General features: G+C 38.5%; 11 protein-coding genes across 14 annotated transcripts; 5 read left to right on the top strand and 6 right to left on the bottom strand.

The window, feature by feature from the left end:
- Positions 1-994: 994 nt before the first annotated feature.
- Positions 995-16,127, bottom strand: LOC146472298 (uncharacterized). Of its 2 annotated transcripts, none has more exons than XM_085119717.1 (4): positions 16,043-16,127; positions 7,272-7,381; positions 3,712-6,369; positions 995-2,312 (listed from the first exon to the last, which is right to left on the bottom strand). In XM_085119717.1, exons 2-4 carry the CDS (start codon positions 7,321-7,323, stop codon positions 1,663-1,665), a joined length of 3,360 nt encoding a protein of 1,119 aa, XP_084975843.1. In that variant the 5' UTR covers positions 7,324-7,381; positions 16,043-16,127; the 3' UTR covers positions 995-1,662. The 2 variants fall into 2 exon arrangements, with proteins under 2 accessions (XP_084975843.1, XP_084975844.1); XM_085119718.1 differs by lacking the exon at positions 16,043-16,127 and adding an exon at positions 8,931-9,016.
- LOC146472299 (uncharacterized) lies at positions 12,374-14,403 on the bottom strand. The gene is made up of 2 exons (XM_085119826.1): positions 14,318-14,403; positions 12,374-13,481 (listed from the first exon to the last, which is right to left on the bottom strand). The coding sequence occupies exons 1-2, from the start codon at positions 14,367-14,369 to the stop codon at positions 12,841-12,843; spliced, it is 693 nt and encodes a 230-aa protein (XP_084975952.1). The 5' UTR covers positions 14,370-14,403; the 3' UTR covers positions 12,374-12,840.
- Positions 16,128-18,181: 2,054 nt separating the features above from the next.
- LOC146472297 (uncharacterized) lies at positions 18,182-32,342 on the bottom strand. Its single transcript, XM_085119726.1, has 6 exons — positions 31,924-32,342; positions 29,632-29,841; positions 29,105-29,233; positions 21,302-22,214; positions 20,281-20,669; positions 18,182-19,828 (listed from the first exon to the last, which is right to left on the bottom strand). Exons 1-6 carry the CDS (start codon positions 31,979-31,981, stop codon positions 19,323-19,325), a joined length of 2,205 nt encoding a protein of 734 aa, XP_084975852.1. The 5' UTR covers positions 31,982-32,342; the 3' UTR covers positions 18,182-19,322.
- A 1,169-nt stretch (positions 32,343-33,511) lies between these two features.
- Positions 33,512-37,559, bottom strand: LOC146472296 (uncharacterized). Its single transcript, XM_085119824.1, has 2 exons — positions 37,407-37,559; positions 33,512-36,404 (listed from the first exon to the last, which is right to left on the bottom strand). The coding sequence occupies exons 1-2, from the start codon at positions 37,462-37,464 to the stop codon at positions 33,967-33,969; spliced, it is 2,496 nt and encodes an 831-aa protein (XP_084975950.1). The 5' UTR covers positions 37,465-37,559; the 3' UTR covers positions 33,512-33,966.
- Positions 37,560-38,193: 634 nt separating this feature from the next.
- LOC146472295 (uncharacterized) lies at positions 38,194-41,761 on the top strand. The gene is made up of 2 exons (XM_085119823.1): positions 38,194-38,332; positions 39,784-41,761. Exons 1-2 carry the CDS (start codon positions 38,269-38,271, stop codon positions 41,169-41,171), a joined length of 1,452 nt encoding a protein of 483 aa, XP_084975949.1. The 5' UTR covers positions 38,194-38,268; the 3' UTR covers positions 41,172-41,761.
- Positions 41,762-42,619: 858 nt separating this feature from the next.
- Positions 42,620-46,122, top strand: LOC146472294 (uncharacterized). The gene is made up of 2 exons (XM_085119822.1): positions 42,620-42,927; positions 44,329-46,122. The coding sequence occupies exons 1-2, from the start codon at positions 42,873-42,875 to the stop codon at positions 44,631-44,633; spliced, it is 360 nt and encodes a 119-aa protein (XP_084975948.1). The 5' UTR covers positions 42,620-42,872; the 3' UTR covers positions 44,634-46,122.
- Positions 46,123-49,978: 3,856 nt separating this feature from the next.
- LOC146472293 (uncharacterized) lies at positions 49,979-66,141 on the top strand. Of its 3 annotated transcripts, none has more exons than XM_085119720.1 (15): positions 49,979-50,444; positions 51,497-51,600; positions 52,009-53,061; positions 53,469-54,097; positions 54,384-54,605; positions 55,949-56,135; positions 57,307-57,576; positions 58,447-58,491; positions 59,129-59,161; positions 60,771-60,848; positions 61,693-61,797; positions 62,464-62,514; positions 63,266-63,295; positions 63,913-64,203; positions 64,852-66,141. In XM_085119720.1, the coding sequence occupies exons 2-15, from the start codon at positions 51,540-51,542 to the stop codon at positions 64,926-64,928; spliced, it is 3,132 nt and encodes a 1,043-aa protein (XP_084975846.1). In that variant the 5' UTR covers positions 49,979-50,444; positions 51,497-51,539; the 3' UTR covers positions 64,929-66,141. The 3 variants fall into 3 exon arrangements, with proteins under 3 accessions (XP_084975846.1, XP_084975847.1, XP_084975845.1); XM_085119719.1 differs by having other exon boundaries at positions 49,985-50,444; positions 57,265-57,576; XM_085119721.1 differs by lacking the exon at positions 60,771-60,848 and having other exon boundaries at positions 49,984-50,444; positions 57,265-57,576.
- Positions 66,142-74,840: 8,699 nt separating this feature from the next.
- LOC146472291 (uncharacterized) lies at positions 74,841-80,794 on the bottom strand. Its single transcript, XM_085119821.1, has 4 exons — positions 80,212-80,794; positions 79,432-79,627; positions 75,912-76,678; positions 74,841-75,570 (listed from the first exon to the last, which is right to left on the bottom strand). The coding sequence occupies exons 1-4, from the start codon at positions 80,594-80,596 to the stop codon at positions 74,888-74,890; spliced, it is 2,031 nt and encodes a 676-aa protein (XP_084975947.1). The 5' UTR covers positions 80,597-80,794; the 3' UTR covers positions 74,841-74,887.
- LOC146472292 (uncharacterized) lies at positions 77,574-78,365 on the bottom strand. Its single transcript, XM_085119514.1, has one exon. It carries the CDS (start codon positions 78,315-78,317, stop codon positions 77,574-77,576), a length of 744 nt encoding a protein of 247 aa, XP_084975640.1. The 5' UTR covers positions 78,318-78,365.
- Positions 80,795-93,876: 13,082 nt separating the features above from the next.
- Positions 93,877-95,912, top strand: LOC146472290 (melanocortin receptor 4-like). The gene has a single exon (XM_085119820.1). The coding sequence runs from the start codon at positions 94,032-94,034 to the stop codon at positions 94,983-94,985; it is 954 nt and encodes a 317-aa protein (XP_084975946.1). The 5' UTR covers positions 93,877-94,031; the 3' UTR covers positions 94,986-95,912.
- A 7,078-nt stretch (positions 95,913-102,990) lies between these two features.
- LOC146472289 (melanocortin receptor 4-like) lies at positions 102,991-104,888 on the top strand. Its single transcript, XM_085119819.1, has one exon. It carries the CDS (start codon positions 103,212-103,214, stop codon positions 104,169-104,171), a length of 960 nt encoding a protein of 319 aa, XP_084975945.1. The 5' UTR covers positions 102,991-103,211; the 3' UTR covers positions 104,172-104,888.
- The last annotated feature ends 17,008 nt before the right edge of the window (positions 104,889-121,896 follow it).

The raw sequence follows: 121,896 nt of genomic DNA, 5'->3' as shown, positions 1-121,896 counted from the left end.
GTATAAACCGTTTTACAAGCTATGTCATGTACACTAGTTAAACATTAAACATTTATCACTATCGCTGTAATAATAAAAACTTCATTTTACAATGTGAATTTAGTTCGATATCGGCGTGGGGGATAATCCCTGTATAAGCTATATAGTTATGTGCGACACCAAAGAGTATGGTTATTGAGCCGTTTTTGTGTGAAAAAGGGCTATAGATTTTAACCATTTTGGTCTGAAAGTCTGAAGATGGGTATGGATTCTAGAAATCAATCCTCGGCAAAATGCATGGGTATGAAAATTAGGTCTGCAAAGGCCTGAGGGTACCGGAAAATTGCAAATTTTGGCCTGAAATACTGTAAGGGTTTAGAGAACCGAGCCCCACACCCCTACCAATTTGAAACGTAATAAAATTGCACTCATTTTACAACCCATGTTCATCATTCGATCTCATGGGCCCAAGGTTATTACAGTTGAGTGGCTCAACTGCAAGGCTGATCTGACTGCGTAGTAAACTTAACGCGACAGCGACATTATAGAGACCAAACCTAGAATCCAAAAATGCAACCGTGGACAGTTGTTTCGAGCTGGTTGGCTCTCGTCAGCACGGTGTAGCACAGCAAAAAGTAGAACAGCTACCGCGAGGTCAACTGTCTACCAAATGCACGTGGTAAACGTAATGATGCCGGATGGGCTCAAAGACAAACGTTTGTTCACGAAGCCTGCGGTTAAATATTCTTTTGCTTAAAAAAGGCACGCAAACAAGGCGAGGAAGTGTCAATGATCCAATTGCCTCGTTTGTATGTCAAACAGCTGACAACTACAACATAAACATCTATCTTGCCTAGGGTCACGTGCTATAACCTCGTTCCTAAGGTCTTTCGCTTGTAAATTTACAAGGAAAAGCCCTGGACGCGAGGTTGCGTGCAATGTTGCAACGCAACATCTTTATACAGACACGCGCAGCAGAAACGTTGTATGAGTTTAAATTTTTAAATTTTTATTGCACTGCTACAAATATAACTGCATCAAACAATTGACTATTTCCGGTAATTATTTTCTTCCTCTTCAGCGAACACTTATTCAGTATTGAGTCTTCTACTTTAATTTCAATTCTTGATATTTGGTTTATCCAGACGATGATATAGGGGCACCCAGCGATTCTTTTCAGTAAATTTCTTTTCAAAAAACCCTAATTCCCTCAGAAATTTGGATTTAGCCGTCAAAGAAAATATTAAGATATCTTCGACGATATGTTAGCCCAAAGTTTCAGTCGTAACACTGGAAAACTAATTCCTTTTTTATCGGAGGGACAAATATGTCATTAAAAATGCGAAAGAAGGTCAGCTTGGTTTTCTGTAAAGCCAACAGTAGCTCGTTAAGTTGTGGCATGAGATTCCACTTCCTAAAATTTTCTGCAACTTAAATTTTCAGCTGAAGTATCTGAAGAGATCAAACTGTATCAGCTTACACAAATATGCTTTTAAAGAAAGGGAACAACACGATCTGGGAACACAGGAGACAACATTTTAATTTAAGCTAGATTTTGTTTAAATGTTCGCGTTGGGTGCCCCTGAATGAAATATTTACTGACATGGTCGTTTTATCGTTTTGTGACGTTGTCGTTGTCATTGCTGTGTCCATAGCAGCTGCTTAAATTCCTTTTTATCCGCTCTATTTGTCGGAATGTTTTTTCTTTACTCCGGGACCTTTACTTTTCACCGTCTTCCTGAAGCCAGCTTTTGGCGCCATTTTCGTGCGACCGGAAATCACCGCTCTTATCTCCCCAGGCTGCATGTCGGAAGTCATAGACTGAGTACCAACATTCGGTTCGCTAGTCTGCTGTGGTGTCATACTGAGGCTGTCCTGTGGGAACGGCGTCGAATCAGCCATTTGCGTTGTTTCGCTGGGTTGATAATTATCATCTGAAAATGTTGCGGTGTCAGGTGTTGCCGTCTCCGACGTGCCTGTCATTGGAGACTGCTGTGCAGTTTCAGGAAACGAAAGTGATTCATCCGGTGGCATCACTGAGTTTGCTGACACATCCATATCATGTTGCCCAAACGCATTGTGGGGCGGATCTCTAGGGAGACTAGTGCCAAGCCCCTCCGAATCTTCTTGCATTTTAAATGGCAGTTTCTGAATGGGATCTCTCCCTGGTTCTTCGTACTCATTGCCAACCAATTTCATCGTTGGCTCCTCGAGTATTGCACCATCACCCTGTTTTGGCGTGCTACTGGTTGCTTTAGCTATGGTGTTTCCCAGTTCAACATCCTGATCTGTGTACAACTTGATTTCTCTGCTCTCCTCGTTTTCCTCGTCCTCTGAATGAAAAACAAGACAGATGGAAATTAACTATATGAAATTCTCATATTTTGAGCAGCGGATAAAAGAGTTAATAAATGATAAACCACCGCGGTAATGCACGCAACGTAAGCAACTGCGAAAAATATCCTGAAACCAAAAAGCTGCAAACGAACATAATTGTGATGGCTCAGTTCCATTTAATAGTTCTTTCTTTTGCATTTGGAATACATGGATTTCATATAATTATCTTTACCTCTACAGCTATATTACGAATTCACACAATGACCAGCTCCCAACCGTTTACACACGCGATCTCTGTTCAATTTTCTTTATTTAATTTAATCCCTTTTTTCGCCCTCAAGTGTGTCTATGACAAACAAAGACCTCCTTGCAGTTTGGTCAATGTTATCTACTTAAAACCCGGATACTAGAAATTGCAGTGACATCGCACTGGAATCGCGACAAAATCGTGAACAAACCAAGTTGAAGTTGTAGCTGGTTCATAAATGCGAGCATGTGATTTGTAGTCACAGAGTTGGCACGAGACAACTTGCAAAAAAGGGGCTGGGGGGGGGGGGGGGGTCATCAAAGAACGCGCCTATAAGTACATTTGGGGAACCCGAGAAAGAAGGACTGGTAAAAACCGACGCCGTTTTCGTCAATGTGGCTTATGAATTTGTCCTCTATATCTAACAATTAGGCGGCAAGCTGTTTCGTCTGATAGTTGTCTAGAGGCCAAGCCCCAAGCCAACCATTAAAGCCGATAGAAACAGAGAGAGCCGTCTGATTGTTTTAGCATAACCCATAACCCAGTAACCAATCTATTCAAGAAAGAAATTCAGAAAAAAATAGTCTCTTTCTAGCTAGTTGGTTTGTAAGATCGGCAAGTTTTCTTGCGCGCGTACCCATGACGTTCTATCGAAAACTAGACGTCCAGTTGATACTAGAATGGATACTTGAAAACAAGGTTGGCCACCTTATGATGTTTACACAATAGAAATCTTACGAACGGTAAAATGAAGTTTAAAAAAGTCAAGTTAGTGTAGGTCTCGAACCAGGGTTATTTGCTTGATACCTTCTATCCATATTCACTAGAACAAAGAGCTAGGCTAGCTGACGAAAATAGTAATTTATAACTTACGACATGACAACAAATGACAATGCTAAGGCCTAAATAGTGTAGAACAGTGCTAAACCCCCCAAAACGGATATTCCTTGCCTAAATGGAACTCTATTCTCTCAGTTCTCTGTCTAACGAATCGGCTTCTGTTGTCTTCTACGTCAGGGCTATCACGATTAAGAATATTACATTACACCATAAGGTGTCCAGCCTTCTTTTGGGGTATCCATTCTAGGAACAACCCTACATGTCCCTTTCGTTGATCACCGTGTTATACTAATACACGATATACTAACCGAAGTTTTTCCTAAGATAGGGCTCCAAGTCAGGCACTTCACCGGCGCTCTTGCCTCGTCCAAGGTGGCTGCTATCATCATTTCCAATACTGTCAGACACATCAGAATCTGAGTTATCTTGTTCATAATTCCCTACGTTTTCACTGTCCATGGGTTCCGACTCGGTCTCGTAGTCATCTTCGTGAATTTTCTCTGCTAATTTTTCGCTCTTGCCGTTGCGCCAGCTTTGATTGTGTCGTTCCTTTTCCTCTTCTTCATTATTGTCATATAAGACAACACGAATTTTGGGTCTCTTGCGCCTGTGAATGAACGATGCGTGACTGTGGCCTCGAAGCCTAACAACGTTCCCTCCTAACCGAACTTTCATGTTGTCTTCGTTACCATCGTAACTCGCATCCACTGTGGAGTCGTGAAACTTCCTGTGCTGGTTATTATTCTGGTTTTCAGGTTTACCCTGTTCATCTAGATTGCCTTGCAGCTTCATTCCTTTGAAATGTGGCTTACGCCTTCGCATGTGAATCAGCTTCACAAATCGTCCTTCGCCTTCGTAACTTTCACTGTGCAAATCATCCTCGTCATTGCCTTCCTTGACCTTCGGGTATTTCCTACCCTTAAAATGCAGCTTTAACCTCTTTAACTTTGGTTTGTGGGACCCTAAACCGTGGGCTCCAAGCCTTCGAAACTCCCCTTCTAAGGGAAGTTTCGTATTGTCTACGTTACCATCGTAGCTTGCATCAATTGGGGAGTCGCCAAATTTTCTGTGCTGGTTATTATTCTGTTTTTCAAGGTTATCTTGTTTCGTAATTTCACCCTGTTCATTTCGCTCGTCTTGTGGCTTCATTCCCTTGACACGTGGCTTGCGGCTTCGCATGTGAACCAGTTTCAAAAATCGTCCTTCGCCTTCATAACTCTCGCTGTCCAAGTCATCTTCATTGTGGTCCTCCTTCGCATACTCTCTGCCTTTGAAATGCAGCTTTAACCTCTTTGGCTTGTAGTAGAAAGTTACTGGAGGCTCCTTTCTGCTCTGTTTATTATTGATCGTAGTGGTTTGTTCGGGAGGTCCACTAAGTGCAAGTATATTTTTACTGTCTTTGATCCCTTTTGAGCCCTTGACAGTTTGAAAAGGATTGACAGTTTGATTGACAGGTCGAGTATTACGGTCATTTCCACCGAATCCGGCTAGAATTTTCGAACCATTTCTTTGAACTTCTATTGAATCGTTCCCCTTTTTCGCTTTGCTCGTAAATAAATCTTGTTGACTAGTTTTCATCTTCGATGCCTTTGCACCATTTTTCTCCTGGCCATTCCAGCTACCGGTGTCGTCGACATTTCCGTCATTGTAGCTGTCGCTTGCGTTGCTCTTCCTCTGCTTGTCATCAAATTCAGTGTCGATAACCATCTTATTAGGCACGTTCTTTACTTCACTTAACTCAAACCCCATCTCGTCACTCATCTTACCGTTGACGCTGCTTATATCGTTGGTAAAGGTGTTGACATGAGCTCTATTTTCTTCTTCGCTGCTCTCAAGGCTCGTGGCCTCGTCCTTCTTCTTAAGCAGCAATTGGCTCGCTTTCTTGTTAGCACCGCTCAGCGGCACATGGGTAATCATCTTCCTGGGACTGGAGAGAGCAGACACAATTTTGGTTACTGCAGTATTACCGGTGGAGCTTATAGCAGAAGAAGATGCAAAATTCATTTTGCTTTCTGGGTGTATACTAAAAGACTTCAGGTCACGAGGAAACGACAGTTCTTTTCTTTCTTTGACTTCTTCATTGCTTTTCTTATTGGTGTTGTTGCTATTGTTTTTGTTGTTGTTGTTGTTGTTGTTGCCAAGGATATTGATGCTATTGGTGTTATTATTGCTATTATGATTGTTGCTGCCGTTGTTAATGGTGTTATTGTTGTTGTTTTCATGGATATCCGTTTTGCGTGCATCATTCCCGTGACCAAGGTTGGTACTTTCATTCTTGTTCACCCTCGTTATGTTTCTATTGCTCTCTATTGTTCTCCTGAACACCTCCAGCGCATGCGTCAATGCATTAGTCTTGATCTTAACGCAGCCCCTGGTCGCCATCGTTCGTTTTATTAGTTTATTCACTTTCTGTCGCATGCCAGTCAACGGGATAAGGTGGAGTGCTACACCACTCGAATTGTTGTGTTTCAAAACGTCCGTCAAGCCCTCAAGACGCTTTGGCGAAAAATGCTTAAGCGCGTTTTGAATACGTTTCATTAGCGCAATGTTTCCGGATAGCATCAGAGAGGGACGTGGCCTGCGTATCCTTTGCGTCATGTTTAAACGAGAAAACTTTTCTTTTCCGCCACAGTTTTTGTAAAACTCTACCAGCTTGTCCAAAACGGTTTGTCCTTTTGATGAAAGGGACACGTTTTTCAACTCTAAAAGCAGGCCATAGCCGTGACCGATGCTGAAATGTTGTAAGCTGAGGTGAAGCTTACGAGCCAAGAGTGGATTGATGCGAATTTCAAATAAACGTGTCTTGTTACCAGGGAGGCGGACAGGGATCCAGGGCTTAGCACCTTGGCCTGGTAAGCCTGGGAGCAATTCGTTTTCTGTATGGTTTTTGCGCATGTTTCTCATGACGTCTGCTGGAAGGAAAAGAATCTGGATGTTCTTGCGGTGGTTTTCTTGCTCCGCTGTAGCTAGAAGTGTAATGACAAAATTGACATGAGCGTTTAGTATACGCTTGTTCTGTAGCCGATTAAAACTTTTATATCATATTTTATATTGTTTCTACTGCTAATTGTGAGTTGTCGTTCACAAACACTCAAAGTCAAAATTTGTAATTCTGTTGATAAAACCAAACGTTCGCATAAAAAAAGAGGCGAGATGAAATCAGTGGACGCCATTTGACCAATATTAACAATCTTCGGATCAAGGTTATGAGTAAGAAATTGATTACAAGTGTGGCTTTTGTATACTATTGCGCACCCTTTAGAGTTATCACATCTTGGAGAGCAGAGATGGCGCAGTGGTGAGAGCACTCTCTTCCCACCGATGTGGCCCTGGTTTAATCCCCGGGCTCGGCGTTATATATGGGTTGAGTTTGTTGTTGGTTCTCGTCCATGCTCAGACGCTCAGACAGGTGTTTTTCCTGGTTTTTCGCTCTCCTCAAAAACATAAAATTTCCAATTTCCAATTATATTTGATCCGGATTATTATGAAGCACTTTATCATGGGCCTCTGGCTTAGGAGATTGCAAAAGCACTCCCCGTGTTATTGACGTTAAACAAATTACTTTACTTTACTTTACTTTACTTTACTTTACTTTACTTTACTTTACTTTACTTTACTTTACTTTACTTTACTTTACTTTACTTTACTTTACTTTACTTTACTTTACTTTACTTTACTTTACTTTACTTTACTAAAATCAGCTAGCGGAGCGAGCCGAGCACGGACTGGGGAAAAAGTGCCTCATTCTCCCCACTCTCTCCGTCCGCGTTTTACTTGCTTCGCTCGCCGGCTTTTTCTGCTCCTTGCTTCCCATATAAAGTACATGTTTACAAGCTGATAAGCTGGCGTCGTTACACGCTATACTCACCAAGACAGAAGAACATCGCCAGAAACAGCATCGGTAATATTCTGAAAGCCATGTTGTATGAGCGAAATATCTTTTTTATTTCATTACAAAGTGAACAGATACCACATTACCTTGAAGAAAATAGCAGTGCATAGATTAACACGATTATGCATGGGCTATAGGAAACATGGGTTTCGACTAAATAAAGATCACATTTATTTTAAATTAATTTGAATTACTCACAATGAAGTAGTCTTTTCTCTTTTCTGGTCGTTTCTCCCCATTTATTTCTTGTAGAATAGCCATAACATTCTTATATCGCCAGCCTTCATTCGTTAAGTCTTGGTAACCGTGCCATGTTATTGAAACCCCAGGCACAGCCGCTAAGCGCGTGAGCGTTAACACTAAAAAGTGCAGGCTAAATTTGTACTGAGTCAAACGGCGCGTTGTTACTTGTTAAGCAGGGCTATTCTACAAGAAATAAATGGGGGGAAACGACCAGAAAAGACTTAAGACTATTTCATTGTGAGTAATTCAACTGTATTTGAGATAAATGTAATATTATAATTTGCTTAGTCGAAACCCATGTTTCCTATTGCCCATGGATAATGGAACAAGTTAATGAAATAACATAAAAGCAGCGATATAACTAGCCTTGTTCAATGCTAGAGCTACGATTGCATTATGCCTCTTTTTTAAAGCGCGACGCGAGACAATCTTTTGCATAAAACTTGTAATGATGCCTTGCCAGACTTTGCTGAGGCATTTTAGGGTTATGCTACCTACGAAAGGCTAAAATATATAGATATAAAATTCAGGTGGTAGCGAAATGTTTCTTATGAAATTAAGGGGAATCTACTCTCATGGGGAAACGTTTGGCTTTCGTTTCGCATCGTGTAGCAAGTAAGCTTGAAATCGGTTTTGAAAATCAATCTGGAGAGAACGTTTGAATCTGTTCATGAAATCGTAAAGGTTTGACCATTTAGGTGGAACGGAGGGGGAGGGGGTGGAGGGCAACGGTTCATTTCGGTGAAGGTCTGTTGAGAAGGCCTTGATCGCCTCAGAAATTCGGATTTAGTTTTAAAGAACATTTAAAGTTTTCTTCAGCAAAATGTCAGCTCAAAATTTCACAACACTGAAAAACTAATTCCTTTTGTTTTCGGATGTTCAAGCCAAATATCTCGATTGAAATGCGAAGTAAGGTCAGCTTTTATTTTCATAAAGCTAACCAACACCTCGTAAATTCGGGAAAGAAGATTACATGTCGTAAACCCTTCTGCAACTAAAATTTTGAGCTAAAGAATCCGAACAGCTAGATCAAACTATATTAGTTTACACAAACAAGCCTTTAAAGGCCACTATTGTGGTTAAGTGTTCTCCTCGGGAGCCCCTGGTGAGAGCTACCAAAATGTTTGATGTTTTTCATTTTCCTCGTTTTTCCTCTTGAAAATGATCCTGTTTTGAGCACGTGCACTCTTACGAGTTAATCAGCAAAAGCTAAACATTGTATAGAGAATAAAACAAGCAATTATGAAGACCCTTTTGGCAAAGGCAAGACGTTAATTTAAAATCACAAAAGCGAAAATCCCTCTTGCCAGCACGTTCTAATGATTTTCTCTCGTTTAAAGAAAATGAGAAAATTGAAAACAGTTAAACAAGAATGGAAACTGTAATACGTACCTGCATCGTAAATGTACAAAACCAAAAATCTTTTACAGTTGGTATCACGTCATTCTTGCTGCGAAGAAGCAAAAGGTGAAAAATTCCTCGTTGATGTGAACTGAACCCGGCGATAAGGTAATCTGTTGGAGATGAGTGCAGTGGGAAGTAACTGTGACTTAACCTTCTTCTTTTGGAAGTTAAAACCTGCTGTTTTATGACAGCCCACAAGTTTTTCTCCGCCTTTTGGCCTCCTTCTTGGTCACAAGCAAGAAGTTTCTCTTGCTCGAGATTTGGAGAACAATCTACCATGCAATATGCATAAATCAAACTCTTCTGGCAATTTCCGAACTTATCGTATACAAACTTAATGCAGGAACTTATGGTCCTCAAAAGTTCTTGTGTTATGCAATCCCTTCATGTTTAATAGTGGATATTCTCATGCACCTTCCGAGATAATGAACGGTGAAAGGAAGTTCCTTGGAGATGCGTGACACTTGAAAATGTTGTCGGATAGGATTGATAACAATAAATATCAAAAAGTGTCAAAAATGGTTTTGAAAGAAACACAGACGTTTCAGATATATATAACCCTTCTTCATTGTGGAGAAAACCGTTGACGCTACCGGACACACGCGCGCATATGAATAGAAACGCGCTCACGCATTAAAAGTTACAATTCAATTTAGCTAAAATTGACGTTAAGTCCATCCGGCTGAACAGTTCCAAGTTGGAAAATCAACCTCATTTCACGCTGCCTGCGCTGGAGGTTTGTCCCATTGCATAACTGTATACCCCACATCCGGATATCTGAAATACTGTGACCTGTGTGGTTAAAATTTGGGCCACAGGGTATCCATGAGTGCTGTTGCGGATACTTCGTAAGAGTTCGCTAAAAAGAATCCTAAGGCTCCGCCCGGTTTCACCAAAGAATAGTAGGGCATCGTTTACAGGATATTCATATGCTATTCATATGTGCACGTGTGTCCGGTAGCGTAATTCAACGGTTTTCTCCACACTGAAGAAGGGTTATATACCCGAAACGTCTGAGTCTCTTTTAAAACCATTTTTGATATTTATTGTTATCAATCCTATCCGCCTTCCGTGATAGACTGCTATTCAGGCGGTTGAGTCTAAATTTTACAGCACAGGGTGCAACAAGTGCACTGAATGAAATAAAATTTGAGTATTTATCCACATCTGATAATTCTGTTTCAGCGTACTTTAGATTGTTGAGCGAAGCAATCTTTGTGTGACACAGAGCAGTCCACTATGCAGAGCTAATCACTCGTACAATTAACTTAATATTAAACCTGAGAGACTAAACTGGTATAAACGTTCTTTTTTTATCAGGGTAATCAGCTTATGGAACAATCTACCTGGGGACATTGAGGAAGCAGAGAGCTTCCAGCCATTAAAGTGCTCATGAAGTGAAAAATAAGTTTTACCTATTTGAAAGGCCTTTCAAAGAGAATAAGAATGGTGTTTTTTTTTTTGAATATCTTCTCTTTTTCCGCAGATATTAAAAATTTTTGTTCAAAAGTTGATGACGTCACAAATCGCACCCCAATGAAGAAAGATCTCAAAATAAAAATATTGGAGTGATCTTATTCAAAATTGGCACCAATAATGTACGCCAAGTAAGACACAAAATCACATCCATTTGGGGTTGCCATGACATCTCTCGTCTCCTGTTCCCTTTCTGCTATGAACCAAACATCTCCATTTTCGACCAGATAAGGAGAGCCACACAGTCCTACTTGAAACGCACGCAGTGCCCTTATTGCCAATCGTATGGGCCAATCACTTATTTTACAGTTATGTGCTTAGTAACCTAGCCTTTGAGTGGAAGCGAAGCTGGAGTTGTCTTTTTATTGATACAAACCTCAGTGCTCCTCATAGTTAAAAGCAAACTAGTTAGCAAGGAACAGAATGATGTAATATATCAAACACGAGGAAGAATGTTTCATCAAATATCCAAACACTGAGAAGTAGGTTGAAAAAACGAGGCGCAGCCGAGTTTTTTTAAACGACTTCGATGTGTTTTGATATCTGATTAAACACTCTTTCGAGTGTTTGATATGGCTTCTCAGATGATCCATAATTCTTGGAGAAATTCAAGGCTAAAGTTGGCAAAATTTTATGGTAATTAGGATCACATATCCAAACCACGGTCACGGTAGTGATTTTCTTTGTTTTCTCTTGATGAATTATTAATGAGTTTGAGAACTACATATGAAAAGCAGTCAGGTTTGTATCAAAACAAACTCAACTCCAGCCTCGCTTCCATTCAAAGGCCACTAAGCACGCAACTGCAAAATTAATTAACTTATTACACCCATTTTGAAATCACTGGTGATCCCTGCAATCTGATTGGTTCTCAACAGTGCGATTTATTCCCAAATTGCACCATTTTTTTGCTCTAAATCGCATCCTTTCTTTAGCCTATCAAAATGAAAATGAAGTAATAAAAATAGAATATTAATATTGACAATGATACTCTGTGATTTCAAAATAGGTGTAATAAAGTGGTAATTGAACTTTGTGTTGTGCAATTTTGGTCTGAAATCATACTTGTGATTTCAAATCAAACTCGCGCTGCGCGCTCGTTGGATTTTGAAATCACGCGTATGATTTCAAACCAAATTGCACTCCACTCTGTTCAATTACCATTCTAAATTGACGTCAGTTTTTCATGCGTCTGTCCTGTTATTGATCATGAATTTCGTCATTACATTGTCAAAGTAGCTGTGGGAATTCGCAGACTACTTTGACAATGTTATGACGAAATTAATGATCAATAACATAACAGACGCTTGAAAAACCGAGGTCAACTTGGTTTTTTACTATAACAAAAAGCAAGAAGGGACAAAATGAAATCAAAACAGGGGATAAAAATATAGAAACTTAAATTTTATGAAATCTCTCGTATTGGTTGATGGAAAAAAGGAAGACTTTCTATTGGTTGAAAAGTGACACATTGCACATTGACGTTTGGTTGTTTTCAAATTCACCGTTCTCATTCGTTGAGTAAACATCGCATAAGTTATAAATTCATGTGTCTGTCCGCTCATTGACAAGGAAAATTAGCCAATGCGCGCGCGAGAATTTCTGCAGTTACTTTAAAATGGGCAATTTACACGTTACAATCCAACGGACGATTACTTTTCCCGTTGGTGAAGCGCGCACGGAGGGAGGGGGGGGGGGGGGGGTAAGGGGATTAAAAAAAAAAATCTGCAGCGCTACCACATACTTTTAAAGGGGGGATTTCTTAAGTTTGTTTTATGTAAGAACGATTCAACCTACGATTAAACGCTGAGTTTATTTTCTACCCAAGAAACTGCTAATGTCCCAGCGGGGTACGCTGCGGCCTAGCGATTGGAAGTTTGACCTTCCTTTTCTTGCGTTTCTTACTGCTTACAAAGCTTCGTTTCCAAAACCTTCGTCTTCTTTTTTATTTTTAACACATTTTATTTATTCAATCACAGTGATACAACTTACAGAAAGCGCATAATTACAACAAGGTATTAGAAAAGAGGGAATCAAACAAATTGCATCTTACAACACGTACAATAAAGGTCAATAAACGGCCTGATTATATAACTGGCTAAAGTTAATTAACAGCATCTTAATCATTATAAGAGCTTCTAAATGATGTTTAACAAATTTCGGAATTTTTCTAGTTGGTATTTAATTTCTGTTTGGTTGGCAAAGTCCCAGAGAGTAAGAGCTTTGTTGTGAAGTTTCAAAGAATAAATGTAGAATCTCATAAATAACAGAGTGTAGTTTAATTTTGCTGCAAGGCGGATATTGTTAGGTGAATTTTCAGATAAACTTACTGCTTATAAAGCTTCGTTTCCAAAACCTTCTTGTCGGACTCCCACGTCCATTCCGCACATACCGAAGTCTTAAGCTTCCTAGCAACCTTGGTCTATACGGAATTAGTCAAAATCTCAGTCTTGATCTTAACGCAGCCTCTGGTCGCCATTGTTCGTTTTATTAGTTTATTCACTTTCTGTCGCATGCCGGTCAACGGGATAAGGTGGAGTGCAACATCACCCGAATTCTCATGTTTCAAAACGTCCTTCGAGCCCTCAAGATGCTTTGGCGAAAAATCTTTAAGCGCGTTTTGAATACGTTTCATCAGCGCAATGTTTCCAGATAACATCAGAGAGGGACTTGGTCTGTGTATCCTTTGCGTCATGTTCATACGAGGAAACCTTTCCTGTCCGCCACAGTTTTTGTAAAACTCTACCAGCTTGTCCAAAACGGTTTGTCCTTTTGATGAAAGGGACACGTTTTTCAACTCTAAAAGCAGGCCATAGCCGTGACCGATTCTGAAATTCTGTAAGCTGAGGTGAAGCTTACGAGCCAAGAGCGGATTGATGCGAATTTCAAATGAACGTGTCTTGTTGCCAGGGAGGCGGACAGGGATCCAGGGCTTAGCACCTTGGCCTGGTAAGCCTGGGAGCAATTCTTTTTGAGTATGGTTTTTGCGCATGTTTCTCATGACGTCTGCTGGAAGGAACAGAATCTGGATGTTCTTGCGGTGGTTTTCTTGCTCCGCTGTAGCTAGAAGTGAATGACAAATTTGACATGAGCGTCTACCATGCACTTGCTCCGTAGCCGATTTAAACAAATCAATGTCAGCCTAGGCTTTTGATATTGCAATTTAAAATTGTCTCTACTGCTAATTGTGAGTTGTCGTTCACAAACTCTTAAAGTCAAAATTGCAATTGTGTTGATAAAACAAGACATTCGCTTAAAAAAGAGGCGAGATGGAATCGGTGCACCCAATTTGACCAATATTAGCAAGCTTTGGATGAAGGTTATGGGTAAGATATCGATTAGAAGTGTGACTTTTTGATACTATTGCGCAAGCTTTAGGTTGTCACATCTTGGAGAACAGACAAGGCGCAATGGTGAGAGCACTCGCTTCGCACCAATGTGGCCCTGGATCAATTCCCGGACTTAGCGTTTTATGTGGGTTTAGTTTGTTTTTATTTCTCGTCCATGCTCAGACATGTGTTTTTCCTGTTTTTCCCTTACTTCTCCTCGGCAAAAACCAAATTTCCAATTATATTCGATCCGGATTATTGTCAAGCACTTTATCATTAACCTCTGGCTTGGAAGATTTTACAAGCACTCCCCGTGTTTTTGACTCCATTAAACATATTACTCAGTGTACCTTACTTTACACTGTCGGCGCCGTAGTGGCGAATTGGTCAGGAAGAAAAAATCAGCTAGCGGAGCGAGCCTTGCACGGAATGGGAAGACAAACGCCTCATTCTCCCTCTCTCTCGGTCCGCGTTTCACTTACGTCGCTCGCCAGGTTTTGCTGTGCCCTGTTCCCCATAAAGCGCATGTTCACAAGCTGACAAGCTGGCGTCTTTATACGTTATACTCACCAATACAAAAGAACATCGCCAGAAACAGCATCGGTAATATTCTGAAGGCCATGTTGTATGAGCGAAATCTCAAAACAGATGCCACGTTACCTTGAAGAAATGAAACAAGTTAATGCAATAACATAACAGCAGCGAAACGACTTAAATGGGGCCAATATTTTAACTAATACAAAAAGTCTTGTTCAGTGACAGATCTACGACTGCACTAAGCCTCTTTTTCAAAACGAGACCTGGTGCATAATCTTTTGCATAAAACTTGTAATGATAGTTAATGAAACAATTTAATGCAATAACATAACAGCAGCGAAACAACTTAAATCGGGCCAATATTTCAACTAATGCAGCTAGTCTTGTGCAGTGCTAGATCTACGACTGCACTAAGCCTCTTTTTCAAAACGAGACCTGGTGCATAATCTTTTGCATAAAACTTGTAATGATAGTTAATGAAACAATTTAATGCAATAACATAACAGCAGCGAAACAACTTAAATCGGGCCAATATTTCAACTAATGCAGCTAGTCTTGTTCAGTGCTAGATCTACGACTGCACTGAGCCTCCTTTAAAAACAAGGCCTGGTTCACGGTGTTTTGCATAAAACATGTAATGCTAGTTAATGAAACAATTTAATACAATAACATAACCACAACGAAACACCTTAAATCGGGCCAATATTTCAACTAATACAACTAGTCTTGTTCAATGGCAGATCTACGATTGCATGCAATGAACCTCTTTTTGAAAACGAGGCCTGGTGCACAGAGTTTTCCATAAAACATGTAATGATGGTTTGCCAGACCTCGCTGAGGCAATTTAGGGTTAGATTACCAGCGAAAGGCTAAAATATATAGATATATAAATTCGGTGGTAGCGAAAAGTTCCTTATGAAATTAAGGGAAATCTTAATGGGGAAATGGGGAAACTTTTGGCTTTCGTTTCGCATTGTGTAGTAAGTAAGCTTGAAGTCGTTTTTGAAAATCAGTTTGGACAAAATGTTTGAATCTGTTCACGAAATCGTAAAAGTTTGACCATTTATGTGGAACGGGGGCCACCCAATGGTTCATTTCGGTGAAGTTCTGTTCGGAAGGCCTTGATCGCCTCAGAAATTCGGATTTAGATTCAAAGAACATTTCTTCGGCAAAATGTCAGCTCAAAATTTCATAACACTGAAAAACTAATTCTTTCGTTTTCGGATGTTCAAGCCAAATATCTCGATAAAAATGCGAAATAAGGTCAGCTTTTATTTTCATAAAACTAACCAACACCTCGCAAATTCGGGAAAGAAGATTACATGTAAAACTTTCTGCAACTTAAAGCTAAAGAATCCGAACAACCAGATCAAACTATATTAGTTTACACAAACAAAACACAAAACGACCCGGGACACCGGAAAACGACATTTTTAACTATTTTAGTTAAGTGTTCTTCTAGGTGCCCCTGGTGAAAGCTATCAAAATGTTTGATGTTTTTCTTTTTACTCGTTTCTCTTCTCCAAGATGTTTCTGTTTTTAACGCGTGCACTCTTACCAGTTAATCAACAAAAGCTAAACATTATATAGAGAATAAAACAAGCAATTGTGAAGACCTTTTTGGCAAAGGCAAGACGTTAATTTAAAATCTGGAAAGCGAAAATCCTTCTTGCGAGCACGTTCTAATGATTTCCTCTCGTGTAGAGAAAATCAGAAACTTAAAAAGAGCTAAACAGGAATGAAACCTGTAATACGTACCTGCAGTGTAAATGTACAAAGCCAAAATTTACAGTTGGTGAAAGATGAAAAATTCCTCGTTGACGTGAACCGAACATGGCGATAAGGTAATCTGTTGGAAATGAGTGAACTGTGAAGTAAAGTGACCTTACCTTCTTCTTTTGGAAGTTAAAACCTGCTGTTTTATGACAGTCCACAAGTTTTTCTCCACCTTTTTGCCTCCTCCTTGGTCACAAGTAAGAAGTTTCTTTTGCTCGACATTCGGAGAAAAATCTACCATGCAATATGCGTAAATCAAACTTTTCTAGCAATTTCCGAACTTGTCGTATACAAACTTAATGCAGGAACGTATGGTCCTCAAAAGTTCTTGTGTTATGCAACCCCATTATTGTTTAAAGTGGATTATCTCACGCACATTCCAAGGTAGACTGCTATACAGGCGGTTGAGTCTAAATTTTTCCAGCACATGGTGTAACAACTACACTGAATGAAATAAAATTTGAGTACTTATCCACACCTGATAATTCTGTTTCAGCATACTTAAGAAAAGAATTGTTGAGCGCAGCAATTCATGTGTGACACAGAGAAGTCTACCATGCAAAGCTTATCATATATTATATTAAACCTGAGAGACTAAACTGGTATAAAAGTTCCTTTTTATCAGGGTAATGAACTTTTTATGGAACAATCTACCTGGGGACATTATGGAAACAGAAAGCTTGCAGTCATTTAAAGTGCTTATGAAATGAAAAATAAGGTATACCTATTTGAAAGGCTTTTCAAAGAGAAGAAGAATAATGTTTTTCTTTTTTGGATATCTTCTCTTTTTCCAGAGATATTACCAATTTTTGTTCAAAAGTTGATGACTTCACAAATCGCACCCCAATGAAGATATATCACAAAACAAAAACATTGGAGTGATCCCATTCAAACTTGGCACCAATAATGTGCACCAGGTAAGACACAAAATGACATCCATTTTGATGTTGCCATGGCATCTCTCGTCTCCTGTCCCTTTCTGCTATGAACCAAACATCTCCATTTTTGACCAGATAAAGAGGGGCTGACAGTCCTATTTGAAACGCACGAAGTGCTCATGTTGCCATACGTCTCCTCACCAGCTCATTGGGAGTAAACCATGCCTGATTAAGGACGGTGCCTACTAATACCGAAGTATTTTTGTGCGGTTTATGACTATGCGGGAAAAGCAGATCTTAGCAAGGCCTATTGGAATCCAAAAAGAAAATTAGGGGTAACCACGCAATTTTTAGAGATAATTAAGCAATAATATCTCTAAAAAGCGCCAAAATATAAAGGAATGTATGGGATTTTTCCTAAATTAAAGTTTAATTATCTCTGAAAAATGTATGGTTACCCCCAATTTTCTTTTGAGATTCCAAAAGCATTTGCTAACTTCTGCTTTCTCTGTATAGTTTAAACCGCGCAAAAATATCCCAGTATTAGTAGGCACCACCCATAGGAAACCCGAGTATCTCCCGATGCCCAGAACGTATGCGCAGTAACAATAGTAGGCACCGTCCTTAAGACAAAAAATGAGAACGTCGAACGAGCATGAATTAGACCCGAAAGCAAACGTTACCATGGCAAAAGCGCAGTAGTCGTCATCTTGTGTCTCCTATATGGTAACATATAGACGGCAGACTGATCCTAACGGCGGAGGTGGCGACCTTGAGTTATTCTAGCCTCTTTTGTTTATTTCGATCAAGTTCTCCACCTCCGCCGTTAGGATCAATCTACCGTCTATATTTTGCATTTGAAATAATTTGCTGATCCAGGTCTACAAGAGATCCAGCACCACTGATCGGTTTGTCGCTGTGGTCTTGCAGATTTTAATTGTGTTTACACCCTTGGTGCCAAGTTTGAGCAGCATCACTCTGAAATTTCAAAGGCGAAAAAGTATTGTGATTCATGGACATGCGCAGAACCGTGAACCCCTCCCTTTAATATCCTCTCCCTTGGCTGGGGCTTTTAACAATATCAATGTAGCGTATCGTAAACCGAGCAAGTAATAAATAAGGTTGCATCTTATCGAAAAAGGGGTAGACGACCTGAAACGAAGAAAGATACCTTGAAAAACAGATTCAAGAAATGAAATAAAATTAGTACAGCAGTCAGATCAACATCAAAGTGACACAAGTCTCTCGTAAAAGTCCTTTATTTTGTATCTGAAATATGTTGTTCTTATTATTGCTAGACAAAGAAAAGAAATATCTAACAACGGAAACTACAACAAAGATTACTGAAAATCCTAAGGTACTATGTACACATCGTTATTGCATCGCATTGCATCATCTATACTAATGTTTTTGTATTTCGATTCGTGTTGGAATAAAAACGTTAAAACTAATTTACACGTATCGATTTGCCGGCCAGATTAGAAAGTCCATTCGCACGGGCAAATTGCCTATTTTACAGTTATGTGTTTAGTAACCTAGCCTTTGAGTGGAAGCGAGGCCTCACTTGACTTTGTATTGATACAAACGTCAGTTCTTTTTGTAGTTAAAGGCAAACTTGTTAGCATAAGAACAGAATGATCTACATATGAAAAGCAGTGAGGTTTGTATTAAAAGAAAGTCAAACTCCAGCCTCGCTTTCATTTAAAGGCCAGGGCACTAAGCACGCAACTGTAAAATTAACAAATTGAAGTCAGTTTTTCATGCTACTGCCCCATTATTGATCATGAATTTCGTCATAACATTGTCAAAGTAGCCGTGGAAATTCGACTACTTTGACAACGTTATGACGAAATTTATGATCAATAACAAAACAGACCCATGAAAAACTGACCTCAATTTGTTTTTTACTACAACAAAAAGCCGGAAGGGACAAAGTGAAGTCAAAACGCGAGATAAAAATGCGAGAAACTTAAATTTTATTAAATCTGACGCGACCAAAATCAAAAACTTATCTCACTCTGTTATTGGTTAATGGAAAAAAGGGAGGCTTTCTACTGGCTAAAAAGTGACACATTGACGTTTGGTCGCTTTCAAATTCCCCGTCTCTTTCGTTGAGCCAACATCGCATAAATTATAAATTCATTTGTCTGTCCGCTTATTGACGATGAAAATTAGCCAATGCGTGCACGAGAATTTCTGTAGTTATTGTAAAATGGGCAATTTACCCGTTGCAGCGCTACCACGTACTTTTTCGGGACGATTTCTTACTTTGTTTTATGTAAGCACGATTCAGCCTACGATTAAACGCTGTGTTTATTTTCTACCCAAATCACTGCTAATACCCCATGCTAATATCCCATGATCCCAGTGGGGTACGCTGCAGCCTAGGGATTCGAAGTGTTTGAAATGAATAATTTCCTCCTCGATCTCTTTCTACCAATCCTCCGTAAGAGTTTGATCTTCCTTTTCTTGTGTTTATTGCTGCTTACAAAGCTTCGTTTCCAAAACCTTCTTAATGTCGGCCTCCAACGTCCATTCACATACCGTAGACTAAAGCTTCCTAGCAACCTTGGTCTATACGGAATTTTCCTTAAAGGCACAACTCTAGTTCTCGAATGCGTTTTTTCCGGTGCTTCCGTAGGTTTCGAAGAACCGGTACGAAGCAAAGGTATATCCGGGTTCTTGTCTGGAAGTTCCATCTGCATCAGAGAGACCTGGTGCGGGTTAACGACACTAATTGGCTGCCCTCCAATCGCTCCGTTGGGCGCAGTCACTTCCGGTTTGTGGCTGGCGAGGTTTTGAAGCTGGTACATGTACATAAGGCGGTCGTTCAGTGCAGAGTCCTGTTTCCTCTGCCGCTCTTGTTCCTCCTGCTCGGAATTGACATGGCCTGAAAAAAAAAATTAAAACAGCAAGACTCTTCATCACGTATACGTTTTAATTCGTTTTAGTTTATAATAGGAAATGTTAGATTTAATTCACCTTGCTATCTGTGCTCCACGTATAAACGATAAAAAATGCTGCTGCTGTTGAAAAAGCATCGAAAAATCATTCTTAGTTTCGATCGTCTCTGGATCGTTGCCCGTATGCGGAACCCAAACCGTCCAACAAACAAACAAACAAACAAACCTAGAAACAAATTTGTCCTTAAGCACTTTGGGTTATATTTTGAATTTTATATTTTCAAAATTACAAGACACTGAAATCTTGCTCGCATATCCTTTTCAAAATTTTGAAAGAAGTTTTTCGTTGTATATTTTTTGATTATTAGTATTACGAATAACACGTTCGTTCTGCACTAGTTTGAATATGACCCCAAAAAAGCGACCATAAAAGTCTCACCCAGCTCTTCTTGCAATATCTTTGTCTGAAGCTTCTCATCCAACTTGTTATCTTGATCATTCAGCAGAGGGTGTATGATATTATTAAGGGCTGAAACAGCATCTGATGGACTCTCATCCGCCTCTGCTGTTAATTTGTTTGAGTTCATCTGCGGCGTGACACGAAACACTCCACCATTAACTGTATTGCTATCGATAGAGAGCGAATCAGAATTGCCAGTGGTCTGGGACAGAGGTGACCCATTGCCTCCTCCACCGAGCTGTGGTGGTGTACCGACGTTCAAGTCCTTTAAGAAATCATCTATATTCGTATTTCCTGAATTTTTGTCATAAATGTGCAGGAGCCCATCCTCGGATGGCTTTAGTTTCCCAGCTAATGCATCTTTTAATCTTCAAATGAAAAAAGAGGCAAAGTATACCAGCCGTGAATAAAATTGTTTTACTCCTTGTAAATTTGTCCTTGCCGAATTTTCCCTTACTCAGTTGTGGTTTAAGTATACTACCTAATTATCAAAACACTCATTGATTAACTAATCAACCAACCAACCGACCGACCAATCGACCATCCAACAAATAACCGACCGACCAACCAACCAACCAGCCAAACAATTACCGCCATTATCACCCAGGACTTGCTCCCATCTGGCCTCGTTGCTCAGTCTGTAGAACAACGGACGTTCAAATCCAGAGGTCGTGGGTTCGATTCCCGCCGAGGTCAAAGGATTTTTCTTTGTCTCGTGTGGTATCACATGTCCTTACTAGGGCTAACGCTTAGTAGCAATTTCACGGGTTCACTAACTGCACTTTAACATACACTACAGAGTTATTTATCTGATCCATCATCTGCAATCAAACAACCCACCGACCGACCGACCGACCGATCGACTATCAAACCGATCGATCAACCAACCAATCAACCAATCAACCAACCAAATGAAAGAAAAGAGTGATTGACTAAGTAATCGATTAGCTCACCTGCTTGCTTGATTATTTTCGGCTCACTATCATATTTTTATACTTACTTGCCACTTAAATAGTCTTCGAAGTCATTCTTGTTCTTCTTCAAGAACTTTTCAAGCATTCGAAGAAGGTAGTGTTTTAGCTTTTTCTTAAAGTTATGCTTTCTGTGTCTCCTCGCTCGTCGACACACGTCGTTTTGTAGGTCAAACAGTCTGCAAATTTTCCTCCTTCGTTTGGCGTTAAAATTCTTGAAATTGTTCAGTATGTCTTCCCATCGAAGTTCAAATCCTTCTGGTTGTTCAACGTGAACTTTGGGTTCGTCTTCATCATCTTCGTCTTCATCTTCTCTCAACTGATTGTCTATCCCAGATCCATCATAAATCTTTCTTCCTGATTTATTCTTCGCTTTGCACATTTTCGCGTTTCGAAGTTTGTCGCTAAAGTTTCCTTTATTACCCTTTGTATCCTCACTGTTCTCGGAATCATCACAGCTTTCCGATGTTTCGCCATCATTCAGGGGATTTCCCATGGCGTCGTCGCCATCATTATCATTATCATCTTCATCCTTGTCACCTTCGTCATCTTCGCCGTCGTCATCATTATCCTCTCCTTTATTCATCCCATCATTGCTTTCTCCTTGAGTGATCATTCGATGCAGCGTATCTTCGTCGACTCCAAGGATTGATTGAATCTCCATCGCAAGCGAAGCTTTGTTTGGTCCAACAACCCTTTGTAAATCCTTTGCAGCGTTCTTCGAAGCGATGATTTTTAAATTCTTTCGCGGATACGGCATGTGATCAGGAATGTGAACGGCCAGCCATTTTCCTTTGCCACCTTTCGGGTGAAATTCCCTTATTTGCATGTTAGTGGTATCGGTGCCATGGACCGCTGAGTCAGGGAATACGACCACTTTACTCGGTTCTATTTTGTCTGCCCCATTCCTTTTCGTCGGGGTGTTTATTGGATTCGCTAGCCCTGTTGAAATGAGAGTGGAATTGTTGCGCACGAGAATTGACTAAGTGAGACAGAAGAAAGCCAGCCGCAGGCCTTTTTTTCTATGAAAGTCCTTCAGTTCCGGACTGGAATTGTGAATGTTTTTTTTTTCTAGATCAGACAAAGCCAGCGTGAGAACTTTGGACAAAAACCCTGAGCGAAGAGAGGATGACGCTCATCCTCTCTTGCCGCAGCTTAATCCACAAACGAAGAGGATTCGAGGATTCGAGCCAAGCAATCATTGGCGGGGGGGGGGGGGGGTGTAGGTGTCTATGCTTCACTTTGTGACTCTGCTTAAGGCAGTGCCAGTGCAATGCAGCTGCAATTTATCCCAAGGACGATGTTTAAGACAATGATCAAAGACACTGCCAAACTTTGGACAAAAAAGAATCAAACTCCTTTGACCAAGTAAGGGAGCATATCTTCAGAAGGTTGGTCAGAGATCTCTCTACTGGCAACACTAACATTACAAGACACAATGTGAGCAGACTGAAGGGTTAGCAGAGTAGAAGGGAAGGTGGATGAGATGATTTAGTGTAATGTCTGTTGCTTTGGTTGCTGTCATTGTTGTTGTTTCTGTTGTTGTTGTGGTAGTATAGGACAGTGGTTTAGGCTCAGTCCAAACAGCAGCTTTTGTGGAACAGTTGTAGTTTGTTTTGATAATAGTTGTGTAACGTTTTCTCTTTATTTCAAATTGCATTCAGCGACAAATTGGCAAAAACTAAGAGTGCATTCCAATTGCCACAACTAGCTGGTCAGACCGGCCAGTCTGTAAATAAAATGCGTCATTTTGAAGGGATGGTACTACGTGGTTTCATGGTTCGTTCGTTGAGCTATATTAAACACACTTAGCTCCATGTTTTTTGCTCATGCGGCCAATAAAGGTTTTATGTTTGGCGTTTGCTGTCTTATACTGCACTTTAGCATAGAGTTCTCCGCGTCGAATAAAAGCTGCCGCCATTTACAAATATAAACAGTGCTTTTTGTCAAACAATAACAAAAAGCCCCACATTTGCCCTTTCGCTATAAAATTATACCTAAATTTCTCGAAAAAGAGTTGCTCCGCCTATTTTTTTCAAATTGTACGTGAAGCGGACAGGGATTTTAGCCCCAAAAATCTTCAGCTAAATCATTTACGCAAAAGCCTACATCAACATGAAAACCACAAACGTGACGCTGGGACATGGTCATGTGACCTCCAGCCGCTCGCCGTTTGATGGTTTCACTGTACTGCCTATATTCTCTTTCTTCTGGTTACAATGAAGGGGTCTTTGTTTCAAACCAAGGCTTCAGCCAAAGGGCAAATGGCAGTGCTTTTACGAAGCGCAAATTGCATAAAAATAATATTCCAAGGACAAAACACTTCAACTTGAGGGTGAGCTTGGGCGCGTTTTGAAAGTCCAGATAGCAGCCAATTCAAGTCCCTTCATAATCTCCCCACCCTCCGACCCCCGTGAAGGAATATCAACAGGCTACACTGTCAAATCAAGGTAGAAAATTCTTATCCCGCGATCTTTTCGAACTTGATACATGTCACAGTTCAACGCAATAAGCCTCGTCTTTCAGCTTAAATATGAACCCACACATTGCAAAAAGCGGCTGCAATAATTATTTCATTGATGTGAGGATTATGTTCGTTCATTCAGCCACTACTTTTATTCCAGTTTGAAATTATACATTTCATTGTCTCGTTTACCTCCGTTAATCTCATTCAAGATGACTCATTCATCGTATTACCTTCGAATTTGTTCCATCAATTTGACCAGCTCCATTTGAGTACATGACTTGTTCGAAAGAGCTTAGCTAACTTTTAGTTAACTTTTATTTCCATTTTCAAGGCAACTTTTACAGGGAGACAGTATTGTTACGATTAAACGAGAGTGTGACCACTTTTTTGTTCCTCTCTGTTTAGGTCTCTTGATGGCCCCAGGATTAAGGCGAAAACTGCGGGTCCGTTTCCCGAAAGTCTCGAAAAGTTACTAGGTCCGAACAAAAATTTATTTTAGATCAAACTGTTCAATTGTATTTAGTTGAATGAATCGTAAATATAGTAGATAGGTAGATATAGAATATATAGAGGATTCGTCACTTCAATACTGTTGTCACACGTATTTTATATACATATTGTGCTTTTGTAATTATTGTAATGCGCATTTGATCATCTTGTCATGGAGAATGCGCAATCTGAAGCGAATAAATTATTATTATTATACGAGAATGACCACTGCAGTTATGTACCCAACTTAGGGCCTCTTCATATGAGCCCAGTCGACCTGGCTGGCTCGGTTTCCGAGATTTCGCCTCGTCGCTCTTTTCTTTACAAAATTTCGATGTGTTCATATGAGAAGGCGGGCTGGCCCGGATACCGAGAGCTCGGTAACCGTGTTGGAAATTTTCCCATATGAACACTCCAGCCCGGATACCGGGACTGTCCGTGACGAAACATTTTCAACTGCGCATGGCTTGTATGGTCGCTGACAAGTCGGAACGTGGTTCCACGGGTATTTTGGGGGCCTTTTGGACATTTAAATTTCCCATATCAAATTTCCCATATGAACAGAAGACAGAAGACAAAATTCGTCCCACCTACTGGGCCAGCTCGGTTACCGGGCTCATATGAAGAGGCTTGAAGGAAAAACGAACCCATGACCTCTGCGATACTTGTGGAGGCAGCGTGGACGAGCGGTCGGGTTCAAGTCCCGCTCTGGCCGCTTGCTGGAGTTTTTTCTCGGTAGCCCCGAGTTCAATTCCTCGGCCACGCTTGTGAATAGTCAGCTGGTATGCCTCCTGTCAGTTGGGATTTTTAACCATGTTATTTTGCAGTGCTCTTCCAATTGAGCTATCAAGCCAACTGGGAGGTGGTCATTTTGTGAATTGGCAATCTATACCGGTAGAGGGGATGAGATGAAAGTGAATTATATGAAATACATACATTTGAATTGTGGATGAAAGAATGAATAAGATATGAATAGAGTTGACTTTTTACGTGCAATCAGTAAAAATTGAATCCCTGGTGAGAAACACCTTACACACAAAATCCTTTTCGGGCATGGTAAGTTAATGGGACTTTCGAGAAACGGGCCCCGGCTCCTTGTTTCCCACATCCCTTTTAAGTTTCATAGATTATCGTTTACAAAGCACTATTTCTCAGTGTGTCGTAAAACACTCCACCGCCTGACTTGCCTTGTTTTGAGTCCTTAAATGAAGAGTTCTCAAGCTAACTTTAATGCACACAAGAAGAAGCCGAAAACCAGATTTGAAGAATGCGTACACCATTACTTTCATTTTCATCTTTTAGTGCAGGTTTAAGGGGGCAATAGTTTTTTTTCAACTTTTACGCGTTTTGTCACAACCAATTCATAAAAGAGACTCCCCAATTCTTGCCTTGTCTCACGTTTTATCCTTCTTTGAAGCCACAGCTATTTTCTTTTTTATCTTGCTCCTGATGATTGCTAAGAGATCACGGCTGCCCATAGACCTGGGCTCGTTGAAGTCAGGGTACGCTGTTTGAAGTAGATCAACTTCCCCTGGACTTACTAAGCTAACCTTTTGTTCGCCAATAGCACCAAATTTTCTGCTCGCATGTGGCCACTGCATTTTCAGTTCCTGACTGCCTAAGCCATTAATTTTCATCCATTGTCGTTCTACATCATTCTCTGCAGTTGCGCTTGTTTTTAGTTCATTTGTAATGTCCATGTCTGTGGAAAGGGCAAGGGTAAAATATAAAATTCAGAGGTAAATCAAACACCGTGTTTAAATATATGATTTATCATCATCATCATCATCATCATCATCATCATCATCATCATCATCATCATCATCATCATTATCATCACCATCATCATCATCATCATCATCATCAATAAGAGGATGGTAGCTGGATCGTTGAGTAGTGTGTATTAAAGGGAGCCCGGGTCTTTCTTGTGTTCTACTGGAGAAAATGTTCGGCTTTGCTTTGATTTAAATCCAGTGAAGCATATTTAGGCGTAATTTTTACAATTTGCGGTGTTAAAAGGAAACAAGCCCTGTTAGGAAATAAATAGGTTCAAGCCTTCACTCCTACAGACGGACTGTGTTCCTTTCTATATTTATGTGGTTTTAACGTTCCAGGAGATGAAATCGTGACCACTTAAGTAAGTTCTTTCATGTGGTATTATTGTTGTATTGTCGGTTTTCACTGTCACGCCATTGAAAAAAAAATCGAAACCATTCCATGAATGAAGTCAAGAAATTGACATGGTATAGAGGATAAATAAATAAGGAATTTGTCCATGCGACCCCATTCATCGTTTCGAATAAAATCTCTTGTGAAATACTTTCCATTGGCGCTGTTTATATTCATTTTTTCAAGATGAAAGCTTGGATTTTTTATATTCTTTTTTGTATTTGAAACAGTCAAGTTGATCCCACTAGAATAAAGGAGGGCACAAATGAATGTTGTGCCGCTAGCACCAAGGTCACAAATGATGGATCAGAGAATTAACTCTTCAGTGTACGTGTGCTAAAGTGGTAAAGTGAACCCTTGAATTTCCCACCGAGTGTTAGCCCTAATAAGGGAATGGGAGATCGCATAAGACGAAGAAAAAATCTCCGACCCCGGCGTGAATCGAACCCATGGCATGGCTTCACTTAGAACTTTAACATACACTGCAGAATTAATTCTCTGATCCACCACTAGAATACAACTCACTTATGTTACCTTCATCATCGTTAAGGGGTTCTCTGGCTGTCTTCCTCAATAATTGATCATCTTCCAGCTGATTCTTTATGTCCGGCGACAACAGCCTCGGACCGCCACTTGGCAATACAAACAACCCGACATCACTGCTTTTAGCAGTGGGTGGAACTGATAACGCTTTCTCGGGTCTTCGATGATGGTGATGTCTTCCGTGTCTCCTATGTTGTGGGAAACGAAATGGCAGATGGCTCATGTAGAACAGCTTCCTGATGTTCCTGCGCGCGCCCGGAGATACCTCATATCCTTCGCTCTCCAGCGCATCATTTTCGACTTTGTCATTATTATCTTCAAACGCCTTAGTGTTGATGTCACTTGCCATCTCCTCCCCTTGGTTGTCGTAGGGTGTGGACGTTTTGTAACTGCCAGGCCATGGGTACGTCCTTAATGCTTCTTGATTTGATTGAATTAAGTCATCGTAATCCTTACTGTAATCCGAGGCCTTCTGTATCATCTGGTCAGCGTGTGGCTCCTTGGGGACGTGAACCATGTAGGAAATACTCATCCGCGATTTTGGTTCCGTGGAGCCAGTGGTTTCCTTTTCGATTTGCTTACCTTTGCAAATTTACACGCAATGCAATTATTTTTTATACGAAAATCGAGACTCGGTGTACGAGCTTCTTGGCGACAACGGAAAACGAAATGCAACACGGTGACGGGGAACGAATGAATGCGCTTGCCGTGGCGCGATGGGCAACCTTTGCCATCTATAAATGTAGATGTAGATCTCAGTTGATAGTAAAATATCAGTTCTCTCAGTAAGTCTCATTTCCAGCTGTCATGTCAAAAGTTAGTGAGTTAAAAGTCTCATGTTGCAAAACGTGTCCCGTACTTGCGTCAAGACGGTCGTTGTCGTTGTCAGTCAAAAAGTTAAAACACAGAATGAATGGAGAGGAAGAAGTTGATTGTTTCGAAAGACACAGAGGCAGGACGCTTCCCTGTCGATCAAACAAAGCAGTTTGAAAATTTGAGGAGAGAAATATAATAGCTATCATCCATGTCCTTAACTGCACCAGATGGATAAAAGAACCCGTTCAGTTCGCAAGCTTCCTTCTTTGAACCGAAAAATTTAAAACCCCTTGATTTGTGGCGAGAATAAACTGGGCATGAGTAGAGAATCAGATGGACAAGTGCAGACGTCCTGCAGAGTAGGAAAGTCAGGTGAGGTAAACACAGGGAAATTCCAATTCCATTTGATTCCGCTGCCAGTTTTCAATACCTTTTGTGCCCAAAGTGAAGTTATCGTTAAGAAATTAAGAAACTTCCTCCATGTTGGATCTAATCAGTGTGATTATCAGACAGCCCAGACAATCTGAGTGCCTACGCAGGGGTGATCTATCTTTCGATCCGTTAACCGACCTTCCCCGCTAATGGAATAATTGAAAATGGTTTTAACTTTCATCTCTCGTCGACCAAACAATTAGCCTATAGAAACACGGAACTCACAGCGTGAAATCTTGATGTTGGTAACCTGGCCTTAAGCTCCCCGTGTATTGTGTTTGAGCGTTGTGTATGCTCTAAGGGTACGTTCGATTGACCCTATTCCGGAATAGGAATTCATACAATGATGACAAGAACTCCCTTATAAAAGGTCTTTTTGAGTTACTGGAATACAAAATGGCTCTTAAATTTTCGTGCTTTGAGCGAAAGTTTGCCAAAATGTCGTCCCAAATTTACTTAAAAAGAGAAATATATTAAACCCCGTTTATTCTTATTGCGGAATACGGTCAATCGAACGCAACCTGCCTAAAATTAGTGAATTTAATACGATATTATGTTATTGCATAGTGTTCATTATCGGAAATTCGAATTTTAATACTAAATTCTGAAGCTAAAAAGTTGGAAATTTACAACATTAATTAAGCATCACAACGGCAATTTTGCACAGAAAATACCCACAATCGATGAAACGGATTTGAAAACTACTTCTCGAGCCCACTGAAATATTCTTCTCGAAGTTTTGAGAGCCGGACCTCTGCTTTCACTATTAAAGCGACGTAACCTTAAGGTTGAGGATATGATTAAGTATCTTTGGATATGATTGAAATGTTTGGAACGATCATACTGATGAAAACAAGCCAGTAAACATATCTTGATGACTTTATTACAAACATTGGCTAGAGCGGTCGCCACTTACCGATTTTGTCAACCAAATTACTAGCATTATCCTCTGACAGATCAGCTTGGGAGCCTAGTTCCTCTACTTTTTTTGCTTGACTTTCAATGGCGCTGTTTGCATCAGTAGCAAGTTTGTCCACTAAATTGGCTGCCGAGAGAGGAAAAAATTGTGGGATACTATTTTAAGTATACAGAAATGCCTTTAGCGAGATGTGCATCGTCTTCCACCGTCACCGGTCGTTTCATTACTGTTGATTTGCCTCATTTTTTGTTTTGCAGTTACTAGAACGAGTATGCCACGTAAGGTTTGCGAAATTTCGTTATGGAGAATTTTCTCTGATTAGTCATTTTAGAAACTGTGGAATATTAGCGGTTTTTCTCTTCTTTAAACGTTTGCTAGTTTGAACCTTTTCAATAGGAAAATCTAGCCCAGCTTTCGGCGAATTTCTTTAGGCGGTTGTTGAGGTTGTGTTAGAAAATTTTGGCAAAATTATAACGATAGACGACCTAAATCCTTATATTTTCGAGAGAACTGCAGTGACTCACCTTTTTGTTCAAATTTACCCTCGGCTGCGTCTCCCACGGCATCAACCTGTTCACTTGCTTTTTTAAATTTGTCTTCCTGCTCTTTGGTATCCACTTGCTTTCCTCTCTCGTCAATTGCTTTTTCCATAGCGTCACTCTCTTCTTCAACTTTTTTATTTTGCTGTGCTATCGCCTTAGCCATGTTGTCTGCTTTACTTTCGACTTCATCAGCTTGGAAACGTTAAAAACGAAAAGATAAATCAAGGATTGGTAAATCTAGAAAGGATTCCAAACAGCCCCTTTATGTTACTCCGGTCTCAACCCTATAAGGCAGTCTGCATTTGAAACTATTACTGAAAGATGTAGTTGAAAACTACATTTTCCTGAAACAGTTGTGGTTATTTTGAGTAAACATAAAGTAATTTATATTCAACAACTATTTCATTGGTTCTTCTTATGTTATGACTGCGAAAGTTGTCAGCTGATAATATGAAGTCAATTAGCTTGCACAACCGTGGTTTTGAATCAGTGGTGGAATTGCCAATCCATCGCCAATGATGCGTTGATGCTGGTAATTTCTTGTAATTGACTAACATTGTTCTTTAATCGTAATTTATTTAGAATGTCTTTGACTTTGAAGGAGGTTAAAGTGCACCTAACCCCCAAATGTTTTTTTCTCTTAAATAAATCTTTGCACCTCTTCGAAACATATTGTGCTATTTAGCGCCTTTTTCAACCAAATCTTGACTTTTTATAGGCTGTAAAAGTTACGAAATCTAGCCATCATCTGTCCCATGACCGAGCTAGTAAGGGGCGTGGGTCTATTCCTTACTTGACGTCACAAACTGATTTGCATTGTATTAAGTCTTTGTGAAAATGTATGCAAAGCAGTTTGTGACGTCATGTAAGGAATAGATCCATGCCCCTTACTAGCTCGGTCATGGGAAAGATGATGGCTAGATTTCGTAACTTTTACAGCCTATAAAAAGTCAAGATTTGGTTAAAAAAGGCGCTAAATAGCACAATATGTTTCGAAGAGGTGCAAAGATTTATTTAAGAGAAAAAAACATTTGGGGGTTAGGTGCACTTTAAATGGTTTAATTCACAGACTTGACGGCTTGAATAACATCACACGACTCAAGGAGTGACATTAGGAGTCATTCACGTGAGACGCGTTTCACGAAAGCACAGATCCTCGATTCTTTTCCGAGAATCTGAATGTCAATGAATACGTACTAAAATGATACATTCCAATTATTTAACAACTGAAAATATATCTTGCACAGATATGTTTGTATGTTTTGCCGAACCCCTGCCTAAAAGGCCGTTTGCACAGGTGAATTTTGATGCGATTTTTGTCGCATTGTTGACTCGCTTGAGCTTGCGGTGAAAATCGCAGTTGTAAACCGGGGGCGATCACATTCCGATTCGGGCGCGATTCGGGTGTGATATTTGCTACGATTTGCTACAACTTCGTCCGGGTCGACACCAAGTTGCATGAAGTTTCGAACTTGTTCGAAACCTCGGCGATATCGCTTTGACAGATCACTACTACGATTTTCTTCGTGAGCTCGAACACAACAAAAGTTGTATTAAAAAGTGCGAAAATATTGCCGAAAATAACCGCACGTGTAAACAGACCCCTAAGGCCATGACTTTAGTCTTTATTGAACTTATGCTCCTCCGGAAATAACTGATTTGATGCCACATGTTCAACTCGAATTCCAATTCAACAGGTAAAAAATTATTAAGAAAATTTCAGCTCGGCAACCAAGCTTAACCTGAACAGGAACATGTTAGTTAATCTCGAATGAAAGGGCAAGGATTAATCGAAACTGGATTGACCGCCGAGGCGTGAACTTCACGGCTAGCTAATGAATAGCCATTGATTCCCACCAGCCGCGCCCTCAGCAGAACAAACAACGTTATTGAGACAGCGTGAAGAAAAGCAGGTTCTCCTCAGGTGCGCTGCTTAATTATAAAGCTGTAAAACTCAGATTAGTTTTACACACTGAAACAAAATATTTGTAATTAGAATCTACCATAATTTTTGATAATAACAAATCCTTGTGAAGTGAGTGTTATATATGCATTGGAAATTAACTTTTTCTGACAACACCATCGAATGAACTGTAACCCATGAGAGTGTATTTCTGATTTTGGTTCAATGAATAAAGACTATCGTTACTTGAAATGGCCTAGAAGTCTGGAATCTCAACCCTAAGTATTTTGCAGAATAAGTGACTTTAATGTTGTTTAATGTACAAGAGATAAGGTGAAACATTAAGCAGCGGAAATGTTAAACTGTCATACCTGAAATCGTGGTCCGTAAAATAAAATGCAATACCAATAAAACCCAAATTCTAGTCATAGTGACGCTTTTCCACAGTCAAAACGGCGATATTTCACCGCTTGCTGAAATGAGCCAATGGTCTAGTTTTTGCTATCTATCACATCGCAATGCCCGCCCAGCCGGGAGGGGAAATCCTTACAAGATTGAAGGCCATCCAACATAAGCGTTGAGCAAGGTTCCTCCTGTCAACGAAGAAAACTCTGATTGGTCTTAAAACCAGGTCTCTATGAATTATTTAAAAGGTTTATGTTGCATCTGATCTAATCTTTGTGAGATGCTTTTCTCTTAAACGGCTAGGTAAAAAGATATTATATATTGAGCAATTTTAAAACATTCTGGGGCAAATTGTCGGTTTGTCTGTAGATCTTGTTCCTGCGAAAAGGCGCAATCCGGGAAGTGCTTTTTTCTCACGGGAAGAAGCTCTTCTTGATCACTTACTTCTCCATGTTATTTGTTCTTTTAACTTTCAGTCCCTTTGAATACATATTAAAGGGCATGTAAATAAAGACCTTGTAAACACCTGCAAACGTGTTTTGAAGGACTAGTCCTGTATGGCTGCAAAAAATAAATCATAAAGATGATTTAATCCGTTCTCCCATATTTTGAAACCTTGAGTGTGTTAAAATGTTCTTTTCCGATCGAACAACCGACAAGTAGAACGTCTTTTCTTGAGAGGGGAGAAAGTTAGGAAAGCGTCATTTAATTAAATGGCCTAATTTAAAACAAACTGTGATTTTGTTTTAGTACAATTTGCATTTGTTTAATTTGGTTGTGTTTGTTTCATGCTGCTATTAAGTGTGCGCGTTAGAGACATATAAATCTAAGGCACTTTTGTAGCTTGTGCAAATATAAAGAAAGCTGTGTCACGGGGATTTTCCTGTACGCTTTGGTCACTTTTTTTATTAAACGTATATATCTCTCATTATCTTGCTTGTATTAAGTTTTACTATTAGAAAAAAGGCAAGTGCTTAAAAATTCCTCCGCACTTTTACGTGTTGCAACCGATTTCCATCCCACCCATCCGTTACTGCACATTCTCTTTAATTTCAGTTTTGCAGCAAAATACATCCTGACGTAAATATGCTATTTGGATTTTCAAAGTGATGACATGCCTGTCCCATCAAATCAGTAGCATTATCGCTTTTTCGATACCTGGCAAGCATGGAAAAATCCTTACGGCTACATTACGGTAAATGATATCCTCAAGAACATTGAAGGATGCATGCTGTCACTATCTTGCATATTTTTAAAGGTTAATTTACACGTACCGACTTGACAAAGAAAAGGAGCGAGGGGACCGCAATCGGCCATATTTATAAAAATCTGTGGGAGTGTTATAGATCTTTTTAATGTGGCCGATTTCCACCCTGCGCCCTACCAACTGAAAAAGAAATCGGCCGACACAATGTAACGTGAAAATTGGCCCATACGATTGAACCTACTAATCGAGCCGATAACATGGCACGAGTAAACTAACCTTTAACTGAAATTACTTGGCATCCGAAATTGCGCTGGGAGAGAAAGGGTCATAAAAACGTAAGAGCACTTAGCGTGGACAATTTTTAATTAATGATAATTGGGATGTACGAGACTATTTCAATGGAAGGTTTGGTAGCTAGTCAGCAAGTGACACCACGAGTACTGCATATGTTTCAAGTTCCTATTTTCCATTTCTTTCTAATTTAAATTTGAACCCTTGTTCTGTAATGTTTACAAATGGTACATAAACTGTAGAGTTCTCGACTTAATCTTTTTTGGATCGCTTTCAAGATGTTAGTTCTTTTCTGTACGTTAGGAGTGATCTTCATTTTTGACACAAAGCTTTGGTACACCTAGAAGAAAACGGTATTTACATTACATTACGCTAACAGTTGCGTTTACTTTCGAGCCAATAATTAGTCGCCACTGAATACGGACGCTATATCGATGGAACATTTGCGTAACTCCCTGCGCTGACTCATTCTGGTTTAGTTTTCAAACTGCCGTTGTATCCCTCTCAGTATTTATGTGATAGTATCAAGTGCCTTTTGCAGTCTTTTACTGGCAGGCGATGAATCCATTTTTGTATCTGTTTTATTACTTTCATTCGAAACGTTTGTAGGCTTTCTGATCTTACTTTTAGTATCGTATACATGAGACTGTTTTGGCGCTATTATGTCAATTATCTTTAGATGCCTTGCGTCCTTAGTATGTGACAGTTTCACTCGTACTGGACCTTTCGATTTGACCAGTTTTCCTTTTCCTTGTATAATCTGACCATTGATGATCTTACTTCGCAGTTGAGAGGAATCTTCCAACGGTCTTCCGTTCAAACGAATTAGCACGTTTCCCAGACCAAACCGAAGTCTTTTAGTTTTCCCAGGAATTTTGTCTTTAGATGCAATACGAGGTGCAAACATTGGTTGCATGGTTGCCTTATTTTCCAAAAACTGGGCTTCCGCCTGGCTCATCTGGGAGACTTTAAGGTGTGTATCTTCGGGTGTATCTATAGTGGGTCTAGGTTCTTGGCTTGTAGGTAAAATATGTTCTTTAAGGGCTGAGGAAGGAGAAGTCAGTTGATACCTTGAAAACGTTTGGGCGTCCATTTGGGTTGAGGGCGGTTCTAATTTGTGGAAGTTAAAGCCCCGGTTCGTTCCCAGGAAACGTTGCATTGTGTGACGATCAAACTGCTGTGTATTACCTTGTCTGGCAAAGGCATTTTCCTGTGGTGGAATGTCTTGATCATCGTCATCATCTTCTTCTGGGGAAAGAGTATCTGGACCTTCCTCATTGTCCGTGGCTGCATCATTTCTCCCAAAGGATCCGTACCGACCAGTAGCATCCTCTGCAGGTTCCCCTTCAGGCTCCTCTGTGTCCTCCCCTTCCTCCTCCGAAGACCTACCATCGTCTCGAGAATATGATCGCTCAGGCGCATAGTCTTGCGTCTGATCTAACTCATCAGCGTCTTCGTCTTCTCTCCGAGAATCGTCTTCTTTGTCATAGTATCTGCTGCTTTCATGCGTTGCTTCTTCATCGTATTCATCATTGTCCTCACTTCTGTCATCTTGAGAACCGTCATCATCTGATCTGTCTCTTTGACGATCCAATACTTCACTACGTTCACGCCCATCTTCATCTACCCACCGACTAGGTAATCTCGTAACCTGTTGCCTTGCTGAGCCGAGCACATCTGACGTCATCTGCATTTGGGCTGGAAATATAAACTGTTGCGGCTGTGCAATCTGTGACATGGTATCTTGAGGGATTTGCACCTGAGGTTGTGGCTGAAGCTGGTACAAAGACCGCACATCAGGTTGTTGGTTATTAAACAGAAACTGTCCGGCCGATTGTGGTGGCAAATCGAAAGTGGGATTCACAGATTGTGACTGCAATAGAGGAACTTGCAGTGCTGATTGCATTAATAACCCATTGTTAAAGGTTGCTGGCGTTGGAGAGGAAGAATATTGCATTGGAGTTGCTCCCAGTTGAGTTTGAGCCGCAGGAAAAGCGTTCTGAGCTGTAATGGGAACAACAGCGGTATCTGAACCCACGCGACCATTATATAGTGGAAGTAAAAACATATTAGGCCGTTCGCCTACAGAGAGAGATTTTGGACTGAGTGGTTGAAAAGGTTGCATCAACTCTTGTGGTTGCGTTAATTGTGATAACTGGGAAAACGAGAGGGGATCACGTCTTCTGAAAATAGGGAAGATTTCGTCTCTGGATTGACCTTCATCCTGGAGACCAGATAAGGCATCTTGAGACACCGATACAACGTTTGGTGGAATGTAGTCGTTTGGATTATATAACTGGCGTTGTCGAGCTCGGAAGTGTGATTTATGCCGCCTAATAGGCATTTGAACAGGTGATCCAATAGAGCCATAGAGTCTCGCGTCTTTGTCACCCAATACATTTTCATCATCATCATCACCATCATCATCATTATCACCATCTTCTGAGACAATATGGAGTCCAGACCTATGATGCCCTGTAAAACTACCTGAATCTTGATCACTTGCATATATTCTGTTTACATGATCACCTTTATGGCGACTGATTTTTATTATCTTAGGCGTTTCGTCTTCAGCTGGCGAAGCAGCATAATTATTGTGATCGTTATCAGAGACTACCTCATATGCATCGCTCTTTTTCTCATTTTCTTGTATTTCAGGTGGTCCTTTGTCTTTACTGGCTGATTGTTCCTTAAGTGCAGGTCCTTGATAGTCTGACGAGTTATCGTAATTATTAACCTTGGGTGCTCCTTTAAAAATGTTTCCTTCAGCAGACAAACTTTTCCCGTGCTTTTCTATATTTGCCATTGTCTCTCCTTCTCTGTTTCGTTTGTGTGATGAGTCATCCCTGAGGAATATTATTTCCTGCCTTTTGCGGGACTTAGTGGTCGCATTCTTAGAGCCATGAGATGGTCCAACTTGACCGATGGCAGCTTTTGCTAGTGTGGTGGCTAAAACGTTCAAAGGAAAGAGCAAATTAAACTTAAGTCGACTGCTAAGAAATCTACAAAAAAGTAAAAAATTGTACTTTAAACTTGGGACTCCAAGGAGTACACGAAATAGAAGGGAGAAGAAAAATCCCATGATTACGAATTCACACAAAAATAAACAGCACCATAGATACGTGCTTCTGAAGGGCTTCCATCTGACCGGTCACACTTAAGGATTTCATCCAAAGACCACAGCAAAGAACTCCATGACATAAGTAAAGGTCTCAGTGGTTGTGTAAGTGATGACCAAAGAAGAAACGAAAAATAAAAGTGATACAACAACTCTTTTATCTTCTGTGTCTGGAGTAATTGGGGCTTTAAAATTAAGGTAAATGGGCGAACATCAACTTTTGTACATTTTGCTTCTCAGCTCATATTTATGGATGTCATAGAGTAATCTCCTAAAGACATACATTTATCACAACTCAACTCTTATAATTTAGAACCAGTTTAAATAACCTATACTAATAACACTCGTACTAATTTACTATCGCTTACTACGCCTCATTTAAGGGATTGGGTGGACGGCCAGTTTTGAAAAGTTAGTAAATGTGCCAATTCGTAATTGTTCCGCCAATTTAAGATAAGTGTTTAAACAGAATAGATGGTCTTATTGAAACAATTGCAATTCAATTTAGCTTACCCTAACAGAAAAATACACACACAAAATGTTTGCGCGACTTAATCAGTGTTGAAAATGGAGTACCATCGTACGTTAGTCAACAAACTACAGTTGAGTGCCTGTCGTGTTGCACAGAAGTAGCGATGCATGTGTGACGCAGACAGCTGATGAAATAGTTATAGATGTTTTGCTTGGACAGTGGGTTTTCTGATTTTCAAAGCATTCTTCTCTTTAAACCACGTTTATCTATAGTTTTTCTCTAGCATTACTTTGTGAGCGACCACGGGCAAAACTTAATATAACCTGCCGGTACGATCGCATGTAAGATTCACAACACAAACCTGTCAAAGCCGTAAATAGAACAAACAGTATCCAAGTCCATGTGGTTGTCGACGCCATAACATCTCTCTAAATACGAGGATTTATTTCCCGCATGTCGAGTATTAGGTTTTTTCAATGAAAGCATCCATGTTTAGTGGGAAGAGAGACGAACAATAAATTGAATGATGTAATAACAAAAGGATCACGTGACTAAGTTAAATGGGAAATGAACGTCGGGTAGACAGCGATTAAACGAGTTGGTTGGTCTACGCACACTCAAAAGAAGGGACGAGACGATTTAGTTTAGAAAGCTTTACAAAATTGACTACTATTATAGTTTTTGGATGGAATCTGGAAGATAAATCGAGTTTTCTCCATTAGGAGAAGTATAATCCATTCAAGTTGGTTTTATTAAAGGCTCGCTTTAGTTTAACTTCCCTTTGACAGTGGTAAAGTTCGGCAAATCTTAGCGGTAAATATGTCATGGTTGGGATGGTCAACAGTTTAGGACAAATAAGGATTTTTTCCGGGAGATAAGCAAGCGAAGGAAAGTCACCTGTTCCAATCACTGGACCGTGCTAACCCTGACAACTCTTAGATGTTAAAGATAGCAATATTTGGTTACCCTCTGGGGTTTTATAACCAACTTGTCTACCGCATCGCCTAAGACACAATCAGAAAATACCATACCGGTGAGATTTTAGTCGAATCATCGTTCCACAAGTTGAACAAATTCGCCTAGACAAAATAGACAAGATGCTCTGACGTCATAAAGTGTGAAATATTAATCGGTTGTGGTATCAATGATCGATGGTCGTTAAAAACACCGGTTTTGCCTAAGTTTTAAATGCATCGTTTTCTTGAAGTTATTTTCCTTGTGAAATGTACCTGTTACTATTTTTATTGCTGCAAAGTTTAGCTTCTCAGATCGATTCCCATAAACATGGTAAGTCCCATTTATTGTAGTATTTATATCCGATGCTGTAAAAATCCTAACCTTTCTCCGTTTTTTTCGTTGTTGTTTTATTAAATAATCAAAATAGTCTTAATGATATGTTGGACATCAATGCAAATTACCGAAAGCAATAAAGTTTCGTTGTACTCTAATTCTTTAGTTTCCAATTAGAGACATCAGAATTCTGTCATTCCTATGAATATGGTTAGGTCTTCTCAATTACAGATAGGCGGGTAAATCTAATAAAGGGATCATGGTTACACGCATGTGATTATTGAGAAAAACGTTTCAAAATAGGTTAAAAGGTGACAAGCACTTTCGGGAAAAGTAATCGCTGAAGACAAAGGCATCAAAACAAGGAAAGCAATGTTCTTTTAGTATATCAAAACGACCAGAGCGTGCACACTGATATAATGGTGATGTTGGAATACCATACTGTAACAAACATAGCGATATATTCATTTACATGAGTGTACACATGTGATTTTCAAGGCATGATGCACTGATCGACAGTTGAAAATGTAGAATTTGAACCAATTTGCGACTTTTTTTGTTCCACTGAGTTAGTCAAGTAAACTCTTGGAAGTTAGGAAGTTAGCACAATGCAACTAGCCTTGGGACAACATAAAAACTCTAGACAAGACATTTTGTTAGCTCTACAGCTATTGATAAGGATCACAATTTAGTTGCAACTACTCCAGGTGCACCCGGCACGACTCCGAGTATCATATTCAATCATTCTTTCATTTTATTGGAGCGCATGGATGTCATTCTTTCGTAGCGATAGCAGTGTCAGAGTTTCTTTCATTATAGGAAGACATGATGCGATCAGAAAAAACGTAGGCAAGATGGGCGAATTTTTTTTCAGAAAAGTATCGATTTATCTCATTAACGAGCCTGTCAATAATCATAGAACAACAAACAAACAAGAAAAATATACAAAATTCCCTGTTTCCTCTATAAAACATGCCTGCAATGTGTCATGGTAGTTTTTTGTAATATAACAAGTTGTTGATGAGTTTACGTGTGTCTGATTCAGAAGCTTGTTTTACAAATATAATCGTTTGATTTTAGTTTGACCTACATAATTTGTCTTTTCACCTATATGCTTGATTTTATTCATTTAAGAACAGAAAATGTCCAGACTCTTCTCATCTTGAAAATAACTTCCAACGGTTAGCACCTCCAATTTTTCTTATATTCTCACCATTTCTTTCACTTTCACTTTTCTTTGCATTCTCTGTTCTAACCCAATTGTACAAAAATGATACCGGAAAAAAACGCCGTAGTATATATTGGTGATGGGCTAGCATCTAGTCTATGCAGCAGGAGTGTCGAAATTCGCTTCTTTCCTCAAAATCGTGTGGCTACAGGCGGTGTGTGAGGCATATAAAAAGATTTTACCTTGTCTAGTGTTCAAGTATTTCCTTTATTTATCTTAGGAAGCAATCAAAACACAAGGCACAAAGTTCCAAAAAGGGTTCAAGTGGCCAAGAAGGAAGAACTGCTCGGTGAGGACACCAACAGGATCGACCAAGCGGAGTACAAGCTGCAGAGTATGATAAGCCCAGAGACACATGACGCCAACAGATTCTTTAACAGGCCTCCATCCAAAGAAATAGGTGATTTTCGAGTAGACACCTTGTCTCCAGCCCAGGTGTCATTCATCCAAAGCAGCACTCAATGGCACAAGTACTTCAAGCCATCGTCTCCGTCCCGTGTTCCGTCCAATATATTTCCAGATGACCCAGTGCTTTTCCCCGGCATGAAGTCAATCAAGGGTAGCGACAGTGAAGCTCAAGGGTACATTGGAGGAGGACTCGAAGGTTCGGAGAATCCACCTTTGCCAAAACACCGTCAAACAAGTTACGATAGTTGGAATTCGTACGGATCTTACGGCGACTCAAGCGAAGGAACAGATCAGCGCCAAAAAGACTACGAAGAGCCCCCATTTACTGACAAAAGCTGGATGAATTCAAAATCCGAGGGAAGACCACCCGGAGAAGGTTACGAGAGTTTTGATGGAAAATCCTTAGCTGTACCGGAACTAAAGCAAGAGGAACCTCCTGAACAACTTAGCCATTTCGACAGGCAATCTCAAGAACAAGAACTTCTTGGTGATGGTGGCGTTGGTTTAGGACATTTACGACACAGTCCCAGATTGTTACAAGATCAAAAGGCCAGACTCTTGGAGAAATTGGATGCGTTAAAGGACAACGCTGTCATGCCTCAGGAAGGAGAGGAAAAGGTATTCTTTGGCGGAGAAAATCGGAAGCTTCTTTCTCAGAGTGATGAGGAAAGCCCTCCCCTGCTGGGACCCTCGGATGGACTTGGAACAGCTCTAGCAGAAGAACTGCTACAGAAAAATAAAGGAAAATTTCAGAAGATGGAGGACTCCACTGAAATAATTCAAAGCAGATCAGGGACAAATGGACTTGATGAGTTACAACTCCTTCCCAGGCCCTTGTTTGAGGAAAGGGCCAGCCAGAGGGCCCTAATGTACAACCCTGTCAATGACTATGACAGAGATATGGGTCATGTTGTACTGATCAGAAGCCACAAAGTAAAGGACAATCCAAAGAAAACACCGATTAATAGGCACACAGCAAAAGCCATTGATAAAAGAAAACACAAAGACATTGTAAACCAAAAGATACTCCAGAAAAGCAAGATGAATGTTCAAGATGGATTAGTTAACAGACAGCAAGATTTAAAGTCAAAGAGAATTACCAGCAAGAAATCCTTCTTATCAACTAAGAAAAAACTTTGTAAAAGATGCTCTTTTCTGTCGTCGCTTAGGAAAGTCACGGTGATCGCACAAAAAAACTAGAAATATTTGCGGTAAGAGGACATGAAAAATAGCTTTCTGAACATATCAGTCTTCCAGCTGTGCTAACTTTTATCCTGAAGGTTATAGAATTTCCAGCTAACTGTATTTTCTGCTCAACCTTTCATGATCATTGTTGCGGCGAGTAGCATTGAAACCAGTTTACATTAAAACGAAGAACAGAGTCAATGATACATACTGACAGACAGCGATAGAATTTTAAAGTAATTTGTCTGAAACAAAGAAGCGTGATTGATTTCTAGCTTTAATTCAGCGTAAGGACCTCACATTAGAAAAATAGAGTAATTTTGTTATGAATATTGTAAAGTTGAATCTTTTGATTCCAAGTCCAAGGAATACGTTAATGTCAGGCCACGATTCACAATTGCGATTGACCATAAAAGGGATGCATTTTTTTTACAGTGATTAATCAAAGGGAGGGGCTCAGAGCACAAGGCTCAAGGTTGTCTGCCCAAGCAGACAAAATTTATTTCAGTTTGAAACAACTGCTTTACCACTCCTTACGAGAACCCGCCATTTGTAACTGCTTGTGATCTGCCACTATTTTATAATTAAACAGACATGAGAAATTGATCCGTGTCAATTCTATAGTTAAGACAAAAATTTGCATTATTTAGTTTTCAATGCGTGTTTTGACTTTTTTAAACCTATGCTTTGCTTGAAAACCATACAATCTTTGTAATTAAAGACAACCAACCACTTTGTAGAAAATAATCGGTTACCACGCATTTTGAGATAAAATGTCGTGTACCGAAACAAAAATTTTTGCCTTGTCTTTTGAAATGCATATTACATTGTTTTGTCAGATCAGGCATGTTACCCCATTTTCAAATTTGAATTGTACAATGTTTAACAAGTGTTGATCGTAGTGGAGGTAAATAGTGGTGGACATTTCCCGATCCGCATAACTGTTTTTAATTAGTATGTATCAAGCTACCGATTTGGTGATCAGTGTTCATGATTAAAATTGGTAAAAAGGGGCTTAAAAGTAATCTCAAAATCTTAAAAAGTTTCCCAAATTTTGGAACCGTATCTCTGGTTCTTCTTCGAGAAATGTGAATCTGAAATTCAAAATTACTGCGTCATATTTCGACTCCAAAGAGATCTTATGTGCCGCTGTTAAGATCTCTTGGGAGTCAAAATATGAAGTACTGATTTTGAATTTTAGATTCATTGTCCCCCGAAGAAGAACCTTAGATACGGTTCGAACATTTGGGAAACTTTTTAAGTCTTTTAGATCAGTTTTAAGCCCCTGTTTACCAATTTTAAACTAGTGATTATTGGTGAGAAAACGCCGACGCAAAAGTCAGGAAATTGCCGGGAAGTGAATAGCAAATAGTGTTTGCAGTTGGGTAGCCAATCAAAGCGTGCGAAAAACGCTGTCCCTGTGTTGGAATAGGATTACTGACCTAATCGGTTTTAACCTGTGGCAGATCCAGATGTGATACGTTTCCACTCAATAACAACCTGTTGCTCAATACTTCCATATGGTGCTCTTTGATTTTAAATGTTATAGATTTGGAAAAGTTTCCGAATTCAATCCCTTAAAGACGTTCTTTTGATGAAAAGATTTAATTCCCGGAGGAAAACCACTCGAGCGAGAAGCAGGTGGGGAACTGGTCGACATCCCACCTGCCGCCAAGGCAATGTTGATGATCGAGGAGCAAGCAATGAAGAGTGAAGATGATTTTATATTCTGCTTTTCTGGTGTTATTGTTTAGTCTGAGTCTTAACACAGGTGAGTCTGCAGTAGTTGATCTGGTTTTCCCACGATATAAAGAACCACTGCCAGCAACGTATGTTCATATAGTTTAAATATGATTGCAAAGTGGAGGGCGATTTGACGCAATGATTTTCAAGAGGTGTTAAGGAACGTAACTGGTTTTAGGTAAACGGCAAGACCGTCCTGACTTTGGCTGGTTGTACATATCATCAAACTGCTTTCCTTATCAAGCCTTCATTTGACAAGGTTTATATACTCGTGTGTACAACAAAATGTGCAGAATTTCTTCTCGACGAGACTCTTTGTTCAAAATATGTCCCTCCAGTTTCTCATCAAGTTGGTCAACCCTTTGAAATGAACAAGTCAAATTTGCCAAAAAACTTGTCAAGCAAAACTTGCTCGTGTGCAACCAGGCATGAACTATAGTTTTGTGCAGGCTGGTGTCAACCGAACATAAACGTTTCCTTACGGACACTCCAATCATACGATCAATTCCTCGTTATAGATCTACTCCCAGAATTCTATCCTGTGAGCAGGCTCCAAATGACCTATATTGGGAAATGTGTTCTATTTTCCACCAGACGAAGCACATCTCTAGACGGCGACTTCTGTAATTCGGACAGGGAAATGCTAAAGCACACACACAAAAATGAAAACACAAAAACATTAATCTCATGGCAAGACCGTGCAACTGTTTGCTTGTTTTTAGTGTAACGGTAAATTGACCTCAAATTTTCTAAATGCGCATTTTCTGTTGTGGTTTGTAGAGTTGGCAGACACAAGAGAACTTGTTTCTGGGAAAAAAACAATCTCTTTTTGTGAACTATCGTTTCTTGTCAAAGATTTTATTGTGGCGACCAAAATTTGATCCCTACTTCTTGTCTTCACGAGTCACATGAGACTTGCCCATGCTCAAATTGTTCATGGGTCAAAGCCTTGCTATCAAAAAAACAGAAAAAATCTGGTCAATCACAGGGGAAACTTTGTGTTAACGTTTAAGAGACTACTTCCCAGGACACAATCCTATACCAACTCCCCTTCACCATACCGTTCGTGTAAAACACTATTCAAGAAACGTTACGGTCGGAGTCTCGGATGCAGCCCTCGTATCGTTACCTCAACCAATTAAAAACTATTGTTCCACACCTACTCTCCCCATCCAAATATTTAAAAAAAGTTAGAAAAAATTTAGAAAATGCTTGGATACCTATTGAGGGAGTAGCAATTCATCGCAATGGATGAAAATAAAACGTCTTTGCAAGCTGCGTATGAGGATATAGAAATAACGTAAGCGTCTTTCTGATTGTGCTGTCGTGATAAGGGATAGCCATAAACATTGTAAAGGTTATTCTCGATAATGTAACTGTAATTATGCCAGGAGTTGTATTTACAATTTTCCTTGTTTCCTTGTTGCAGTAAGCGCACGCCCAATTCCGTATGGACCTTACTTCCCCTATTATGGCCCAGCTTTTCCTGGTGGACGAGCCGTCAATTATTTATCACATCAAACTGAGGCTTTTGGCGACGATTTAAGCTCTCTGATAACCGCACAGAGTCGGGATGTCTCTGCACTAGGAGACGAGATTCAACACGTAACAGACGATCAAAGTCGAGTTGTGGAAGACATCGGACATGAGGTGGACTCGGACGACACGATACCATTCCCCGCGAGCCAAGCGGAAGAAGATTCCCCAGAAGAGGAGGAGCCTGAGGATTATTAGGGCTGGTAACTGGCCTTCAGAAGACAAATAAATGATAGTTTCAGCTTGTGTTTTGGCTGACCTCACCTACTCATGTTAGTGTTCCTATCAACGGTCTACTGGCTCTTGGAACAAAGTTTTTTGAATTGATGGTGCATTTAAATAACAAAAGGAACGCTTGTTGAAAAGACATTTTGTCCATACTAAAGATAACGAGCAAGCGTAAGGTTTGCGTTATCTAGTGACAGAGTTTTGCTTCCATTATTTGCGCAAGACTGTCGAATATTTTAACACGGAAGGATGACTTCTATTCAGGCGCTGCTTAACAATAAGAAACTGACTTCTTTTGAAAAACAGAGTGCGCGGCGATAAGGAACTTATAAACTATTTTATTAATCATTATGATTAAGGCCTTTTTTTATTTAGTGTTCAGTCGTTTAGAAAAAAATGCAAACAAACGACTGTAAAAGGAAGAAAGAAAGAAAAAAGAAAAGAATTGAAAAAATCTGCTTAAATACCGGGGAATTGGGATCTTACGTATACTGTGTTCACATGAATAGTGAAGCACCAAACTTTGCGACTTAACTTGAAATTAATGTAAGTTGATATCACCATGACAACCGCAAATTTGCAGTTTAAAAAAATGAAGTTTCCTTGGCTCTAAGGAAAATTACAAACTTTTTATACATTAATCACTTTGTCTTCCTTTATTAACTAGAAATGCTTTTTGGGTCCTTTTGGAGATTCTGTTTTGAAAAAATGCGGAAATATAAGATGGCTATTCAAGATGGTCGCTGTTTTTGTTTGGTAGTCAGGACATTTTCAGTTCACGTTGTGGGTCTTAAAAGAGATATTTTTAAACTCCTTCAAAGATATACCTCATAATTGCAGTCACAGTTATAGTCTTTATCACTAATATTTTAAATTTGACCATATGCGAAGAAAAAATAATCAAGGTTATTAACATGGAATATGATTTCGTGATTGTAGCAACCGAGCGCATACGGTATGTTGCTAGGAGACACACAGGGGACAAATTTTGATCCTTTCTTTGCAATCGTATATTGGTCCTCTGGCAGTTGTTTTTACCAAATTTATCTCTCAACAAAGAGCTATTTGACTTTACGCATCTTTCCATTTAGTGTCGAACCTAATCTCTGGATTAAGCTTAGGGTTGGAGTTAATCCTAACTGTACAAGGTTTCGTGTGTTAACCCTATTTGAACCAGGCCTTCTTAACTCGTGAATGCGCGCATGCACAATGAACAAGTTATCGTAATGTTGGAGGAATATCACTCGCTCGATGTGTCGTAAACGTTTGGAAAATATGCATTGCTCTCACGGCTCTCTCTTTCTTCAGTTAAAATACACGTTTTTGGAGTTCGAAATTAAATAAAATAGTCCAAAGATCACTTGACCGCGGAAAAAAAGGGATTTTGAGGAAATTAAAATGGCCGAATTCACACTAGAGACGAGTAACCCGTCTTGGACGGGTTACTCGTCTGAGACGAGTTTCCCATCTTAGTGTGAAATCGGGTCGGGACGGGTTTTAGACGAGAAACTCGCCCAAATTTACCCGTCCACTTATCCGTCTGAGTCGACGAGTTTTTAAGGACGGTGCCTACTATTGTTACTGCGCATACGTTCTGCGCATTGCGAGATACTCTGGTTTCCTATGGGTGGTGCCTACTTATACCGGGATATTTTTGCGCGGTTTAAAACTATACGGAGAAAGCAGAACTTAGCAAATGCTTTTGGTATCTCAAAACAAAATTGGGGGTAACCATGCATTTTTCAGAGATAATTAAACTTCAATTTAGGAAAAAAATCCCATACATTGCTTTATATTTGGGCGCTTTTTAGAGATATTATTGCTTAATTATCTCTGAAAAATGCGCGGTTACCCCCAATTTTCTTTTTGGATTCCAATAGGCCTTGCTAAGATCTGCTTTTCCCGCATAGTCATACACCGCACAAAAATACTTCGGTATTACTAGGCACCGTCCTTAAAGACGATTTTCCAGACTAGACGAGAAACTCGTCCAAATGCATCACGAATTCACACTTAGACGGGTTTCCGGGTCGAGTTTTAGGAGGAAATGCGCCGATTAGACTGTAACTAGAATGAGAGTAGAGCACTTTGGGAAAACAAAATGGCGCCGAAGAAGAAGGTGAAGCATTCTAAAACGCAGAAAAACAAACCCTGGACTGACAAACAGACAAACATCTTTGCCGCTGTGTTGTCATCAACTGAAAGACGAGATAAGCCTTTTGCTCTCGTTCTGGAAACAATGGCCCTCAAGTTTTGGTTTGAAATATAGTCCTGCATACTTTGAAAATACTAGAAAAAGCCAGGTGCGTTCTGTTTTCTGCTGGCTAGGTAACCACGCACATCTCGCACCAGTACCTCGGCATCTTAACCCGTCCTAAAAACTCGTCCTAATGTGAATTCATGTCGGTAAGTCAGATAACGTTTTCATCGCGAATTCACACTAGGACGGGAAACTCGTCAGACGGGTTACCCGTCTGACGTCTCTAATGTGAATACGGCTAATGATGACTGCACAAGCTCTCGAACGATTAAACCAAAGCGCGGACTTCGAATGCATTTTTAACTCGTGAATGTGCGCATACGCAATGAACGAGTTAACGTAATGTGGGGAAATTGTCACTCCCTCAATCTTTCATAAAACAGCTTTACCATCAGCCGCCTTACGGAGCAAAAACTGAACAAGGTCGTAAAATCAACGCAACGAATAACTTATTCTTAAAAGAAAACAGCTACTAGGTGTGTTGTCTACTAAATCCTTCCATTTACCGAAACTAAGGGGCAACTTATCAGGACGGATATTTTTTTAAAAGATCGACTTCGATAGGCGATTTCGATTGCTCGTTTCAGCAAACATCAAATGAAAAGATGAAAACCTTTACAGGAGCTTACCTTAAAAATCCGGGAAAAAGACGTGAGTGAACGAATAGGAAATTCCACAGTGCGATAAATCTCTGTTCGGTGCCAAACGTAATCGATAAGATCAGGATATAAACACTGAATTTACATAAAGTCGAACACAGCCTTGACGCATTTCTATCTCCGGCCGCAAAATGTAAACGTTCAATTAACTTTTAAGATCCAAGGCAGTTCCGTTGGTGAAAGGCTAAGGGTAAAGAAGGAAACTAAACCTTCGCAATAAATTTCATTTGGGGTCCAGTTTGAGCGATAAGATCGATTCACTGGAACAAACGTAAACGTTGAAAATTTGCTTGAGAGTCTACTGAGTAACGCAACCCTTGACGCATTTCTATAACTTATGTTCACCTGGATAAAGCCAAAAAAGCAACTTTAGGAAGATTGAAAACTTCTTCCAATGTTATAAAACGCTGACAGAAGCCGTCGTTTGAACGTAGAAAGGAATTACCGTGCTGAAAACACCGGCAAGATTTAGGTCACGCGCTAGGCAACCAAAATAGTTCACATGTACCAAGTTTCATTCGGCAAGAACACGACGCGAGGAAAACAAAATATGGATGTTCTTGGAATAAAACTGGACGCTTTTTTTGCCCTGCGGGGGGGGGGGGGGGGAGGGGGGGGATTTGTCGATTGGCAACCACGTAAAACCAGCTGAAGAACGTACACTTCTACCATTGCGTTGCTTCTTGTATCGAGAGGAATCAGAGTGCGTGTGTAATTGTTTTGCGCTTTAAAGCATATAACTTTATAGATAATGCATTCCGCAATGCGGCATCGCGTCCACGAATCCTTGTAGCGTAGTTTGCTGCGAGCACTGCTTTATGGTTACCACTATTCACTTTTGCATTCACGAGATGGCTCACGGGAGCCTTTTATTTAAGTGAGCTTGGATGGGGAACTCTTATTTACTTCAAGAGCTTTAAGGCTGTGTCAGTGAATCCCCAAGGGTATATAACAAGTCGAAAACTATTTCTTTTGACGTCTCCTAGTCATATGACATAGTAATTACGTCATCGGTTTTGCAAGGCAGCACTCATTAGATCCGCCATCTTGAAAAAAACCGTTGAAAGTTGCTCAAAAGTTATGAAAAAGAACACTAACACTAAAGAAACGCTACAATTGCATAAAAATGAAAACAAAATTCTACGTCACACTTAAATTTTTTTTACACAATGGCAAAATATCCAAATTTACAAAAAAAAGCGAGGTGATTTTGACTAAATTTTTCGTTTTTATATTGTAAGCGCTTTTGAATATTATATAAAAAGCGCTATATAAATTGATTATTATTATTATTATTATTATTATTATTATTATTATTATTATTATTAAAATAAGCGAGGTAAAATTGCTTGCTGGGTGACCGTACTTAATATTTGCGATTTGCATGTTTTTTTTTGCAGAAATAACTCTCATTCGACGACTGAGGCCTTTTTCCCGTCAAAACAACCATTTGGAGGGCACGCCTTTTTTATTGCCCATACATGTATGTGTGACCTGAAGTTTGCTTAAGAGTACTCTCTGAAAGTACAGTGCATTGTGTTTTTTTGGTTTGATGGAAGGTTTTCTTTCCCAGACAAGTCCCCCACAGAGTCCAAGGATTTGCTATTCTACCATAGAAGCCACTGTTCTCTTCGAACATCTCTACTTGTTAAGTACAAAACATTATTTTTGGCTTTGTACAGTAAAAATTTCAAAACGGACCCTTGAGAATGGTAACCGTTTTCTGCTCCTACATCCTTCGAACGGCTACCGCCATTGTTGAAAATACATTCGGCAAACAGTGACAACGGACGCAATAGCCGTGCAGGGTAAAACGTCCCAGACGGTCAAAGATTTTTGTGGTTAGGCACCCGAGGAAATAAGTTTCGTATACGATCAGACAGAGCTCCTCTTGTTGAACCCTGTGACTCGTCATATAAGGTACAAGTCGATGTAGTTTTGGCACAAAAAGTCAGAAACGATTTATCACGAGCTTAGTGAAATCTGTCTTCTTTTTGATAAAAGCGGGGGGGGGGGGGGGGGGGTTAATTTCTAAGGAAACTGTGGTGCTGCTTCGATGAGGGAGTGGAAATGGATGTTGATTTTATCAGCAGAGTTGTTTAGGTAATTTGGCCACCGTAAATATATTCGAAAGCTGACGTTTCGGGCGTTAGCCCTGCGTCATAGCGATTTGCTATGATAGAGGGCTAATATTTGTTTCTGGCTTTAAAAACGTTGGTCGTAAGACAGTAAACTTGAAACTTGGGTATGACAGTGTAAGTATGTTGTCTGTTTGAGTGCGTCGTACAAAAGGCGGTCAAACATGACAACAAGTGATTGCATTTACACCCTTGAACCTTTACAAACAACACCCACCCCTTCTTAATGGAGTGTTTTGCAATCATTAAAACGTTTCTAAGAGGACAAAAATAATATAATATAATGCGGTCACAGAGGAACGAGAATCATCAGGTTCCTTCAGTGTTTGCTAGTTAAGGTCCCAAACGTTTTTGCCAGAAGCAATAATGGTTTTTAATTCATGCGAGAAACGCCACCGGCTAAAACTGGTACAAACTGGTGTTTAATTTCAAAGCTTTTTCACCTTATATGTTTCACGAGGGAGTTCCAACATAAATGTCTGTCCCAAAAATCTGTCACCCAAAGAAGTGATTCCAAATTTTTGTGGCCGCCCTGCCGACTTTCAGTCGATATATTACTGAGGTAATTCAAAAAATTCAAGTATCAGATAATTTGGGAAGTCCAAATTTGGAAGTGATTGTCACAGTCCATATCTCGTGATATTGGATGCATCGCGAGTCTTGAGAGATAATGGCGGATCACATCAAAAGATGAAATGTTTTGTCTATCAAGAAGATGCAAATGGTAGGTAAACCTTGTATTTGTATAAAAATACGAAAAATATTTGCGATAATCGATCTTGTTTTGTCGCACGACATTTTATCACTTGTGTGGTCTACTCTGTGTTTACGAATTACGACATTTTGCTTGCAATGGATATGTCATAATTCTCGACTGTATCTCAGTTTTTTCTCTTACCTCTTAAATGCTCCTCCTTTCGAATTTTAATTTATTCCGATTGTAATAAAGGAAGCAATGGTCTTTCAAACTTGCTTGAAATTTAGGGGTTAATAACATTTATTGATACACGAAGGCAATATTCTAACCGATTTGTTTGGACTTTAATCTATTAATCTGTTGTTATCTTTGTATTCAGCTTCTAACTATTCCCTCGTTGGACCAGGTTTGCCATGGGACATTCGATATGTTTATGTCGTTGTTCTTGAGGTCTAAAAACACTGACTAAACGCACACTATAAAGTGTGATAGAATATACCGCCAACCGAAAATATACTTGCGAGATGACCCACTTTTTTAAACGCCTTTCAGCATTTATCTTTCACTTTCCTTTTTGAAGGAGTATGATTTGTCTACGTATTTGGAAAAAAGAAAATTGAAAAAATGTTTTATCGTGAATTAAATAGCAATAGAAGAGGTTCCATTTCTGGAAAATACGTTCGGACAAATATACAACTATTCAGTTTGTAAAAAATACCATTGTTTCCCAACAATTATTACCATTCGATGTTACTAAAATGAGTTTGTTTGTTTGTTCCGTTTATTTCGAAATTGGCCAGAACTAGTTATTCCTTACGTTTACTTCCGGTAACGGAGGGGTTACTCAATGTTATTTAGTTGGAATTTGCTTTACGAGTTGTTTAAAAATCCTGAAAACTGACACCTGTTAGTTTGAACCAACTTGTTGACACGAATCTGGTAAAACAGGTACTCGTTGAACTTAAACTTAAACACACACTTTTAAAAAGGGTTTTTGGACTCTTCTATAGATTTTATTTGATCGAAAAAGTAGTAAGCCATTCTAGAATATAAATACTTCGTTCTGTTTGTATTTTTAGCGCAAAAACCATGTGAAGGAACACCTCAAAATCCCCGCTTGTAATGAATAATTTACTGGGTTTGTTGTCCTTGTTGCTGGTGGAATGGTCGCTGACTGGATCAGGTAACTCAAAAATATTTACACAAACTTATGAGAAGAAGGAAATAAATATTCTTTAAAAATAAAGCGAGTAGTTTCCAGGGAATTATGGTAAATGATTTTCAGTCAGTTACGATACGTCTATTCCTTTGAAAACGTGTTTAAATGAACAATTGTATACATTTGTTGCCATGGGGTCAACAAAGTAATTGGTCAATTACCGCACGATTAAAAGCTAAGCTAGTCTTGAAGTTTATGTCAATTATCAATCAGGCTGAATTGGTTTTGTACTTGTAAAATTGCAAGTGAGGAATCAAAGGGTTTTAAGTGTGGAAGGTATAAGAATTTAAGTCCCTGGTCGCTAAATTTGTGCCTCTAAAGAAATATGTGAACCTCAGTTCAATGACTTCAATGACGCTTTTTCCTTTGCAGCAACACCATCTCTTCAAGGATCATACAAAACCCAAACTTTTCAACGTTCAAGGGGCCAAAACCAGTTTGCACCATATTTATACACCTCATTGGTACCAAGATTTCCAAGAACCAATATTTGGACTCGCCACAATGTCCCTCCAAGGACTCAATATAGAGATTACCATAGTAATTATAATTTTAAAGTCAATGCAAGGAAGATTGGCACTCTTACGGAAAAACCACTTGACAATGCTAAAAGCGTAACTGTAAAGTCTTATTGGACGCAGCAAGCAAAGACCAAGGCGAAAGGGCCATCTAAATGGATAAATGGCAAGAAACGGCCTCAAGTTGTAACGGACGTACAAAAGTCGCTGAAACCTAAAGCTTCCGTTAAGAAAACAATTCTTTCTGATAACCCTCGATGGGCGAGGAACCAAGGAGACCACAAGAAGCGGAAAAAGCAGTTTATAGTAGCAAATTGGGGAGGTGTAGGTCTAGGAAATGGATTAGTACTTGGTACACCAACGGCCAGTTATGGTGCTAACCTAGGTACGGCACTTGGAACGGGCTACGGTGCGGGTCTAGGTACGGGTCTTACCACTGGCTATGGTACTGGTCTCGGGACAATGCTTGCAGCGGGTTACGGGTCTGACAGGAATGGGGTCTTAGATACCAGACATACTTTTGGTACAAACTATGACAGTTCACCGACAAGTAATACTCAAAGTCCAGCTACAATGAGTGATCTGTCTGCAGCAGAGCTGAACTCCTTGACCTCTCAAGCGGGATTAAACTATCTATCAAACTTAGATGCTGCAGGACGAGGAGGAGGGACGACTGACTTAAATTCGTTGACTTCTTCTATAAGTCGATATCAGAACAATGATTTGGATATTTTGGGTAACAATGCTAATACAGCCTCAATGGGAGCAAATACGGGTTTCGATGGGCTTGACTCACTCACAGGTGGAACAGCACAAAATCAGCAATATGCCGGAAACAGTAATCTGGAAAACTCTTTGGAAGGGAAACTGACGGCGGCTGGTGGAAGTAGGCAGGGGATTGGAGGCTGTAAGTTCTAATGATAACTTAATAAGTTACACAAGAGGCTCCTTTTACATCTTCAATATCGTATTTTTCTAGACGACGCGTACAAATATCAAAAGCTCACTGGCAGAATATCGAAGGACAAATACACTAAGCCTTTGTGGATAATCGACCAAACTGCACAACTGTACAAAGTGACAACAAATTAAAATACAAATCACACTCAGTCCCTTTCTTGAACGGAGTGCCAACAAATTTGTTGCATTACCAAACAACCCGATTTATAAAATAGAGGAAACTTCCAAAACCTTAAGGTCTGTATCCCTATTTAGAGAAGGATCAATTAACAATGGGAAGTTACCAAAAATTAAACATAAACTTTATGTTATCATATTTTGATGGACGTTTTGTCTGGTTTACTTCTTTTTCAGCAATGGATATGGGCATAGATGGAATTAATGATCTGGGAGGCAACGCTATGTCCGATAGTTCCCTGCAGCAGCTCCTAGGACAAGTAATGGGCGGAGCGGGAGGAGGTGGAGGAGGGAGAATGGGAGATGTTGGGGGTCGTATAAATAACAACAACAACAACAACGATAATCTGGGTGGAGACCTGGGGAACCTTGACCTTGCATCGCTCGGGATGAACCTTGGCATGGGAAATGGAATGGGGAACGGGATGGGGAATGGGATGGGAAATGGAATGGGGAATGGAATGGGGAATGGGATGGGGAATGGAATGGGGAATGGGATGGGAAATGGGATAGGGAATGGAATGGGAAATGGGATGGGAAATGGAATGGGAAATGGAATGGGTAATGGGATGGGTAATGGAATGGAGAATAGTATAGAAGAACTGGGAGGTATGGGAAATAGCATGGGAAATGGAATGGGAGGGATGGGAAATGGAATTGGAGGCATGGGAGGAATAGGAGGGATGGGAGGGGCGGGATTAGCTATGGGAATGGCAGGAATGGGGCACGGGATGAAAATAGGGGGAATGCACCACGGAGGGCATGCTGCAGGGTCCATGGGAAGCCAGGATGACTTTAACACCGAGGTAAGAGTAACACTCATGTTAAATTAGAATAGAAAACTGATCTGATGAACTGATGAAGAAAAGCTTCATTGGGGCTACAGGAATAAAATGGGTAAATACGTTGCAGGAGCATTTAATACTAGAAAGTTTAAAAATATGACATAAATGAAAATGATAGATCAAAAGCTAGATAGATTAATTTATTATCCCTAGAAGTTGAGGTCTGCAAAAGATGCGTTATTTTCAGTCTTGTCGCTCTTGGTCTTATAACCACTACTGTTTGTGTCATCTGTACGTGTTACTCCAGGAAGAAGATGCACAACCTTCTGACGCATCCGACGAGCAAAGCTTCCCAAATCTCATGCAACGTCCACTGGCCATTGCCCCCATAGTGCCAGGTCAGACGGTGCATGCGCACGCCAGTGACAAGCCGAAGCGACCAACGTTTTCAACAGCAGACATCTCACCAGCTGACATGGCGCTTCAAGTTCAACTGAAGGCTCACAGAGAACATCAAGTAAAACTTAAGGTAAATTTAATACATAGAACGAAAAAAAGAATGATCGATTCACGTAGTCTTACTTCCATTTTCAGTCCATGCAAAGCTCATCATAATTCCTACAGTAAAATCAATGGTATGAAATCGTAACGCTTTTCCCCCAAGGAATTGTGAATAAGACCCTACAACTAAAACGTCTTATTACAACAAATAATAACTTGTTGGAATGTCTGTCAATCTTGGGACGAGGTCGAAGAGTCTATCTATGGGACATGTTAGCTTGTTTGCCGGTTCCTGAAATCTCCTCCTGTCTTCTAACTAAAAAAAAAATTGAGACCCCCCCTGTCAACCTCCCACGAAGTCGTTTTCAGGGGACTCGTATTACCTCCTCCGAGTCCCCTAACAATGTCTGCGTGGGAGGCTAGTGTGGTAGTGTGGTGTGTAATACGAGGGTCTGTATGGAGATGCTGGATTCTCGGCTCTGATCAGTTCAAATGTTAACCATTTCTCAGCTATCAGCGAACATTTTGGTTATTTTTAGCCAGTTAATTACTGACGGATCTCAATTAACTCCAACTTGCCACGTGTGTTTTCGGTTTTGTATCGTATCAACGGTGTCCTTCTCATTAGCTGAACAGTGTCGAATATCATTCGAAGATTCCAAAGAACTTGCTAGTGATTCCAATCTCTTTTGAGAATTTGCGAACAGTGCTTATGATCTTCTGATCATGATGACCTCCCGACTTCTAGAAACAGCTTGAGAGGAGCTCTGAGCCAACTTCATTAGCAACTCATTCTCCAGGAATTAAATACATAGTTCAGTTGGGAAGTTAATTGCAAGTTAAATTCACTCTATGCTCAGGCAAAGTTTAGACATCTCACCTGATAGTTTTCTCAACGTTTCTCAGCTATCAGTTAAAAATCTGCCATTTCTCAGCTCACAGTTAAACTTTTTGCCGATTCTCATGAATAAGCTCCATGCAGATCCTCCAATACGGTTCGGTAATACGTAGCTGAGACCCTGTGATGGGTGTAAAAATTTGGTTCAGTAATACGGCCATGATTAACATTAGATGGAAAGAAATAAACACGGATAGGCCCTGTTCGACAAGGAATTTTTTTTAATCCTCTAATAAAGTTAACGGATTGAAGAGCTCACATTGTAACGTTCATATATCTGAACACATGTTTGATTGTAGTTTGATTCTATTTATTTTGATACCAATAGCAGCAAACCTAATACACATGACTCCAAATAAAGAGTAAATTTGTTCAAAAGGCAACTGATTATGTACGATTTATCGAGAAGCGATTTGCCTACCGACACAAGTACCTTTATTCTAGAAACTAATTCATTGTTTTTTTTTTACCAGGAACTGAAAATGAAACTGAGGAGACTCCGAGAGAAGTTGCGGAAACTGAAATCCGATTACCAATATTCCGAGGACGAGGAAGAAACCGAGAAGTCAGAAATGGACACTCTGAAAGACCTGAAGAAGGCGACAGAGCAGGCCATCAGGGAACTGCAAGTCGAGGCTGTCAAGGCCAACAAAAGAAAAGGTAAGAATAGTCTACTGACAAAGTAGGTAGTCAAGATATGGGGGATATTATACACGGCGGCGCGAAGATATGAATTTTATTTTCGAATGGTAAAGACAGCGCGAGTGAGTAAAATATTGTTTTTAAATAAAATGAATATCTTCAAGCCACCGTGTAAGATATAACACTGTCCCTTACGGTAGGCACTCTTTGCCGTTCTTTGGACCCAAACTATGGGGAAAACTGTCCACGGCTGATAGATCTGCCAAGACACTCAAAGCTTTCAAAAGCCGTATCCGGACAAAAGATCTTACCAAAATAATGGACACCAGCTGCAAGGGCTGTACCCTCTGTTCCATGTAATGTTTTTTCTTTAGCTACAAGTATTAGATTTTATCCAAGATTTTAAAGACTGGATTTTAGATTTTAGTTTTGTAACTGACGTTTACGCACACTTGTACAGTATCACTAGTATTACTACTATCATTATTATTAGTTAGTTTTAAGTTGTGTCCCCTAATTAGTATAGGTGTTGTCCCAGGCTACAAGGCTTAAAACTTTAATAAAGTTTTCATCATCATCATCATCATCATCATCATCATCATCATCATCATCACGCCACTCGAGTCCTGAATGTAGTTTCGTATGAATTTTAAGAGTGGTGTATTTTCCAGTAAAACGCTCGTAACTATATAATAAATGGTGGGTATTAACCACAGTCCGATTAAATATAAAGTTGTTTATCAGTGGTTCATTATCAGCAGGAAAGCGTGAGAACAAGAGTTTGCATGGCTGCAGACCTTTAGTAGTGGTGTGTATAAAGATCTAGTTGCAGCTCAGATGATTAGGACTTTGGGCAGGATCGCTAATTAATAGGCCATTTCTGAGTTGCTTTGAACCTCATTATGGAAGCGAGCCTTCGTACATAGTCCCAAAATAGCATTTGACAGTAACGTCTATCCTATTTACACTGTGATGGTTCAGAAAAGAATAACGGCTTTCTGTCCCGTGATTTTCATCTCTTCCTCAAGCCTCAATAATTGGTTGCCTTCCACCCGGCCATTCCTGCTTATTCTCTTTAGAATCCTCAAATACGACGTGATTTGACGGTTGAATTATTATGCTATTATCTTTTTTTCAAACCGAGAAGGTGTCAAGAAACTTATCTTCATTCACGACATTCCTGTATCAGACGGTGGCAAACAGTCTGATAAGACGAACAGCCTTGAGGATCTGGGAACTGATTTGCTTGCCCTCATAGACTCAAGCACAAAAAAACCTACTTCTGGTCCTGCGCATGATGGACCAAGCCGTACCAGGCCTCTGGCGTTTACACCTGCCGCTCCGACGACCCAAAAGGCTCAGAAGAAGCAACCTGTGCAAGATGACACAAACTCATTGACTGAACTTGAAAAACAAGCTGAACAGGAAGTCAATTTTATGACCAAGAATAACGAGAAAGGTAGAGTCTTTTAGGCCGACTTACCGAGATAGGTTATTTTTGAAACAGAGATAGGGGTTTGGAAAGAAAGCGATGTTAGCTTTGACTTCTGTTGAGAGAACTTTGAATTTCTCCAGAGTGTGGTTTTGTCACTAAATATAATAATACAATCACAGAAATAGCACTGTAGTATCGAAGTTCAGGTAGAGATGCGGTTGTGTAGGTGGTAGGCATCAGATTTTCAATCGGAAGATTCGACGGTCGGTGGTTTCAGTTTGGTCCCTTTGTCACGTCAAGTTGTTTCCTTAAACGAGAAACCCTGCTTCTCATGGCGTCTGGCACCGTCCATATGGATTTCTTCTTTGATCATTTTTTAATTAGAAAACGAAGATTTAATTCGTCGACACATATCCGTTTTAGGTCGTTTTTATTTTTTTCGCTGTCCATGCGATCAAAAACGATCAAAAACGCTTCTTTGTAGTGACCTTTATCAATGTTAAATAGAATTAGTTGCAAATAAGGTCATAAGTTTCATGAGTCTGCGAGTAAACATTTTTGGTCATTCGAAAGCCAATCAACATCGCTTCATGAACAAAAATCACAGATTGCAGAAAACTTCTAAAGCCTGTGGTACCTGAGACATCGTAGATTATTGGTCATATATTTCAATTGTTCCTCTTATTACATTGTATTTGAGTTTTTGATCGCAAGGAGTACATTCGATTGTTAACAAATTAATCCTTTGAAATTTCGAAGTTTAATTCAGTAACCAATTCAATTACACGCATTCTCATTCAACAGTTGAAATATTACTTTACTGTAACAAAAGTCTGCTCTTAATATTTCGAGGTAATTGTCAAATGACAAGCAGGTCCCTTTTTAATTCTTCAGCTAAACAGAATGCACTTAATCCAGGACTGAAAATAAAAATTCCAGGTATGCTGTCAATCTTTTTTCTTTTTAACACATTTAACTTTTAATGCAAAGTACAAACCTTTACAGCATTTTTATAATTATACTTTCTGCATATACTGTCGAAAATGTACTAATATTAATACAATTCCAGTATGCAGTCAATCCCAATGTATTTACATTAAAGAAAATCGTAACAAAAATAAAGCCTTAAACTGCTTAGCCCGGATAAAATTGCGGTTTTGGGCGTGCGAGAGTTGCCAAAACAAAATCTCTTTAAAAGCTGACCTCCAATAGAAAAGTAAAGTTAGTATTTCAGCTAGAAATAATACTCCAACTAGTTTGGATGGAACTCAACGTCCCAACGCTAAAAAAATGTTATTTTGTTCGCAAATTTTCGAGGATAAATTGGTAGGATTTTAGTATGAGAAATAATGGCGGCATAACACATTGTCACCATCTGTTTGTGTCACCAGATAGATTTCAGTTTGTGTTTATTCGAGGCTGTTTAATCGTCGATGAAAACTTAAAAATCCTTGACTTGCCAAGATGAATCACTTAGAGAACAAAAAATTTTCTTGGTCAATGGTATCCTTCTTATGTTAGCTATAATTAAAACCCGGTAAACAAAATGATTTAATTGAGCATCTTTTTTTTCCAGAAGTGGCTGTTACCTCATCAAATGGAAGCTCGGGTGAGTACATGGCAATTACGCGTGTTTGTCTTAGTTGCTATTATCACTTAACATAAAAAGTTCACTCTGCGTCTGCTTCAGGTTGTTTGCATTGAAAGGTGATTCCAAAAAGTGTTTCTCTAAGGCATTTAGGGAAGTGGGAATAGCGCAACGGTGAGAGCACTCGCCTTCCACAACAGGGCCAACACAATTCGAAACGCGAGGAAATGTACGGGAATACCGAAAGTCTCGTTTCGAAATATCGCAAGGAGTATTTACATCTAAGCTCAAAACTTACCTCGGTTTCTATATTTTGTCCTCGTTGAGGATGAAAGCGGCAAATCTTAGCAATTTGGAGGGTTATTGGCGTTGGCCGGGCAACTGCTCATTCTTGTGTGCGGGCCCTGTGCTCCCACCGTTGTAGCCCGGAATCAAGTCCGGAAGTTGACGTCCGTATGTGGGCTGAATTTCTTGTTGGTTCTCGTCCTTGCTCAAAGGGTTTCCTCAGGGTTCTTCAGTTTTCCTCCCCCAACCCCCGTAAAATATCATTTTTTCCAAATACCATTGCAACCATATGAAACAGTGGATGGAGAGCCACAACTGTATATACCAGTGTAAACTCTCAGTATAATTGATTAATTTGTTCTCAGTATAATTGATTAATTTGTTCCTAGAAAATAACTTTTTGAAAGAGAAAACCAATCACACGAGAGACGAATTAAACCACAAGATGTTACAAAAACTGTCCTTTCGTTTGAACTCGTACCTGAGACAATTCGAAGTCAAAGTTACTCTTTTCATTCGAACATTAAAGACGTTCGGTTATTTGGGATGGAAAATCTTAACGAAATCTGTCACTGCTGTACTGCTCACTGACAACTTAAGAAAGGATGACAAAAAAAAGAGCGTCAGCTTGACTGCAAAACAACATCAAGCCGCCGTTACACGTTGAAACTTTTAGCTGAAACTTGTGTGCAACGGCGAACGAGACCAGTTTCACGAAGTGGTGTTACACGGTGAAACTCTTGTTTTTTCACCACTGCGGCCGTTGCGAGCCGTTGCAGAAGTAGAAAGCGGTTCTACTTTTCGTGAAACTTGTCTCGCAACGGAAGTTCGAAAAAGTTTCACGAAACCGACCATGTTACACGGTGCAACGCCTGCTGAAACTTGTTTCGCAGCGCCGTTGCACACAAGTTTCAGCTAAAAGTTTCAACGTGTAACGGCGGCTTCAGTTAGCTTGGTTTTTAGTGAAAACACCTGCAACGACTTTTGACAGCGACCTTCAGATCAGAGTACGAGTACAAGATTGAGTACAAGTATGCCGACTTTCAAATTTTTGAAGTCAGTCACATCCCCAAAACTCTCACCCCTTCCCGGTGTTTACCAGCAGATAAGGAGACCGGCCTACAAAACTAATGCTGGTTTGACAAGCGGTTATCTAATCCACACAAACGAGATTTGAAAAGTCGTACTCATACTCAATCTTGTACTCTTTGTGAAATCTTTCTGAATCTAATATGAAACGTAAGACCGCGGGAATGGTGCGACGTATATGTAAATTATCAGCCGACCAATGTTGCCAGCGATCAACTGAGTTGTTCCTAACATTGTTACCTGAACCTAACCCAAGGTGCCAAAGGACAGACCCGCATGCATGTACTAGGTGCCGAGAATTTACCGCAAAGGACTGGACATCGCATGAGTCCAAGTAGGCTTAATATTTAACTGGTGGGGTTTGTTCATGGTAAATTGGATTTTCCTCTTGAGGTCTCGTTAACTTTCGGAAAACGAAAGACGTCAAATTCATTTAGTGTGGAGGTTAACGTTTTCTCCACTAAATTGAAACGTTTATAACGTGAAAGGTAGTTTGGTCAATTATCTTAAACGAAAATTTGATTAGGAAGTTTAGGGAAACATGTATTAGCTCTTAACAATAGACATAAACTGTAACTAGTTAGAATTCTGCTGTTTTAACTGAATTTGTCTAAGGCTTGCCAGGAATTCTCTTTGAAACGTTGCAAATTTTTGAGGGGTTACGTAATTTCGCTTAATCGACAGACCTGTACTTTGAAAGATTTGTTATCCCTGCACAGACAAAAAAAAAAAAAAAAAAAAAAAAAAAGAAATAAATAAATACCCAGACCCCTTGTTCGAAATTATGGACTTTATATCCTCGAGTTCTTTTTAACATCTCGAAAGTTACTAAAATTAAGGCTTCAAGGGGAAAAGCTAGAATATAAAAAATTAAAGTATAACGATAACCTCAAAGAATTTAGTAATCAGCCATATGAAAATTAGATGACGGAGAACTTAGAATAGGTGGTTTCTTTGGTGGTGTTGTTGCCCTTAAAGTTGTATCTTCGTCTTACTAAATCAAAACATGTCAACAACATATAAACCAAAAAAAAAGCTGACTATGTGAGAATAAACCTTTGATTGTACTTTAAAAATTGATTGCACTTTACAAACTTTACAAAATGTTACCACCTATTAGAGTGGCAGACATGTACAACTGTTCCATTCATGTTAACAAACAGTGTCTCTTCCCTTAGCTCCGCATCCACACTTGACCGTGAAACCACAAGTTATAAAAACACACGGAGGCCAGCGCCTGCTGAATCCCATTCAGCTTAACAACTTGGCACAAATACTTCCAGGTACTAACCCTCGACCTACCCACCCCTTCCCCATTCAGACTGTCACTCTTTTTCTGTATATGTAATACTGAACTATAGCAGACTGGAGAGAGAAAACTCCAGAAGGCTAACCAATGGTTCATTGCGGCTCAGTCTTGTCATGCTTTTTTGTTGGAGTTATAATCACCTTGCTAGAAGAGAAAGGAAGTGGAGTGAGGAGGGAGTGAGGGGGAAGATTAAAAAAAAAAAGGTGACCAAAAAAACCAAAACAAAATCACTTTTATTTAAGTGTCGATGGATTTAGCGCGGATCACCAACCACTAGAAATTGTTGCTCAGCAACAGAAACTGTCTTGAAATGTCACACTCTAGAGGTGAAGATTCTCATCAGCAGACTGAGAAATTGAGTCACATCATATTAATTCAAATTCTATCGGAGATTAAAAGGTTTTATCACATCCACTGAGTTGATAAGTTAATTTTGCACGGTAAAGAAATTTAAGTGCTGACGTTTCGAGCGTTAGCTCTTCGTCAGAGCGCTTCACGGTCTTCCCACCGACGTAACACAATAGTTTCTTTAGTAATTAACCCCCTTTTCCAAAAGGGATAAATAGCAAAAGTCATAGCAACTAAAAACTTTGAGGTAATACTTTTTAACAATTTGCGACGTGTTTTTAATATCTTTTAGAACCGGTGGATAACACAAGGGAGAGGAAATTCCAGGCTTCTAGACCAACAAGTAAGAAGACTCTTTAGTGATAAGTGTAAAGCAGAAACAATGAAAGGAAACTCTTCATACCGATTGTTCCTTTTATACGGTCATATTTTAGTGCTTTGTTATTGGCCGAACCAACGGGCTTCATAATCCACCGTTCCGAACAAGATGGCGACTGGTGCATTTCCCCATAATTCTTAGCGTACGAAAACCCTAAAAACGCTCATAAAAACGCACAAAAAAATTCCAAGAACTTCAAAACTAGCATACACAATGTTGTTAGTATTGGGGCGAATTTTTCAAAAAAATGTGGCTTTCTATGTGCCTATTGGCTGTGTTAGGTTCGCAAAGCATTGTGGTAAATGGGCAGCCATCTTTTTCCGTACTGTGAATCATCATGTTTTTCCACATGTTATCAAGTAGAGACTTGATAATTTTGCGAGATAATTAACGATGTCTACATAATTATATAACATAATGGGTACATGTACATATTTTTAAGGGTAGCTCGGTGAATGGAACTAACAAAATTAACAAATTATAAAGAAGGCACGGTCTGAGAGCGCATACGGCCTCACACAGAGGGCCTGTACTTTCCTGGTAGACGTAGATGTATGGTTCTAATCGTTTTCGTCAGAAAAGGTAGTACTCACTTTAACAGTTGTGGAATAGATTGTTTTTCAATGTGGAAATGTTTAGAGAACTAACGAAAGTATTGAAGTATGTACATCTGTAACTATTAAACGTGACAACAGTAGTTTTTTCTTTTATCTAGATGGAACAATGAGAAGAGCGCATGCTCCAGGTTAGTGCTTAGTATGTAATTGTTAGGAATAATAACAGCAGAAGTAACAAAAATAAGAATATCAAAAACAACAACAACAACAACAACAACAAAGACAAAATTTCAAAATAGAGATGGATTAAATAAATGTATTTTTAGCTGGTTAAAGGCATCCACTAAACTTCCAGATTGTCTTTATGAAGCTTGGACCTTTCGATTTCAACTTGTTTAATTAAATGTCAAATACCTCTTCACTGAACTAGGCTATCACAGACATCAATACTTATAAGAGAGTAATGTCCTTTAAACAGTTATTAACACTTAGACCTTCTAGCCGACTTGATGATACATGATGATATCATTAACTCGGTAGGCAACATTTTGAGATCGGACGAACTGTAGACGTAAATATAACTAGTTTTCGGTTGTTTGGCTTATAATATCTTCCTCAGGAAATACGACTGCGGCGGTCGCTTTTTCCGGTAGCATTGGATAGTGGCCTGTTTACTCTACGTAGGTTTTTGTGGCATCATTCCTCCACAAACGCGCAAAAGCAACTTCCCTACTTGCATAAAAATGCCACTAAGGCCTTTAATTAAGCAAGTAGCGTTTCACATTTGATGATTTTCCCTTCCCAGATTATTTTAGCATCGGTTGCTGGAGAGACCAGCCTGAAAGGGCCTTATCCAGCTTGGAAGGAATATTTCCAATGTTAGATGGAAACGACTACAAGGCGCGCAAATTTGCAATAAAGAAATGCTCACTGATAGCAAAAGTTCAAGGATTTCCGGCCTTTGCTTTGGAAAACGGTGGCCAGTGTTTGGGCGGAAAGGATATCCTGCAGGTATACAATATGTACGGGTCCTCAGGTGCGTGCAAACCAGACGGAAGAGGGGGTCCCTGGAGCATGGAGGTGTACAAGTTTACAAGTGGGTTGTTAATCCTATCTTAAAAGAATGTTCGTTCTGAACATGCACTGTTATTGTATAGCTGAGTTGTGGCATGAGCTTTTGTGAGATAAACAAGATAATACACTCATTGCGATAGGCTGAAAACCATTTACCACAACCTCTGGAGACAGCTAAAAAATTGTAGTTGACAACACATTAGTTGAAACAATTTACTGAGTTGTGAAGCGGAAACAATTTTGCAATTTGTATAGACTAATTTTGTTCATTTCCCTGGTAAGCCGCCGAGTCACTTTAGTTTATTTGCTTTAAAAGTGGTACGGTATTTCATAGTTTCTCTCAAGGTCAGTTTTTTTCATAGGAAATTGCTTTCCTGTTGAACTGGAAGTAAGTCGTTATCGGATAAAGGCCAAAGTTATAGGTAGCATTTTAGTCCTGTCATTTGTGATGCAATCCCCAATAACATTAATAATCATAATAAATCATCTGAAAGCCGAACATGGTGCAGATTTTATTGTTATTTTCACATAATTGTATTCAGCTGAACTGAAATGCAAAGCGAAAGTTTTCGTGAACCTTACAATGCAACCTCTACAACATTCCAGCATTCTAGTCATTCCCTTACTTCTTAAAACTAATTGTCGTATGACATTTCCTGTGTCTTTTTAGGACACCCACCTTCTCGACGTGGTGGTATTGCTCGTCTGAAACAGATGAAACGTCACTTTCTGAGGAGAAAACATTAACATACTACCACTCCATGGTCAGTGGCTTATAACTGTGAAAGGCTGCAGAGGCAACGTTGGGTTCCTATAAAGAGATTTAAAGTGGTGCATATTGTACAATTGAACAAAGGCCTCCCTACTCCGGATACAGATCGCCGTCACGAAAGCACGTTGGAAAATCATCAAGTTTTGCTAAGGTGCTTTAAAAATCGGTTGATTCTTTAATTTCTGCTAACCCAACCAAGGAAATGGTTTCGGTCAAAACGCTTCAAGTTTATACATCAAGTATCTAAGTTGAGCCAGTCAAGATAAATAAATCTTGGATACACACTCTGAGTGAATCGAGCAAATTAAATCGGCCACACAATGTGTAGTCTTTCGCAACAGCACTATCCCATTAAAGTAAAAGTTTTTATCAAGAGCTATTTGTGTCTTTGCTTTTGTAAGACGTCGTAACCAAACTGAAAAAGGTTATATTTGGTTTAATTATCGACAGAGTTGATAACTAAATTGTAAATTGGTCACCGACAAGGGATTCTAGTGGTGACGTGTCGAGCGTCAGCACTTCGTCAAAGCAGAAGGGTTAACGCTCGAAACGTCAGCACTGGAATCTCTTGACGGTGGACAGTCTTCAGCGGAACAATTTTGGGTCTTAACAATGTCTGAGCGTTACTGTGTATAGATCTATCACCTTTGTCTGGTTGTATGCTAATCAAGGATTAAAGTTTGAACTGCTCATTGAGAAGCTATACAACTTAATTTAAAGTTGATGTTAAGTCTGGATTAGGTCAATATATAGTAGTTTGAGCAGCCGACTCTTGCTTTTTTAGATACGCCGAGGTTGCGCACTATACTGGTGATGTAATGTGTAAGGCAGGAGGCTTTTAGTAGCCCTTTTTACAGCTGTGTGCTTGTTGACCGGTCCTTTCAGTAAGAGCAAGGATGAAACTGCCTATTATATGTAATTACAAACTAGCTAGCATATGCACATCACGATTTTCTTATGAAAAGCACTAACATTTGTATCAAATCAGAGTCAACTCCAGCCTCGCTTCTACTCAAAGGCCAGGTCACTAAGCACACGACTGTAAAGTGTATTTCTTTAATGTTAAAAAAAAACATTTATCACGATAATTATATGTATCCTCATATAATTTTTCAGTTTGAATATTTAATTCTCTCTACTCGCACGTAGGAGTCTGTCACGACAAATGAAATTAATAAATAAATTGTAAAACATTGTTGTTTCTTGTGTCTAGCATTTTGAGTGGTGTGTTCGCACTAGATGATTACACCCTTTCTGCCTATAGTTTCTACAGTGGAAAATACCTGGAATACTCACATCTAGTTGTTATCCCAAGTATTTTAAGACTATAGGAACACCAGAACATTTGACTATTCTCTCCCCTTTGTCATCATTACAACAACAGTTCGTATAGATGTTTTCACTGAAACAACTAATAGACGTAACCATTTTTGTCATTTAGATAAAACTTCTAAAACGGTGTATCTTCTGAATAGTGTTGGTTCGTTTGCCTACAGATATATCGCTATTTTCATTTATGATACAAAGTTTAAATCGTTGTCATTTTTATACAATCCTCTGAGGTTTTCATACTCTTAAACTTATGACTAAAAGTGTGAACAGAGGGACCCCATGAAAATCTTGGCATATATCAACCGTCTTTCGCTCGGGCCAAAATACTGAGGAGGCGATATTAATGGAGTGGCCGTAAATGGAGTTCTGTTGTGTTTTCGAAACACGATGAAACAAACAAGGTTATGTTTTATTTATACACGAATTGACTTGCAGACTGTTTTCATTTTTTTGAGAAAAAAAAAAGTGAGAAATGTTTCTCCTGTATAACTGCCAGTATCGAGCGAGATGCCGAGGTTTAAAAATTTGGCCGGAAAATAAATTTCTCAAACACATTACTAAATCATGAAGAGAAAACAAAGGAAATTACTAGCGTGAAGTAAACTTTTGCTTTTCCTTATTAATCTGACTTTCTTGTAAGTTCTCTGTTACTTACCTTCTGCTAAAGAAACTGGTCGCAATGAATTTAAGAACATCTGTCAGATTCCTATATGGCATTCATAGCTGTCTTTGGCACGTTTTTATTGCCAAGAAAAAAGACTGACATCAAGGCCGAGTTGTTCAAAACCCGATTAAGCTAATCCTGGGTTAACGTGTGATTGGAATATATTTGCTAATCCTTAAGGATTCGTCAAAAGATTTTTGTCCCTCAGTTTTGCATTAGACTTTTCTTTACCGTTAGATTAAAATGAACCTTTAAAATAATCTTTACTGATCGGGTTGAAAACCTCAGTAAACTTTTAATCGGGGATTGGCGTTATCAGGCTTTCGAACAACCGGGCCAAGTTGCTTTGCACAGGGGCCCCAACGAGATCGTTAAAAATGTTGTTTCCTGCATTGCCACATCAGTAATGTGATGGCTTCTTCATAGCGAAATTGTGAAAGCTAACAGTGTCCGATCTGTTCATTGTAAATTGCCACAAATTTTAGGGAACGGAATCTTATTACCCGAATGTACGAGCTGCTGTTGGCTTTCCGAAAATGCTAGCTGCCCTCCTTGTCGTACTTTTAACGACGTATTTGCCTCTCCTTCAGTGTTGCGGAAAGTTGAGGTGATCTGTCGCTGAAGAAAAAGCTTCACAATTTCACTAATTCAATTTCAACTTCACAATTGTTAATTCTTCACAATTTCACCCGAATTTCTGAGGCAGGTTATGTCTTTCCGAACAGATATCCCACATAAGCGAACCACTGGGTGGCCCTGTTTACAGTTAGCAGTTGTTGCTTGAGGCCAATCTAAACTGCCGGGAAAATGAGAAATTACAGCTTTCGTTAACTTTTCTTGAGATATTCATTTTTTCTTTTCTTCTATTTTTTTAACATTTCCTATTGAATCTTAGATCAATGAAGTACATAGATTACAAGGGTCATTCACACTTTTTTCTTTCCATTAGCATTTGTATGTACTAATTATAAATTCCACTTGGTACTTTACAATTTAAACTGAGAAAGACAGAAGAGCTGTCGAAATATGTTTCAAAATCAAAACGTTATCATTTTTCTTAAAATGTGTGAAAAATAACTAACGAAAGGAAAAAAAACTTCTCACGCTAATCTGCCGCAGCAAATTGTCACTTTGCTTAGTGTCCTTCAGAGTAGATGCTTCAAAGAACTGTTTTCTCAGTTTTGCATTCGAAGGATAAGCGATGGCTTAATCTTACTTAGTCGCACTAGAAGGATGAGGAGTAAATTTCTCCTGGGAAAACTAGCGATTATTCTAATTGATTTTGTCTGATGGAATCAACGTACACAATTCTTACATACAATTTTCTTCACAATCTGCTTAACACCATCTCTAATGTCTTTCATCCTGAGAAAGTAAAGCAAAGGATTCAACGAAGAGGACATTAGATGCAAGGCTACAAGGGCATTGAACACTTCGTAAAATGCTGGGGTCAATTCATCTCGAAAATTTAAGAATATCGACAGTCATTCGAATGTACGCGATATAAAAGACTGCTAAGATGCACAAAATGGTGCACACGGATCATCGATACTTCGCCAAGTCGATCGCTGGTTGACCGAGAATCTGAGCCGGGACGTTAGCTTGGACTTGTCGCTTATGGCGTAGAATTATTTGGTACACTTTGAAGTAAGCGGCGGATGTGATACTCAGGCAGACTGTTGGTGCACCAAGATTGCCTCCTGCCATCTGCGGCATGTATTTACCTACAACAAATTACTTAAAAGAAACAAGTATACGTTTTTTAAATATGTGCACAGAGTCGACATAAATATACTGTACATAATGGAAGAATTTGGCAACGTTGAAAGCTCTTGACAAAGCTTCAAAGTCGACAATTACGTTGTCTTAAAATGAACGAGTGACATGTCAGACAGCAAATCAATGAAGACTGCTGGCTGTATGTGTTCTTCACTATGCCTGAGGAATGTGGTCAGAATAAACTCAGAAAACCTGCTGAGCAGTTGGTGTGCGCGTTTAAGAATGACCTGCAGACCTCGCTGAGGAAGCCTATAATCTGTGTAGCACATTTATTTCATGAAACAAATCAACATTACTGCGAACAAAGAATTCGACATGAGGCACATGTTCCAGTTTCCCTAGGCTTATACACCTCCAGAGGTTATCTCTACATTTAAGGGGGCTAGATCACCTAGCTTTAGTATTACTTTAACTACTAAAAGCCAAGATGGAAATAGATCTGATTGCAACTTATTGGATTAATTATAAAGTATTGGGCTACATTTTCCAACTGTTCTTTCTCTGTGTCATGGAAAAATCGCTAGAAACTACGCACTGCTTATGAAATTCACTTGACATCTTCCTCTCAAGCATTTGGTGGTTCAGTGAAAGGAAAAATAATAATTTTTTTAAATAATTTTTTTAAGCGTTCTCTGGTTGAAAGTTAAAAAAGGTTATGATGAGCTTTCGATTGCCAGTCTGCAATCTTTGACAAGTGATGACAAGTCTGACAAGTGATGATTTTTGAAAAATATTTTGTTTATAAATTCAGCATAGTTTTGACCCCTTACCCTAAAAAACAAAACAAAATAACAACTACAACTACAACAACAACAACAACAACAACAACAACAAAACAAAAAAACAGAAATGTTAACTGACGCAGCATTAAAAAGGGGTTTCAGACACAAGTTCAATGAAGACTTTGTTTAAATGATTGACCTCTAGCAATCTTCTATAGCTAGAGTCAAGGAAAGAAAAAACGGTAGGTAAAAAAATTATTTAAGGTGCTTGAGACTTGAATGCTAATTAAGTCATTTTAAGTGAACAGGTGTACGATATGGACTTTCTGGTTAACTTTCCCGTTTTTTTTTACGTCTTGTTCTCTGGTCGCATCTTCCTCTTGAAAGCAAGAACCATTCAGACATACTGTTTCAATCAAATGATTCAAGTGATTTTATGGTAGTATTAAATGTACTACTCTGGCCGTTGTCAAACGTTGCTCTCGGCAATAATTTTAGCGTCTCAATACGGCGTTCAGTGTGCATTTAACTCCTTCACGAATGTCCCTCATTCGCCAATAATAGAGAAGTGGATTTACAGAAGAAGAGGCAAGCAATATAGTTGTACAAACATCAAGGGCTGTTAAAGTTTTTTCTCTCACATCTCCTGATGCATAAACCACTGCAGCGCAGCAGACGTAAGGAAGGTTGGTCAAGAGAAACACAACCAGAATAAAGAAAATTGTAAATACTGATTTTTTGTACCTTGCTGCGTTGACGGGAGGTGGAGTGAAATTGTGTGACAATTCGCTCATTTTAACCTGGTGCCGGTGGCGATTAATTAACTGAAAGAGTTTGAAATACGTTACTGATGTCACTGAGATCGATAATAGAGCGAGACATAAAGCCGTTATCCACGTTATGCGCATGTTAACATGGTTACCAGGAACGAGAGCCAGTAGAAAAACTAAAATAACGCCATCTATCACAATGACTCGACGGTTGGTTAGAAGGGAGTGACGATTCATGTGTATCCATCTTTCGATCGCCATAAATGCGATGTTGGCTGTTGTAACAGAAGTGAAGAAGAGACCAGAGTTGAGAGCAATTGAACGAGCAACGCAAAAGAGCCGCACATTGTTTGTCATTGAAGCCACTCTGAAAACCACATAGGAGGACTGGGTGATTAATCCGGTGCAAAAGTCCGTGAATGCCAATCCACCGAGGAGAATGTAAGATGGAGTTCGGAGTGACGCGCTCCTCCAAATTGTCGCCAAAATTAGAGCATTACCCGCCATTGCCACAAACGACAAGATGGCGTTGATGACAGCAGTTACCAAAGCGACGTGATTGGTTAGGGGACGAATAATGTACACTAAGCAAGCGGGACTTGTTTCCTCTGTCGGAACCGTGTAACTGGAGTTGTTTGTCATCCTGTTGAGTTCTCAAAGTTGCTTTTTAGCTGAAGGCGTATTCGCTAACACCCCTCCTGAGAGTCTCATCCTAGGATTAAAAGAGCCTATTCCTTTTTTATTACCTTTTTTCCCCAGGGAGATGTAAACAAGTTAAAACTATACCACCTGTCACGACGACTGTGAACAGCTTGATGTTTTAAAAGACTGATGTTTTGCAAGCAATTTCCATTGGTGTATGAAAATGAAAGCGGTGTTATTTGAAATAGAAAAAAGAAAAATTGGGTTGAAACTTCTTTGCAGCATGTGTGTTACTCATCTAAATAACAACACATCTTCTAATGATGTATTTTGTATTTTAAATATATTTAAATAACGAGGCAATGTGTACCCACCTAATGAAAAAATTTCAACAATGATTTAAAATTAACACGTGGCAAAAAGCAATCAAATATTCTGTCCAGAGGAAACACTTCTGTTATTATCGGATCGGATATGTGTTATTTGCATCAGCCCCATCCTAAAAACATGGGATTCACTTTCTTCTGCGTAGAATCTTTATTTCACATTTGAATTGTAGTAGCATTTGCTTGTTATGTCTTCCTTTTTCTTATTTTAGCATTGAACTTCTTCACAAAATTATTATTACACATGACTCCTTGCTTCGTGTTTAAAATAAATTAAATTTCTTACACGTATCAAGCATGAAATCAATTGCAATTGAAAAAGCCAAACATACATGTGTAATTAAAGTACCTTTTTAAAACATTAACTTCTTTTTAAAACCTTAAAATAAGTTTTAAACAGTTGAAAATTTCTTACATATTAGGCTTGCAGTTTTGTGCTTTTATTTAAAGCAAGCATTTATTTGAAATTTATCATATATGCGACCTTGCCTGTGTTGGTGTGTTCAGCGTAATTTTAATAAAACATCCCTTCTCCTTGATTTCGCTTAAACCAATATATCGGTAAACAAAGCGTAATTAAAATTGCCATTTTGGATTTTTACAATCTAGAAATTAATATTCTAAAGAATTATTTGAAGGATACTTCCCCTTATAACTGATTTCTATATTTTTGCCGCAATTTATCTTTTAAAGATTGTAACTATTGGATGAAGACGAAACCATGTAACTGCTTTACTACGATAAAAAAATTAACGTCTTGTTTAAAGTTAAAACCTCACCGAGGTTGAAATAACGAGCTTCAAAATAAATACTGCTCCTTTTAATCGTCCTTTATTTAGTATGTTAACTCCATTGAGAGACTAGATTCACCCTTGCAAGCTTTCTAAGGTGTTCCGAGTTTGGCGACCATGCCTAACGTTTTATAGATGGCCTTGAAGCAGTGCTTTCTTACTCAGAATGACATGAAACTTGTACCTGCCATTGACTTGAGGTTGACGTTTGTCAGAGTTGACGTTTTTTTTTTAATTGAATCGATATTACCGTAATGGACAGCTCGAGAACGTTAAAACGTCGATCGGACGCGATCCAGAGTTCGTTGAGAATAAACTATGTACATGGTTAATGAAACATAGGCGAATAAAAAAATGCGGTATCTTGGATTAAAAAAAAAAAATTCAAGGACAATTCAAACCATAGAGCTTGTGAAATGCAACGAAAAGTTTGCTTTGATGAAATGACTTCAAAATGTTGTGAAATTGTGTCCTGCTGATATGGTTTGACGTTCTGAGAGTTTTGTTGATTTTGTTTGCTGCGATCTAAACAAGGTTTTTTTTGTTAGATCGTTCCCCTAAGAAAGTTCTTCTAATATTCGAATAGGCCTTATAACGGTTTTCGGCGCCATTTTGACGAGTAGGCAAACAGGCTTGAAATAACTTACAGTGCTTGTATCGAGATCCAATGTCAAATAATTTTCATACAGTAAAACATCACTTTTTAAAAAGTCATGAATTGGAAACTTTTAGCACTAGGAAAAGTATTTTAAGAGAACAATGGAGGGATTTAGCAGTGCCAGAAAGCGTCCAGTCGTGTTTTGAACTTTCCATACATTTCCCTGTATTTTTTCCCCGCGAACTACTTTTAGTAGCAGTTCACGGCTGGTTCGCTATGCAGACAAATGTATGGACGCTTTCTGGCACAGCTACATCCCTCAATTTTTTTTCTTAAAATCCTTTTCCTAGTGCCAAAACTTTCCTATTAATGAAAATTATTTGACATCGGATTTCCATACAAACACTGATATTTCAAGCCTGTTTGCCTACTCGTCAAAATAGCGTCGAAAACCGTGATAAGGGCTATTTGTGGAACGGCTCTGCAGACGTCTTTAAAACCTTTACCCCGCATGCTTGATAAAGTGAACAATTTTTATTTCAAAGTTTTATTAAAATTGGATTAATTCTTGAACAATTAAGAGGAGGACGTATAAACTGACGGAAATGTTGCCTTAACGATCGCCATTTTAGAGAGTTTTGTAAATTTACACTTGGATCAATGTCTCAGTAGCTTTGATTTGTTAAGTCTAAATTTCCATCAAAATAAAAAAATGAACCTCAGTAAAATGGCTAAAGGCATTTTTGAAAGTGAGGAAGATTTCTAGGTTTGGAGCTATTATTAAAAAAAAAAAAGAGACAAGAATCAGTCAATTTTAACGATGACAGCCCGGCCAACGTAACGTCTTCTGTTTCTCTAGTTGTTTTTACAGGGTATTCGCTTTACCAATGTTTTTACTTCATCCCGAATATCTTTCATTCTCCACAAGTAAAGAATAGGATTAAGTAAAGAAGACAAAAATGGAAACACAAGCATTGCTTTTAGTGCGGATTTTCTTGTGTCACTGTAGGTAGTCGGCAGACCCAGATATATTCCAAAGGTGATGAGCATGGGGGCATAGCCAAGGTAGAAGACAGCTAGGATGTAGATAATCGAGTAGACGGATTTCTTGTATTTGGCAATGTTGATCGATGACTGGGGTTGGTTGTTGGATGATTCTCCTGCGTGATTTACACGCTGTTGATGGTAACGAATTATTATGAAGACCTTGAAGTAAACCAGGGTGGTGACACATAGGGAAAATAGCAGAAGTAAAATGGAGGCAATATCTAAGGCAGCTCTCTGACTTCTTTCTCCCTGAGTGTGAAGTACAACATAAGGTATGGGGAGGATGAACATAACCGCAACAATGTAGGAAGCTCTGCGCGCTGTTATCAGCGATCGTCGAGTCATGTGTAGCCATCGTTCAATGGCCATGAGTGTTACAATCAGAACTGTCGTTAAGAAAAAGGACGAAGTGAAGCCAGTTGCTATGCAATTTATTATGGTATACTCAAGCTTGGCCATGGAGATCAATTCTTTTGCAACATGAAATGGCGCGGAGAGGAGACCAGTGCCAAAGTCAGTGACGGCCAATCCAGCCAGCAGAATGTAAGAAGGCGATCGGAGAGGCGATTTCCTCCAAATTGCCGCCAAAACCAGAGCATTTCCCACAACAGCGACTGGTGACATGACGGCGATTATAATCGAGGCGGCGAAAGTTATTATTTTACAAATTGAAAAACCCGAATTTAAATGATTTAGAACAGGAAAACAAGGTGTGCTATTATACATGACTATTTCTTTCTTTGGGCCGCAGCTTCGTTACTTTCTTAAACAAGTTTGTGGGCAATCGAGAGAGACGTCCGCGGAGCGGTTCTGCATAAATCGTGAAGCAAACATTCCTTACTTAGCCGTGTTTCTGTTAATTAAAGGTGCAAATCTTGATAAGATATCCTCCCCATGACAGTCAACAAAGGTGACAATTTTTTTGGACAAAGGTGAAAAGTTGCCTCCGGTACGATAGTTTCTGTGTTAAAGTAACAGACTGCACTGAAGTACTGCAATGAAAGGACTTTAATTAAGTTGAAATCAAATGTTCCAAAGGTAAACAGTGTCCAAATCAAAATTCAGGAAATTATTAACCACACCGGTCACAAACGTCAGAAAAGATAACTCAATGCAGAATATCAGTTCACTAAAAAACAATGACATTTCTCAGCTAGTGGTTTTTAATTTCAACAATAATTTGGTTTAGAACTGACAACATAATCAAATAATTGACACTTCCTTCAACTCTTTAAACTTTCTTAACCCATTGCTCTTCACATATATACTTGCATCGAACTGTACAGGAAAGTTATCTTTGGAGACAAGCTTGTTAACTGACGTTAAGAAGTAAAATGTTTTGGGGGATAATTGGAGATTAATGGGCAGTTCCTTTGAAAATACTCTTTCTTTAGCTTTACCAGACAATTCGAACCTGTAGGTGCGATCAACGCATACATTTGCTATTTCCAGTGCCAGAGCAATGGATCCGTAATCCCTTCTCAAAATTAATAGACATCCAGAGTCCAGATCTTGGACAACAGTCTTCGAACCAAACATTTCACTTGGAATCTTTAAGTCAATTGTTTCTCCTCCAGTTGTTTGTTTGCTGGCGCACACGCACAACTTGATATCAACGGTTTTGTCGGCGCATGTCTTAAACTTGCTATACTTTGTCTGCCGTGTGAAAGCTGTCAACCAAACATTGTCTTTCGGAAGAGTATGGTGTTTAAGCGCAACCGAAAACACCTCATCGTCGTTATAACCTGTTGGAGGGATAACGTGTAGGTCCATGGTGGTAATAATGTATTCTCCTTGAAAGCGTTGAAATATTTTGGTAAAAGATTTGCCAACCAAGCGCTGGCAGTTTCCAAAGCCATACTTTTCATGTGGGTTGCTACTATTATCTAGAGGAAAAATAATACAACAATCATTTATCCTAGAGAGTTCATAACTCTGTTTCAAGAGGGGAATGAGGATGGGGGGGGGGGGGGGGGGGGAGTAGGAGAGAGGAGGGGTAAGGTCGGGTGGCGGTTGTAACATATTCCCGTTCGTGATTTTGTTGTGTCACAATATTTGTAAACGATTTTACTTTTAATCTATATTGTTATTAAGTCGAGCCTTTTCTCTTGTAGACTAATCGAGACTGGGCTATTATTAAGCACTTTTACGGAGGCAGGGACTTTAACGGGGAATAAGAGTCGTTGGCGAAACCTCCCATTTTGTTGTTTACTTGAAAATATCTCACCTTGCATTTGTTGTGTTTGTATGGCATCGTTTATGGTTCCAAGCGCAAATTCCGCCAGCCATTTGTGTTTCTCCGAATTATCTTCAGCTTGATTATTATCATCAAATCCTTCACACTTACACCTAGTCAGCGGCATGAGATTCAAGTCTGCACAAGTGCGATCTGCGGGTAAAACTGCAAATAAACCAGCTTCCGAAGACTTCCAAAGATTCATTTTCTTCGGTTCGTTCAAGGACATAAGCGCTCTGTGCAGGTCAAATAAGGTAAAGAGACGTTTTTGGTTTTGGAGTAGAGCGGCCATTCTCTGCTTTCCAAGCTTTTTACTCACACCTTCGGGAACTAGCATAAACATCACCGGATCAAAAGCTTCTCTTCTTCCTTCTTCTGTAAAGCTGTATTGTGTATTTTTGTTTCCATGGTCGGAAAATATCACAGTAAGAGTATCGGCACTCTCAGCCATTGTATGTAAGAACTTCGCCAAGTTGGCGTCCATGTTGATCATTCGTACTCCAGTGTATTCGTGTCCAGTGTTGAAATGCATGAACGAAAACAACGATTTCGCTTTGTTGTCTTTTCTTAGCGAGGCGTACATATTTGCAATGTAATCCAGGAAGTACTGACTGAAAAACTGTCCGTTTAAGCAAACTTTTGGAGGATTTTCGTAGTGAGTCGTCTCGTTGTATTTCTTTAACACTGGGCAGGAAAAATGCAACAGGCCAAAGTCATCAATGTATTTTGTGTCCATCTTGCTTTGAAACTCACTCCACCTGTTAGAAATGTGACAAAGTTTCTGAAATGAATTATGAAGACTAAAATTTAGTTGTTTAAAGAGGAAGTATCACGAAGAATTTGATGTCATTTCAAAACCCAAAAATGTTTGTCTGTCAACAGAAACAAAAAAAATAATTGTCTAGTTTTGTCATGAATTATGACTCCATTGCAATAAAACTGTCGATTAATGCCTCTGGCCAGGGACAGTATATACTTTAAGTGATGTATCTTTTTTTGTCTGTACTGTTTTTGTATATTATAAGTTCAAGAAAATGTACGTTTGTAGTGTAATGTAAGTAATTAAGTGTAAGTTATATTGTTAGCTATATACTGTGAGTACAGTATTATGAGTAAGTTATTGTAAGTACTGTAACGTGTGTGGATGGAAACAAATAAACAAATTACAAAAAAAGGAACAGTTTAGGTCGGAATGGATTGAAACTTGAAAAATGTTAGGCTAATGTTTTTCAAGTTCTGGCATTTTTGTTTCTAAAATGCGTTAGAACAGATCACGAATTGAGTTGACTTCTTTCCTCTCGTTGTTCTAGAATTATTTTGTAGCTAAATGGAGGTCCTATTTCACTATTTTTAACAAAAGAGGTAAGAAAACTCCATGATACTTCCCCTTTAAGAAACAGCTGCTGGTTGTGAGAATCCAAAGCGTATCGTAAGTTGGCTGAATCCACATGGTCATGACCATTCGTAAACAAAGAAAACTCAATAATAAATGATGTAATAATAAACTACAGAAAAACGTCTATCGACCGAAATCTGTTTGTGAGGACCGTCACACATACATCCTAGATGCAGTTTATTAGCCTTTCTGAGTTTAAAAGTGTTGACGGGCCTGCACGACTTCTGCAGTTCGCATATAGATTGGTCTCCAAGCCTTTATAGCTTAGCTCTTACAAGAGTGTCTTTTAGGAATTTTCCTTTTAGATATGAAATGAGGGGAGGCTCCTTAAAGATATTTCTCAGATATGGTTGATTCTGTATAAGGTGCCATTTCCCCATAAGTATATTCTTGAGGTTGGGCAACGCAGGGTGGTATTGCGTTACAAAGGGCAGTATTTTCTTACGTGCATTTTTGTTTCTCTGCTCCAGTGCTTTCTTTCTGTCAGTGAAATTGACCTCCGAGAGATGTTTTTCTACAGTTGTAGCTGGGTAATCTCTATTCTTGAGGCGTGTTGCAAAATTCCTCATATTCTCTTGAAAAGTGTTTTCAGAGGAATTTGTTCTTAGAAGCCTTAACGCTTCTCCTTTGATAAAACCTTTCGTGACGCCTGGTGGGTGGCACGAATAGAAATTCGTGTATTGGAAGGTCTCTGTAGGCTTGAAGTGTGTTCGCACGTCAAGGATAGAATCCTTGTTGAATCTGACACCTTTGTACACTATCGTGTCCAAGAATGTAGTTTCTGTTTCTGAGATTTCAGCCGGAAATTTGATTGTGGGATGGAAGTTGTTTGCTTTTGGAAGGAATTCTTCTATTTTGTTTCTGCTTGTATCCCATACTGATATGACGTCATCGATAAAACTTTTCCAAAAGATAGGCTTAATGCTGCTCTGTCTGAGTATTTCTTTTTCTATTTTGGCCATGAAGGTGTTAGCAAAGGCTACGGCCATTTTCGTGCCCATGGCTGTTCCATGGGTTTGAAGATAATTTTTCCCGTTAAATTGGAACGAGTTTTCTTGTAGGATCAGACTAAGCATCTCGCTTAAAAACCTGGTAGGAACTGGAGGGTTACCTTAGTGAAATTCTTCATACAGGGGTAATACCCTCTTGTTGTGGTATGTTCGTGTATAGGCTTGTGACGTCCATTGAAACAAGTATAGCACTTTTAGGCAGTTTCATCTTCTCGATGAAGTTAATAAAGTCTGTCGTATCTCTAAGATACGAAGCTTGTTATTGTGCTATTGGCTGAATAAGGTGGTCAACAAATGCTGAGATCCGTTCTGTATTGCCGGAACACCCTGAGATAATAGGTCTTCCGACAAGCCATGGCCCCGTTCACACGTATCGCCAAACTATTTCTTTAAGGATTGACCTTGCGTCCTCATGTTTTCAGTAAAAAAAACGGTCACGGAAAACGCAACTTTTCAAAAAGGCTCCCCAGAATGGAACTTTTAAAAACGCTATTTTTTTGTTCTTCTTCTGTGGACACCTGAAAACGGAACTTTTTAAAAAATAGTAATACGAAAAAAAAAAAAAAAAAAAGACGTCACGGCGTGGAATTCAATGGCCATTGTTTTTGAAAAGTTTCGTTTTTATTTAAGTAGAAACCCAAGTTTCTCGTGCCATCTCGAGATGCACAGAACGTATGCGCAGTAGAAGAAAGAGGCACCGTACTTAATTTTGTTATAATAGGCAATGGCGCCACATTGTCAAACGTTTTTATCATCCTTACCTTACGTTTAGTGGCCTAAATGTTCATAATCAAAAATGTTCGGACTGTTTTTATTTGGAAAGAAAAATTTTCGGACAATTTTTTTTCCAAAAGTTTATTCCTCCGAAAATTGTTGTGATCAAAACAACGAGGAAAAGAAAATGGCTGACTAAGTGTTTTTGTAGAAGAAAAGAATCAACTAAAGAGGCCGGAGTGACGACGTTCTCGTATTGGTTCGTGAGTTGGGATTCAACTGGCTGTTTAGCTATAAAAAATGTAGTTTTAGTGGATGGTCATTCTTTACTTTAAGTTCACTCCGTTCCCCTTAGTGAAAAAGTTTTCATTCCGCGCCAGAGTTATCTTACCTCTTTTTGAATTCCGAAGATGTACTAGGCATTTTTCTTACTTCAAGGTTTGTTAACCCAATTCCCCATTGGTCAAACCAGCAAAGATCTTCTTGATAGACGGTTTGGTACCCCCATTCCTTGAAGGTCTTATACAACACTTCAACACCTAAGGGAGCCTTCGCGCTTTTTACTGTTTCACTGATTTTGTTGTCATCTGTAAAACAAAGTTGAGGATGAAAAATAATGCTGTAAGGACCCATTGCCATTTTTATTAGGTTTGATTGCGATATTGTAAGTTCAGTGCACCTCAATGCACAAATAAAGCCGAGTCCTGGGTCCGGAACCCGGCTTCGTTGGTTGGTGGCGAGTGCTCTTATCCCTATCAACAGAAAATTGAAAGTTTAAGGCTCACTTTGACTAGTTCCAAGCCTTAGTCCGAACTTAATTTTAGCAAAAAAGAAAAAAAACGAAAAAAAACAAAAACAGACAAACAAACAAACAAATAAACAAACAAAAAAAAAAAACAGTTCTAAACGACATTTTTCATGTAAATCGTGAAGAAAGTCCACTGTGTGCACCCCACGTTTGAACTACTTTTGTTTTAATTCAATCATTTTGGCTGCAGATAAAGTAACTCCGAAGAACATCAAGCAGACTATTCTTTAGAGTCCAAAAGACGTCAAGAAATGTTATGGTCCTTGTTGGCCTTTCCTTAGATTAAGGGAACATTATCAGGAAAAGTCTTTCCAACCGTCATATGGTTTTTGATAGCTGTAAATAGGTCATCATAGCGCTCACCTTTGATAATACCAGAGAAGAATGGCCGCATGTTGTCAAACGTAGCTTGACCAACACTCTGATAAAGCTCAAAGTCCAGCGCCGTGACCCTGATTTCTTGGTCTTGAGCTATCTTGCGAAGAGCGGCAACAGATCTTGGAAGAATGCGATAGAAATGTGGTCTTGCGATAGAGTCCAACACAATCACATTTACGTTAATGTTGCTTCTCTCGGTACCATCTTTGACTTTCTTCAAGATTGGTGGGAAGATGAGCGATTGAAGGATATTTCCACATCTAATAAACAAATAACCGAATCCATTTTTCCGGTTTGTTTCTACAGCCTTCTGCACTGTTGCAGTTAATAATTTTCTTGAATAGGGCGACCATTTAGTAATTATTCCCATGTATGGATCAGTAGAACCTATTTCGACGTCTGATGTCCCACAAATCTCTGCGTTGCACGTTATTTCATGATGTCCTGGCTTTGTTTCTTTAAACAAGCAGATGTCTGGGTAGTGCGTCTCGTTACATTTGCGATCTTCAACATATCCCGGACGTCGCAAGCCGTGAAATTCGTTAGCCGCTGCACAAGCTACAATATTTGCCCTTAAAAATACAGTAAAGGAAGGTTATTGTAAGGTTTTCATTAGACATAAGAATATTTGTTGCTCTGTGATCTATAATGATCAACTTGTAGGATAGACATGTCTAAAAATGTGTTAGGGAACAGACGTTCGTGAACCACGCACGGGCAACAGGAAGTTGAATGTTTCCTTTTTTGGTGTGGTTTCGCTCCTTACAACGGACAGAAAAAGCTCTTGTTGATGACTGTGGTTAATTAGACGTTTTACAAACGCGATGGCGTCAAAACGCTCCAAAAAAGGAACAATTTTCATTTCCGGTTGCCTTCCGTGGCTCAAAAACGTCTGTGCTTAAGTTTCCTATTATTCAGTTTTTGGGCGCGCGTAAATATGAGCTGTGTGAATTTTCTCCTTGATTGGTCAACTTAATGCTGTACGAAATTAAAGCTGTCTATTGATTCTACCAATATTTGATACCATGTTCTAACATTCATAGAAGGGCCAAGTAAAATGATTTTGGGTTGATAACATTTCACCAAACCCTCTTCACAGTAAAGAATGAATAGCTTATATGTCGACAGGAACTGTCAGGGATGTCTTGCATACCTGTGAGGTTTACATTTGAGTGCAGATGGCCACGTTTTTTCCACCCGACTATTCTCTTGTAGACCAAGACGCGGACATGGGTCGTCTACAAAGTAAAATGTCTTTAAGTTAGTTTACAGATATCTAGACTCGGCGAAATACTACGTTCCTACAATCGTTTCATAAACCTCACTAAGTGGTTTCATGGGGAGTTATCTTCTCCTATCATTAATTGTGAAATATGTACGTTTAGAATTTCCAATCAATTGCATTCGTTTAGCATTCAAGATAATTATTTCCGGTAATGCTATGAGAGAAATTTAAGTCAAACCTGATTGTTGGTTGAAGGGTTCAACGGTTGATCTCGGTGGTAGTTTAGCTAAAAGAAAATGGAAAAAACATCAAATGGTTAGCCAAAAGGACAAAGTGTTTCTTTTCTGAAATCTCTGTGGACAAGATGTTGATTTGGGATAAATTATGTATGGATGAACATCTGTTTGAGGTACATTTTGGCCACGGGCGTGATCTTTATTAATTAACAGTTATTCACCGAAGTGGAGATGAATAGTGGTGGATATTGCGGCGAGGCAAATATCCACCACTTTCACCGACACTGAGGTGAATTATTGTTTTAGCCGGGAGTATACCGCACAAGCTGGATAACTAGCGGGCCAAAAAATTCCTTTATTTTTGACAGTATACCGACAAATGGTGCCGTGTGGGGAATTTTAAAATCTCGCGCTCCGCGCGGTAAGCGATTTCTTGTTGAAGAAAGTTCGGTCTCGCTTGCGAACAATTAAAACTTTTCGAGGCACTGATTTAGTTGCTAAGGTGTCATATCTTCAATTGTTGTGTGAAATTTGTCTTGATTTAGAAACCATACTGCAAAACATTAGGCAGTTTTCAACAAGGCATCGTAGTTTCATTTTTCGCCTTAGAATATGAGGTTGGAAAGACTACATAACTTACTATTTAATGCCGTCAATCTAAACTTTGTTGCCATTTTTGTATTTTTGGTAACAGCTGGCTCGTTTATCTAAATAAATTCCTCTTTAGTGACCGCGGCGAAACGGGAAGCCATCTTGTTTCCCTTCGGTTGCTCGGAGGTGAATAGTACTTGGCTAATCACCTCCGAGCTAGCCAATCAGCGCGCGCGAAAGGCACTTAATTCACTTGTGTGGTATATACTAAAATCAAGTGTTGTAAGCTGGGAAAACCCAAATACACAAGACATTATCCCAGAAAAGGTGAAGGTAAACCTGCCATACAGCAAAAAAAGCAAAATAGGGAACGAAATTGAATTTTGACTTGCTTGGAACAGCGAGCGAAAGATCGTGGACAGGGGTAAAGGGTTATAAGTCGTATAAAGCATAACTGCTTCCAATCTTTCTAACTTGTTGTCGGTTAATGGATACTTTAACTAATAGAAAGTGGAAAAAACAATTCACTAACAAAAAAAAACTATCTTGGGCCAGCGTATGATTCATCAAAAGTCATATCTTATTCCGTTTTTTGAAGACTATGAATTGAATTAATAATTTCGCTAGGTGACTACTTCTGTTACATTTTTTTATTGAAAAGGCGCTTAAAAAACTTTTAGATATAGAAGGACGGCTAAGGATGACAAGTAGGGCAAAGGATAGACCGTAATGGTTAAGGATGGACAAGTAGAGCTAAGGACGGCTAAGGATGGACAAGTACGGATCAGGTATACTGTATTTCTTTTACAGAAAAATATACATAAGCGACTATATGGCTTTCAGTCATGAAGTAATTATACTAGTAGTTCAGTCGGCTTCGCTTCCATATGGAGAAGCAAGATAGCGTCCGTTTATAAAACGCTCGTTCCCAGAGTGGCCAGTTTCAGTCGGATGTAATCCATGACCCATCGTTCGAATAATTTACGCGCATGACCGCAACAATCGCTTTCTACGAAAATCCATTAAAAATAGACACATTTGTGCAATTAACAAGCAATGCAGTTTGGTTAGTCAGGTGTATGACCTAAAGTCAACAAGTCAGGCTCGATTTAATCTGCTTGAATTGTAATCAACGCCACTAGCATAGGGGCCACATTCACGAAACTCTGTTAAGTTAAAATGCACCCTAAGTATTTTTTTCTTAACAATATTCTTCTGTCATTATAACAAAGTACTATTGCTCATGTAGAAACGATACTTAGCATACTTCTTAACTTCGGAGAACTTTTTGAATCTGCTCCAGAACAGCATAAATTAGGCCTTTGGATAAGGGTATTCATTCACGAGTGACGCTTGTAATTTAACTTAGGGTGGTCACCGAAGTCATATATTTGTAAATATCAAAAAAAAAAAAAAAAGAAAAAGGATTTATTCTGCTTGAGATTTCTCAACTTTTACCGAAACCGCAGAGCAATCGAAGAGGAACAAGAAGACTCTTACCTGAAAGAAAACGAGGTAGAAAATGTAACTGAAGAATAGTTACAGTGACCAACACCAATACGATGACAGTAACAAAGATCTGTTAAGAAGACAAAAGAACGTGTCATTAAAAACATAAGATGAGATGAGATAAGGACGAGATAGGATGATATTGGATGAGATAAGGTATGATAAGATATGCAAGGCAGATACAGATAAGGTAAAATAAGATATAAAATCACATGAGATAACACAAGACAATTCAAGATAATATGAGCTGAGATGAGATCAGATAAGATCAGAAAAACATGATGATTCACTTTGGCTTTGGCAGAACTGAAAGCTTTCGCCGTTGTCCAAGCTTCGATTTGCTTGGTATGCGTAAAAGGATTGTCAAGGCGTGTGGTTCTTTTTAAATGCAACCTTGTACATGCCAGGTAGGCCGTATTTCGGCGTTAATGCTCCTCCAGAAATTTTTAAAAGAACCTGTTTAGATGCGCTCACGCCCATCATCTGCGCTATAATAGTGGTTCAACTGCATCTTCTTTGCAAATGTCAGCTTATTCTTTTTTTGAATTTTTTAAGGTTTCAAGGTGCTGTATTTCTTATTCCAAAGGTGATCAAATAAAGCACTACTATTATTAGGTAGGGCTGCCAAAAAACTAGCATTGTTATTTGAAACGAAGAGAGCCAATCAAAATTCGCTCTTTTCTATGACTTTGGTAAATGTTTGCATTGTATTTCTACGCAAGAATTACGTAACAATAAAATGCCAAAGAACTTGAACGATTAAACACAGTTTTTGCTCTGACTCACTTGAATTTCAAGTCTTCCCGGAGCGTTCCTTGCCATTGAAGGTTTGCCGACGATCCTTAACTTTCATAAACTTTGAAAATTGCCGACTGTTTAGCCAGCAGGGTAAGCCTCGCATTTTGTCACGAGAGGGAAAAGAAAATAATCAGATAAAGCATTCCCCCATCCAGCATTTTGCAGCTATCGGTCACATGATGCAAACTAGTCCACCATACTGGAGAGCAAGCTAAGCACTGGGACATCCAAAACAAAGCAACTTCATCCAGTGAAACTAGAATTTTCTTTGGTTTGAATGTCCCAGTACGTAGCTTGCCCTCCAGCATGGTGGATTTTGTACCATGAAACAGCTGCAGTAGGGCCCATTGCCAGTTTTGACGCCTTGTAACCAACAATTAGAACTCTTCTTTGTATTTAGTTAAAGACGTAGGTGTGACCACGGCAATTTTTTTTATTTCTCAAATTTCATAGTTACCCAAAGATTGTTTGGTGGAACATCTGCTGGGAATGCATCACCCGCCTCACAAATCCGAATCAAATTATGAAGATAAACGGGCATTTTCTTTTTCGCGAAATATCACCACAAACGTTCGCCACACTGGAAAAACGCGTTTAATTCGCTATCAGAGGGGCAAACGGTGTAGTTTCAAAGTGGGGAAAACAATTCAACTAGCATGTTATGAAAGCAAACTTACCACAGCTCGGAAATTCACTAAAATGTTCTCGATTTAAATTTTCGGCAAAGGCTACGAGCGGGAGGCACAAATAAGAATCGGTTTTGGTTGAATTCTCCTACGACTCACAAAACCCGAAAATACCAAACTGTGTTAGTTTTTCCAAAAAGCCCCTGTAACAAACCCCTAAAACAATCTAGAAAACTCGCTTGAAAACGACATTTTAAGCATCTCGTTTAAATTTCAGCTCTGCGTTTCTCTGACTATTGAAGCTTTTTGCGTTATATTCCTAACCTCAGTAGTACTGTTTTCCCCTCCACGTTTTCTTACCGAGCCGAACTTTCCCGGTCTCTCTCGGCAATAAAATTCGGTTATAGGACCGAAAATGACTGAGCCTATGTTTAGCGGAGGGTTTTGTGCATTTCGTACGTCCGAATGTGGCGAAAAATGAAAAACGTTTTGGTTTGATTAGTTACACCGCCTGAACTAATTAAAGTTTCCAAGTTTGCCTTTCGTTAAGCTACATCAGACCGGAGGCAAATAAAAACCTTGAACCGTTTTGTTCCGATCTCCTATTGTCAGAGAAAACACCAGTGATGTACTAAAACAGGTCTTTGTGCAAATGAAACTTTTTTAATTTCAGTGTCAATTTGTGTGAACAATTGATAAATTTTTAAGATGTTTTGTAGTCTAACACAGCAACGGGGCAACGTGCCCCAATCGCACTCGAGGAAATAAACCAAGCTTAAAACTGAACTTTATTCCTAACACAGTGAAAGGCCTTTTTGTGATATACACAAATAGGAATTAACTGTTTTACATGTTTACCACCGTCCCGATTTAAATGCCCGGATGGGAATTATGGCTCTTGTTTTGTGTTTAATATTATTCCACAGCAGAGCCCACACCAAAACTACGCTTTAGATAATCAGTGCGAGGTTTTGATAAAGCTACTCTGTTTTCCTTATTTCAATTAAGGTTGTAATCTGTGCTACGAGGAATGACCTGTTACAACGTATTCCAAACTCTGGGGGAGACGCACTTGTTGGCTGCGGAGAGAAGCCGAGTTCTGTTACAACGATAAGATCTTCGAGGCGAATAGAACACACAGATCTTGGCTCCAAAGTGGACTTTAACATGTAGCCGAGAATATAGCTTAAGAGTGGAATTAAGGTCACCGGCGATCGACCAGGGCCATAGCCACACTTAGAAAATGGTTTGTGCGTTAATTGCGAAAGCGAACCAAACATAATGGTTATACTTTTCTTCCCTCATAGTTTGTAAACATAGTCAACTTAAGATTACAAGTTAAATAACTTCCCATGATTGAGTTACCGTGCCTACATTCGTTTTCTCGACAGTTTTTCGCAGACCCTCGCTTCGTTGTATTCAAATAACACAGCAGTTTGAATTGGATACCACAATAATTGGGTGAAAAAACGACATAATCTGGTCTTCGTCCTATTGTCTCCTAACGGAAAAAACAAAAAAATTCTCGATTTCGGAAAAAAAACTGTCCCAAAAATCTGACAAATATCAAGTGTGAAGACACATGGCAAGGGTCGTATGAAACGAGAAAATGAAAATTGCCTTGAGGAGATACCCAAGGTTTTGCTTAACTGAATTTTTCTACCGTCTCAGATCAAAATAAAATGAACAAAGATGAGACTACTCACAAACTGCTTTTGGAAATATAACATCTCCCTCTTGCTGCAGTGGAACGAAAGCTATTCGCGTCCTTTCAACTCTTAAATGGAATGGAAATTCAGTGACCCAGATCAGACTGAAAAACAATTAAGGCGAAGGCGACGACTTTGTGTTCCTCTCAATTGCTTGCCAATGATTTCCACTAATGGGTGAGCATATTAAGTTATTATCACATTTTTGATGAACGTTTACACTCATGAGATGTCAACATTTCTCCGGGGGAGGCGGCTGGCTGTGAATTTCCCTCTTTCCATCCCTTTGTTCCCGGTACTCTTAATTAAAAGAAGGACTTTTTCGTCAACTATTTTGAACGATTTCACTACTCTTAAACTATACAACAATTAAGTGATTATTCCACGAGCTTGCGTTGGATATAAGATGATAGAAAACCAACGCCCCGCGTTGCACCAAGCGGTTTAATGATCTTACGTCCTCTGAACAAGCGCCAGTGCAGGAATAATTGTTTTCATCTTGCAAGATAAACGAGAAGGCGATTTATTGGCTTTAAATTGTAACGTCACTTGCCACAGGGTGGGTCAGTCTCAAACATATCCTGAAGAAGAAAGGCCGTGCCTTTCGAAATATTGGAAAAATATACTTCCCTGACCGTGAAATCAGCCTTGCTTATTGGCCTCCAATTCCCGCGCATGGTTTAATGACTGATATCTCTTGGCTGCTAAGCCAATCAACACACTGGAATTGCATTGTTCAATTATCCAGTTTTTAATAATGAAAAATCGTGCAGTTTCTCCTATTTGAACACAGATTACAAATAACGTTTTTCTTTAGTACTCCCACCTTTCACTTGTATTAATAGACTAAGGACAAACAGCTCTTTGCAGCTACCTCGTGACGTGACCTTATTTTATTTGTTATGAACTCCACCAGGACAACGATCTCAAACATTAGCTATCTTGAGTAGAAACATTTTCCTCTGTTTTCTGTGCAAATACGGCTTTCTCGAACCAACAGTTGTTTGGCGAGTATAGATTAGCATTCTCTCTCCCCTTTTCCTTTTCTTTAATTCTACAAGGTATATACCATAACATAAGAAAATTCTGCTGATAGATAACGCTATCCCAGCGCTTGTTACTATAGACAAACTCTTCACGATGTGGAATGTACATACAGCATTTGTAAAAGAAACAAAATCCAATTTATTTGCGTTAGAAGAAATTTAAATCTCCTTTAGTGTCATATGCAAAATGATGTCTTCTTAGTGTTTGCTTTAACAGTATTTAATAACTATTAATTCTACTTTAAAAATTGATGCGGCGGCACCTAAAACATGTTACGGTAATTTATCGCAGTTTCCATAGTAAAGAATATTTTGGTGGAAGACCCATTTTCTGGCGATAAATTTGTGGGAGTTCGAGTTTTTTTTTGCGAATCTTAAAACCAAAAGATTTAATGCCATATGGGATCCAAAGCTCCACACAAAGTCAGTTAAGAACATTCTATTTTGACCAATTTTTATTAAATGAACAGTATAAATACGGATAAAAATAACACATGTAAAACTTTAGTCTATACAGTCCAATGAACCCAAATGAGAAAGGGACATATTTTAATATTAACAACGGATTCCTTTTTGCATGCCTGGTACATATTTGAAGATGTCATTTTGGGTCGGACACCACATTTCGGCACATATTGCCCTTTGATAGGTGTCTTGGTCATGTCCGCATATATTTATTGAAATACCATAACAGGTAACTTATCGACACTTAAGAACATCTTAAGAACTTGTCAGGCTCAAATTTGCAAAAAAATAAACTAACAAATAAATAAAAAATTAAATAAAGAGGGAAATAAATAGACGTTCTTATATATAAAAAAAGAGTGCACTCGGAAAAAGAGAGTCCGAGTCCTCCCAACTGGAGTCCCGAACCTATGATCTTGCATTACTATACAAAGCAAGACGGCGGCCACTGGATCGAAACAAACGATCTCGACGATCACCAGTAAAATAAGGGGAGTTGCTGGTTTTGGAATTTTCCGATGGTATTAAGAAAATTAATGTTCAGTTGAATAGCAGCAAGTGTTGATCAGGGGAATAATTTGCAATTCTGGAACATGTGGCCAAATTGTAACCTCAATTAGTTCAGTTTAATTTTATGAGAAGACGAGCCTTCATGGAGCGGAAATAAAGGTTGGTTTTAGAACCTCGACGCTAGCTTCTTTGTTTGTTTTCCTGCCTGGGTGAACTGTTGTGTATCAACTTCTAACCCGTAATTTTACCTCTGCACCTGATGAACATGTCACATTTTCAGTACAATATAACATAATGTTCCTTGTTATTTTTATGTTGCTGTCGTTGTGTTGTTCTGTAAAAGAGCAGATTTCGACGATATCGAAGAAAAATATGCAAATTATTCCAAAACACACAATACTCCAACACTTAAATATTTGCATTGGCTTTCAGATGGATTTAGAATTATCTTTTAGATAGTTATCATCACTGTGAATGCGCTTTGGCTTTGGGTTTTCAAGGTATTTTATTCACACGCCACAACTGAATCCAAAAAAAAAAAAAAAAAAAAAAAAACTTGACAAACGCAGCAAAATCTTTTCCATTGACTAGTGGGACGTTTTCACTGTTCAATACGGATGATCAGACACTTAACACAAGCGACACATTTTAAAGAAAACTCATGCCAGGAAACGCGGATTCCTCATATTGGCACGAAAAAAGAATAAATTTTATCCTAGCATAGATTTGTCTTTAAATATATGAAACATATATTTTGAACATATATTTTTATACGTCTGTTGGGTTGTTATGTAGTGGTTATTGCTAAGCATCTTGTGGAATGGGATTAATTTATTGAGGAGTAATAACGTACACAATTCAACGTGGGTTCTGGGAGACCGCGCTTACTATCAAATTTCTTTCCAGGGTTTGAACTGAGTTCCGAGAATTTTCTTTTATGCCGATGACTGACAATATAAAAAAGAAATTATAGGAGCCAATAGGAGAAAACGAACATTTCTTAGAAAAAAACAGGCGCTAATCTTATAGAAAGCTTGCAGCTTGCAGCACCGCTGATGATGAAGACTACGATAATGAGGAAGTTGGTGGTGTTGCTTCAAGTTTGCAAGCTTCTGCTTAAGTTGTTACGTTTTTTTGTGTACGTTACCACATCTCAACACAACGATTATCATCCATTCACTTCATAACCTTAAGACTGAACTCTTTCTACACCAGAGTGTCCTCTAACTTTGCCGACAGAGTAGCTGTTTTAACAATTGTTTTACCGCATTGCGGATTTCACTCATTCTCCAAACGTAAAGAATAGGGTTTAGGGAGGATGACAGAACCATAAAAATCACCGAAAATGAAAACGCCAACGCAACTTCAGAGTGTTTTAGACGGGAAAGATGAAGACCAACAAAGACAAGAAACGGTAAGTAGCTTATATAGAACAATGCCACAATCAGCAGGATTGAAAATACGGACTTTTTGTACTTCGCCAAGTTTATCGCTGGTTGAGCTAAATTGGCTTGAACCTGTTGCTGATGCTGTTTTATGATACGAAAAACTTTAAAATAAGCTATTGACGTGGTAAGGAAACAAAGAAACAAAATAGTGAAAGAAACAGTGTTCAGTGCCAGTTCATAAACTCCATATAACACTTGGAATGTGCGTAATACAGCAATTGGAATAGGACAGATTAGTACTATTGCCACAATGAAGTATGCCACGCGCTTGGTGACCAAAGACCGGCGAGCCATGTACAGCCACCTTTCAACTGACATCAGTGTAATAAGAAATACAGTCAAGCTGCTGAAGTACGTGCCACATCCTTCTGAAACAACCTTGACGAAACGGTGTAGCGATAACCGGTCTTGAATATTCTGGGGTTCCTGCAGACACATCAGTTCGGTTGCAACATAAAAATGTTGAGTGATGAGTCCTGTGCACAGATCAGTAAAAGCCAAACAACACAAAAGAATATAAGGAGGTGTTCGGAGTGTCGGATTCTTCCAAATTGCCGCCAAGACCAATCCATTTCCCGCCACTGTAATGGGCGACAAAAGAACGATGACAGCAGAAGCCGAGCTTGTGATTACCGGGGAAAGAGAACGTTGATTCCTTGCAATTCCGTCGAAGAAACAAAGGCGCGGAAACTGAGTCTCGTTGCTATTCATTGGCAACCAAGCTAACAGAGACAGAAAATCTTAAAACTGCATGTTCCTATTTGTACCGTGAGAGGAACGCTAACCGATTGCCGACACTTCCGTTGTGATCTACCCATTCACGACTCCAAAATTTGAATAACATTGATATGCTAAAAGAACTAGTGATCCAGCTGTTTTTCCCACGAAACCCTACCACAACAGTAATTAATTATCGAAATATATTATCAGTGACATATGAAACCTCAATAGTGTTGACAATCTAGAATTTTCTCTCAGTAGCTGTTGAATTGCTTCAGATGATATTAATAAGTAATAATATATAATATCTATGACCAAAAGGTGTCCCTGCAAAATAATTTTTAGAGCCAATTAAAAAGATTTTAAGATGTAGTAAAATAAAACGTCAACTCTGTGTTTGCACAGCCAAGTTTTGATGTGATTTTGCCAACCATTTTGTCGGCTTTAAGTGCAGTCTAAAATTGTCTGTGTAAATAACCTGCCATTTTTGGCATGATTATACGACGATATCACGGCAGTGTGAATTTTTATGTTGCGACAGTGCATGTGCCCTATTCTCACGGTACAGTGAAATTGCCATCAAATCTTTTTGAAGTCACCGACAGTTTGCAGACTCAAATCACATTAAACTTGCTAAACTTTTTTTTAAGCATGATAGGTAAAGAAATGCAGGCATTCAGGTAAATTGCCTTTCTCCTTTGGTGATTTCTTTTTCAGTTGATTCCCTTTAAGTATTTCATGCTATTTTACAGAGCCTTTTATTTTTTAGCCTTTCCAGGGGGACTGGAAAGGAGAATTAATATAAGAATGAGAAAAATTGGAGAGGTTTTCGATTGATTCTGTATTAATGTCTATATTTCTCGAACGCTTTGCAGGGAAAATAGAAACTGAACTCTTACCATTATGTGCTCAAATGACCCTCAGCGACAATCAAAGCTACTCTCTCTTTTTTTTTAATTGTCTCTTTGATGTTTGATCTATCCTCCATTCCTTGAAGTTACCACACACGATTTCGAATTTTTCATTACTTGCCTTTCCTTTAACTATTCGGTTCATCAAGTTGAACAGCAGTTGCCGTGACTTTTTAAAGTCGCTTGGCCGGAAAGAACATTTAAAAATGTTATTTCCGGGCAAGCGACTTTCAGTTCCTTCTCCATTATTTGTTCCAGACTTAGATCCAGAATTAGAGTTAAGATCATATTTCCCTTCAAATCGTTCAACAAGAAAAGCTATAAACTTGCTATTTCTGTCACACAGATCGATCCATAAAAGGCTGGATTCTAATATTCAAGCCTGCTGATGATAATGAGAAGCCATCATTTAAGTTAGCTGTACAGAAAAGTCCTTGAAGAACCACGTTAATCCAGGATAATTACTCTTTTCTTCTATGTAAAATGTCCTTCATAACAATCACCACAACCAGCAACGAAACATAATCATAATCCTCACTGTTAACCTAATTCGCATCCTCAGCTTTATCCTCATGCTCAACCTCAACCTCAACCATAGCCTCAACCCCATCCTCATCCAAAGTCTCATCTTCATCCCATTCACCATCCTCATTCTCATCTTTACTGTCATCTGTATCCCCATCCTCATGTTTAGCCGCATAAGCATCGTCATCTCTATTCTCATTCCTATACTCATCCCCATAATCCTCATAATCATCTTCATTCCCATCCTGATTTTTCTCTTCCTTATTTACATCTCATTTTTGTCCTGTTACTGCTCCTCCTCCTTCTTCTCCTACTCCTCCTCCTTTCCTCCTCCTCCTCACCCTCATCCCCATGCATAATCTCATCCTAATCTTTTTATCCCGTTCCTCATCCTCTTTCACGTGTCATCCTTGTTCTTTTCGTTATCTACTGCTCGTCATCATCTTAGATCTTGGCAGGAGGTCAGCTCGTATCACCAGTGCACCCCCTTGCTATCCTGCTTCTCGAGCAATACTGTCTCTTGGCATGGTAAGTAAGAACGATCATCCTAAATGGAAGCTTTCATGTTAAAAAAAGACATGCCGAGGAGTGAATGACTGAAATTTCAATAAATTTGTATTTCCACCACGTTCCCTTATGACACGATTCTCAACTGCTACCGGAGCGGAGTATACCTTAAGGGCAGCACCACTTCTTTGGTTAGAAAAATAATTAGTCCATTAATTTAAAATGCTTTTATCTAAACCAATGTTCTACCATCTTATACTTGCTGAAAAAAAGAAAATACTCAAATGGCCATTAAACTACTGTTTAATAACAGTAATAACTAAACTCTTATTGCGACTTTTTTCGCAGTAGCCGTTAATAATGACTATATCTACGTACCTGCAAGGATTATTTTTTTCATGTCGATTTTTCAGGAAATTAAAAACGAGCTAGGAATACGTTGTTACCATCTATATTAAAATCCTGCCAATGTTTGCTTTCTAAGTTTAATGAAGTTCCGTTTTTTAGGTAGCCTCTATTTTACTATCAATCCAAATGATGATCTGCACCCAGCAAAACTAATTTCCCCTAAAAATTTCTAATAAGGAAACCTCCTTTAATCAATAAAAAAATAATAAAAAGACTACAAATACAAACAAAGGTCTATTTTAATTAAGTTACGTGACACTCTCTTGATCCCAAGAAGGTATTTAATGAGCAAGGCACTCCAAATCACACTTCATTCAGTCCAAACAGAAATAACAACGGTGAAACATGGAATTTATTAGTTTTCTCGACAATTGCCACAAACGATAGACAATACGCGAATTTTCGTTGTAGGGAACACAACATCAAGGTTAGAAATCATATCATCTGGCTACTGGTGATGAAAATACATTTGCCAGTAAATAAGATGAACCTGAACCTGGTGAAATCATCAATACATTTACTAAAATCACCTATTCAATTTGGTTGCCAACGTTCATGATAGATCAATACCATGTCCAACAACAAGACATTTCCAAGTTCTTCACATAATGTTTCCCTTCCTGCTTGCGTCTTGTTAGCTGAGGAAAGAAAAAACGGCGGTTATTACATCCATACGGCTACCTTCTTATGTTTCGTCGTTATTGCGATTTTGTCGCCGGTGGCAGTGGCGGCAAATGCACTGATTTTGGCCGCAATTTGGAAGAAGATGTCTCAGAGAACAACTTTTCATGTCCTTCTGAGTGGATTAGCGTTCACTGATTTATGCACAGGACTTATTGCTCAACCTATTGTTGCCGTACATACTTTGCTGTTCTCAACGTCTGGTTGTAATAAGAAGCCACAGATTTCTATTACGATAGGCGCCATTGGAGATTCCAGTTCAACCTACTTTATTTGTGCCACGACTCTTCTTATAACATTCATGTCTGTTGAACGATGGCTGCATATGACGCGGCGATCCTTGGTGACATCGCGTCGTCGAGGTATTGTCGTTGCCATGATATTACTCATGCCTTCTCCTTTGGCAGCTCTTCATGCATTAGAGGCCATAAAATTAACTCCTGCACTTGTGTTACATATCGCGCTTCTAACACTATCACTGATTTTTTTAATTACAACATCCATTGCCTATTTCAGCGTCCTACGAATCATTCGTCACCATCAACAACAAGTGAAAGCAAACGAACGATCTGCTAATTTTGGTCAACAGGCGATAAACTTGGCCAATTACAAGAAATCTGTGAATACAATCTTGTATATTCTCGGCTTGTTTTATATTTGTTTCATGCCTTATGCTGTTTGTCTAGGGCTGTATGTCCATGTAATGGATAACGGCTTTCAAGAACTATGGCTTGCAAACAGTTTGTCCGTAGCCCTCTTATTTTTATCTTCCTCACTCAATCCATGCCTTTACGTTTGGAGAATGAATGATGTTCGCAACGCAGTGAAACAATTATTCTGCTGAAGCGGTTAGCGAAAAGCAATAATTTCACTTTGATCTCGATGGAATGAAGTTGTAAGAAATTCCTGTATGTGATAATATTAGCGTGACTGGAATATCTTCTTTGAAGACCCATGACACTACGCAGCCGAGAAATTCAGTTATCATTTTGTCATGAGCAATTGTTTATCCCAATGAGTCTTTCACTATGAGAAATTCCACTTAAGATACGCTACAGAGTGGGTGAGAGTTCACGACGTCTCAAGTTTATCTTTTTTGATCCAAAACGGTAATATTATATCTGTAGCCAGAAAACGTTTCGTGAGCAAACATCGTTGACACCACATTTTGGTGCAAATATCTGCTTGAAAGAGTACTGTTCGCTGTATCTATAATCCTTGCGAGCCTGGGATCTGAAGAACTTGCCTTTTTCTCAGCGAAATTTAGGACTGATCAAGTCTATTGTAAATAAGAAAGTACAGTACGCGTTTACAGATAATGTAAGATAATAAGTATTTTCTAGCTTTATGATTTATGAAGAAAGATGCTGTGATGTAACGTGGGATCAAACTTCTAGCTATATTCAACAAAACATATATCCTGTAAAAATTATTTGAGAAAACTTATAAATATTTAACACTTTCTCGATCTATTCAAAACTGAACTTAAGCTTAGAGAATGATCCTTAAGAAATTCTTGAACAAATACGCTATGAGGCTACTGGCTCTGAATGCAATGCAGTAAACACTAAACTAAAATAATCGAACTTTACTTGAGTAAAGACAAAGATAAAATAGCACTCCACGAGGAGAATTTCCGTTTGTGCCTGTAAAGCAGCAGCAGAAGTCAATTTTCTCACAGATTGATCACTAAGATTGATAAATAAACGTTTTGTTTAGATATCAGGAAATTAAGATTACTCTATAATTATTTTATTCAAACGAAATTGAATTTCAAAAATACGCAGGTGGAATGGTCAAAGATTAAAGCTATGGAAATGAAAACCTTATTTCCTTAATCCGGTACACCCTCCCTAAATCTTCAAACACTCATTGTAAATAAAAGTCAATCCAAGTTATTAAAAGGAAGACTCATACAAAAACCTTCTTTTAAGTAAGTAGTGAAAGAATAGAACTTGATATATTAACACCTGCTGAGAAGTCAAAAGGTCTTTATTTTGACTTCTGCCTTCGGTGAAATAAATACACAAAAAGTGTTGAAAACAATCAATAACCAGTAACAACTCCAAGCCAACTGGACGTTCAGCAGCTTCTCCTGAAGCGTGGCATTCGGCGACTTAATTTAGTCACACAGGGTCAGTCTCAAAACATATCCTGAAGGATAAAGGCCCGAAATATTGAAAAAATATTCTTCCCTGACCATGAAATCAGCCTTGCTTATTGGCCTCTATTTCTCGGGCATGGTATAATAACTGATATCCCTTGGCTGCTAAGCCAATCAACACACTAGAATAGAATTGTTGAATTATCCAGTTTTTAATAATGAAAAATCGTGCAGAGTTTCTCCTATTTGAACACAGATTACGAATAACATTTTTCTTCAGCGCTCCTCTTCCCCCCCCCCCCCCCCCACCCACATTTCGTTTGTATTAATGGACTGAGGACAAACAGCTCTTTGCAGCTACCTCTTCACGTCACCTTCTTTTCATTAATTATGAACTCCACCAGGCCCACGATCTCAAATAAAAGCTATCTTAAGTAGAAACATGTTTCTCTGTTTTCTGTGCATCACAAGCTACGGCTTTCTCGAACCAACATTTGTTTGCCTGGCGAGTATAGATTAGCATTCTCTCTCGCCTTTTCCTTTTCTGTAATTCTACAAGGTATATACCATAACATAAGAAAATTTTGCCATCCCAGCGCTTGTTACTATAGACAAACTCTTCACGATGTGGACTGTACATACAGCAGTTGTAAAAGAAACAAAATCCAATTTATTTGCGTTAGATGAAATTTACATCTCCTTTAGTTTCATATGCAAAATGATGTCTTCTCTTTAACAGTATTTAATAACTATTAATTCTACTTTGAAAATTGATGCGGTAATTTATCGCAGTTTCCATAGTAAAGAATATTTTGGTGGAAGACCCATTTTCTGGGGATGAATTTGTGGGGGCTCGAGTTTTTTTTTTTGCGAATCTTAAAACCAAAAGGTTTAATGCCATACGGCATCCAAAGCTCCACACAAATAGACGGCACAGGAGTTCGCTGGTTTCCAATTTGAAACTACACTGTTCATAAAAGTGTAATGTATTATTAAGTCAGTGAAACAGGTATACATTCTTTTTTTTTTTTATAAGAACCCCTTTTATAAGAACGTTGAGGCCGAAATTAACTAAAATTTAAAAACATACGAAGAACATTACCCAGGATGAGAGTCAGTTAAGGACATTCTATTTTGACCAATCTTTATTAAATGAACAATATAAATACGGATAAAAATAACACATGTAAAACTTTAGTCTATACAGTGCAATTAACCCAAATTAGAAAGGGACATATTTTAATATTAACAACGGATTCCTTTTTGCATGCCTAGTACATATTTGAAGATGTCATTTTGGGTCGGACACCACATTACGGCACATATTGCTCTTTGCTAGGTGTCTTGGTCATGTCCGCATATATTTATTAAAATACTATAACAGGTAACTTATCGACACTTAAGAACTTTTCAGGCTCAAATTTGCAATAAAATAATTAAATAAACAAATAAATAAAAAACAATTAAATAAAGGGTGAATAAACAAATGAATGAATAAATAAATAAATAAAATAATAAGTAAATAAATAAATAAATAAATAAATAGATAGATAAATAGATAGATAGATAAAAAATAAATAAATAAATAAATAAATAAGTTAATAAATAAATAAATAAATAAATAAATAAATAAATAAATAAATAAATAAATAAATAAATAAATAAATAAAAATAAGAACGTTCAGTCTCGGCCCAAAAATTAGACGTTCTCATATATATAAAAAAGAGTGCACACGGAAAAAGAGAATCCGAGTCCTCCCAACTGGAGTCCGATCACCAGTAAAATTAGGGGAGTTGCTGGTTTTGGAATTGTCCGATGGTATTAAGAAAATTAATGTTTAGTTGAATAGCAGCAAGTGTTGATCAGGGGAATAATTTGCAATTCTGGAACATGTAATTTTCGTGGCCAAATTGTAACCTCAATTAGTTCAGTTTAATTTTATGAGAAGACGAGCCTTCATGGAGCGGAAATAAAGGTTGGTTTTAGAACTTCTTTGTTTGTTTTCCTGCCTGGATGAACTGTTGTGTATCAATTTCTAACCCGTAATTTTACCCCTGCTCCTGATGAACATGTCACATTTTCAGTACAATATAAAATAACGTTCCTTGTTATTTTTATGTTGCTGTCGTTGTGTTGTTCTGTAAAAGAGAAGATTTCGACGATATCGAAGAAAAATATGTAAATTATTCCAAAACACACAATACTCCAACACTTAAATATTTGCATTGGCTTTCAGATAGATTTAGAATTATCTTTAAGATAGTTATCATCACTGTGAATGCGCGTTGGCTTTGGGTTTTTAAAGTATATTATTGACACGCCGCAACTGAATACTCTACAAAATTTTAATGAACAAAAAACTTGACAAACGCAGTAAAATCTTTTCCATTAACTAGAGGGACGTTTTCACTGTTCAATACGGATGGTCAGACACTTAACACAAGCGACACATTTTAAAGAAAACGCATACCAGGAAACGCGGATTCCTCTTATTTGCACGAAAAAAGAATAAATTTTTATCCTAGCATTGATTTGTCCTTAAATATATGAAAAACATATATTTTGAACATATATTTTTATACGTCTGTTGGGTTGTTATGTAGTGGTTATTGCTAAGTATCTTGTGGAAGTGGATTAATTCATTGAGGAGTAATAACGTAAACAATTCAACGTGGGTTCTGGGAGAGCGCGCTCACTATCAAATTTCTTTATCAGGGTTTGAACTGAGTTCCGAGAAATTTCTTTTATGTCGATGACTGACAATATAAAAATGAAATTATAGGAGCCAATAGGAGAAAACGAGCATTTCTTAGAAAAAGCAGGCGCTAATCTTATAGAAAGCTTGCAGCTTGCAGCGCCGCTGATGATGACGACTACGATAATGAGGAAGTTGGTGGTGTTGCCTCATGTTTGCAAGTTTCTGCTTATGTTGTTACGTTTTTTTTTGTGTGTGTACGTTACCACATCTCAACACAGCGATTATCATCCACTCCATTAACTGCATAACCTTAAGACTGAACTCTTTCTACAGCAGAGTGTCCTCTAATTTTGCCGACAGAGTATCAGTTTTAACAATTGTTTTACCCCATTGCGGATGTCACTCATTCTCCAAACGTAAAGGATAGGGTTCAGGGAGGATGACAGAACCATAAAAATCACCGAAAATGAAAACGCCAACGCAACTTCAGAGTGATTTAGACGGGAAAGATGAAGACCAACAAAGACAAGAAACGGTAAGTAGCTTATGTAGAACAATGCCACAATGAGCAGGATTGAAAATACGGACTTTTTGTACTTCGCTAAGTTTATCGCTGGTTGAGCTAAATTCTGTGATGTCACATTGGCTTGAACCTGTTGCTGATGCTGTTTTATGATACGGAAAACTTTAAAATAAGCTATTGCCGTGGTAAGGAAACAAAGAAACAAAACAGTGAAAGAAACAGTGTTCAGTGCCAGTTCATAAACTCCATATAACACTTGGAATGTGCGTAATACAGCAATTGGAATAGGACAGATTAGTACTATTGCCACAATGAAGTATGCCACGCGCTTGGTGACCAAAGACCGGCCAGCCATGTACAGCCACCTTTCAACTGACATCAGTGTAATAAGAAATACAGTCAAGCTGTTGAAGTACGTGCCACATCCTTCTGAAACAACCTTGACGAAACGGTGTAGCGATAACCGGTCTTGAATATTCTGGGGTTCCTGCAGACACATCAGTTCGGTGGCAACATAAAAAGGTTGAGTGATGAGGCCTGTGCACAGATCAGTAAAAGCCAAACAACACAAAAGAATATAAGGAGGTGTTCTGAGTGTTGGATTCTTCCAAATTGCCGCCAAGACCAATCCATTTCCCGCCACTGCAATGGGCGACAAAAGAACGATGACAGCAGAAGCCGAGCTTGTGATTACCGGGGAAAGAGAACGTTGATTCCTTGCAAATCCGTCGAAGAAACAAAGACGCGGAAAGTGAGTCTCGTTGCTATTCATTGGCAACCAAGCTAACAGAGACAGAAAATCTAAAAACTGCATGTTCTAATTTGTACCGTGAGAGGAACGCTCACGGATTGCCGACACTTCGGTTGTGATCTACCTATTCACGACTCCAAAATTTCAATAACATTGATATGCTAAAAGAACTAGTGATCCAGCTGTTTTTCCCACGAAACCCTACCACAACAGTAATTAATTATCGAAATATATTATCAGTGACATATGAAACCTCAATAGTGTTGACAATCTAGAATTTTCTCTCAGTAGCTATTGAATTGCTTCAGATGATATTAATAAGTAATAATATATAATATCCATGACCAAAAGGTGTCCCCGCAAAATGATTTTTAGAGCCAATTAAAGATTTTAAGATGTAGTAAAATAAAACGTCAACTCTGTGTTTGCACAGCCAAGTTTTGATGTGATTTTGCCAACCATTTTGTCGGCTTTAAGTGCAGTCTAAAATTGTCTGTGTAAATAACCTGCCATTTTTAGCATGATTTTACGACGATATCATGGCAGTGTGAATTTTTATGTTGCGACAGTGCATGTGCCCTATTCTCATGGTAGAGTGAAATTGCTATCAAATCTTTTTGAAGTCACCGACAGTTTACAGACTCAAATCACATTAAACTTGCTAAACTTTTTTTTAAGCATGATAGGTAAAGAAATGCAGGCATTCAGGTAAATTGCCTTTCTCCTTTGGTGATTTCTTTTTCAGTTGATTCCCTTTAAGCATTTCATGCTATTTTACAGAGCCTTTTATTTTTTAGCCTTTTCCAGGGGGACTGGAAAGGAGAATTAATATAAGAATGAGAAAAATTGGAGAGGTTTTCGATTGATTCTGTGTTAATGTCTATATTTCTCGAACGCTTTGCAGGGAAAATAGAAACTGAACTCTTACCATTATGTGCTCAAATGACCCTCAGCGACAATCAAAGCTACCGTCTCTTTTTTTAATTGTCTCTTTGATGCTTGATCTATCCTCCAATCCTTGAAGTTACCACACACGATTTCGAATTTTTCATTACTTTCCTTTCCTTTAACTATTTGTTTCATCAAGTTGAACAGCAGTTGCCGTGACTTTTTAAAGTCGCCTGGCCGGAAAGAACATTTAAAAATGTTCTCTTCGGGCAAGCGACTTTCAGTTCCTTCTCCATTATTTGTTCCAGACTTAGATCCAGAACTAGAGTTAAGATCATATTTCCCTTCAAATCGTTCAACAAGAAAAGCTATAAACTTGCTATTTCTGTCACACAGATCGATCCATAAAAGGCTGGATTCTAATATTCAAGCCTGCTGATGATAATGAGAAGCCATCATTTAAGTTAGCTTTACAGAAAAGTCCTTGAAGAACCACGTTAATCCAGGATAATTACTCTTTTCTTCTATGTAAAATGTCCTTCATAACAATCACCACCACCAGCAACGAAACATAATCATAATCCTCACTGTTATCCTAATTTGCATCCTCAGCTTTATCCTCATGATCAACCTCAACCTCAACCTCAACCATAGCCTCATCCCCATCCTTATCCAACGTCCCAGCTTCATCCCATTCACCATCTTCATTCTCATTTTTACCCTCATCTGTATCCCCATCCTCACGTTTAGCCTCATAAGCATCGTCATCTCTATTCTCATTCCCATACTCATCCCCATCACCATCCTCATAATCATCTTCATTCCCATCCTGATTTTTCTCTTCCTTATCGTCATCTCATTTTCGTCCTGTTACTGCTCCTCCTCCTTCTTCTCCTACTCCTCCTCCTTTTCTCCCTCCTCCTCCTAACCCTCATCCCCACGCATAACCTCATCCTAATCTTCATCCCGTTCCTCATCCTCTTTCACGTGTCATCCTTGTTCTTTTCGTTATCTACTGCTCGTCATCATCTTACAACTTGGCATGACGTGAGCTCGTATCGCCAGTGCACCCCCTTGCTATCCTGCTTCTCGAGCAATACTGTCTCTTGGCATGGTAAGTTAGAACGATCATCCTAAATGGAAGCTTTTATGTTAAAAAAAGACAAGCCGAGGAGTGAATGACTGAAATTTCAATAAATTTGTATTTCCACCACGTTCCCTTATGACACGATTCTCAACTGCTACCGGAACGGCTTGCGGAGTATACCTTAAGGGCAGCACAACTTCTTTGGTTAGAAAAATAATTAGTCCATTAATTTAAAATGTTCTTATCCAAACCAATGTTCTACCATCTTATACTTCCTGAAAAAAGAAAATACTCTAATGGCCATTTAACTACCGTTTAATAACAGTAATAACTAAACTCTTATTGAGACTTTTCGCAGTAGCCGTTAATAATGACTATATCTACGTACCTGCAAGGATTATTTTTTTCATGTTGATTTTTCAGGAAATTAAAAACGAGCTAGGAATACGTTGTTACCATCTATATTAAAATCCTGCCAATGTTTGTTTTCTAAGTTTAATGAAATTCCGTTTTTTAGGTATTAGCGTCATGAATATTAACAACAGGATGAAAATCTATTTTACTATCAATCCAAATGATGATCTGCACCAAGCCAAACTAATTTCCCCTAAAAATTTCTAATGAGGAAACCTCCTTTAATCAATAAAAAAATAATAAAAAGATCACAAATAAAAACAAAGGTCTACTTTAATTAAGTTACGTGACACTCTCTTGATCCCAAGAAGGTATTTAATGAGCAAGGCACTCCAAATCACACTTCATTCAGTCCAAATAGTAATAACAACGGTGAAACATGGAATTTATTAGTTTTCTCGACAATGTTCGCAAACGTTAGACAATACGCGAATTTCCGCTGTAGGGAAGACAACATCAAGGTTAGAAATCATTCATGTGGCTACTGGTGATGAAAATACATTTGCCAGTAAAAAAGATGAACCTGAACCTGGTGAAATCATCAATACATTTACTAAAATCACCTATTCAATTTGGTTGCCAACGTTCATGATAGATCAATACCATGTCCAACAACACAACATTTCCAAGTTCTTCACATAATGTTTCCCTTCCTGTTTGTGGCTTGTTAGCTGAGGAAAGGAAAAACGGTTATTACATCCATACGGCTTCCTTCTTATGTTTCGTTGTTATTGCGATTTTGTCACCGGTGGCAGTGACGGCAAATACACTGATTTTGGCTGCAATTTGGAAAAAGATGTGTCAGAGAACAACTTTTCATGTCCTTCTGAGTGGATTAGCGTTCACCGATTTATGCACGGGACTAATTGCCCAACCTATTGCTGCCGTACATGCGTTGCTGTTCTCAGCGTCTGATTGTAATAAGAAGCCACAGATTTCTATAACGATAGGCGCCATTGGAGAATCCAGTTCAACCTACTTTATTTGCGCCACAGCTCTTCTTATAACACTCATGTCTGTTGAACGATGGCTTCATATGACTCGGCGATCCTTGGTGACATCGCGTCGTGGAGGTGTTGTCGTTGCTGTGGTATTGCTCCTGCCTACTCCTTTCGCAGCTCTTCATGCATTAGAAGCCATAGAGTTAACTCCTGCAATTGTGCTACATATCGCGCTTCCAACACTATCACTGATTTTTTTAATTATAACATCCGTCGCCTCTTTGAGCGTCCTACGTATTATTCGTCACCATCGACAACAAGTAAAAGCAAACGAACGATCTGCTAATTTTGGTCAACAGGCGATAAACTTGGCCAAGTACAAGAAATCTGTGAATACAATCTTGTATATTCTCGGCTTGTTTTATATTTGTTTCATGCCTTATGCTGTTTGTCTAAGGGTGTATGTCCATGTAAGGGGTGACGACTTTCAAGAATTATGGCTTGCAAACAGTTTGTCCATAGTTCTCTTATTTTTATCTTCCTCACTCAATCCATGCCTTTACGTTTGGAGAATGAATGATGTTCGCAAAGCAGTAAAACAATTATTTTGCTCAAGCGGTTAGCGAAAAGCAATAACTTCACTTTGGTCACAATCGAATGAAGTTGATGGAAATTGGTGTATGCATGTGATAATAATACCGTGACAGAAATATATTCTGCATTACGCAGCGGAGGAAGGCAGTTATCATTTTGAGCAATTGTTTATTCCCCGATCCAATTTTGGGTCTTCCACTATGAGAAATTCCACTTAAGATACGCTACAGAGTTGATGAGAGTTCACGGCGTCTCAAGTTTATCTTCATTGATCCAAAACGGTAATATTACATCTGTAGTCAGTAAACCTTTCTTGAGCAAACATCCTTAGCACCGCATTTTGGTGCAAATATCTGCTTAAAATAGTACTATACTATCATCCTTACGAGCCTGGGATCTGAAAAACTTGCCTTTTTCGCAGTGAAATTTACGGCTGATCAAGTCTATTGTAAAGAAGAAAGTACAGTACGCGCTTACAGATAGTGTAAGATAATAAGTATTTTTTTAGCTTTTTTAGCTCGTTTTATGCATTCATGATTTATAAAGAAAGATGCTGTGATGTAACGTGGAATCATACTTTTAGCTATATTCAACTGAACATATATCTTGTAGAAATTATTTGAGAAAACCTATAAATATTTAATACTTTCTCGATCTATTCAAAATGAACTTTAGCTTAGAGAAAGAGCCTTAAGAAATTCTTGAACAAATACGCTATGAGGGTACTGGCTCAGAAGGCAATGCAGTAAACACTAAACTAAAATAATATATCTTTACTTGAGTAAAGACAAAGATAAAATAACACTCCACAAGGAGCATTTCCCTTTTAGCATGTAAAGCAGCAGCAGCAGAAGTCAATTACAGTCACAGGTTGATTTTTGAGATTGATAAATCAACGATTTGTTTAGATGTCAGGAAATTAAGATTACACTATAATCATTTTATTTAAACGAAATTGAATTTAAAAAATACGCAGGTGGAACGGCCAAAGATTAAAGATCCGGTACACCCTCCTTCAATCTTCAATCAATCATTGTAAATAAAAGTCAATCTAAGTTATTAAAAGGAAGTCTCATGCAAACAACTTTTTAATTAAGTGGTAAAAGAATGGAACTTGATGTGTTTACACCTGCTGAAAAAGGTGAAAGGTTTTTATTTTGACTTCTGCCATCGGTGAAATAAATACACAAAAAGTGGTGAAAACAATCAATAACCAGTAACAACTCCAATCCAACTGTACGTTCAACAGCTTCTCCTGAAGCTTGGTTTTCGCGACTTGACTTAGTGAAAAAGGTCACCAAGCTGATCAGGTTATCCTTTTCTAGAAGCGAAAAGTGTGGTGATGACCACACGAGATTCGCAGCTCGTTGATTACACAAGTACTTTCACAAGTTCCATCATCCTCGCTGTTTTATCGCCAGTGGCAGTGGTGCTAAATGCGCTGGTTTTGGGGGCAATTTGGAAAAGGACATTTCAGAGAACATCTTTTCATGTTTTACTGAGCGGATTAGCAATTACAGATTTGTGTACGGGACTCATCGCCCAACCGTTCACTGCTGCTAACGTTTGGCTTTACTCAGTGAATTCCACATTAGCTACCGACCGGCCAGTTCTTTTCATCGCTATAACAGCGATTTCATATGCCAGCACCTCTTACTTGATTACAATGACTTTACTCATTATAACACTCATGTCAATCGAAAGATGGCTTCATATGTCTCAAATGAGAACAACCTTGGTGACATGGCGTCGTGGTTGTGTTACCGCCATTTTGTTATCGCTCCTTTCAATTCCAAATGCTGTACTTATGGGGCTGCAAAAGGTGAAAAATCTCAGATGGCATGAATTTGAAATGGTGATTATCGCAGAAATGCTGCTTTGTTTTCTTACTACAACTGTTGCTATGTCAAAGTTTTAGGAATAATTCGACGACATCAACAACGGGTTCAAGCAAATGCACCATCTCAGAATTTTGCTCAGCCGGCGATTAACTTGGCGACGTACAAGAAATCTGTGAGAACTATCTTGTATATTCTAGCTTTATTTTGTTTATGTTTCTTGCCCTTTATTATCTCTCTCGGGGTGTTTGTTCATGTAGGTGAAAATTCGGGAACGGCAGTGGCGACAACTATTTCCTTGGTGCTATTATTTTTATCGTCTTCTCTCAACCCATGCCTTTACGTTTGGAGAATGAATGATGTTCGGAATGGAGTGAAAAAATTATTCTGCAATAACAACTGAGACATTAATCATACACAAAATGAGAAAAAAACTTACAATGGCATTAATGATTCGAATGAGATATTAAAATACCAAGGTGTTCATCAGAAGATATATATATGCCTAGAAACTAAACGAAGAAGCATTGCTTCTCTTCGACTTTATAACCAAAATTAAATTTAAGTACCGCATTGAAAAATATGAAAGTTAATTTCAGGTGTCAAGAAGAACAATGTGCCCCTTTCCCCACTTATATTAGTAGCTTCAAGGGAAATTAGTACCTTCAAGGGAAATTGAAAAAGGCTTGAGTTATCGGGAGTTGGGAGCAAATGGTGATACCGGTGTTTTGTGAGTATTTTCTATTCAAACAGTGTAATTATAGAGAAGTCAAGTGAAAATGGAACCATATTTCCAAATTATAAATCAGAACGTAACATAACATGAAACAAAACAAAACAAAAGAAAACAAAACAGAGCAGCAGGAGAAGACTAGGAATGATTGAGAACTTGAACTGGACTGACACGTTAAATTAATGCAAAAAAAAAAAAAAAGACAAAGAGCACAAAGGCTGCTTTAAGATAAATTCAAGGCTTTAGACTGTAGTACTGTTTGTTTTGACCAGTCACGGCTTTTCAAGGTAAATTACATAGAACATGACCTCAAGGGAAAGGAAAATTGTTTCTTCGAGTTATAGGGAGGCTTGAGTTATCGAGGGTTTGAGTTATCGGGAGTCGACTGTAATTATTTTAAGTTGCAGCTGCCGCAATAATGCAATATGTCATGTAGTCTTTAAATTTAATTAAATTTTGTTATACTTCACTTTTGTTTTAACTTGTCACAGTGTTATTGTTTGTGTGTGAGAAAAAATCTGTGAGATATGCAAGTGTGATGTAAAAAAAATGATGGTACACTATTGTAATAATAATAATAATAATAATAATAATAATAATAATAATAATAATAATAATAATAATAATAATGGTATTGTATTGTCTTTGTATTGGTCAGAAAGTGCAAGAAGTATGCCACGTCTTTGTTCACCTGCAATAAATAGATATAGAAAAAACTAAATATCGGCTTGTTATTGTTGTTTTAATAAAAAGTGTGAGACGTAAAAATGTATAATGTATGCCTTGTCGACTTGGTCAGTTAGTATTTTTCAACAATCACCTTAGTTTCAAGCATCGAAAAAAGACTAGTGCTTTTACTAATTTCTTCAGCATAAGAGTTTCCTTTGATACGGGAGAGATGCAGAAAGAACAATGCCGGTCAGCATCGATCGAACAATAAAACTAACTTGGTGGACTCTGGATTCTTTTTTGCAAGCCATACTAGATTTTCACATGGTAAGAAGGCTACATTGGTTAGAAATTACAAAGAAAATGAAAATTAGAAGGAAGGATTCAAAAGGACAATCAAAATTATTTGATCAAGCCTCCGATAATTCCAATCATTTCAAACCTCCGATAATTCCAAAAACAATCTAAGAACAATAAATACTGCAGTACTTTGAAACTAACTTTAAGTCTAAGGTAAAGATGTGGTTGTTGTTATCTTACTTTAGATTAATGCACGTGTATTATCGCTGTGTTATTTTTTACATAAACTAGTTCCCCTTAGAAAAATTTTTCAAGTTCTTTATATTGTCATTCCAGTAAAAATAATGTTTACAATCAATCTTTTTACTGCGTAGTTCAACACTGTTGTCTAAAATGGTGTGGAAGCTAATCAGAAGTCAAAGCGAACAAAATAGTCCTCTTCTTTGCTTTCTAAACTTGCTGCACCCACTTGTTACTTCTTTCCGACTGATGCATGGCCGGTCCACTTAAATTAACAATTGCTCCCTTTTGTTAAGTACTACTCCATCAAATCAGTTGTAGTTGCATGGTGAAGAAAGAAGTTTTATACAAAAGTATTATGATTTTCGATCGTCCAAGACTATCTACCCACATGTAGTGTATGTATGTCTTGATTGGACAATACTATTAGACCAGGACTTTCACTTGCAAGTATAACAATCACTGTAACAATTTGGCGTCAGTTCAAATCAGCCTCCTCCGTAAATTCTTTTCGTTTTTATTACACAATCAAACAAACAAACAAATAAATAAGACTACAATTCAGCTAAGAGAATTCAACGAGTTTTAGGCTTTTGCTGGTTATATTGCCCAATCTCGGCTAAGACTTTATGTAGGTCTAGGTAGCGGAAGAGTAATCAAGCAAGTTTAAAATAACAAGGAGTTAAATGTACCTCAGGATCTACCGTTTACAAAAAATTCTATACTTCAACCCAGGTAATATGTCAGATGTCTGATGAAGGAACTGGTGTAAGAAGACATTGGTCCATTTAAAATCCTTATCCTTACACAACACCGAGGATGCTGGGGCTAGATTCACGAAGCCCTCCTTAGTTAAAATGTGTTCTAAGTATCGTTGGTTAACAATAGGCTATTCTTATGTCAAAGATAGACTATCGTTCTGAAAAAAATACTTAGGATACATTCCTGGATATTCATTTAGATTAAACGGAAAATACAATAATGAAAACTGATAAATTAATTTTTTTGAGGAAATATTGCATTCCTCAGAAATATTATGAATATTAGTGAGGACACGATGCCAAGAGATGCCTCTTGCTGGAGTTTTGTATTGACTATACTAATGTCGTAATAATCAGTTGCTAATAAGTAATTTTTCAAAGAAAACTGGATCTAACATCATCATCATCATCATCATCATCATCATCATCATCATCATCATCATCATCATCAGCATCATCATCATTTCCTTCTCCTGAAGACTAGGACCTAATATCTAGAAGGGTGCTTTAGGATATCTTTCTCTAGATAACACTAAAATATAGAAAATTCGATTGACGGTGTAGTTTTGTTTGAAGTGCTTCAGTCCCAAAATCCATTTAAAGTGCATACTTGCCCTTTATCGCTGTTATTGATCTTCGGTTTTAAAAACAGATTTTGGTAGTAGTTTTTAAAAATTCCAAAAATCACCTAGCTATAAGTAAGACACCACAAAAGCTCATTTTTTTTTACAATATTTTTTATTGATGATTAAATTCTTATGAACAGCCAAATATTTACAATTACAGTAAGGAAGATTGCACATACTAATAAAACTGAAAATGTAAAAGCAATTGGAAATAAATTGCAGGAAAAAGAAGAAAAAAACGTCGAAAATACCCTTTATTATGCGTCCCGTCCGGTTTTGTTTAAGTCCTCCATTCGTCCAGGGGCCGTGGTTTTAGCAAATACCTTCCTTTCTCTTGAAAGCCTTCTTCCCATATTAGGAAAAAAATAATTAAATAATGTACTTCAAAATGGCGTACCAAAGTTCAAATCATCAGTCATTTATCTATGGGAAACGTTGAAAACTCAATCATGGTCAGAGGTATTATTGTGTTGAGGACACTAAAACTCCTAGTGCAATACTTCAGTCAGTTGCGTGCTAAAAATTTGGAAAAGCTTATTTTAAAACCCAGAATTTAAAATAAGGCCCCACCCTTTCCAAAGATTGTATTTGGGACGTAATTCTAAAAATTGATAACTGTGATTGTGCAATTGTATAGTGCGAGCTGATTGGTTCATGTTTCATCATAAATTAAAAACTAGGTGGTAATAATACTAACAATAATAATAATAATAATAATAATAATAATAATAATAATAATAATAATAATAATAATAATAATAATAAAAATAATAATAAAAACATTTTAAGAGAAGGCCTCCGATCACCTGACGGCAGTTTTCGGGAGGGTCCTCTAAAATAAAATACATTAAAATAAAACTTAAATGCAGCTAAAACCTGGGACACAACTAAGGTTCAGTGAAAGATACTAACTGAAGTTAAATGTTTTATAAAATATAAAACTGAGCAGTTCGTGATTAAAATCGTTCAAAACTAAAAATTCAAAAATTTCAATTTGCGTTTAAAAATCGTTTTCGGCATCAATCTCTTGAGCTCGCTTGGCAGTAAGGCCCAATCGTTAATTGCTTTATAATATGTTTTGTTTCTGGCCCATTCCGTTCTTGGCCTGCTGATTTTGGGCATGTAACCGTTCCGAGTATTATAACTGTGCCGTTGGCTTATTGTAGAATTGAAGACATCGAGATGTTCGGGGATCTTTCCCTTCAATGCATCTTGCACCAGACGACATCAACGGCCGGTACGCCTAGCGTGCAATGGGATCCACCGCAACAATGTCAGGGCCTCAGCTGATGTCACCTTTGCCCTTACAATTTGTTTTTCAAAGCGAAAAGACTGCGATTGTTTCATCTGTATTGTTAGACCTGGCAGGTTCCCCATATAACATCAGCATAATCCAGATGTGGTAGGACAAGGCCATTAAAGTATGCCATTAGACTTCTCTTATCCAGCATGTGAAAAATTCCGTTGAACACTGATAGTCGATAACCTAGTTTTTGTAAGAGGCTATTTGGTGGTGGTGACAAGCCACGCTCATCGTTAAGTGGATAACTTTCAAAAATGTTAAACGTAATGCAAAACACCAACAACAACAAGAAAGAAAACTTAAAAAAAAACTATTCCTCTAATGACTACAGCAATATAGTTCTTTTATCAATTGTCTAACCCCATCACGAATGTCCTTCATTCTCCAAATGTAGAGGATAGGATTGAGAGAAGAAGGGAAGAACGAAACCATCACCGCTGTTTTCAGCACCAAATTTAGTTCAGAATAACTGTACAAAAACGAAAGTAAAACGAAGACAAGAAAAGGCAGATAACCAAGGAGAAGTAACGCTATTATAGACAGGATCGAAAAAACGGATTTATTGTACTCTGCTAAGTTGATGTACGGTTGACCAAAGTTTTGTCGTTTTGTTGATTTTTTGGGTCGATTGTCTTGAACTCGTAGCCGATGACGACGTATAATCCGGAAAACTTTAAAATAAGTAATTGGTGTGACAATAAGGCAAGAAAGAAGTAGAATGAATGAAATCTCTTTCGTGACATCGTAAGGTGAACTGGCTATTTTCAAGATACTAACACAGCGAAGTACTGCAACTGGCAGCAGAAGTAGGGATAGTACTGCAACGATGAAACAGCTCCGGCGGACAGTCAGCAATGATCGATGATGAGTCATGTACAACCATCGTTCGACAGACATAAGCATAATCAACAACAAAGTTAAGTGCATGGTGTAACTGCCAGCGCCTGCGGAAATAGCCAGTGCATACCGTTTAAATGCCTGCTGTCTTGCTACTCCTTCGATTGAATCTAGGCAAAGAAGCTGGAAAGCAACTGTAAAAGGCGGTTTTACGAGTCCTGTGTAAAGATCAGTGAGGGCCAAACCACACAGAAGAATGTAAGATGGTGTTCTGAGAGAAGCGTTCTTCCAAATTGTCTCCATAATCAATATGTTTCCTCCCAATGCCACTGGTGACAAAATGGCAATGATAACTGAAGTGGCAAATGTTACTGCGTAGTAAGAGGAACTATGGTTTCTTGTCGTTCCGTCTATGCTGCAAAAGCTCAAAGGACCAGGAGAAGAAAAATTAGTTGCGTTTTTGTACATGGTAGTTTGAGCTACGTAGAAGAAACGATGCTTCTACTAAGTTGCCGGATAAATTCAACAGTGAAAGATTAATTTCAACTCAGATTATCGTAGAAGTACAACTCTCGCGAAGTCTTATTTTTCTCAAAGTTCTCCAGGACGCTTTCACGAAATAGTGAAACGTTTGAATGATCAAGTGACCTCTGCGAAGCTGAGGCAACTTTGAATGACTTTTGATGTGAGTGGGTTTCCAGCTTAAAGTAAACTAACTTAATTAATGCCAGCGTGGTACGCGTTATTCCAATAATTTTCTTGCCAGTATCAAAATGAAACATTGCTGTTACCTTAAAGCATAACCAATTTAGGTACCATCTAATAATTAAAATTACAGCAGGTGGGTATTTCTGCTATTTTTTCAAGACCTAAATTTCTACCTAGCAAGGTTCAGAGAATCACTTTTAATCATTCAAACATGTTATTAAATGTTTAGAAAGAACATGTCAAATATATATTTTGGGGGGTTTTATTCAAGGACATTTAAGATTAATATCCCTGTTGCATAAAAGGTGCTGATGTATTTCCAATCCAACGTTTCCTAATAAATCTCGGTTCGTTATAAAAGTGTAAACTGGCACTGCAGTTTTCTTTTTACAATAAATTGTTAGTTTGTTATAGTATAGTCCTAAAAAAAATGAAAAAATACAATTGGTAATGAAGGCCATTGGTAATGTGTTTGAGGATCCTCTTCCCCTGCTCCCAAAAAAGGCGGCAGCATTACCATTGAAAAAAGGCAGAGGTCCTTTCTGTCAAGTTCACCACAAGTGTGCTAAATATATTGTTATTTAAGCCTTAAGAGATTCGCAAATTTTAATTGCTGGTTGCGGTCCTTAAAATATCTCCATCTTTGCGAAGCTCATGCTCTTGTTTTTACAGTTTTCCTGTGCAACCAGGAAACTAACTTATTGACTTTCTTTAAAACGTTCCTATTACCTTTTGCGTTTAGACCAATCTTCTTGTAAGATTTATTTGACCCTCCTTAAATTTCAAATTGCACTGTAGGTAATTATTAAGCTAGGTATATCTCATGGTGAGGAGTGAAATGTATTACAGGACTCTATTTTAACATAAGAATTAAGATGCTGTTTTCTTTTATATTTTAATCGAATTTTGCTGAAACAATCTGTCCCCCACACACACACACAAAAAGCGGAAATACCTGCGGGGAAAGTGTCATATAAAAATCCCCGACCTAAGTGAACGTCTAACGAAAACACTCCAAGCGCATTGATACAAAATGTGCTTTCGTGGAATGGTCGGCAGAAGGTGCGGCGATTACCGAAACCCCTTCTACAGGCATAAGAGAGGTTTGCGTCTCTAACGATCGTGTACCAAGGGGAAGGCAAAAACAGACCAAATCTTAAAACGAAGGGAATTTTCACAAATACATGTCCAAAACTGTCGACCGGATACGACCTAAAAAAGCCATCTTTCGACCCATACAGATGGACTAATTTTGTTCATTTGAACTATGGCTTGTCGACTCTTATAGTCAACCCCTTTGATACAGCTTGGCCGTATGAAAGAAATTGAGAGGAAGAAATTGAGTATCTGCAGTGTTTATTCAATAGCGCAAAGGTAGATCTCATATTTTTCTTTCGTGGCAAAGCAAACTGTGCATGATACCAGATGGGGTGTTCTAATTATAGACCTGTTTTTGCTGCAAAGGTAGAGGCAGTGCGCCGGTATTTAACGGAGGCATCCTAATATTTAAAAAAAGAGTGAGAACCACTTATGAATGTAATTCCTTCAAGATTAGACCAATGTAGTCTTTGAACCTGTCAATGCACTGCTTATCATTAAAAAAGTTTTAATGGAAAGTTTATTAAAAAGCACACAACACGGTATTTTTTTTATTGACAATTGCCTAGATGTTGATCGTATCAGTAAATTAAAATAAAATTCATCAATCAATGTCGTACTCGGTACAATAAAATTGAATTTAACTTTCAATCTGGAACAGGTGAATCACTCGTATTAATGTAAGTTACGTTGTTTTTGAAAAATTACCTCCTTACGCTTCCTTTTTTCAAGATAAGACCAAAAGGTTCCTGAAGGCAAATGACTCAAAACGAAACCTATTTACTTCCCCAGATGTATTACACAAACGTATCACATTTTAGCAGCGATCATAATCAGAGCTTTGGCACGTCGTATGCTGTGTCTTTGTCAGCTTCAATTATCGTCGCTACTTTATCGCCGATTGCAGCAATAGGAAATTTTCTGGTTTTGACTGCAATTTGGAGGAACCCATCCCTCAGAACACCGTCCTACATTCTGATCGCTGGATTGTCTTTTACTGATTTCAGTACTGGACTCATCACCCAGCCAGTTTATGTCGCAAATGAATTGATCCATCTAGAAGATTCAGCGTTCAAAATACTTAGCGCCTCGAGGAATTTTAACATAGAAATGGAAGCTGTCACGGCTAGCTGTGCGGTTTTTTTTCTCCTCCACATCGTTGCTGATCATGACCCTTATGTCCATCGAGCGATGGCTGCATATGACTCGCCGATCGTTGGTGACGGTGCGCAGGGTCCTTATCATTACAGCAGTAATGTTGCTGCTTCCAATCCCATTAGCAGTATATCGTGTACTCTTCTTCACTACAGGAACACAGATACTTACACTAGATATTTATTTTGTTTCAATTTTTCTATGTTGCATTCTTGTCACTTCTGTGGCTTACTTCAAAGTTTTTCGAATAATTCGACGCCATCAACAGCAAATCCAAGCGAACGAAATGTCCCACAACTTTGGGCAATCCTCGATCGACTTTTCTAAGTACAAGAAATCGGTCTACACAATCCTTTACATTTTGATAGTTTTCTACATAGGCTACTTGCCAATGTTTATAACCTTGACGGTGAACGTTTTCTCGAAGAAACGGTCAACACTGAACATACAAATTTTAAAGATGACAACTGTACTTACATTTTTGTCTTCTTCACTTAATCCTCTTCTTTACGCGTGGAGAATGAGAGATATTCGAAATGAAGTTAAGCATTTAGTAAAGCGAATATTTTGCAAAAACAACTAACTCAAGTGAGAAAAGCGATTTTTTATCAAAGGGAATACTTAATCACTTTGTACTGTTTGTCAGCCATTAGTTACCCAAGTTAACGGAGTAGGTTAAAAAAAATTATAAAGATAAAGTGATTGCAATTCTATGCAAAATGTGTTTCAAAACAACATAACTTCAGCGCACGCCCGCTAGAACAGGCATTTTCGGGAGACCCTAATTTAGTGTGAGTAATGTCGGAAACTCCGAGGAGCTGTTTTCAGTAATTCTTCTATTCTGCGGACTGTACTGAACGGGTATTCTGTAAGAGCAAAGTTTCCCCAAGATGGGATTTTACTGATCTTGATAACTCAATAATAAAATGCTTGGTAGCTGTTTGTTAAGAAGTGCCGCTTCTGTATATATATCGTCTGATGAATAACAGCGTGTAGTTAAATTTCTTCAATAATGGTATGGACCAATAAAAGATTACAAATAAAACGTGTTCTTTCTTCGAAAGAGAGTGCCGTTTCTCACGAGAAAATCTCGCAGAAAAGTTCGGTTTTGCCCAGAAATGTACACCTGAATACTCATTCAGCGTTATGAGTGTGTCAACACCTTTTAGAATAACAGTCCCCCAGAAAGAAAACAAAAATAATAAAACAATAACAACAGTCCGCCAGAGTTCATTTCAACCTTAGTACAGTCAATATAATTAACTGGTGTGACTCGAACATGTACATGTCCTACCAAACATATTAAACAGGTTATACAGCTTCCTTTGTTTAACGTTTGTACTTATAACTTAACTCGGCGTTTTTTTACTTTTGCATTTTGTGTGCTGCTTACGCATATGAAAGTTGAAAAGCAGGTTAGTATTAACGAAATAAAAGTTGCAGTATTCTTCCTAAAGACTAGGGCTATCTTAAGCCACAATTTTTGCCTCCAAATATTGACGCGCGATATTGAAAAAAGTAAGGTAAAGTATAAGGCCCTGGCTGAAATCCCATTCTTTATCGAAATCATATTGCCGATTTAAACTAGATAACAAATAATAAATTTTGAGTTTACTCGATTTTTTTCTATTTACACGAGGTCAAGTTTGTACTGGCCAAAAATCTCGATGAAAATTTCAATATAGCAGTGAGCGCTCTCAATTTAAAATGCATCTCGCTTGAGTCTCGATCAGGGCTTTGTTATTGAAAATGAATCATTTATGTCCGCCTACTGTTGCTTTTCTCCGGCGGTGATAGAAATTAATAGGATGGCACAAGGTTTGATTGCTTTGCGACTCATTGTTTTGTAAGGACACCAAATCATGTCAATCAAATGAAAGGACTTCAGGTTTCAATTTCCTGCTCTTTTTGGAAAACTTGCCTTAAAGAACAACAACAATACGATTCTTGTTTGTCGGGAAAGTAAACAAAGTTAAATTGCATGTTCTTTCCAGCTTTTTCAGTCACTCACTTGCTGAGAATAAACCGGATGACTTGAGTTGAAACAGTGTGCTTGACGAGCAAGGGAACAGTTTCCTCAAGAGAAAGAGAAAGAAACTATGACTGTCTTTAAAAAGTGGTTCCTGGCTACCACTTATGGATCAGGCGGATTTAAGAGAAAAGAAGAAATTTTGGATCGTGGAAAAATAAATTTAAATAATTATTGTAAGGTGGCCTATGCTCCATTAGGAGCTGCGGGCAATAGTTTTACAGGAGGGAAACAATGTCATAAGTGTCACTAGAGAGATTTGAAATTGATCGTTGTTAGTCTTACGCTACAGTCGAATCACATTTGTCACACTAAAAGCAAGATTTACTTCCAATTCCGATTCCAACAAACTTGTGCAGCCAAGCCATGATTGAAAACTCAACTGTCCTCCCTCGAGATCACATCCGGTTCAACCTTTGCTTCTTGGATGGCATTCCAAGAAATCGAAGTACTTCATATCAGGCGATAGCTCTCTCAACTTCATTTGTCGTTGCTCTTCTGTCCCCGGTTGCTGTGGTAGGAAACAGTATCGTTTTGGAAGAATGCATCTCTCAGATCACCTTCGTTCGTCACTGATCCTATGTGGATTGGCTTTTACGGATCTTTTCACAGGACTCGTAATTCAACCTTTATATGTGACGATAACGATTACGTGTTTAGAGAACGGCACCGAAAATCAACCATGGTTTTCCACGAATTTTACTTTTGTCATGTCATTCTGTGGTGCTTACATTGTTTACTTAAACTTATCACTCGTGACGCTTATGTCTGTGGAAAGATGGCTGCACATGGTTCGTCGATCGTTGCTGACCGTACGCCGTACGTGGCTTATCACGGCAGTTGGAGCACTCCTTCTGATACCAGTTACCCTTATTAAGTTAACGGGACTTCCCCTACTTTATACTGCTATATTTTTGGTCACGTTAATGTTATATACTCTTGCCACATCAACAGCTTATTTTAAAGTTTTTTGATCATTCGTCGTCATCAACAACAAGTTGGAGCTAACCAATCTTCTCAAAACCGTTTCAGTCAATCGGTAATAGCGTGATGAAGTATAAGAAATCAGTGTTCACCATTCTTTACATTTTAAGTGTTTTTTATGTCAGTTACTCGCCTTTTCTCATAATCGCAGGAATTTATATTTTTTAGGACTGCCAACAGAGCAACAGAGGTCGGGAAAATGATATCCATGTTGTTTCTGTACCTGTCGTCGTCTCTGAATCCTGCTATTTATATTTGGAGAATGAATGACATTCGAATTGGAGTAAAAAAGTTACTCAAGAAGCTTTTTTGCGTATAGTAGCACAACGAAAGCTTCAATTATAGTTTTGTAGGTAAAAGTATACAGATAAGGTATATACACGCCTTATCCGAGCGCCGTAACTTTGTGTCCCCTAAGGTTAACCGTCTGAATGGGCCCTTTGCAGCTAAAGGTCACATGGTACAAACTTCACCGTTCTGCAGAGCAAGCTGCCCACTGGGACATAAAAAAAAAAAAAAAAAGAAAATCCAAGTTTAACTGGGTGAAGTCCTTTCGTTTTGGATGTCCTAGTGCGCTAGTTGTTCTCTAGCATGGCGGATTCTGGACCATGTGGCCATTAGCTCCAAAGGGCCTATTATGGGAGAAATTTTCTCGACTGGAAGGGCGTATCCTACTTGGTAATCAGAGTGATATGTTTAAAACTCTTGGAGAAAATAGCCCTGAAAATCTGCGAAATTTACATAGAAGCCGTATATGCTTTGTAACATATTGATACTTTTAAAAGTCACTTTCTCGAAACTATTTAGCATATCGTCCTTAAATTTTTAACGAGTACAGAGCTCTCAGTGTCAATTAATGGAGAGCATTTATTTGTATCTTGTTTGTTGTTTATGCTTATATATTGAGGCTGAACCTGTAAACAAATATCTTCCTACATCTTGCCATAACACGCCAAGTATTCTTTAAATGCTATTTAAGGAAAGTCGATATTAGACACTTTGTTTTCTTTTGGCAGTTTTCCATATCTGTGAAGAACTCATTTTCGAAATTTTTTTAGAAATATTGAATCATTTTTTTTTTACGAGCGCTAAAAGTTACTGCAATTTTTAAATTTTTTGCGCTCTTTAAGCCCCGCTAGACAAATTTTTGTTTCGTGGGCTCATTAGGAACGAGCCAATGAGAAGCGTCCGATATTTGAAACTTTCTTAGCTGTGACGTAACAAAAGGACACCAGAAGGATTCAGAAGGATTTAGAAAATCTTATGCATGCTGATTCCTTTCTCTACATTTCGAGAGTGGCTGCATCCAAAAACCACACATTTTTCAACCATTTTCTCTGTTTGCAATTGAAGCATTACCGCGAATCTTCTGATATTTTTGCACGATGTCCTTTTTTTACGTCACGCTCCATATTTGGACACATTTGGCCGAGTGGGTGACTAATGCAAACGATAGGTGAAAATATCGACAAGACTGGATTCAATATTTCTCAAATATTTTTTCAAAAATGAGTTCTTGAAAGATATGGAAATCTACCAAAAGAAAACAAATTGAAGGGTTAAGGCCACTTTAACATTTCTCGTAGAAAGAAGCTGAATTTTAAAGTACAACAACTATAGCATGTCAATTTACCGCCCCTTTGATGAAAAAAAGTCTTACCAAACTCGTTTGCTCTTTAAAAGAATAAATGTAGACAAGAATAATACCGTCTAAGTTATTGTGTAAGCGTGGTTACTTTAATGTGTTTTTCCTTGGAGCTAGACTATAACAACTGATATCTCTGTGGGCCTCTGCTATTTCATCACTGAAAAACGTTCAAAAGTTAAAGATTTTGTTGTTATTCAATACCACAAAACGAGGAAATATTCTAAAAATGATAACGATGTATTATTTAGTCAGTGACACAGGCATACTCGGAAAAATGGAAATATGAGTGCTCCTATCAGGAGTCGAACCTAAGACCTTCCGGTCTCTAGTTCGGATGCTCTACCACTGAACAACAGGAGACTCGTTGGAGCTAAGGCCATTAAAATCAGAAAATGGCCTTAGACGCCAAAAGTGTCACATTCCGTTTCTTTCATTATCTTGCATGAACTTAAATTTGTGTTCAAGGGTGCTATGTCACTAAGACAATTATTATCTTCACTCTTGGAAAGAAGGTGGCTTTTAATTAACTGTTCTTTCGAGGAGTACTATCGATAGCAATCGACAATCTACAATAAAACAACTTTAGGAAAGTAACAAACCTACATTTTCTGGTGTTTAGCTTTACAGATTCTAATCATCTGCCATCTTTTTAAAGCTTTAATTGGACTAACAAGCCTTTCATAATTACATTTTTAATAAATATCCCTGTGCCCTCTTCAATTCTAGAAGTTCAGTTTTAAGAAATGAAACTCCATGTCGCCGAAGATAAACAGAGTTTAAGTCTTGTCTTATCAAGAACCGTTTTCAGTTGTCGTGATTTTGCACATTATTCGTTCGACCAAATGTTTAACTTCATCCCGAATATCTTTCATTCTCCAGAAGTAAAGGAGAGGATTGAGAGAGAAGGACAAAAATAAAAGAACCATTGAGACGTTAAAAAAATACATCACTAATTCTCTGTCACTTAGAAAAAGTATCAGCACCAAACTGATGGACATTGGTAAGTAACCAACATAAAATACCATTAGTATGTAAAGGATGGAGAATACAGATTTCCTGTACTTGATAAAGTACAACTCGTTTGCCTGAATTTGCTGCTGGTGACGTCAAATTATTCGAAAAAGTTTGAAGCAAGCAATTGTTGTGACTGTAAGGCAAAACAATATTAATATAAGAAAAGCAGTATTTATTTCATGTCCAGGGCGATTTCGAATTATATTTCCAATGGCGTGAAACACCGTCAATGGGAATGGAACCACTGTAAGCACTGCAGTGCTGATGTAAGTTCGATATAGAAAGGTGTTCTAAGAGATGGGTTCCTCCAGATTGCCGCCAAAATCAGGGTATTCCCCACCACTGCCACTGGCGACAAAATAGCGATGAAAATTGCAGATGAGTAACGTACGACACTGAATGTGACAAAGCTTCCCTTTTAGTTGCCACAGTCAGAAAATTTGCAATTACTTTGAGAGGTAGAAGGAGTTGTGTTGTTGAACATAGTGATGTTTGGCCGCCTTGGATAAGTCTCACAGTTACATTGTGTATATAGGCCATCTGTGTTTTACAAGCAGAACTGATTCGCTCTAAATTTAATGTTGCTTTATTGTCTGGACGTCCATTTCTCCAACTTACTCTACTTATTATTTTTTCGTTTGAGTTGCTTATTTATTTATTGAGTAAAAAAAAAATGTCTAAAATTTCCATTGATATTGTCTACTCTCTCTACAGAACAAATAGGTTGATAAAAAGAAAAGTTAATTATTTTTGCCTTAAGAAACTACACGATATATTAAGCTGTTGCTAAGCTTTTCATTAAAAAGAACAAAAGCTTTTCTTTGGTTTAATAGTTTTCCCAGGTATGAATTACCACCTGTTTTTAACATTGCGAATTAAAACTACGAATAATAACTTAGTATGAATCTTGTTTTTCTTCAAAAATACAATATTCCAGATTGGTGTATGCAAGTTACTAATGCTTGGTGTTTCAGTAGGCCTCATTTCTATACAAGTTTGTAATGAAGTATACTTTTATATGTTTAAATGTTTTGTAAAAATATTGTATTGATGGTTAAAAAAAATTGGACAGAACCCAAAATTGGGGCAAGTGTTTTACGAAGTATACAACACTCTTTTATCATACCGCTTTAGAAACAAAAGAACGGGAAATATTCTTCGAGATCTAATCAAGGTCTGACTGGGAGTAATAAATTGAAATTGAAATTAATCAAATGGATAAAGGAAATATCCATCATTTACAAAACATTAATAAAAAAGGAAGTAAAATAAGTACAAGACAACATGTTTCTACAGTGTACAGAAAAAGAGAAATGATTGTTATTTACAGAAGATTAAATCGTAGAAGATGAGTGACAGACTTATTATTCTCCCAATATAAAACTATTACCCTTTTAAATACTTCGCTTTTTGTTAGAACCTCCGCTTTCTTTAAATACAAACTGCGCTGTTAAGAAAGATTGCTCTTGCTCATCCACATCACCCCTGTTTGGGCCCTTAATTGTTCTTTGGAAAAAAATTGCGAGGAAAGCAAGCTTTAGTTTAAAATAAATCTTCCGTCGCAGTGTATAATGTTTACATTATTATTTGTCCTTAAAATGTCCTTCGTGACTTTACGTTCTCCGCATACTGTCACCGATTTCCGGCATTAACAAAGATACGCGCCTTTTTGATCGAATTGCCCCTTTCCCCCTCTTTGATTCAATTTTGTCTCTTTAGTTTTGAGACATATTTGAAGGTAAAACTGATGAATTTATATTCATTGAAGGGAATAAGATTGAAGGAAGAGGGTATCAGCGACCGCTTCAGTC

Source organism: Pavona decussata, unplaced genomic scaffold (assembly GCF_977016875.1).
Source record: "Pavona decussata unplaced genomic scaffold, jaPavDecu1.1 SCAFFOLD_100, whole genome shotgun sequence".
Lineage (NCBI taxonomy): Eukaryota > Metazoa > Cnidaria > Anthozoa > Scleractinia > Agariciidae > Pavona > Pavona decussata.
This window is presented reverse-complemented; position numbering and strand designations above follow the sequence as displayed.

Excerpts from the sequence above, each read along its gene's own strand:
- LOC146472292 (XM_085119514.1), bottom strand. The coding sequence starts at position 78,317 with ATGGGCACGAAAATGGCCGTAGCCTTTGCTAACACCTTCATGGCCAAA.
- LOC146472298 (XM_085119717.1), bottom strand. The coding sequence starts at position 7,323 with ATGGCTTTCAGAATATTACCGATGCTGTTTCTGGCGATGTTCTTCTGT. Across the intron at positions 6,370-7,271 it reads GGCGATGTTCTTCTGTCTTG|CTACAGCGGAGCAAGAAAAC; the intron begins GTGAGTATAGCG and ends TTACACTTCTAG. Across the intron at positions 2,313-3,711 it reads CTATCTTAGGAAAAACTTCG|AGGACGAGGAAAACGAGGAG; the intron begins GTTAGTATATCG and ends TTTTTCATTCAG.
- LOC146472297 (XM_085119726.1), bottom strand. The coding sequence starts at position 31,981 with ATGACTAGAATTTGGGTTTTATTGGTATTGCATTTTATTTTACGGACC. Across the intron at positions 29,234-29,631 it reads GGGTAAATTTGAACAAAAAG|CCAATTTAGTGGACAAACTT; the intron begins GTGAGTCACTGC and ends CTCTCTCGGCAG. Across the intron at positions 19,829-20,280 it reads GATATTGCAAGAAGAGCTGG|GCCATGTCAATTCCGAGCAG; the intron begins GTGAGACTTTTA and ends TTTTTTTTTCAG.
- LOC146472294 (XM_085119822.1), top strand. The coding sequence starts at position 42,873 with ATGATTTTATATTCTGCTTTTCTGGTGTTATTGTTTAGTCTGAGTCTT. Across the intron at positions 42,928-44,328 it reads TAGTCTGAGTCTTAACACAG|TAAGCGCACGCCCAATTCCG; the intron begins GTGAGTCTGCAG and ends TCCTTGTTGCAG.
- LOC146472293 (XM_085119719.1), top strand. The coding sequence starts at position 51,540 with ATGAATAATTTACTGGGTTTGTTGTCCTTGTTGCTGGTGGAATGGTCG. Across the intron at positions 53,062-53,468 it reads TAGGCAGGGGATTGGAGGCT|CAATGGATATGGGCATAGAT; the intron begins GTAAGTTCTAAT and ends CTTCTTTTTCAG. Across the intron at positions 56,136-57,264 it reads CAAGGCCAACAAAAGAAAAG|GTGTCAAGAAACTTATCTTC; the intron begins GTAAGAATAGTC and ends CAAACCGAGAAG.
- LOC146472291 (XM_085119821.1), bottom strand. The coding sequence starts at position 80,596 with ATGGGAATAATTACTAAATGGTCGCCCTATTCAAGAAAATTATTAACT. Across the intron at positions 79,628-80,211 it reads CTTCTCTGGTATTATCAAAG|ATGACAACAAAATCAGTGAA; the intron begins GTGAGCGCTATG and ends TTTGTTTTACAG. Across the intron at positions 76,679-79,431 it reads TCTTCGGAATTCAAAAAGAG|GTGGAGTGAGTTTCAAAGCA; the intron begins GTAAGATAACTC and ends CATTTCTAACAG.
- LOC146472296 (XM_085119824.1), bottom strand. The coding sequence starts at position 37,464 with ATGGCGTCGACAACCACATGGACTTGGATACTGTTTGTTCTATTTACG. Across the intron at positions 36,405-37,406 it reads TCTATTTACGGCTTTGACAG|CCACCACACTAGCAAAAGCT; the intron begins GTTTGTGTTGTG and ends TGAACGTTTTAG.
- LOC146472290 (XM_085119820.1), top strand. The coding sequence starts at position 94,032 with ATGTCCAACAACAAGACATTTCCAAGTTCTTCACATAATGTTTCCCTT.
- LOC146472295 (XM_085119823.1), top strand. The coding sequence starts at position 38,269 with ATGTACCTGTTACTATTTTTATTGCTGCAAAGTTTAGCTTCTCAGATC. Across the intron at positions 38,333-39,783 it reads GATCGATTCCCATAAACATG|GAAGCAATCAAAACACAAGG; the intron begins GTAAGTCCCATT and ends TATTTATCTTAG.
- LOC146472299 (XM_085119826.1), bottom strand. The coding sequence starts at position 14,369 with ATGGCCTTCAGAATATTACCGATGCTGTTTCTGGCGATGTTCTTTTGT. Across the intron at positions 13,482-14,317 it reads GGCGATGTTCTTTTGTATTG|CTACAGCGGAGCAAGAAAAC; the intron begins GTGAGTATAACG and ends ATTCACTTCTAG.
- LOC146472289 (XM_085119819.1), top strand. The coding sequence starts at position 103,212 with ATGTCCAACAACACAACATTTCCAAGTTCTTCACATAATGTTTCCCTT.